General features: G+C 40.0%; 1 protein-coding gene and 1 pseudogene across 5 annotated transcripts; both read right to left on the bottom strand.

The window, feature by feature from the left end:
* Positions 1 to 10,950: 10,950 nt before the first annotated feature.
* On the bottom strand, positions 10,951 to 79,582 carry SLAIN2 (SLAIN motif family member 2). 5 transcript variants are annotated; one of them, XR_006739985.1, is made up of 10 exons: positions 78,773 to 79,522; positions 61,204 to 61,352; positions 54,675 to 54,839; positions 52,851 to 53,012; positions 46,945 to 47,304; positions 46,120 to 46,257; positions 36,400 to 36,477; positions 15,287 to 15,605; positions 13,683 to 13,945; positions 10,951 to 13,606 (listed from the first exon to the last, which is right to left on the bottom strand). XR_006739985.1 is itself a non-coding variant. In XM_036417000.2 (9 exons), the coding sequence occupies exons 1-9, from the start codon at positions 79,174 to 79,176 to the stop codon at positions 13,879 to 13,881; spliced, it is 1,842 nt and encodes a 613-aa protein (XP_036272893.1). In that variant the 5' UTR covers positions 79,177 to 79,522; the 3' UTR covers positions 10,951 to 13,878. The 5 variants fall into 5 exon arrangements, 4 of the variants coding, with proteins under 4 accessions (XP_036272893.1, XP_036272900.1, XP_036272930.1 ...); XM_036417000.2 differs by having other exon boundaries at positions 10,951 to 13,945; XM_036417007.1 differs by lacking the exon at positions 36,400 to 36,477 and having other exon boundaries at positions 10,951 to 13,945; positions 78,773 to 79,582.
* Positions 79,583 to 123,326: 43,744 nt separating this feature from the next.
* On the bottom strand, positions 123,327 to 124,180 carry LOC123651187 (annotated as a pseudogene).
* Between the last annotated feature and the right edge of the window lie 988 nt (positions 124,181 to 125,168).

A 125,168-nucleotide genomic window follows, 5' to 3' on the forward strand; every position in this document is an offset into this window, starting at 1 on the left:
CTGCCCTCCCCTGTTGGCCATCTTGTGGTGGCCATCTTGTGTCCACATGGGGGCAGCCATCTTTGACTACATGGGGGCAGCCATTTGGTGTGTTGGAGTGATGGTCAATTTGCCTATTACTTTTTTATTATGTAGGATGTCACCCTCATAAATTCAATAAAAATTTTTTAAATGTAGGAGAGAAACTAGCTGTCCCTCAGCAAAGACAAAGCACGGAAAGATGTAACTTGTTCATCTCAGCCTAGGTGCCAAAAAGGTAAGAAAAAAGTTTTAAAAAATAATAAAAAGGAAAGATGTTTCCTGAGAGAATTGGTTATAAGAGTAAGCCCTTCTCTCATCCCACTGGGCTTTGATTATACTACTGCCTCCATTTACATCACAGAGTGCCCCAAGGCTCAAGAATGGGTAGCACCACAATCTTCAGGAAGATAGCATGAATAGGCTAGAAGTAAAACAGTTTTAAAAGGCAGTCAAGTTAGGTCCATCCTGAAGATCTGTACATTTATCTGCATATAAATATCTCAATAAAATGTTTATTTTTTTGGCCTGGCCGGCATGGGTCAGTGGTTGAGCATCAACCTATGAAGCAGAGATCCCGGTTCAATTCCTGGTCAGGGGCACAGGCCCAGGTTGCAGGCTCAATCTCCAGTTGGGGGCGTGTGCAGGAGGCTGCCAGTCAATGGTTCTCTTTCACCATTGTGTTGTAGTGTGCCCTTCAAATCACACAATGATGCCTCAAAAAAAACATTTTATTTAGTAGACATACGTAAGATTATTTTCATGCTGTGAGGGGTAAATTGTCTACGTTAAATATGCATATGCTTGAAGAACCATTTATTTTCTTAGACTCTTCAAGAGTGTTTTCTTTTTCAGATTATTAATATTTGAAACTATCAAACAAAAGAATAGCATCAGCTTTGTTCCTGGGAATGTCCACCCTCCAAAACCCAGCTGCCTCCAGGCGGGAGAAGGGATGCTTCCTGAGAAAATCAGGATCTCTGTCCATGGTAGGAAAACGCAGGCTGAGAGGATGTGTTCCTCCCACGTGTCCCCGGGGTCAGTTGACATTTGATGGTTCAAGGAGTTCCAGGAAATAGGATTTATGACATCAGTCTGCTGCCATCCGTCTCAGCCACTGGGTGCCGTGTCACTGGCAGCGTCACCAAGGCAGGCATAAATTTCACTGCGTGCTTATTTTAGAGCCGCTGCCAAGAGAAGAGTTTCTGCCAGGAAATCTACCGCAGTCTTAAGTGGATTAGCATGGCTCGGACACAGAATTTGTTAACCGCTATTATACCTCCGGTTGCATCAGTTTATATCTATTGTATACTTTTAAGGGTCAGAGTAATAACACAACTGAATTGAATCACGATTTGCTAATTGATATCAAGCTATCAAGCTATTTAAAGAGCTGAAATAATTGGGTTATTTTTTTCATTTGAAGCTAAGCAAAATATCTCTTATTGGTGTTTTCCTTAAAGTCTTTTCATTAAACTTACGAAACATTTGCTCTGGCCGAATAGCTCAGTTGGTTAGAGTGGGTTCTATCCCCCATCAGGGCACATACAAGAGTCAACCAATGAATGTATAACAGGTGGAACAACAAATCGATGGTTTCCCCCCTCTCTCTCCCTTCCTCTTCCTCTTTTTCTAAAATCAATACATTTTTAAAAAATTATGAAACAGCTACTTTGCTATTTGATGATGATAATGGTTTATTTATTACTTAGGCCTGGGGAACAAATTCATGCTCAGGTGGGGTACCTTGAGCTGGCCTGTGATCGAGGCCGATGGGAGGGGTGGCGGCGGGGGGCTGGCTGGCTGGGGGAGGGGCCGTGGGAGGTTAGCTGTGAGAGTGCACTGAGCACCAGGGGACAGCTCCTGTGCTGAGCGTCTGCCCCTTGGAGGTCAGTGTGCATCATAGCAACTGGTCATCTGGGTCATTCTGGTCATTTGATTGTAACAGTTGCTTAGGCTTTTATTTATATATTGTAGATTATTATTATTATTATTATTATTATTATTTTGTTGTTGTTAATCCTCACCCAAGGATATTCTTTCCATTGATTTTTAGAGAGAGTGGGAGAGACGGGAAGAAATAGAGAGAGAGAAACATCGATGTGATTGGTTGCCTCCCACACATGCCCTGACGGGGGCCAGGGATGGAGCCTGCAACTGAGGTAGGTGTCCAAGATCGAACCTGAGACCCTTGGCCAAGATCGAACCTGAGACCCTTCAGTCTGAGGGCTGACACTCTTTCCACTGAGCCAAACCTGCTAGGACAATAATGATTTATTTTTAAATGAAAACTGATTTTTTTTAAAGAAAAAAATTCATCAGAAATTGTAAGGTAGTGATTCTGATCACCAATTCCAACAGGGGAGGGAGGTTCACACATCACCGAGCAATTATTTGACACCAGTTGTGGGTCCTACAATTCAACTCAATCCTGACACCATCCAGGACAGGCTAAGGGCTCCGTCCTAGGACAGCCCCAGCCCACTTCACACACCAGTTACCAACTGCAGGTCCAGGTTAGCATCTGTGCTTCTAACTTACCGGCTGTAGATCAGAGGTGCCAACACACACACACACACACACACACACACACACACCTCCCTTGGGTTGGATGAATTTGCTAGAGTGGCTCACAGAATTCAGAGAAACAATCTACTTACTAGTTCACTGGTTTACTACAAAAGGATGCAACTTGGGAACAGCCAGATGGAAGGATGCCCAGTGCAGGGCGCGGGAAACGGGCATGGAGGTGTCATGTCCTTTCCCAGGGTGACTCTCCCCAGATCTCCACGTGTTCACCAACCCGCCCCTTTTGGGGTTTACGAGCTTCTTTACCTGGCACGCCTGATTACATCACTGGCCTGGGTGACGGATTCCACTCCAGCCCCTCTGCCCTCCATGGGACTGACCCTCTGTTTCTGGTTGCTTCTTCTGACAAGCGCCCACCCTTAGGAGGGTCCAAAAGTCACCTCATTCACACAATGAAAGACGCAGACATTACTCTCCTGACTCAGCAGATGCCAGGGGTTTTAGGGGTTCTGTGCCCGAACTGAGGACAAAGACAAATGTATACTTCTCACTATAAATCACCACATCCCAGTCGCCTTTGGGGGCTCCATGATGTAGGGAATGTCACCCGCAGGTTTCCTCCCCATGGGTGGGAGTTGGCTGTTGACCGGCTCCTTTGTCACATGAGGCTGGAGAACTGAGGACCAGATGTTCAGCATCAGCAACACCCCAGGCACCATGTGGGTTTGGTGCTCAGATACTCGCCCTTGATTCTAGCTTCAGGCTACCCCCCTTACCCCCCGCCCCGGCTCTACTCTCCCAATTTGGTCTGGCAGGTGCCACTCCTTTCAATTTACTGTTTTTAAAAATATATATATTTTATTGATTTTTTACAGAGAGGAAAGGAGAAAGATAGAGAGCTAGAAACGTCGATGAGAGAGAAACATCGATCAGCTGCCTCTTGCACACCCCCTAAACTGGGTACATGCCCACAACCAATGTACGTGCCCTTGACCGGAATTGAACCTGGGACCTTTCAGTCCACAGACCGACGCTCTACCACTGAGCCAAACCAGCTTCGGCCAATTCTTTACTGTTTTTAATGTGACTTGAAATAATTTTTGTCTAACAATTTTCCTTTGAGAAAGAAGGTTGGTCCTTATTGCCCAGCCCGTCGCTAATGGGGACTGGGCTTGATGCTCAGCCAGCCCAGCGGACGAAGTCCAGCTCTCAGGACGGCAGGCGAGATCTGGACTTCATCATTTCACCCACCAGGCCATACGTTTTCTCAAGCTGGCTCCCAGGTGCCCACGCCCCAGCCATGAAAACAAACAAATCCAATTGTGAGCTCATCTGCCAGGATGCTTTGGCAGGAAGATGCCATGCAGAGCGGGGCTGAGAGGGCATGGAGCTCACAGAGAAATGTGAAGAGCGAGGGCGAGCAGGGAGAACCCACTGTCCATTCCAGCCGGTGATTTGCGGGAGGCAGAGGCCGTTCGAGGGAGCCCGAGAGAAGTCAGCTTAGTCCAGCTTGAACTGGGGGTACGGGTTTCCATTCCATTCCAGTAAACTTAGCAAGCAGGAGACTTGAGCCCTCTCTGAGAAGGAAAAAACTGGGGGGAGAGCAGGATGTGGGCGTGGTTAAAGAGCAGAAGCTGGGTCTTGCAAGAAATGTTTGCCAATCCAGGGGAGGGGTGTGGGCTTACTTTGAAGTGTCTAGCGGTAGTGTTTTCAGAAGCAGGGGGCATGGGAATGAGGGTCTGAGTGGCTCAGAGGAGATGGAGGGCTGGGTCAGTTAGAACTATTTCTCTTCTGGCAACTTTTCTCCTCTGTCAATGGCTTTTCCTCTCTGCTATTTTCATTTCCCACCCACGGATGTCTCCTTCTCTCTACTGATTCAAGCTGTGGCTACAGAGAGAGGTGAGCGTTGGTGGCAGACACTAATGATGAGTGTGCCCTAGTACCTTGCTTCCCAAAGAATTTGCACATTTCTGCTGGGAGCTCAAGAATGCCATAGACCAGTGGGCGGCAAACTGTGGCTCTTTGGCCCCTTGAGTGTGGCTCTTCAACAAAATACCACGGCCTGGGCGAGTCTATTTTGAAGAAGGGACGTTAGAAGAAGCTTAAGTTTAAAAAATTTGGCTCTCAAAAGAAATTTCAATCGTTGCACTGTGGATATTTGGCTCTGTTGACTAATGAGTTTAGTTGACTAACGGTATAGAGTCTATAGATTAAGGAAACATCCTCCTCAAGTTGTCCTTTTGTTTGGGAGAGTCGGGACACTAATGTTTTCTTTATTCAAAGGACTCATCTGCTTCGCAGACCTCTGCTGCCCACTTTCGTTTCTGACCTTTCTCTGGGAGGTCATGGTACAACCAGGACTTCAGTTACCAAGTAGATACGGCTACGTCTGGTCTACATTCACAGCCTGGAGATCTTTCCTGGGCTCCAGGCTCTTACATGTACCGTCCACCTCAAGCTTTAACTGTCTAAAACTCAGCTCAACATCTTCTTCCCAAAGCAGGCGTGTTCTTCTCCCACATTCATTCATTCACTAATTGGCTCACTCATTCATTCACCTATCCAAGTAGATAGTGGGCTCCACGTACTACTTTCCACGAGACACCACAAATGAATCATGACCAACATATACTAGTATATGGTCCCTGCCTTCCTGAAGCTTCTAGTTCAGTGAAATACAGTTATAAGTAAAGAAGAGCATCGGCCTGCGGACTGAAAGGTCCCAGGTTCGATCCCTGTCAAGGGCATGCACCTTGGTTGCGGGCACATTCCAGCGGGGGGTGTGCAGGAGGCAGCTGGTCGATGTTTCTCTCTCATCGATGTTTCTAACTCTCTACCCCTCTCCCTCTCCTCTCTGCAAAAAATCAATAAAACATATATATTTAAAAAAAGACAACTTCTTAAAAAAAAAATGTGGAGTGCAACCACCTGAAAGAGGGAACAAATGGGCCCTTGAGGAGGAAAGGAGAAGGAAGGGAGGGAGCCATGAGCCCAGAGACAGAGGAGAGAAATGAGAGAGTTCAGGGGGGAGTGGGAACCTGCAGTGCATGAGGTCTGAAGAGAACTTGCAGGAACTGCAATAACACATGTCAGAGAGGGACGCTAATGGCTCCTCAAGAATTAACAGGTTTTGCTAGGTTTCTCTGAGGAGGAAAATCAGGGTAAGTGGGCCCTCAGGGAGCCCACACGTGTGAATTAGAAGAGGCTGAGGGACTTCTCTGACGCGGGCCCTGGAAGCAGGCTCCCCCCGCTTGTGCTGGAACCTCTCCTCCCTCATCGCTCCTGCTGCTGGGAAGTTTAAGATGCTCAGGTGGGAGTTTAAGATGCTCAGATAACATTTTTTGGCTCAATGGATAGAGAGTCGGCTTGGGGACTGAAGGGTCCCGGGTTCGATTCCGGCCAAGGGCATGTACTCTGGTTGCAGGCATATCCCCAGTAGGGGGTGTGCAAGAGGCAGCTGATCGATGACTCTCTCTCATCGATGTTTCTAACTCTCTATCTCTCTCCCTTCCTCTCTGTACAAAATCAATAAAATATATTAAAAAAAAACAATTTTAAAAATAGCTAGGTGTTTTAAACGTATCTAATGCCATTTGAATATGTCTTCCTATACTTGTAGCTCACTTAGCAAAGCCCTTTCCAATATTCAATTTGTTCTGCAAATATAAGGTTTTTAAAGTGTTTTCCCTGGTTCCCCAAAAAACTCAAAAAAACAAACAAAAACAAAATGGAAATTAGGTTCTGGTCTTACTATTTTAAAATGCATTTTTAAAATAACTTTTTTATTTTGGGATAGTTTTGACTTACAGAAAAGTTGCAAAGATAGTAAGTTCAGAGTTCCCGCATACCTTGTGCCCAGTTTCCCTTGTTGTTAACATCATACATCGGTATATTTGCCAACATTAATGAACCAATACTGATATATCATTATTAACCGAAGTCCATACTTTATTCTGCCTTCCTTAGCTCTTGTCCAGGATCCCCAACATCATCATCACAGTATCCTCATCGTATTTTGGTAAATGTGAAGCTATCACAGTGATTCACTTGTACCGAAAAGAAAACAAATTGCATTCACAGCTCGCTGAGGGAGGGCTGGGATTGAAAACTCTCCCAGAGAAAACAAGATCTCCCCCTAGTGTTCAAAATAGAAAACAGCGTTTTGACTTTTCGCTAGTGCTCATGCGGAACAAGAAAGTGTCCTAACATTTAAAAATAATAATAATAATTTAGATTCAGAGCTTACATAAAATCAACAGAAAGAGAAGACACAGCCAATTACTAACAAGAATGACAAACAACCTCAATATCAGAGTGGTTTTGCAGAGAGAGGGAGGCGTGGCCCGGCAGGTGTCCTTTAAAAGCCTGAGGAGTGTCTCTCCTGCAGGGCCCGCTGTGCGCCTCCTACAGAATAGGCAATCCGGAGCCTGAGGGGGCCGTGTTCTGTGGGTTCACATTCTTCAAACCCACTAAGAGGATTAATGAACCTAACAGGCAAGGCATTCAGTCCCTTGCTTATGTATCATCCCAAATGGCCGTCTGCTTCGCTCTGTTGATGAGCACTGCAGGGAGGAGCCCTTTTCCCTCCCCCTCCTCCCTCGTCCCCAATCACTGAATGCCAGGTTTCTGGCTGTTCAAACATTTGAACATAATGAAAAATCAGGAAGGGTGCCAAAAGAGGCCTCTGAAAGAACAATCCTGGAGACAGGATTGCTCAATTCTCCTAAAAGCCATGGCATTTTTAAAAAATATATATTTTTACTGATTTTTTTCTTGAACCCTAAACTTTGTAATTTTTCTCTGCTTTTTTATTTTAAAATATATATATTTTATTGATTTTCTTACAGAGAGGGAGAGAGTTAGAAACATTGATGAGAGAGAAACATCGATCAGCTGCCTTCTGCACTATGCCCACATCCAAGATACATGCTTTTGACAGGAATTGACCTTTCAGTCCATAGTCTGACGCTCTATCCATTGAGCCAAACTAGTTTCGGCCATGGCATTCTTTTAAACGTTTCTCCTTTCAGAAGCAGCAGTTATGAAGGAAAAGAGAGAAAATAGAAACCCCCAATGTGTTCTAGCTTCCAGGAGCTTCTTTTTCCTGGTCTTTGGGGGTTTTCATTCATAGACTTCCCCTCAGCTTCCTCTGGTTTAACTGTCTGCAGCTCTCCTGGCTCGAGAGAGGAAGGGGAGATGGGAGGCACACCCTGGATGGTCTCTTCTGCAGGTTCAATTCTCCTCCCTGCCCCGGCTTCTTTGCTTGTTGTTCAGTGTCCTCAGGTAGCTGCCTTTTGCATTTTGTCCAGGCTTTTTAGTTGTACATGGGAGAGAAAGGCTTTTGAGGGCATACTCCATTGGACTATGCCCAAATCCAAAGCTGCATTATGTTTAAGAGACCCAAACTGGAAACAACCCAACTGTCTTTCCCCGGAAGCCTGGACAAGCTGTGAAATAGTTATACCAGGGCACACAGGAGGGCAATGAGCGCGAATCTCACAGTGTTTAGTGCCCGAGTTTACAAAAACCCCATGGTAAGCCTTCAATAAAAATAAAAGAGCAGAGAAAAATTACAAAGTGTAGGGTTCCACTTACACAAAGTTCAAGAATAGGCAAGACTAAATTATAATGTTAGGAGCCAGGCTAGCTGTCATTTTAACAGCCTGCCAGGTGATTCTAAAGTTTGAGAACTCCAGACTATCTTGATTATTTGGTTGTACTGTACCTATTATTTTGTTAAAGTATTTTGTTTTAAAACTGAAATTGTATTCAACCAATACTATCAATTCAGTTTGGTAGATTGTGTAGAGCAGTTCAATAAACATTATATGGAGAACTACGATCATATAGGTTTGGTAAAGTTTTACAATTAATATTTGTATACTTTGCCTGAAACTGATCATTTTCTTAGCAGAATCTATCTCTAAATGAAGTCATAAATGACATCAGAGTTAATAAAAAGTTATCCTTTTAACCATGACGATTCCAAATTTCATTAAAAAAAAACAAAACTCTTCAAATTTAAGTGGTTGATTACTCATGGAATTAAGTGCTTTTCCTTCATTATAATTTACTGTATTTCTCTAGTTTTCTGTAATAAACATAACTTTTAGGAGACACCAATTAATGTTATAAAGATACAAACAGTATGATTTTTTTTTAAATTGAGGAATATCTGTAATCAGGAATTGAGAAATGTGTAAAGCTTTCAGTACCAATCATTGCACACCTCTGTTCAGAAGTAAACTTATTTTTGTAAGTGAAAAGTACTTAAGTTACACAGAAAACTATTCACCCTTCCACTTATATGATCACTAGAGGCCCAGTGCAACAGGATTAATGCACAAAATTCGTGCACAAAATTCCCCTCAGCCCAGCCTGCACCCTCTCCAATCCAGGACCCCTCGGGGGATGTCTCAGGGATCAGGCCTAAACCAGCAGTCAGACATCCCTCTCACAATCTGGCATCGCTGGCTCCTAACTTCTCACTTGCATACCTGCCTGATCACCCCCAACTGCCCCCTCTGCCGGCCTGGTAGCCCCCAACTAGCACCCCTTGCTGGTCTAGTTGCCCCTAACTGGCCCCCTTGCTGGCCTGGTGCCCCCAACTGCCCCCCTGTCAGCCTAATCACCCCCAACTGGCTCCTCCCCCCCCTCGCATGCCTGGTTGTCCCACGCAGCCTGCTGTTTGGTTGTGCCTCACTAACCCCCCCTGCTGGCCAGTCACTCCACACAGCCTGCTAGGTGTTCCCCTGCTGGCCTTGTCACCCCATGCAGTCTGTCAGCCCGCTGTTTGGTTGTTACTGTTACTGTAATGGTGTTCTAGACAATTTGCATATTCCTCTATTATTAGTATAGATTTTAGGTCAGCACTTCAATATTTATTCCTAGATTGCAGGTTCCCCAGGTGACATGCAGGATCCCCAGGTGAAACACAGGATCATTTCCACCTTTTATGTATTACTATTTTCAGGTTTTTTGACACAATGCATCTCTATTAATTTATCATAAAGTTTTATTTTTTCTTCTTTATAAAAAGCAAACAATAAAGTTACCCAGTGCAGATAAGGAATTGGTTTGAAATTGGCATCACTCAGCAGTTTTAACCAGGTTGTATTAAGGTCCATGAGTGACATCTGTTTCATTCTTGGACTAGCAACCAGAGGGCCATTTCTTTCTTAAAAAAAAAAAATAAATTAAAAAAAATATATATATATATATATATATATATATATATATATAAATAATTTTAGGTTAACTCTTATTTTCTTATTCATTTTTATTTTTAAATATACATACTACACACACACACACACACACATATATATGTATGTGTGTGTGTGTATATATATGTATATGTATATATATTTGTTGATTTTAGAGAGGGAGAGGGATGGAAACATCAATGATGAGAATCATTGACTGGCTGTGTCGTGCACTCACCACCACAGGAGATTGAGCCTGCAACCCCATCATGTGCCCTTGACTGGAATCAAACCCAGGACCCTTCGGTCTACAGGCCAAGGCTCTATCTACTGAGCCAAACCGGCTAGGGCCGAGGGCCATTTCATAGAGTCTCCTCAGACATATATTCCGGATCATTTAAAATACAAAATACATTAGGGGATGCTAACTTTGGCTTCATGCTCATTGTGAACATCCTGTTTGCTATGTCCTTCCAAATCAGTTTCTCAAACATTTATTCTGCTTTTATAACTCAAGAGCTGAACTTTGATACAGCAAATACTCTGCAAAAAACCTCCAAGGAGGTTCTCCTGTTGTACTGGCATAGGCCTAGTTTAAGTCAACTTCTCATTCATTGGCTTACAAATATTTTGACACTTAATTTTAAATGGTTCTTAAAAGTTTTTTTAGCTTGACTTGGGAGAAAAATTCAAAAATGAAGAGTAGTTTCTCTAATATTTTTGTAACTTAAAGGCCAGTTAGAAACTTCCAAAAGGAATGTGGGGAACTAATGAAATAATGTACAATTCTCAATTTTTCCCATTCATCCATGAGAGAAAAGATTCACATGATCAACTAAATACCCATATTTGGTTTGAAAATATATTCATTTTCTCTGTTGGAAACTCTTTTAAAATTGACATTTTGCTTGTTTCATATATGCTAACTTTTTCTAATTAGATATTAATTTACAGGTGAAAAAGTTCCACGACCATATCAGTTTTGAGTAAATTATAAATTTACTCCAAGTAACCCACATATGAAATGACCAGGACAAAGAAAATATAACATGATATATTTCCAACCTCATAAAGATCAAATGTGATTTAGGTTTGCGTGTTTAAAAAAAAATCAACTGAGAAACTTATTAAAACCAATGGTAAGCAACTGGCAGCATGTGAAGTTGAATCTCATCATACTCAGAAATTAATAAAACACTTGAAAAACAAATATAAATTTAATAATAAACATTATGGTCAGGCTGTTTATTAAGGAGGCAACCATACATACAAGTTCGGCTATAGAAATGTTTGCAAATCAAAGTTCATGTGATCTCAAAGGACCATGCGTAATGTCAAAAATTGATACCTATACATTCAATAAAAACATACAGTCTAGATAATTCTAGAGTTATACAAACACCTGGGGACACATGTATCTAATTTCCTTCCAAAAAAACTTTTTTTTTTTTTGTATAAAAGTGATGTATTGAGATAACAATTTTAAAAAGTATCTGACAATTATGAATGGTCCCCAGTTTTACAAAATGTGATTTCCAGGTATGAAAACTGAAAAAAGTCAACTCTTCAGAGTGTTTCTTATTACAAACAAGTTTTGTAGAAAAATGATCCAGCAAATACTTGAGTTAAGAATATTTATATTTTTCCAATTCTTTACACTTTTATTAACACACAAAAAAATAACATTCAAACACTGAGAAAATTAAATAACTTCAGAAGCAGAGCTCATAGCTTTCTGCTTACATATAAGGACAAATCTGGGCTGTTGGCACAAAAAAATATTTAACATTCATAAACCCCTTACTACTATATATCAAACATAAGTTAAAATCATAGGCACTAGTTTATCAAATCCACATTTCTCCTGTAAGACTAACCACAGTAATTCTTGGATTTTCCCAAATAGAAAAATTGGCAATACACAAAAGCTTTGTAGTAAAAAGGCAATTTTTCTCTTCAGGAGACCAAAAGCCAATGGTCTGTGGCAGTACAACAGCAGGTAAAATTATACTTCACCCAACTCAGAACCAAATACATTTTTAACATGTGATGAAATATTTGAATTAAAAAAAATAGACATTTTTTTTCTGATGCAGCCTTTAAAAAACAAAGTTAAATAACCTGAATACTCCCTTTTTTGAAACCGATAATCTAACTTAAAAATGTCATGGTGTTTCATAATAGTTAAAAATCCCTCTTAATTATTGGATTGCAGCATATATATATATATATACTTTTTGCAATGTTGCACTGAAAACTGAGACCTATTTTGTTTTGCGTATATGTGATTTTGAAAAGAGACAGTGGCTAGTTCTTTCTTTCACTTAATAGATTTTTACGTGGGACACCCCACACACACTCAAAGCAGATGTTTTATCTTCTCTAAAAAGCAACATTTTTTAGTTCATCATCATGTGGAATTCTGGTACCATCTTTTCCTGATCCACCCCTATCACCCTCAAATTCAAGGATAAAATTCCTTGTGTTATACACCGAAATACATAGCACTGTCAGGTCAACTCTCCAGCTGCTTATACTAACGGGAATGACTCCCTATGGTCAAGCTAACATCACGGTCAAGCCGTGGTGTCACTCACGGCCCAACAGGGGTCTCTCAACATGTCAACCCCAGTGCTATTCTGAATATCAAGCTTCCCATTTCTCAAGTTCTTTTGCCAACTTACAGAATGTCTTTGACTAACAGGAAATAAACTTATATTCAAATCCCTAAAATCCTTTAGGTGACTCAAGTACCAATGTTTTAGAGCTGTTCAAACAAATATTTAAAAACAGACCTCTCACCATAAAAATGAGAAGCATGCTGTAGAAAAAAATTTTTTAGTAAAAGACTAAAAAAAACCCCCACACCTGAAATAAATGATTCCCAGGGTATACACATATGTGCCATTAGAAAGCAAGTATTTAAGGGCTAGAGTCACATGTTCGGATTTCATTTGTTTCCCAAAAAATGCAAAAATTGATGTAAGGCAGAATCAAAGTCAAAAGAGACAGTATTTTCGAAGAACGTTTTATACAGTTACTCAGTTTAAAGTGGATCCACTTAGGTAGGATTCAGCAGGCTAGTCTCCTACCACATAACAGACCGTTGTGTCATGAACAGCAACAATACACTGTCATTACCAGAGATTTTATAAGTTAAGTGCATAGATTTCCCCCCTCTCTCACTGTATGGTTTTGTTCCAGGTTGTAAGCACCGAGGTGGTGTTATGTAAAGAATAAAGACATACACTACTTGCTCTTTCCCATCATGGAAACCTGCTAATGAAAACAAGGTCTCTCAGTTCTGTAACAGAATAACAGCATGTGAAGAAGTTGGCTTCAATAGCAAAGGCTATCTTTCCTGAGCCAGGAGCTAGAAAGTGTAGAAAGATTGTACAACTGACATTAAGCCCTTTTGGCAATCAAAACAAACACAGAAGCCCGATGTGTCGATGCAACGTGATGGATGCACGCTGTAACACTACCTAATGGCGGTGACATGTGAGCTACATCCAAAACTTGACATTAAACAAATGACATTTTTATTTCTAACGAATCTGCAAAATTAATTTATAGAATTCTCCCAAATTTAGGTATCACGTTTTAAATCTCTAGCTGCCATCCTCCTCCATCTCAATCTAGTCTCTTGGAGTACCAGTGAAACATTTCAGGTAATTAGAATGTTAGTTCTCATTAATACAAATATTAATACCATTTATACAGTAAATTAGATTGAACGTGAAGTTTTGGATAGCTTGGATTCACCGTTTTCTTGTACGCAAAGGTACTCTCTCGTTTACAAAAGGGCATTTTCTCTTTGGCATCCATTAGTTTTTTTGCCCAGATATTGGCCTCTGTCAAATAGTAAAAAATCAACTTTCTGTTAAACAAAACTAAAAGTGATTCCATGGAGAGTGATTGTATGATTACCAAACACATCTGATGTTAAATGTCATTAAAGTGCTGCTTGGTCATCTCTGTCAGTTTGTGCTAATTAAGACAGAGAGGGCTGGGACTTTACAAATCCCAAGAGTCTCATATGAACAGTCTGCATATAAAAGTTGTCATTTAGCCTGGTGAAGGGTGTCTGTGAAGCTGTGGACTTCTGCATTCTTCTCTTTGCTGGTCAATAACAGCCATCTTTCCAACTGTCATCTTTCATGCTGCCATAGGTTTTAGGAGCTGGCAAGGATCTGAAATGAGCAATTTTGTAAAGTGACTTCAGGGCTTAAGTAAAACACTGCCATCCCATCTCCCACACAGGATAATGACTCTACAGGTGGCATCACACCCCAATGCAGGCTGCTTCAGGGGACTACTGAGATCAAAGCTCTGCACAGCCGTCCGCACAACTGTCCCACACTCAGTATTCCCACAACGTCCAAGTTTTATTGGGCATCAGGTGACTTCACCAACCTCCTTTTGTTAGCATAGCTAGTCGAGTAAAAGAAAGGAAAAGACTGTCTCATCTTTTCCAACCACATGGAATACCAACCTTATTTACCTCATTACAATTCAGTATTCTTCTCCGAAAATAGGAGTAACAACAGTACCTACATGTTGAGTCTATAATAATTTATGATAATAAAAGCGGAATATACTAATTAGATCGGATGCCCTTTTGCACGAAGCTGGGGCTGCAAGGGAAGCCTGGGTCCTGGGTGCCTGCTGGCAGCTGGGGGAAGGAAGGCCTACCCTTGCACTGACTTCATGCATTGGGCCTCTAGTGTTATTATAAAATGAGATATATGTAAGTTATTTAGCACAGCGCATAGAAAAAGCTGTTGTACTGTACTATTGGATTCAGAAATGTAATATGTTTATCTGAGAATAAAAAGTAAGGCAGTTTGAAAGCTTATGGGATGATTGCACTTTTTTACATGCAAATAAATATTTAGCATTTATTTTTGTTTGACACCTGAATTTACCGATGGTGGTAATCACATTCCTAAAAGATAAAGGTAACAGGTGCACAGTTCCCAACCTAGCTGAACTCGGAATCACCTGAAAATTAAACAACAAAAGCCAGCATACCCTTAGATTTTAGGCTCATCAGACCAGCTCTGTGGCAGTAAATTTTAGGCCTCTATACAAATTCCACAGAAGATTCTGAATTGCAGCGTTTGAAATCACCCTCCCAGATTACATTTAGACTTGGTGGCTAGAACTGTTATCTTAAATTTCATTTTAGGTTCTAATATGCCTTTACAATCTTTACTGAACATTATTATATTCAAAATGAACAAATACCATAACCAAATTGAGTGGTTTTAACAATTTTTCCTAGGAGGTCTCTGAGATGCTTACTCATGTTAGGTTTCTGGGCAAATTTAATCTGAACCAAAGTGATATAATACCCTAATGTCCCATGTAAGGTTTTCTTTTAAAACAATAAAAAAATGTTTTATTCAATTTGTACTAAGACTCTAGTGAGAACCCAATTAGGACTCTCTCTGTTCACTATCCAATGCAAAGGTGAATGCAAGTCCAGTCCTCCCACGTTCCCATGCTCAAGAATGCTAACCAGCACTTACCTGCGGACAGGCTGTGCAAGTTTGCTGCGAGGCACTGGGATGCCCCCAGCAGAAGGGGCACTGGGTCTGGGCAAGCCACTCCTCATCGTGGCTGTCCCTGTCGGTCTGGTTAGCGTAGTGCTGTTGATATTGCTGGGAGGGTTTGCTGGGACTGTGTTCTGAACCACGGGAGGCCCAGGCGAGGAGGTGGTTTGTGTGAGTTGTGTTGTTTCTTGGCTCCCAGGAGCACCAGAGCCATGGTTACTAAATGCTTTTACTGGTTGCCGAAGAGCCAAAGGAGATGGCGCTGCAGGGGAGCGGAATTTGCCTGGAGAAGGTACTGTAGAATGGCAAAGAAAAATCAATGTTTTCAGTGGAAACCAAGTGTAAGTGAAACCACTGCTTTAGCGAACACTTAATGACTGGGCACCAGTACACCTATATTCACGAAAACACTCTAAAGAAATACAAAGAATAAAGAATATTTCTGAGCAATTAAAAAAAGGATAACTGAGAAGCCCTAAAAAAACCAAGTCCTTACTCAAAAAGGCCGACTACCAGCATGTTGACTAGAATTTGAAATACACTTTCCCCTCAAAGAAACATTCATATAAACTTTTTAAATCATATGTTTTTATTGAGAGAGAGAGAGAGAGAGAGAGAGAGGAGGGAGGGAGGAAGGGAGAGGGGATCGAGCCTGCAACCTGGGCACGTGCCCTGCCTGGGAATCAAACTGTGACCTCTCAGTGCACAGGACACTGCAAAAACAACTGAACCACACAGGCCAGGGCCATTCCGGTAAACTTGTATCAAGCATCTGGTGGGTGTATCTCTAAGTACTATTGTATATCACCTACAATGTAACTTAAAACTCAGGAACTAAACACTCTTTTAAAAATGTTTAGTTGTAAAAAAAAAAAAAAAAAAGAAAAAAAAAAAAGTTTAGTTGTGATTCACCAAGTAGGGAAGTTACTAGTATAAACATACAGGCATATCAAGAGAGATATGAATCACAGGCTAAAGATGGTATATTTTTCTGGAATGTCAATTCCGTTAAGTGGTTAGGACACTTTTATATTAACACAAATAATAATACATAAAAGAAAAAAATGTATAATGTGCATTACTTAAAAAAAAATTTAATCTTCAGTTAGTTATCTTTTTTTTTATTTATTATTGAAACCCCCCTCCCCCAAGCCATTCCCACCACGAGTAAGTCCCCACCACCCCAGTGTCTGTGGTTACGCTAATATGCACGCATACGAGTCCTTTGGTTGCTCTCTAACTGCCACCCCACCCCTTACCATTTGTCTCTGGACCTCATGTTCATCAAATTATATTGATCATTATATCCCACATGAGTGAGATCATGTGATATTTATCTTTCTCTGACTGGCTTATTTTGCTTAGCATAATGCTCTCCAGTTCCATCCATGCATTACTTCTTAAGCCTAAATGAGTTCAAATAAATTTTATTATTGTGGTGGTCCCTGGGGGACACATTTATCCTTTCCTGCTTATTCTGTTTGGATAAATTACCTCTGAAAGGGCATCGGTTTTAGTTTCTTCAAATGCCCATGGATGGCTACACATAATGTAAATAAAAATATTACTTTAACATTCTTTACCTAACAAAAACTCTGACTTCAGAGAGAAAGGGAGGAAGGGAGAAATGAATCACAGGCAGAGAGAGATCACCCCATTTTTCTCTCAACTTCCATTAGTTTGGGGAGAACATGAATGAAGTGAAAGCTGGGGCCAGGGACTTGGTCCTAAAACTGTACAAATGGATAATCTACAGAATTCCATTCTTCTAACCTCTAATCTGTCTAAAGGATACAAATAACAGCAAGGTGTACCACAGTGTTAGTAGGAGAGAAAAGAATGAATGAGTCTGGTCACTATTTTCACCTGGTGACTGTGAAGAAGAGAGATAAAGCCTTAGTTTCAAAACTCCAAAATAGAGGAAAGCCATCTCTTACCATCCTCTCAGTAAGGGTTTTGGTACACAGCCTCCCTCCTTCTTAGCTGACTTTTCTGCCTCCTGTCTGATTAGAGTCTCAAATATCAACACCTCCACTTAAGATAAACGAGGCCCAGGACTTGGTGAGCTCAAATTACCTCTACTGAGCCCCCCAAAACTCAAGTCTGACTGGGAGTCAGAATCCTGGGGAACCTTTTTTCTTTTTAAGTATGGAAGCCCAGGCAGCATCCCCAGAGAATCTAGTCTGGAATGGAACTTAAGTGTTAGTTTTAAAATCATCAAAGAAGCTTTCTGCCAAGATGGCAGAACCTGGAAGGGGCTTAACCCCTAGCTATAACCACCTATAAAGTGGAACAAAATATATAAAACAATTTTCAAATATTGAACAACAGGCAGCACAGGCCTATAATCCCTGAGAGAAGGAAAAGAAATGTGGTGTGGTGAGTGTGAGTGCGTGCGTGCGTGTGTGTGGTATTTTTTGGGGGAGGGAGAAAGGTTTGGAGACACTTTTTGGGCTGCAGAGCAAGGAGGAGAATCCTGAGCAGATCAAAACTATCTGGTTAAGGAGACAAAAAATTGGAACTGGAGCGGCAGATGACTTCAGAGGGGGTTGCTCCAGGAGACCACCATAACTTGGTGCAGGGGTCTGCTGGAATCCGCGGCTGGATGGTGAGCTGTGCACGTACTGAGGGAAGCACCATTAGAGTGGGCAAAGCAGGACTGGAACACTGTAAACTGAACAGTTCCCAAAGCTCACAGAGGGCCACAGGCATGTGTTTCAACCAGTAGAGAATGCATGCTGAACATCCAGGGCAACAGGCGATGCTCGGAAAGAAATAAATTAGCCACAGAATAAAGCTACTCCAAGTCCACTCTAACAAAACTTAAAAAACAAGCCTCAAAACAAAGGTGAGCAAATTACCAGCCCTAGGAAAGCCAACTGTTTTTTGAAAATGAACTATTAGAACACGGTAACACCCATGTATTGTCTACGGTTGCTTTCCAGCTATAAGAGTTGAGTAGTTACAACAGAGATCAGATTACCCACAGTCCTAAAATATTTACTGTCTGGCCCTTAAAGAAAAAGTTTTCTGATCTCAGCAATAAATGATCAAACTGATCCATAAACAACTTCTGGTCAAAACAAAGCCCAACACTATTTGAAAAACGAAGAAACCCAGCACAGAACGTAAAACTTCATTATGTCCACTATCCAATAAAAAAAATTAGTAGACATAGAAAGAAATGGAATAGTGATAACCAAACCAAGATAAAAATTAGTCAAGAGCAACAGACCAAGAAGTTACAGGATGACTAAATTAGCAAGCAAGAACTTGAAGAGAACTAGTACATATGTGCTTAAGGATATAAGGAAAAATATAAACATAATGAGGTGAGAAATGAGTTTTTTGTTTTTTTTAAAATAGAACTTTTAAAGATGAAAAATTTACTATATATACAAAATACTAAGTTCACTGAATAGGAATTAATAATTTAGATGCTGCAGAAGAAGAGGTGCCTGAGACACAATAAGAATTACCCAAACTAAAACCTATAGAGAATAAAGAGAGTAAAAAATAAAATGATAAAGCTTCAGTGACCTATAGGTCAACATCATATGGTCTAACAGAGAGAGGAAGGGTATGAGTAGGACAGAAAATATTTGAAGAATTTTCTTCCAAATTTGGTGAAAACTATAAGCTCACATAATCTAAGTAGTTAAAAAAAAAATCAGGAAACACCATACCCAAGGAACATCACGACTGAGTTTCTAAAACTAAATAAATATAAAAAATGTTTAAGTGTGTACATTTTTATAACACACTAGCACGAAATGTGTGCAAGGGGCTGGGCCCTCGCAGCCGCGGCTTCGTCCAAAAAGACATCTGAAAGGTGGTTTGCCTGTCTAGTCTAATTAACACATTACCCTTTTATTATTATAGATCAGGGGTGTCGAACTCCATCAGAGAAGGGGCCAAAATCTAAAATCCAGCCTAAATCGCGGGCCGAATGGTTTACTGAACAGTCATAAACTGACAATGTTAACCAGAAATGTGAATTTAAAATGAGTGGAACAATCTTTTCCTTACCAGTGCTGTTAACCAACTCACATGCTATCAAGCAAAACAGTAATATTGGTATCAAGCAAAACAGTAATATTGGAATGTACCTAAAATGCTCATTGTTTTGTTTTCTGGCTAGATGTCTGACACCGTTTTCCCCGGATCAATGAGTCAATGTTCGGTTTTATTTCTTGGGCTGTAGCAACCCGCAAAACAGCATGGAGGTTGTCATCGGTAATGCGTGATCTGTGCTTGTTTTTGTTCAGATTCATTATTGAAAACATCTGTTCACAAAGATAGGTGCTCCCGAACATGGATAGAATACGGGCAGCATGAAGTCGGAGCTCTGGCATTGAGTCAGGGGGCAGTAGAGGGTAGAAGTCCTCAATTTCAACATCCTGAAACCTTGATTTCAGGCCACTGTCAGACTGAAGCTCGATTATCTCCATCTGAAGGTGCTGGGGCACATTGTTGACATCAACTGTAAAAGGATTGGCAAAGATGTCAAAGCCTGAGTGCTGTGTTCTAAAGTCAGAGAAACGCCGCTCAAATTCACTTAGTAAACGGCTAACTTTGGTAGCCAGCCGACTGCAAGGAAAAGTACCAGAAATAGTGGTTGGGATACTCAAACAAACGGGAAAGTGGGCAAGATTGTCCTGTTCCAGTTGGGACTTCCATAGTTGAAGTTTACGCTGGAATGCTGTGATCATGTCAGACATCTTCGTGATGACTTGTTTGCGTCCCTGCAGCTTCAGATTCAGTTGGGCGAGATGCTCGCATATGTCACACATCATAGCAAAATCACATAGCCAGGCGGGATCCGACAGTTCAGGCAAGGGCTTTCCTTTACTTTCCATGAAAAGAGCAATTTGTTCTCTGAGCTCAAAAAATCTTTTGAGGACTGCGCTCTTGCTCAGCCATCTTACTTCTGTGTGGTATGGCACATCTCCATGCTCTGCACCCACCTCCTGTAAAAACTGCTGGAACTGGCGATGATTCAGGCCACGTGCCCGTATAAAGTTAATAGTTTTAATGACTGTGGTCATTATGTCATTCATGTCCAGAACTTTTCCACACATAGCCTCTTGGTGGATAATGCAATGATAAGTAATCAAGGGTGTGTGGCAGTGACTTTTTTGCATTCTTTCCTTCATTAGTACAACCAAGCCTTTCTTTTCTCCCCACATTGAAGGTGCGCCATCGGTAGTTAGCCCCACCAACTTTTCCCAGGGTAATTTAAAATTATTTATAGATTTCTCCACAGCCTCAAATATATCTCTACCAGTCGTCGTCCCATGCATGGCAGCTACATCCAAAAATTCCTCAGTGACAGAGAGGTCGGTCTTCGTAGCACGTATAAAGATGGACAGCTGCGCTGTATCAGTGTTGTCTGTGCTTTCATCGATAGCAAGTGAAAAAGCGAGATAACTGCATGCCTGTTCGGCCAGCTGTGATGATAGATTTCCTGAGAGTTCTTGAACTCTATCTGCAATGGTGTTTCTTGACAAACTGACATTTTGAAAACTCTGTATCTGTCTGGGCATACTTGCTCACACACTTTTAGCATGCATTGCTTCAAAAAGGCACCCTCTGAAAAACACCTTGAAGTACGGGCAATTTCTTCAGCCACTATAAAGCTTGCTTTCACTGCAGCATCATTTTTCGCTGTAGCATTTGTAAACATTTGCTGCTGTGATTGTAGTTTGCCTTTTAGTTCTTTAACAATTTTATGCTTTTCTTCCAAAGTATATTTGCCATACTTAACATTATGTTTGGTGTCAAAATGACGACGTATATTGTACTCTTTCATCACCGACACTGTCTCATAACACAATATACACACTGGTTTGCCCTCTCTAAGCACAAACATGTATTCATTTTCCCATTTGTCATTAAATTGTCTGCCTTCACCGTCAACTTTTCTTTTCCTGGACATTTTGGGATCAATATTGGCAGTAAAAGATGTAGTTTATTGGAAATCTGCGTTAGAAGGAAAAAGTTGAAAACTGCACAGTTGGCAGATGGAGTGGAGAAAAAAAAAGTCAGTCAATAAATGCCTGGCTGGGTATAGATAGCAGATTCTGTTGCGATTTTTATGCCTGCACTTTATGCCAGGAACTGGCAGCTTCTGCTGTGTATTTTTTATGCCCGCACACTCACTCTCTCCTCTGCTCTGCCACCCGCACAACCACATCGGATGCCGGACTATAGGTCACGCCTCCTGAATCTCGCGTGACTTGTTATCTATGCGAGGCGGCCGGCGAGATCACAAGCCTCCTATGTCACCGCGCGTCATTGTGATGGAACGCAGCGGAGTGCAGTGATGACAGCGCGGTGCGGGCCACATTGCAAGGCCTGACGGGCCGGATTTGGCCCGCGGGCCTTGTGTTTGACATGTGTGTTATAGATCATCTGTATGTTGCAGTATTACCACTACCGAAAGTCAAATCATCTTTAAAAAATCTTAGAAGACCTTTTTCTTAATAAACAAAACAGAAAAACCCCACTGGAATGAAGAACCCACAGGAATGAAGACACAGCAGAGCCATAGTTGGGATGATGGCTCTGAAACAGTCATGCCCTGGTTCCCAACCGTTACAGTTTCCTCAGATAGAAAACTGAAGGTGTCCTCAGGGTCTCAGTACATCTGATTTGCAAATTTCATGATCTTCACAAAAATTTTTTTTTGTTTGTTTGTTTTTTTAAATAACCCACATTTTCTTTTCGATAGGGGCAAAAAAAAAAAATGTTTTCTCAATTCCATTCTCTGTAGTTCCACCTTTGTGTCCCTTACCAGATCAGTTTCTACCCAATTTATTTCACCATCTCTTGGAGGACTACTGGATAACTGAGGCTCCTAGTCTTCAGTTCCTCAAGCCAGCACCTAAGGGTGGAGCCAGGACCTGCTCCTTCCAGTACCAACTCCAGGAAAGCCATCTTCAGTCCCAGCTTTTACCATAACTCGGAGCCTTTCAACCAGGATTTTGTTTGGGTGGAGACATAGGTTTTAAAAAGTGCAGTTCAGAGGAGGATGTTGAGTTCTAAAGAGTAATTAGCAAAAGTCTGGGGAGTTGTAGATGGAAATGAGATCTGATGAAGAGATGCACTAAGACATTGTGAATGACAATCTGGTAGGTGAGGGATGACTGAGGAGTCCTAGGCTTCCTTCTCATGGAAAGTATTTGATGAAATTAGGCAGGTTATAGTGGTGAAGATGAGGGTGTTTCTACATGAGATTTCTACATGACAGCCTTATAAATACTGGAATATATCTATAACATTTTAAATATCTTACTCAAATCTTATCTTAAAAATAAGCTCTGTAAAAAGCATCTTTCCCTCTGGGAAAACTTCTGACCATCATTTTAATTATTAATAGTTTTGCCAGGGAAAGAGTTATCTCCTTAAATTTTTTAAAAGTATGAGTATCTGCCTGGCTGATGTGGCTCTGTGGGGGAGTGTTGGCCCATGCACCAAGAAGTCACTGGTTTGATCCCCAGTCACGACACATGCCTGAGTTGCGGGCTCGATCCCCAGTAGGTGATGTGCAGGAGGCAGCCAAAGGATGATGTGCTCTCTCCTTGATGTTTCTCTCTCTATCCTTCTCCCTTCTTCTCTCTCTAAAACATCAGTAAAAACATTTAAAAAAATGAAAAGAAAAATGTGAACCTCAGACTTGGGAAAATGGGAATAGATGTGTTTCCCTATTTCTCACACTAAATATAATTTAAAACCTTGGGCATTATGTATACAACAGACATAAGAAGGCTCTGAAAGGTAGAGAAGAGAAAGACCATCTAAGGACCTTGCAATCTGAGGGATGACATGATAATGAGTTCTCAAGGTTTTCTTTTTGCCTCCTATATCCCAGATTGGAGCTGAAGAAGCTGGCAACCCCAAAAAGCCATGGGGTATGACAGACCAAACAAGCCTGCTCTCTCTAAATAAAGGACTAGGAAAGAAAACTTTCAGATAATAATTGCTCTTACTCCAGCCAAACACCACAGAAAAAACTGTGGCCCCACTCCCGCACACACCAGCAAAGGCCAGTGGGAAGCCTAGACTTCTGTGTTTATAAGGCTTAACCAGGCCCCACAAAACTCTCTCAGAGAAGCAGTAATGAGGTGGTCTTCCCCCCCCTCAGGTTGGTGTTTAGTGGAAACAAAACCACCTTTACCACAAGGTGAGTGGAAACACGGTAGGGCGGCAGAACTCCGATCTTTGCCCAGCAGGTCCCTCCCTCTTGGGTGTCAACAGAGACTGAGTAGAGAACCTAGGCTTCTATTGCCACTCACCGTAATCCAATAAATTCCTGAGTTATAACAGAAAAATATATGTAAAAATAAAATCCAGAATAAGATCCATAATACAAAAAGAGTGTCTAGATTACAGTAACAAACAACTCATCATACTAAGAACCAGGAAGATCTGAAACAGAATAAAAAAAAGATAATCAATATATAGTAACACCATGATGACAGAGATATTAGAATTATCTGACAAAGATTTTAAAATAATCATCATAAAACTGCTTAAATGACTAATTCCGAACACTTGAAACAAAAATAGAAAGTCTAGGCAAAAAATAGATGTGAAAAAGAATGAAATGAAAAATTTAAAATGGAAAATATATTTTAAAAATAAATAAAAACTCAATGCATGGGCTCAACAGCAAAATGGAGAGAAAAAAGGAAAGAATCAGTGAACTGGAAGGTAGAACAAAAGAAATTACCCAATCTGAACACCACCAAGAAAATAAACTGTAAAACAACAACAATAACAGAGCTTCAGGGGCCCATGGGACTATAACAAAACACTAAACATTTGCATATCCTCAGAGGACTGGAAGGAAAAGAGAAAAAGAGGACAAAAAGTATGTTGAAAAATGACTAAAAATTTCCCACATGTGGCAAAGGACATAAACCCATATATGAAAGCAGCTTAGGAAACACCAAAAAGAAAAGTCCAAAGAAATCCACACCAAAGCACATCATAACCAAACTTCTGCAACTAAAGGTAAGAAGTCAGAGGGAGAAATAGTACCTAATTTATAGGGGAAAAGAATTCTAACCAGAGTGGATTTCTCATCCTACCACATAGAGGAGAGAAGAAATTAGAACAATATTTTTTAAGAGCTGAAATAAATGTCAACTTGGAATTGTAGATCCAGAGAAAACGTAAGAATTAAGGAAAAATCAAGTCATTCTCAGACAAAAGGGAATTTGTGGCCAGCAGATGTACCCCAAAATAATGGCTAAGGAAGTTCTCTAAACAGAAATGAAATTATTAAAAGGATCCCTGGAATATATGAAAAGGAGGAAAGAATGGGATAAACAAAAATAATGGCGAACACAACAGGCTTTTTTCTCTTCTTGAGTTTTCATATGTAAAGAGAAAACAAATAATGAATACCAGTAATGAAATAGAATATCACTATAGATGCTAAAGACACCAAAAGGATCAGATGGGAGTATTAAGAACATTCCTACAGACATTAATTTGACAACTTAGATGAAATGGACCAATTCATCAAAATGCACAACTACAACTCAATTGATATGTAATAGATAAGTTGAGTGGCCAAATAATTATTAAGGAAATTGATTTTGTAATTCAAAAACCTTCCAAAAAAGAATCTTCAGGCCTATGTGGTTTTACTGGAAAATTCTGTCAAATGTTCAAAGAAAAATTAACATAATTCTACACAGTCTCTTCAGGAAATAGGAGGAATCACATTTCAGTTCATTTTATAAAGACAGTATTACCCTGATATCAAACCCATAAAATCACAATATCAAAAGAGAAAACTACAGACCAATATCCCTCATGGATATAGACATAAAACCTAAACTATCAGCATATAGAACTAAATGACATATAAAAAATAATATATCATGACTGATTGAGGTTTATACAAGGATGCAAAGCTGATTCAATATTTGAAAATTCAATGTAATTTAACACAAAACAGGCTAAAGAAAAATCACATGATCAAATCTATTGATGTAAAAAAATGCATCTTACAATATTCAATAATTCATGATAAAAAATTCCAGAAAAATAAGAATGGGAAAACTATAATTTGATAGAGTATCTACAAAAAAATCTACAGGTAACATTATCCTTAATGATGAAAGACTGAATGATTACCCTCTAAGATTCAGAATAAGACAATGACATATATTACTGGAAGTTCTAAGAAAAGGAAATAAAAGGCATGTAGATTAGAAAGGAAGAAACTGTCTCCACTATTATTTACATAGAAAATCCCAAGGAATCTACAAAAACAACTTCTAGAAATATTCAGTTCAATAAAGTCACAGGATAGAAGATTAACATACAAAATTGACTGTATTTCTATATACCAGCAATAAATGTTCAGAAAAAAAAAAAAAATACGATTTGCATTGTTTCCCCAAAAGAGAAAAAAAATATTCAGATGTAAGTTTAATAAAAACGAATCTTGGCAAATAACATAGGTTAGGTACAAAGATCAAATGAGTAATATGTATGAAAATTGTGAGTAAATATAAAATGTTACACAAATTATAAGATATATCACATCCATGCTTTCTTTATCTAAGGAATATGGTGCCTTTCAGCCTGCTGCAGCTGAATTCTCTGGAAAGATATGCAACACGGTCACTCGGGCAGTCTCCTAAGCTTGAATTACACTTGATTCAAGGCATAAAATAAAGTGTTATCTGCTCTGGGCAAGAATTAGAACTCTATTTATAAAACTGACATGTGACTAAGAATGCTAACTTGATGCTCTTATAAATTAACTAAAATATAGGGGTTAATTAATAGGCTCTTTTGTCCAAATTAATTATGACAGTAGATTATAATTTCCACTATCAAAAACTACACTGGAGGCCATGTTTGGGTAGCTCAGTTGATTAGAGCATCATTCTGATATGCTAATAAGGTTATGGGTTTGAGCTCTGGTCGGGGTACTACAAGAACTAATAATGAATGCACAAATAAGATTTCTCTCTCTTTCAAATCCATAAAAAAAAGAATTACACTTCACTAAGGCATAAAATAAAGTGTTATCTGCTCTGGGCAAGAATTGGAACTCTATTTATAAAACTGACATGTGACTAAGAATGCTAACCTTGGTGTCTAAATTAAGTCAACTCTAAAATGCAAGAGTTGGTGAAATGAGGATTTATATTTTTAAAATATTCATTTTTGTCATTAAGAAGCATTTATAAAAATCATAATAGGTTTTCTTTCTAATCAAGTTTTAGATAATTCAGCAGGCACATAAAACAACTCTGAAAAGAGAAATTGAGTAAGTAATATACTATTTTTAACTTGATATTCACTAAATATAAAATGTTATATAAATATATCCTACATGTATCTAATAATATAAAAATTAGACATTCCAAGTGGTTGTCTTCACAATGTTTAACAAACTATAATTTATATTAAGTGTATAATTTTAAGAAATGTGTAAACATTTAATAAATATATATAGTTTGCAATAAAAATATACATGGGAAACACAGGCCACTATGACTAATGGGAGAATAACATTTATTAAAATTCATGTGCCTTTTACCCTGGCCGGGGTGGCTCAGTAGCTGGGAACTGCCCCATGCACTGAAGGCTGCTGGCGCAGCTCCCCGCCAGGGCACAGGCCTGAGCTGTGGGCTCGATTTGAGGTAGGGAGCATGTAGGAGGCAGCTGATCCTTCTCACGCCGATATTTCTCCCTCCCCCTTGCCTTCTATGAATCAATTAAAAATACATGTGCTTTTCAATTATATAAGAAATACATAATAAGGATAAAAATACTTCCTTGTAAACTATCCCTCACTATATTACATCATCCCCGTCACTCCATGGTCCATGCAGTATCAATGATATTAACAGGTTATTGCCATAATAACTTAAAATAAGTTCTGGTTGTGAAAGAGCGTAGCGATGAAGTAAAAATATGATTCTCTCATTTTACAAAGTTAAAAAAAAATCCCTTTTAAAAGAGTTACTAGTGACTATTCCAATCTTTTCTTATTCTAAATAATTATTTATTATTTTTTGTGGTTTTTGTTGTTGTTGTTGTTTGCTTTTTCAATCTCTTTTTCTGTACAGCGAAGAAAACTTGCCACAATCAGGGATCAATTGAGCAAATAACCAAGGAAGTCAGGACTTGCACCCAGGTCTCCCTATTCCCAGATTGGTATTCCTTAATGGAAACCAAAAGAGAAACACTTCTGGGAGTAGACAGAAATTTAAAAATAATTTTTTTTACCATTTTAATTTTCAACTAGACAGAAAGTTTATTTGTAAGGCTACTATCCTAGACAGGTTTCATAAGATATAACATGAAGGCATATTAAATTTGTAATGGCTGATAAGTAATCATAAAAAAACAAAAACAAGGCATAGAAGCCTTTGATTTCTTCTCTCATGGGTGTACATGACTCATCATTATGTGTATAAGCATAGTTATCAAGAGAAAATTCATTAAGCATAAGAGATAGAAGAAACCCCTGGAATGGACTTCACTAGCTTTTCTTCCATATATATATATATATATATATATATATATATATATACACACACACACACACAAAGACTGATAGATATAAATAAACTGGAGGCCCGCCTTTCAAGCACTGTTGGGGGTCCCTCAGCCTGGCCTGTGGGGATTGGACAAAACCAGCTCTCCAAACTCTCTCCCCACAGGGGTCCTGGATTGTGAGAGGGGGTTCTCTTTTGGGTGATGCACCCCAGAATCAGGCTCCCTCCTCTTTGGTCTGGGTGAGTCATCCAAGAACAGCAGCTGCCAAGCCACCACAGCTCAGTGGCTCCTGTGTTGAGCGTCTGCTCGCTGGTGGTCAGTGTGCATCATAGCTATTGATTGGCCAATCGAATGGCCAGCCAGTCGCTTAGGCTTTTATACAGTATATAGATAATCCACCAGACGCATTATTCACAATAGGCAAAAAGTGGAAACAACTCAAATGTCTATCAATTGATGAAAAGATAGACAAAATTTGATATATTGTACAATGGAATATTATTTAACAATAAAAAGGAACAAAGTGCTGAGACCGGTTTGGCTCAGTGGATAGAGCGTCGGCCTGTGGACTGTAAGGTCCCGGGTTCGATTCCAGTCAAGGGCATGTACCTTGGTTGTGGGCACATCCCTAGTAGGGGGTGTGCAAGAGGCAGCTGGTTGATGATTATCTCTCATCGATGTTTCTAACTCTCTATCCCTCTCTCTTCCTCTCTGTAAAAAAAAAAATAAATAAAATAAATAAATAAAATATACTAAAAAAAGAAAAAAAAGGAACAAAGTACAAATATATTTACAATATGATAAACTTTGGACACACTATGCTAAGGTAAAGAAGCCAATCACAGAGATCATATATTGCATGATTCCATTTATATGAAATGTCCAACATATGTAAATACATAGCAACTGAAAGATTGGTGGTTGCCAGGGGCCAGAACAAGTGGGGTTGGGGAGTAGCTGTGAATGGGCATGGTGAGGGTGATGGAAATCTCTAACATCAGGCAGTGGTAATAGTTGCTAAATTCTGTAAATATACTCAAACACTAACTTGTAGACTTTATTTATTTTTTATTTTATTTTTTTTAAATATATTTTATTGATTTTGTACAGAGAGGAAGGGAGAGAGATAGAGAGCTAGAAACATCGATGAGAGTGAGTCATCGATCAGCTGCCTCTTGCACACCCCCTACTGGGGATATGCCCGCAACCAAGGGACATGCCCTTGACCGGAATCGAACCCAGGACCTTTCAGTCCCCAAGCCGACGCTCTATCATTGAGCCAAACCGGTCTCGGCTAACTTGTATACTTTAAAAGTATGGAAGGGGATAAAAATATATTACCATTTGTAACAGCACGGATGGACCTGAAAGGTATTATATAAACTGAAATAAGTCAGTCAGAGAAAGACAAACACCATGATTTCATTATATATGGCACTTAACACAATAAACGAACAAACAAAACTGAAACAGACTCATAGATGCAGAGAACAGACTGATAAGCTGCCAGAGGGGAAGATTTGGAAGACTTCGTGAAAAAGGTGAAGGGACTGAGAAGTACAAATTGGTAGTTATGAAACAGTCATGGGGATGTGAAGAACAACATAGGGAATATATTCAATAATGCTATTATGAATATATTATGGTGCCAGGTGGGTACTGGAAATATTAGGGGAAACACTTTGTGAAGTATGATTGTCTAACCACTATGCTATATATCTGAAACTTGAATATAAAAGAATACTGAATGTTAGCTGTAATTGGGGAAAAAATAAAAAATAAAAGTAGGAGAGGGGTATAAATAAATCCCAAAATAAGCAGCCACATATATATGTATCCTATCTAATAAAGAGGAAATATGCTAATTGACCCTCATGCCATTGCAAAGATGGTAGCACCCACAGCCAATAAGGAGAGAATATGTAATTGACTGCCCCACCCTCAAAGATGGTGGCATCCCCAGCCACAAGATGGCAACGTCCAGTCCCTTCAGCCCCACTAGGGTGGCAGGCACCTGCCTCTGGAGTCCCCTAATCACCTTAGACCCCCAGCTGCCCAGGGCCACCCGAGGCTCAGGTAATCAGGGCCAAAGCTTCTGCTGCCAGCCGTGGCAGCAGCAGAGGTGTGATGGGGTGTCGCCTTCCCCTGATCGTCGGGTTGCTTCCCATCCCTGAGAGCTCCTGGACTGTGAGAGGGGGCAGGCCGGGCTGAGGAACACCCCCCGCCTTTCCCCCCCCCCCCCGTGCATGAATTTTGATGCACCAGGCCTCTAGTATGCATGTGTGTGTGTACTTTAATCCTCACCTGAGGATATTTTTCCATTGATTTTTAGAGAGAGTGAAACGGAGAGGGAAGGAGACAGAAATACTGATGTGAAAGAAACACATCAATTGGTTACGAGCACCGAACAGGGCCCAGGCCGGGGAGAAGCACGCAACTGAGGTACATGCTCTTGACGTAATCGAACCCAGGACCCTTCGGTTCACAGGCCAACACTCTATCCACTGAACCAAACCAGCTAGAGCAGCAGGCATATTTTTAAACAACTTCCTAGAATAGGGGTGTCGAACTCAATCAGAGAAGGGGCCAAAATCTAAAATCCAGCCTAAATCGCGGGCCGAATGGTTTACTGAACAGTCATAAACTGTCATTGTGATGGAAACGCAGCAGAGTGCAGTGATGACAGCGCGGTGCGGGCCACATTGCAAGGCCTGGCGGGACGGATTAGGCCCGCGGGCCTTGTGTTTGACACATGTGTCCTAGAATAACAGATGAGGGAGCTCTAGAGCTGTAAAGTTAGAAAATCTTAGATCTAGCTTTCTAAATGTTTAGAAAAATGAATTTCACAGAAAAACCATCAACAGAAATAGATGGAGAATAAATCTCACATCCTAAGTGGACAGTTGTCTGGTCGGCCATTCAACCAATCAAAGTGCAATATGCTAATGATATGTTAAGGCCACTCAACTGCCCGCTATGATGTGCACTGACCACCAGAGAGCAGATACTCCGACCCGTAGGTGAGTTTGCTGCTGGGGTCCGGCTGATTGGGACTGAGGGAGATGGGCCGGATATGCCATAGAGCCCTCTCACAGTCCCTCTCTGGCTGGCCAACCTCCCGCATCCCTCCCAAGCCCTGATCATGCACCAGTGGGGTCCCTTGGCCTGGCCTGCCGGAGGGCCAGTTTCATCCCGATTCAGGCCTTTAGTAATGTTATAAGAAAAAAGAGAAACAAAACAATGCTTTTAAGAAGTTGACCCATGAGCTGGATCTGGGCAACTGGAGGCTCCTCACTGCCTCCCTGTCCTTGGAATGTGCATTCCCTGCTGGTCTTCGCTCCTCCAAGAACCTGCTCCAAGGATACAGCCTTGAGACAGAAATGCAGGTCCATGAGTAAACCCAGTTAAGGCTTCCTGTGTAGTGACTCAGCCCAGGTGAGGACTTTCTATGTAAACTTCATGTTCTGCTGTGTGGGTGTGGATATCTGGAGACCAGCCTTGTAAGGAAGTTCCCTGCCACCTACCTAATCTGGAGTGGTCTGGCTCTTCAGTCTCTCCTTGCCCTCCACATAAGCGGTCTAATTTCAGATTACATCTGGAAAGTTCATGAGGAGGTTGCAAACCAAAACACTCCTATTAATGCTGGAAACCTTGCCAGAAATCATGTCATACACACACGCACATGCACACGCACACTGTTGGAAACCTTGCCAGAAATCATGTCACACATACACACGCACGCACGCACGCACACACACGCACACCAGTAAAAATTCAAATCTAATATTTCAAATTCTAAAAACATTTAAGAAAAGTATACAAAAGATAAAAGAACATCATATATCAAGATAGAAAACAAAAAAACGAGGTGAAGGAACACAAAAGAATTAGACATAAAATAAATCATTTCACAATAAAGGTTAAAGCAGAAGTAACACTAGTCAACATATATAACAGATTATACTTTACGAAAAACAAACAATAAAAAGAAATTTTAAGAAAGATGAAAAGAATTAAAGAAAAGGCAACAGATATGGAAGATAGGAAAAACAAAACAAACATCTAACCTGTGTCTAACAGGAGTCCTCACAAAAAAAACAAAAGCAAGAGACAACAAAAAAATAATTCAGAAGAACTTGTCTGAAATTTAAAAACTCCAAAATAAAAGAACACATCACATATGGGGAAATCAACTCAGACTGGCCAAAAATACTAAGAAATATTCTCTAAATTACTGAACGTTAAAGGAAAAAAAAATATCCTTTGGACATCCAGATAAAAAGACCAAATGACTCTAACAGAAATAATTCTTTATTTCTGATAAAAATGGGATAATATATTTAAGATACTCAAGAAAATATGAGCCAAAAATTTCATATCTAGATAATGATTTTCAAAACCCCCCCCCCAAAAAAACCCCAGACAAGCTGTAACCAAACATGCAAAAATTGATAAAATAGATACTGTTCTCCTAACTCCTTCTTGGGGAATCTACTACAGAGTAAGCTTTAAACACGGAAAATGACTGAGACAATAACATTCAGGTTGGTGGTAAGCATAAAATATATATTTAAACGTGGAGCTAAGGCTAAATGAGTCATAAAGAAAGTATGTAACAGTGTGGATACAGTATAACTGTAAAAAAGAAGAAGGAAGCGTTTGCAAAGTTTTATAAACTGCCTTTGGTAATCATATTGTCTGATTTTCAGGCTAATGTTATCCCTAAAAGATTAGGTATGTAATATGGAATAAAACAAACTATTAAATATTATTCTAATTATCTCTGTTGCTGAGAGACAGGATTCCCAGAACAGGATAAAGGAAAAAAAAAAGGTGAACCGAAACCGGTTTGGCTCAATGGATAATAGAGCGTCGGCTTGGGGACTGAAAGGTCCTGGGTTCGATTCCGGTCAAGGGCATGTCCCTTGGTTGCGGGCATATCCCCAGTAGGGGGTGTGCAAGAGGCAGCTGATCGATGACTCTCTCTCATCGATGTTTCTAACTCTCTATCTCTCTCCCTTCCTCTCTGTACAAAATCAATAAAATATATTTTAAAAAAAAAAGGTTGATTAATTACCCTTAAGTCCTTGAATCTGAACAGGAAGTACCAGCATGAACTTATTAAGACATTCATTCTTAAAAAATACACAAACACAAATCTACAAATATATTTACTAGCTCTAGAAACTGAAAAGACCAAGAAACAATGTCCAACCCAGTAACAATAAGCACAGCTAAAAACGTAAATTACAGTTTTTAAATACAATTTCCTACCAAAAAGCCAGGACTTTGAGAAATGACTAAATCTAGGTCTATGGTGGCAAAAAACATACAACATCTCAAACATATCTTATCATACCAGTTAGCAGAAGTTATCAAAAACTACTAGGGTGAGTCAAAAAGGTTGGAAAGTCAACTTGAAGAAGCTTTCACCAATGATGAAAAAATACTGAAAATGGACTGAAACATACAAAAAGTTTAAATCTATATGTTCATAATAATACATATTTTAAGAAAAATATTGGCCACCTTTGGAGAATGATAGTTTGCCAATGTTTTATTTTGCAAACTGGTAAATTAAGAGAAAGACTAGCATTTATTCTGAATTTCCTAATGAAACTATGCCATTTGATGACTAAAGAATAAGTATTGTATTTTGACAAATACTTATATAGTATTTTAACAAATAAAAAAAAAAACCCAAATGCTAGAATTGGAATGACCCAATTTTGTAATACACTAGCACCTGCCCTGTTTTTTGTTTTGTTTTGTTTTTTGAGGCTTTGGTTACCTACGGTCCTAAAATATTAAATAGCAAATTTCAGAAACAAACAATTCATAATTTTTTTTTTAATTTGGGAAAAAACTCTGTTTATTCATAATATAGTTATTTCTATTACGTATTTTTTATTCTTAACACTTCACAAAATTACTTCTTAGTATTTAAGTGAACTAAGTTTATAATGGCATATTTTAATTTTTTCAAAATTCCTATCAATAAATTAAATGATCTTCAAATACAGAAAAAATTGCAAAAGAAACTTTTCAGAAATTAAATTTATGATGCACTAACCACAATAATACATGAAGAAGGGATTGATTTTTTAGCATTTTCAGTGCACAATTCATAAATTTTAAGTTGCATGCCATTCTGTGTAGTATGATGAAATTTCATACTGTCCCCAGCTCTGTCCTGCTTAGGCCATGAATTATCCCTTTGTCCAGTGTATCCATGGTGCACCCACTTGTTAGTTACTTAATAGTTTCAGTTATAAGTTTGAGAGAGAGAGAGAGACAGAGACAGAGAGAGAGGAGAGAGAGAGAGAAAAGAGATAGATACTCTGTTTCCCCGAAAATAAGTGTCTTATATTAATTTTTTCTCCCAAAGTTGCGCTAGGTTTTATTTTCAGGGATGTCTTATCTTTCCATGCGCTAGGTCTTATTTTCGGAGGAAACATAATAGATATCTGGCCAGAGTATAAACAATCATTGGGTTTGGATCCAAGGAATACTCTAATTCAGCTTAAGCTAATTTAGTAATTAAGCTAACACTTTAAATCCTATCACATACCTATGTCTGTTTTTCAATTGGTTCATAACTTATAGTGTAAAATTGTCATCTCCAAGCCACAATACCAACCAGAAAATCAGAGATTAAACAAAATGAAATAAAACAGCAACAAAACCAAACACACACACACACACTTCTCTCCCTGTACTAAATCAACTAGATAGCTGGAGTGCCAGGAACCAGGAGACTAAGTCTTCCTGTCATCTTATAGAGTGGGGGGAAATTTGGTGGCTCTGAGTCACAAAAATAACATAACCTCTACAGGCAAATTAAAAAAAAACAAAACAAACAAACAAACAAAACCAGCTCGAAGTTAAGATACTCTTAATCTAATTCATAGTAACATAAAATCTTTAAGTAGCCGAAACCAGTTTGGCTCGGTGCTAGAGTGTCGGTCTGCGGACTGAAAGGTCCCAGGTTCGATTCCGGTCAACGGCATGTACACTGGTTGCGGGAACAACCCCGATAGGGGGTGTACAAGAGGCAGCTGGTTGATATTTCTCTCTCATCGATGTTTCTAGCTCGCTTTCTCCCTTCCTCTCTGTAAAAAATCAATAAAATATATATTTAAAAAAATCTTTAAGTAAAAATTTGTAATTATTTAAACCTATCCCAAAACACACTATGAAGCAGCTTACAGAGACATACAACAAAAATTTATATAAACTTATGTAAATCCTCTACACTTTTATTGTTAAATATGAATCTCTTGCTGTTCAGACGCCACAATCCTTTGATGCCTATCTACTTTTACCCACCTCCCACACCTAGAAATATTAAATACACACACACACACACACACACACACACTCTAAGATCCTCAAATAATTCCTATTCTCATTATAATTTCTATTATAATGATCCCTAATAATGGTATTCTTCTCCATCAAGACCATAATCTACCTAGACTAATTTCTAACAGTGATACTAAAAGATGATCAACTTCTGATATCCAAAACAAAAATATTCACACCTCCTAATTTTCTATATGAATATTCTTTCCTTCAAATTCTATTAAAAACTATTTCTGAAAATTATACTTAATACACCAAATTTCTGCTAAAACTTTTGCATCAGTGAACTTCTAAAACATCGATTTCAGTACTATTGTAACCATGTTAACAAGATCTTTTTTTCAACAAAGCAAATCTCAAACCTCCTCTTTAGTGCTTTTTATCCTCCTTATATAACTTTGTTCTTTATTGGGTTCTGAAGCAATCAGGAAATCTACATATCCTGGATAGAAGAAATATTTTTTTCTCACTTCTGATATTTTTTCTGTCCCATTTCCTCTGAGGTTTCTATTCATTCTTCTCATTGTTGGTATAGCTGACCCCATGCTTTCTTTCTCCTAACTCTACTTCTTTCTAGCTGCCCATACATCCAATCTCTTGGAACAAATATAGTTTGATGTCCAACCTTCATATATTTCTTCAACTCTCAGGTTTTAAGAATATGGAGCTATCATTCCATAAATATTCCAAACTTTATCAGTTAATCACAAAATGTCAATTTAGCTTATAATGTGAAAGCATTCCCATTTCATCCTACAGAAAGTCAGAAGAAAAAAATGAAAGTCAGAAGAAAAAACATTACAGTTAGCTAACTTTAAAGCATTTATTAGTTCATACAATATTAAGTTAAAACAATAACCTACAGTTTTAGGTTAGTAAGGAAAAGATCAGTTCTCTGATATTAAATGCTATGTATCACTTATTCCTTTCAGATGGCATCCCGCTCAGCCAGTGAAGCTTTGTGGTTGAGTATCGACCTGTAGCTATTCAGAATAGCATCCCAATATACACTTCTGTAGAAAATGAGTTTATCCAAGGAACAGAGAATGAATTAACATTTTATGATTATTATTAAAAAACTAAAATGTGGTCTACAGACATCAATGACTCAGTATGCCAAAAGGTATAAGATTTAACTAACCTGACCATTTTCTGAAACTTAAAACTTAGTAAGAGGCTGTAGTTACCTCTTTTTGTAGATGAAGTTTGAAGCAACTGTTTGGCTTTGAGGGAAGTACGAGGCAAATTTTTCAGCCTTTGCGAAGCTGTTGAAAAATAAGGAACTGTAATATTTGCCTGGAAGAACAAGATAAAGGCTATAGCTTCTGTAAACTTGAATATTTTAATACAAACTTGAAAATTTATCAAGTAACAGAAACCATAAGGTGAAAATATGTTAGAATCCTTGAAGCAAAGAAATTGTAAAGTGATGCTTGGTGAATTAAATTGGAAAGAGACGGGGATGAAAATCTTAGTACAAAGTACAGATTTTCAGAAATAGTTTCATATAGATGAGAAAAATTTATGATATGTAAACTGATCAAAATATCAAAGAGAAATCAAACCACCAGCAAACATGCTACAGATGCAAAGAATAGAAAGCTAATTAAGTAAAAGTGATGAACACAAGCACACAGTAGAGAATAAAATAAATGTAGTACTTGTTCAAGGCAAAAAAAGCATACTTTGGCGAAGCAGTTCTTGTTAGATAAATTGCCCTAACATGAAACGGTCATTCTCATACTCAAAAAGGAAAAGAAAACTCAGAACCAGGCAAGTCCTCGGGGAGTCACAATCCAATGCCTTTCGTATGTTCCACATCATCTTGTAGAATACAACTCATTTGTATTTTAGACTTTGTGTAGCAAAATATCTGGGTTGTGCACATATGCATATGGGGTGGGAAGAGTGTATATGTGTGTGTGACAACCGAGGGGTTTGGGGGAGAGTCGGAGCATCTGCTTTTTAAAGTGATCAATTAGGAGTTCTAAGCTTTCTTCAAAACTCCAAATCTATTAATTGCAATAACTCTCAAAATTGGCATGTAAGTAGCAGCCAGAGCCATCCATAGTTATGGTTCCAATGAGCTGTGAGTCCACACCTACCAGTGCAAGCTCCTATTTAAGTGGCTTTAAAATTTCACTCAAGTCATATTTGAGATCTCTCTAAGATATATATCTATTATCTATCTATCTATCTATCTTTCTATCTACCTACCTATCTATTTAAATATAGATATAGACAGATAGAAATCTGGCCAGAGTATAAAACAATCATTGGGTTGAGAAAGGGAAACTTGATATATTATCAAAGAGAATTAAGGATTTCTCTTTCCCTTTATTGTTTAACCCTATTAATGCTTTCTGATAGTAAACATTTTAAAAAAGTAACAAATGTATTTGATTTCGCATTTTATAGCACTCCACATTACTGTAGCTAAGTAGTTGTATATGCTAACTTAAATATTACCAGGCAGACTAGCAAAAAATTCTCCAGCCCTAGCCCTGGCTGGTGTGGCTCAGTTGGTTAGAGCATTGTCCCATGCACCAAACGGTTATGGGTTCGACTTCAGTAAGGGCACATACCCAGGCTGCAGTTTGATCCCTGGTCAGAGCATGTATCTGAGGCAACCAACGATGTTTCTCTCTTACATCAATGTTTTGTTTTTGTTTTTTTCTCTCTTTCCTCCTCTCCCTTCTTCTCTCTCTAGAAGTAATGAAAAACATATCCTTGGATAAGGATAAAAAAAAAAATTCTCCAACCTAAAACAATCCTATCTAATAAAAGAGGAATATGTAAATTAACCATCACTCCACTACATCCACAAGCCACACTCACAAAACCATGCCCACCAATCAGGAGCAAATATCAAATAAACCCAACCAAGATGGCTACAGCCACAGAGAGCAGGAAGAGGCTTGGGTTTCCCCAGCAATGGAGAAAACCAAGCTTTCTGCCTGCCCTTGCTGGCCTAGGCCTCCACTCAAGAATACAAAGTTTCAATTATAGAAGATACATAAATACAAACAGAAATGGTGGCAGCCACGGAGTTGGAAAGAGAAAGAGGCTAGAGTCGCTCCCAGCAATGGAGGAAGCCAAGCTTTCCGCACACACTAGCCAGCCCAGGCCTCCGCTTAAGGCTACAAAGTTTCAATTATAGAAGATAAGTACTTAAGTCCCAATAGAAATGGCTGCCACCACTGAGCAAGCAGAAGGCTTGGCTCAGCTCCAGGATACAAAGTTTCAATTGTAGAAAGTAAATATATCTCAGATACCAGGACCTCTGCTTGGTCGCTAGGGGGCATAGCCAGCCTGCAAACCACCACCGGCTTGTTGCCCAGGCTGCCCACACCCCAAGGGAACCCCAACCTGATCTGGGACACCCTTCAGGGAAAACCAGCTGGTCCCCATCCATGCACCAGGCCTCTACCCTATATAATAAAAGAGTAATAGGCAGATTGACCATCACTCCAACACACAAGATGGCTGCCCCCATGTGGACACAAGATGGCCAGCAGGGGAGGGCAGTTGTGGGTGATCAGGCCATCAGGGAAGAGCAGTTGGGAGGGACTAGGACTGCAAGGGAGGGCAGTTGGGGATGATCAAGCCTGCAGGGGAGGGAAATTGGGGGCGACCAGGTCTGTAGGGAAGAGCAGTTGGGAGGGACCCAGACCTTCAGGAGAGCAGTTGGGAGGACCAGGCCTGCAGGGGAGGGCAGGGGCAAACAGGCTGACAGGGGAGCAGTTAAGCATCAATCAGGCTGGCAGGGGAGTGATTAGGGAGTGATTAGGCTGGCAGGCAGAAGCAGTTAGGGGCAATCAGGAAGGCAGCCAGCAGTCCTGGATTGTGAGAGGGATGTCTGAGTGCCCGTTTAGGGACCCAACCTACTGGTCCCAGATTGGAGAGGGTGCAGGCTGGGCTGAGGGACAACCACCCCCCCGCCCCCGACTTTATAATATATTACCTCATATACATCCCACAGAAATACAGGATGCTGTATCATCACTGAATATTCTTCTTTTATATATGTATTCACACATGCTTCCAACCATTTATATTTTCATTTATTTACTCATTCGTTTGTTCTTTAAAATATATGCTTTATTCCAGATATTAGTTTAGGTACAATGGATTCAGTAGCTAACTAGAAATAAAATTCCTACTTTCATGGAACTGCTAATATTCTAGGAAAGGAGAAATAGATAATAAACAAAGAGTAAAATAGTTGCTTTGGAAAAAATTAAGTAGGAAAGGGAGGCAGAAAGTAGAAGACAGGTTGCAATTATAAATAGGGTGATCAGGAAAGACTTCCCTAAGATGAGATTTGTGCAAAGACCTGAAGGATGAGATGGCAATATATAGGTGTCCGGAGAAAGCATTCTAGACAAAAGGAACAGCAATGGTAAAGAACTTGAGAGGTAGGAGTGCTCCGAGTATACTGGAAGAATAGGAATTAGGCCACTGTCACTGCAGTGGAGTAAATGAGGACAAAAGGTAACCAACTAAATGTATGCTGGCAATCCACAATGTCTATTAACCATTACATTTTTATATGAGGGGATAATATAAAATATCATCTTTAATCAACTGTTCTTGAAAGGTTCTATTTAAATAACTATGATGACTCCAACAGATCTTATTTATCCCTCAAGTTTCTGGGGTGATGTCACAATGGCATCTATGTACAAGTGGAAACTGTCTGATGGTAATTTGAAGAATCAGGCAATATACTCTAAATTTGCCTAATAAAAACAGAATGAAATGAACAATTTTCATAGGATACCACACAGTCACATGTTATACAAATAAGAACAAAAATTAAATTTGAATTTGAATTATCAATCTGAAATTTGATCGATTTTACAAATACAAAATCATTTTTAAATGACAAAATGTAATAAACTGAGTCTCCCAATCTTCTGAATAAAATATGGTGTTAGTTGCTTTAAAATATTTATTGTTTCCCTGGTTCCTCTCTTAATCCTCCTATACAATAAAAGACTAATATGCTAAGTGTCTGATGATTCGACCAGTCGCTATGATGCACAGTGACCACCAGGGGGCACATGCTCCAACTGTTAGGTGAGCTTGTTATTGGGGTCTGGCAGATAGGGACTGGGCAAGGTGGGCCAGACACACCCTGGAGCCCTCCCTCAATCCCTCCCTGGCCCTGGTCATGATGGGGTCCTGTGGCCTGGCCTACGCCCTCGCAATCTGGGACCCCTCGGGGATGTTGGAGAGCCAGTTTTGCCTCGATCCCCGCAGGATTATTTATATAATTTAAAATTAGCAAAACCTGACTGTGAGAAGCAAAGATAGCACATTATTCTCTCATGCTACCATTATTTAGGCTAATGTTTTCCTCTTACAAACCAACTCCGAAAACCTCTGTATTTCAGTTAAAAATATAACACCATTTTTCAAGTCATTCTAGCTCACATTTTTCTTTAAATTCCATTATTCATCCCTATAATTCTATAGATCTGTCTCTTCCTTTACATTCCACTGTTTCTTAAATACCCAATTCAGACCATCGTCACCCTATTTTTAGACAACAGACTCTTTTGGTCTTCCTATAGCCAAACCTTTCACTTTTTCATGTACGTCAAAGGAAGGGTGGTAAAAACAGCACCCTCAACCACACTACCCCCAAGTGCAGGCAATAAGCAGTATGCTGTCTATAAGAAAATTCAGAAACAAAAGTAAAATTAGCTTGTTTTTGTTTTGTTTTGTTTTAATCATCATGTCCCAGCAATAATAATGTCAATGATAAAATGCTCCTCTCCAAAGAAAATAATTTGCTGGCGTTCGTTATAAACTATGGCTGCAGGTATGCTTGAGTTTTGTGTGTGCTTTTTTACTAATCCTCATCTAAGGATATTTTTTCCATTGATTTTTTTTTTTTTTTTTTAAGAGAGTTGAAGGGAAGGAAGAGAGAGAGAAACATCAATTTGAGAGACACATCAATTGGTTGCTTCCCACAGGCGCCCTATCTGGGACTTGGGCCAGGAATTGAACTTGGAACCAAGGTATATGCCCTTGACCGGAATTGAACCCAAGACTCTTCAGTCCAGAGGGCTGATACTCTAATCACTGAGAAAAACAGACTAGGGTGACACTTGAGTTTTAATAACATATCTAGAGCTTGAAATTCGCACATTTGAATAATTATCCTTTAATAAACAATATATTTCATATAAAAGGTACTTAGGAGAACTCCCAGTTATAAAGGCACAGGTGGGCTCAGCTACATTTCTTTCAACAATTTGAAATCATGCTCACTTCAGCAGAGTATGTGCCCAACACCTGTGGTACAATAATATATCCCTATATTTAAACAGATTGCTGTATAAATAATGGTACAGCAATTATAAAATCAATGAAACAGAGTGTTAGTCCAATTCTTATCATTATATGTGACTTATATGTGATTAATTTTTCAAACTGTGAAGACATTTAAAAATCATTGCACTTGATTTCCAAAGGAACAAAGACATAAACAATATGGCAATTTCTGAATTTAGTGTAAAATGGGATTTTTATGAATCTCTGTCAAACTTATCTTTACATTGAACATTTTCCCTATTTGTATAGCAGTTGCTTCATTAAGCAAACAAAAAAAAATCTCAAAACCCAAACCTTTCAGAATTAAAAATTGAAGACTGTTCTTCAATCAGTATGAGTGGAAATAATTAGATAAATCTGGGTTTTAGTGTGCATTGAGCCTAAATAAAGAAAAGATAAATTCTAAAGAAATTATTGACAAATTTTAGAAGTTAAGGTGTAATATTCATTACTGTGCTCAACCAATAGGTAAAAATATTTTTCCTAAAAAATGTATGTTGATTTTATTATTTTTATTGAGTTATAAAATACAAAGTTCAATAAAAGAATATTTTCATTGCATTTTTCCCTAGCCTTTATTATTATTTAAAATGTTTCTATTGATTTGAGAGTGAGAGAGAGTAAGAAAAAAGAGGGGGTGGGGGGGGAAGAGGGCAAAGAGAGAGTGAGAAACATCTATCAACTGCCTATCTCCTCTATATACCCTGACTGGGGACCAAACCTGAAACCTGGGCATGTGCCCTGATAGGAAATCAACCGGCGACCTTTAACTGTACTGGAGGATACTCCAACTGAGCCACACCATTTGAGCCCTAGCCTTTTTTATTACAACTCATCCCACTTAATTATTTAACATAATTTTTCCATATAGGGGGATAATTAAAATAATCTTCTCCAGATGCCAAATGCTAAGTAAGCATAAGCCACTACAAACGAATGCTAATTACTGCTAAGTAAAATGATCCTTGTCCCCAAAATCCCAAGTCATTTTGTTTGCTTACTCAGAGTCATCCTCAATCCTCTCTCCCTCTCCTCCTCAGTGTTACCAAGTCATATATCATTTATTTCATTTTTTAAAATTCATCCAGATCTTATCACTGCCGGTACCACTGCCTTTGTTCAGATCATTTTTTTGCCCAGATTATGCAATAGTTTTTTAAGGTCTCTTAACTTTAATCCATTCTCTACATTGCTACCAAACTGAATTTTCTGAAACTTAACCTTGATTAAAAGCTTATCATTGTTCCACACACTTATAAAATTAAACTTCTTAATATAAAATTTAAAAACTCCCCACAATCTGTTCCCTACCTACATCCCATCCTTAAGACTTCATTAATGATCTCTCTGTTGGGAAAACTGCTCCTCCTTTCTTAATGTGGTAACATATAAAATCCTCTTAAGCTGGATGAAATGATCTTTCAAAATCTTTCCTGTAAACGTCTTCACACTGCTGAGGTTAATGCCCTGTCCCCACAGAAGTTCCTGCCTATCACTCCTTACTACTGAAGGGCTCCGCTGTCTCATTCACACCTATATGCCAAGTGCTTGGAACATAATACACACCCAAAATAAATATCTATTGAATAATTAAGAAACACATAAGTGACTGACAGCTGTATAAACTAACCATTTAATATCCTCTACAACTGAGGTCTAATCCATTGGTTCTCAAACCTGAATATGCCCCAGAATCAGCTGTCAGATACTTCTAAAAAAAAAAAAGAGATTCTTGTCCCTATCCCAAATGTATTCAGTTTCCAAAAGCAAGGGCCAGAAAAACGACATTTATAAAATCGCTGCAAGATTAGATAATTGACCCAATATCACTGCACTACTTATGCTTAAATGTTCCACAAATATTTCATTCATTGTTTTAATAACCCATTCCAAAAATTATCATGGCATTTATTTCAATTTATGATTTATAATTACTTGAAATTCAAATGTAACTTTCTAGTGTTTTGGTTCCAAGTAAAATCTGGATGAAAATTCCTTCCCCATGGACCTCTGGCTATGGGTAAAGCTGCTTGACAATTGGTCCTATGTACTTTTTCTCTGGTAGTATACTCTGTACATTATACAAAAATATTCTTTAATTTGACTAAATGTAAGCCATGGATAAAATACTACACTGAATGATTTTCTGGCAATTTACAAAGAATCATGCTCTGATAAAGTCATCCAAGAGTATTTCCAAGATGCCTCCTCATTTGCAGTCAAGTCAGCATGATGTAATTCAAAAAATGATTGGGAGGAAATCAGGAGACTGAGAGAGGAGGGAGTAAATTGGCTTGGTTTTGACACTTTTCTAGTTATATGATGTTGTACATATAATTTATATGGATCTCTGCTCTCTTTCTATAAAAATAAAAAAACGTGGTGTTATTATGTTCAAATGAGATAATACATGTGAAAGTAAACATTTTAAAATACTAACCAAAGTTTCAAGTTTGAGAATTACTTTTTTAAAACCATCAGATTGTCTTGGATTTTTCTCCATTCTCTTCCCTTGTTTCTGAACAAATAATTCCTGTATTTTTCTGAAAACTAAACTTTCTACTAACTCATGCACTCGTAGTCTTCGAAAGCACTAGTCTTTTGAAAAACTCTGACACATTCCTTCCTTTAGCTGAAGAAACTGAGAAAATGACATGTAACCATGACTTCTGCAATGCTCTGGTTTTCTTAAACTTTTTAAGTTATTCACATTTTCCAAATATATAAGTAAAAATTAGTAATAGCCATAAAAATGAAAATATGTAAGAACTCTCATAATATTCATATTTGAATGCCAGCACCCACAATAATGCAGCCACAGCAAATAAGCATATAAAAATAGTGATTGGCAGAGTAACAAGGCAAAAGAAGTGGTCCCTTAGGTGGAAATAATAGCAACCTTGCAAAGTTAGGTTCATGCAAATCAGCAAGTCAGAACCAAAGCTTTATCACTTAAGAGCTGGAAAACAAATACTTAAAAGAAAACAAAATGCAACGTTCTTTATACTAACTATACAAAAAAAATACTAATTCATGAATAAAGTGTATAAAACTTGCTATTATATTTATAAATAATGATATACCAAAATAAAAAGACTATTAGGAAAACAGTATGTAACACACACACTAATAATAAATACTTAAAGTTTTATGCATCAAAGATATATGTAAAATTGTAAGAAATATAGATAACATATTTTGCTTAATATATTAATTTTAAATATGAAGCTTTAAATATTTTAATAAAATAAACTTTAATGTTTAAATATGCAAATATTCTGGATTTGCTACTTTGCAAATACATTTTTGTGAACAGTGCTATTCTACACTAAAATGTTTGTGACACTTCAATTACAAAGAAGCTTCACTACAGCTACAAATATAAAAATAAACAAGTATATGAATTTTTAAAAAAGAATGGTACCCTACTTTCTCTTCTGCCAGTAAATTATTCAAATATTAAGACACACCATTATGAAACTACATACATGTTTAAGCACTTTAAAATAAATTAGTGATTAGATTCTCTTTATGCATCCTTATATTTTTTCTTAATGATCAACTTTTGGGAAAGAAAATTTAAAACTAATTCATCTACAGAAAAAAATTCTAGGTAATCAGCAGGTGATTATCAGTGGTAATTCTATCACTAAAGATGGCGAGTAATTATCATAAAGTTTAAGATATGGTTAATATATTTTTCTATTATTAACATTTTTATCCTAGTTATCAACCATTCCTTTATTCTTCTATTTTTGTGAAGAACTATTTTTCATTTCCATATAGCTTTGACTGCTAAAGTAGTTCAAATAAGGAGCATGTATGAGGGCATAAGGGAACAACCCTGAGTAACGAGTTGGTACTGACAATGGAATAAGGTAAAGAGGATACAGATAGAGCTGGTTTTACCAGAGCTGAAAAGTTTTTGGAGATATGCTGCGTCAAGTTTTAAGAAACTAAAAACTTAACAATTCAAACATAAAAGTCAACTACACATATGTCTCCTTAATTCAACAGTCTCAGCCCTTCCAATCCATTAAGTCACCTTTAACTTTTTTATTCTATTATTTGTTTTATTTGTTCTAATCTATTTGTTCTATTATTTGTTGGAGTTCTTTATTTATTAAAAATTCAAATGGTTTTAATTGTGCTAGTATTTTTATAGGATCACTGTGTTTTATTAACGCTCCAGTAAGAAAGCTGGTTGGGCTGTAAGTGATCTGTCCCAGGACTAATGTCCCCCCAAATCCTGTCATTTTAATGTGTAGTATTGTAGAATGTGAGGTTTTAAGAAATATATATGTATATTAACATTAAATAGCTAGCCTTTGCTTATTTTAAAATCTGGAGAGACCAGTGTTTCAGATAGTATTGATATAATTGGGTATCTTACAGGTACAACTTTTACATTTTAATATAACTATAGTTATAACAAATAATAGTTTACTACATTTTACTAAATAGTTTAGTACAGCGACTCAGCACAAAATTAACAAAAATAATACACCATATATATATTTCAGAATACACAATCTAACATCTATAACATGAGAGGTACTTACTGGCTGAAGCCTGAGGTTGCATGCGAGGTATTCCTCCATTTGGCACTTGAAAATTTGAGTCACTTCTGCTGCTTTTCACTGAGTCAACTTGTGTATTAGACGTTCGGGATAGGTTTGGAAGACTGCGTCTTAGTTTTTCTATGACAACATAATTTAATTAAAAATAAAAACCAGTTTTTCAGATGGAAAAAATAAAATAATCAACATTTAAAAATCAAACTTAAGTATTTTATGTATTTTAGAAGAGCTAACAGGAAGTACATATCTTATAACAATACACAACTCATCCCAGATTATATAAATGGGTAAATTAAAGAACTTTAAAAAGAACTGTAGTTCTGGCCAGTCGCTCAGTAGAATGTTGGCCCAAGACCTAGGGGTTGGGGTTCAATTCCCGGTCAAGGGCATGTACCGTGGTTGCAGGTCCCCAGCCCTGATAGGGGCACAGGTAGGAGGCAACCAGTCGATGTGTCCCTCTCATATTAATGTTTTTTTCTCTCTCTCCCTTCTACTCTCTCTAGAAATCAATGAAAAAAAATCCTTGGATGAGGATTTAAAAAAATAATAAAGATAAAATAAAAACTATAAGCTATTCATTTAAATAAAAATCTATATACAGATCACTTCATGTGTAGAAGCAAAGCTAACATTATCAAATAAAATTAAACTCACTTTCTCCTTTACTTTTTTGTATTGATTCACTGTGAATAAAATGGTAAACTAACTAAATTCTCAACCTACTTATCTGAAATACAAAACCCTGGTAAAAATTGTCTTTCATACTGAAATATGAAGGAAAATTTTTTCCAGAAACATCTTGATTACCTTCATTTTTTACATTACTTGTCTGTAAATCTGTGGGATGGCCTTGAAGTGAAAGGCGAGGTTGCTGTAAGCGGCTAATCATAGGCTGTGGGGACACTCTACTATATTCTATTCCCCGCGCAGGAGATCGTGAACGAGGTGAATTTCTGGGTGACTGCTTAGGTGATGGTCGAGGTGAATTGCGTGGTGATGGTGAAAACCTGTTAACAGCAGGGTATACTGCATGATGCATACTGTCATCTTCATCATCTAAACTCTGTGCATCAAGTTCCTGATCACTAAAAGTACCCCGTCTTGTAGAATTGCAAGATGAACCAGAACTGCGCCGAGATGTGGTGGCTGCATATTCTTGCCGGAGACCTGACGACAATGAATGTGTAATTTTATTTCTTTAATTATATTTTTAAACATTCAAATATTTCTAAGGTTTAAAAGCAGAAGATTAAGAGACTCAAACAGGGTATACAGTGTAAAGGAAAACTCTCCACTTGAATCATCTTTGAAATCCTCCCATATAAGGATGCATAAACCACACCTCAAAGGTTATTATTAAATTGAATGAAGTTTTATAAACCTTTGCCCAATTTCAACATTTCTTCTTGAATCTGAAATCTATCAAGTAGAACCACAAATTTAAAAATATTTCTACTCCTAAAAACAGTAATCCAAATTCAAGATTAACATTATAGGAATAGTGAGGGAAAACAATTACTGTCCAGCCAGTAAAGAATGGACAGTGAGGCCCTGGCCGGTGTGGCTCAATTGTTTGGGCTTTGTCCAGTGCACTCAAAGGTTGCCAGTTCGATCTTTGGTGGCAGGGGGTGGGGATGGAGGGAACGTGTGAGAGGCAGACAGTGGATGTTCCTCTCTCTCTCTCTCTCTCTCTCCCCCCCCCCCCCGCCTCTCCCTTCCTTTCTCTCTAAATATGAATACAAAATCTTAAGAAAAAAAAAAATAATACACCATATATATATTTTAGAATACACAATATTTAAAATAAACTTTCTGAATACCAAATCATTGGACTGGTTACTCTTATTCAAGAAGATGTCGAAGGGCCCTAGTTAGTTTAGTTCAGTGAATAGAGCATCGGCCTGTGGACTGAAGAGTCCTGGATTTGATTCCAATCAAGGACACATGCTGGGGTTGTGGGCTCCAGCCCCAGTAGGGAGCGTGCAGGAGGCAGCAGATCAATGATTCTCTCTCATCATGGATTTTTCTATCTCTTTCTCCCTCTCCTTTCTTCTCTGAAATCAATAAAAATAAAAAATAAAGAAAAGGATGAAGGAAACGTCTATCCTACCCTGAGGAATCCAGTATTTGGGCATAAATGAAATTTCAACTGCTTCATAACCCAAGAGATGTAAGTAAAACAAACTTAAACTCTGACATTGAGTACAAATTTTTAAAGGAGTCCCCTATGATACCTCCAGAAACACCCAAACAAACTTAAAAGCCTTTCAAGTAGTATAAAAACTTTTAGGATAAAAACAATTGTTGCTACATATTAAATGAGAACAATTATTATTTTTTTAAAAATTTAGATATTTTGAGCAATTCCTGCTAACTATTAGCAATCTAGTCTAAAAGATGTTAGAGTAATATTCAAACTTTTAAGTTATATATTCATACAGTAGTCCCTCCTTATCAAGTTTCACTGTTTGAGTTTTTAGTTACTCACTGTCTGAAATATTAAATGGAAAATTTCACAAATAAACAATTCAAAAGTTTTAAATTGTATGCAGTTCGGAGTGACGTGATAAAATCTCATACTGTCCCACCTCAGTCCTGCCTGGGGTATGAATCATTATCCCTCTATCCAGTGTATATGCTATACATTCAGTGTAATAATACTTTGAGAGACCACATGCATATAATTTTTATTACAGTATACTGATATAATTGTTCTTTTTTATTAGTAGTTATTGTTGTAGAGTTTACTTCCTGTGCCTAATTTATAAATTAAACTTTATCATAAGTATGTACGCATAGGAAAAAAACAGCATATATACAGTATTAGGCATCCACTGGGGGGTCTTGGAAAGTATCCCCAACTAAAAGGGGGGTACGACTCTACAAAGAAAGTGCTATTAATATGGTCCTCTAAAATGGTGAGTGAGAAGCACACCAGGATATCTATAAACTACAGACTCCCAGAGCCCACCTATCACTTCAGTCAGGTTTGGGGACCATTACAGTAACAAGTTACTTAGTGTCTGATAATAGCACTCATCCCGCACTAAAGTTACCTCACATAAGACAACAGACCAGTGAAAAGAACTCTGTTTCAAAAAAGAAAAATCCAGATCTCACTGAAGGCTCTCCACTAACAAGAAAAACCTACCTAAGGAGGCCCAAATCACTATGGGATTGTGTCTCTCTCATACTAAAAAATGAGGGGGCTTAATTAGGCAACAGTCCAAATCTGTAATTCTACATTTCTACTGCCAAAAACCTGGAGAAACAATGTTGTAAAAAGGAAAATCATTCTCTTAAGAAAAAACACTGGTGTTTTCAAGGAAGAAGCAAACACATTTTTAATATATATATTTTTAATTCACCAGGAAAATAAATATTTGTGCATGTAGACAGCTTAGAAAGGATTATTAAAGTAAGGCTAGAATTTCTATTATTTGTTACCAGAGCACAATATGAAAACTACAGCAGCTGAAACCAGTTTGGCTCAGTGGATGGAGCATCAGCCTGCGGACTGAAGGGTCCCAGGTTCGATTCTGGTCAAGGGCATGTACCTTGGTTGCGGGCACATCCCCAGTAGGGGGTTTGCAAGAGGCAGCTGATCGATGATTCTCTCTCATCAATGTTTCTAACTCTCCATCCCTCTCTCTTTCTCTCTGTAAAAAATCAATAAAATATGTATTTTTAAAAATATAGCAAATAGTTGGCTGTTTCTAACAAAATACTGGGGTCAAAAAAGTCAGGGTTGAAAGAAGAATTGGTGAAAACTCTAAGTTACAGTTAGGCAGCATTCCTTATTCTCTTTTTCACATCCGTTATGATAGCTAGCCCCTCACCAGCTGATAATACTATAGTCTCAGTTGAGGTGCTATACAAAATTACCAAAGAGAGTACCATTCTATTCATTTCTAGGACTGAAATTAAAAAAGCATCAAGTCTTCCTATCTTTCTAAGGGAAGTTGTGTGAAAATGGAAAATAAATCAGCAGAATAAGAACATTTCTTAATAAATGTTTTAACTTGATAATACTACATATTTAGCTGAAACCGGTTTGGCTCAATGGATAGAGCGTCGGCTTGGGGACTGAAGGGTCCCGGGTTCGATTCCGGTCAAGGGCATGTACCTTGGTTGCGGGCATATCCCCAGTGGGGGGTGTGCAGGAGGCAGATGATTGATGACTCTCATCGATGTTTCTAACTATCTCTCTCCTTTCCTCTCTGTACAAAATCAATAAAATATATTTAAAAAATACTACATATTTATATAAAAGGAAGGAACTAAGGAATTATAGCAATGCTCCATTATCCTTAGCCCACTGTCACTGTGCAATTGTGTTTAAAGGATCTTTTTATTATAAAGGCTAAAGGGATCACTTTAGAGATTGCTTATTTCACAGTTAAGTCCATGGCATCTGTAATAAAATGTATAGGGAAGAATAATATTATAACCACCATCTTATATTCAGACTAGAGGCCTGGTGAACAAAATTCATGCAGGGGGATGGGGTGGGGTTGTCCCTCAGCCCAGCCTGCAACCTCTCCAATCTGGGACTCCTTGAGGCAGGGGTCCTCAAACTTTTTAAAGTGGGGGCCAGATCACGGTCCTTCAGAGAGCTGGAGGGTCGGACTATATGAACTACTAATTCCTACTGTAACACCTCGGCTGCGCTCACCGCCCAAAAAACCTGGCGGGCCGGATCAGACTCCTCTGCGGGCCGCATGTGGCCCGAGGGCCGTAGTTTGAAGACACCTGGCTTGAGGTATGTCTGACTGCCCATATAAACTGGCAGTCGGACATCCCTCTCACAATCCAGGACTGCTGGCTCCCAACTGCTCGCCTGCCTGCCTTCCTGATTGCCCCTAACCACTTCGGCCTGCCAGCCTGATCACCCCCTAACCACTCCCATGCCAGCCTGATTGATGTCTAACTGCTCCCCTGCCAGCCTGTTTGCCCCTAACTTTCCTCCTTTGCCAACCTGGCCACCCCCAACTGTCCTCCCTTGCAGAGTTGATCACCTTCAACTGTCCTCCCTTGCAGGCCTGGTCCCTCCCAACTGCCCTTCCCTGCTAGCCATCTTGTGGTAGCCATCTTGTGTCCACATAGGGGTAGCCATCTTTGACCACATGGGGGCAGCCATCTTGTGTGTTGGAGTGATGGCCAATCTGCATATTACTCTTTTATTAAATAGGATAGAGGCCTGGTGCATGGGTGGGAGCCAGCTGGTTTGCCCTAAAGGGTGTCCTGGATCAGGGTGGAGGTTCCCTTGGAATGTGGGTTGGCCTGAGGGGCCTGTGGTGGTTTGCAGGCTGGCCATGCTCCCCAGCAACCCAAGCAGAGGCCCTGGTATCTGGGATATATTTACTTTCTACAACTGGAACTTTGTAGCCTGGAGCAGAGCCAAGTCTCCTGCTCCTCCCTGGCTTCAGCTGTTTTTGTTTGGATTTGTTTACCTTCTATAATTGAAACTTTGTAGCCTGGAGTGGAGGCTTAGGCCTGCTAGGGCAGGTGGAAAGCTTGGCTTCTTCTGTTGCCAGAGAAATCCAAGCCTCTGTGGCCACAGTCATCATCTTGGTTGGGGTTAATTTGCATATGCACTCTGATTGGTTTGTGAGTGTGGCTTATGTATAATAGCAGAGTGATGGTTAATTTGCATATAACTCTTTTATTAGGTAGGATGAGAGCCAAGGCATAAATCCTTAAAATATTATGAAAAACTGTGTGCTTATATACATTTTTGGAATGACAGGGAACATAATTTTTATTGGATTTTCAAAGATGTCTGTGACCGCTGAAACCAGTTTGGCTCAGTGGATAGAGTGTCGGCCTGAAGACTGAAGGGTTCCGGGTTCGATTCCAGTTAAGGGCATGTACCTTGGTTGTGGGCACATCCCCGGTGGGGGCTGTGCAAGGGGCAGCTGATTGATGACTCTCTCTCATCGATATTTCTAATTCTCTATCCCTCTCTCTTCCTCTCTGTAAAAAATCAATTAAAATATATTTTAAAAAAAGAAAAAGAAAAGAAAACCAGCCCTGTTCTCCATCCAGAGAGGGCGGGTTCATTAAAAAAAAAAAAAAAAAAAAAAGATGCCTGTGACCTAAAAAGTTGAAGGACCATTTTGCAAAGCAATTATCATATGTTTCATTTAATTTAAAGTCACAATTCCAATGTTCTCATAAAGGTCTTTTTTATGTTCTATACCATACTTTCTAAGGGAGGTGATATTTATCACAAGGGAATAAAAACTGCTCCTTGGAATGTGAAAATAATCTTAGTTACCTTAATAGATTGTGTCCCCCGAAGTATATAGAGACATATAGCATGTCTGTGGTCTTAAAATTTCATGTGGGGCAGGGGAAATAAAATGTCTAAAAAGGCACCTTACTGCAGCAACAATGAAAAAAAGGCTGAGAAACACTGGTCTACATTAAGAAAACCCAGAGTAATAGTGTAATAACTATGCTAGTGATGCAAAGTAATATGCAAGATATGATTACCAGTCATGATATGATTGCCTTTGTCCTCACATAGGAAAGAAACTGCTTTACATAAAATGGACTCTGAAGACAAGTTAAGTCCATATGTTGAATAAGCCTCAAAAATTTCAATATCTCTACTCTAACTACACTACTATTTTACACTTTAAGACATATTTAATACAACAAAATTATGTCGTATGAAAGACCTCAACTTTAACAATTAAAATACTTACTTTCTTCCTGCATCCGAGCTAGAATCTGCACATCGGTTACATCATTTAGCTTATAATTAGATCCAATGGAATCTTCATCTAATTCTGAAGCACTTAACTCACTGTCTATAGAGGATTGAGGACTGAGTGGAGGATTTCTGTCTGATGAACTTTTCAAATTACCTTAAAAAAAAAAAATCAAACTTTGGTGAAACAAAAATTGAATAAATTTGATATTATCTTCTGATTCATTTTATTATTTTGCCTTTTGTTTATAAAATTTCCAAATATTGAAATAAAAAATTGACCTTATTAAGAATAAAGAGGGCCATAGAGATTCCTAATACATTATGGCATAACCATAAAACATATTTTCATTTAACTATAACTTATCTATTCCTCTTATAAAACAGATATGCTTTCAAAACAGTTCCTGACAAGTAGTTTTCAATAATGCATATTAGAGGATTTTTCTACAAGATAGCCAATGATATTGCTTGATAAGTAGATGTATTTATGATGTGGCGTTTTCTCCTCCCAAATTCATAGTCATTAGCAAACACTATCATCTTTTCCCTGAATAAAAGTATCTATTTTTCCTAAACCAGAATACTATAATTTGAGGAAAATCAAGATTCCTTAGAAAGTTAGCAACAAACCAAAAAAAGAACACTAGCTCATTTCTCCTATATTATGCCATGTTTACAAAATTATTTTGCCAAACTAGAAATGCTTATCCAAGGAATTATCTGAAATTTAGTAGTGAAGCACAAAAATGGGATGAAGAAAATGACTAGATGAAAAAAGTATTGTGTTGTTCTTAACCAAAAGAGGAAGACAGTGCAGAGGAATAAAAGACATACATATCCAAAAGAGTCTAACTTGTTGCTAAGGAAATGCTTTAATCAGATCACTTTCTAGTGGATAATAACAAAATGACAACAGTTATCACTACTATTTCTGATATGAATTTATTTAAAGAGCTTGTTTTCCAGAATCCTTCACTGTAAGTCAGCTCTAACACAAAGGCATATTAAAAAGAGCAAGAATATGAAATAATATTTATATTATCAAGAAAGGCATAATTAACAGGATATGGAAAGTCAGGCTGAAACAGTGCTGGAATAAAAATATTTTATATTAAACAAATATAGCAGATTAAACTCTTTAGTATGACAGTAATGGGTGAAATATGTAGCAAGTTAACAACCTATGTGCAAAGCAAACAGCAGGTCAATAAAGTCATCAAATTAAAAAGCACTCAGGTAAAAAATGTGAGATAGTTAATAATACTTTAACTTTTAAGGAAATTATAATAATTTTCCATAACAACAGCGGCAATAAGAGTAACTGAATTAGTGAATTCTAATGAACAGTAAGCTACAGAGTAACCTTGCAGTTTTAGAACCAAAGTGGAACATTCTTTCCCTCCAATGTCATTTAGGGTTCCAAATATTCTTTTAGCACATTCACATATAACCTTATACATTACTTAAGTGTAATATCAATATTAAAATCCTATAAAAATGTTTTTAATTCTGTAGCTTTTATAATCCAAGCAAGATATGAAATAAGCACCTACTGGTAAAATAATCAAGCTTGGGACCAACCTTATTTAATGAAGCCAGATTTAAAAACTTTTAAGTACATGCTAGAGAAAACTTCATGGATGTAAAACGGCTCATCTCTATCCCTCTGCGGTGCCAAGCAGACCTTCAATGATATATTCTCTGATCAGTTAAAAGTTTCATAAATAAAATAACTACTGAAGAATAAGGTATTTTCTCAGATAGGGCAGTAAGTTAAAACCCATTCTTTAAGCATTCCATTTCATTTTCTCCTTACCTGAATTTCCAGGAAGTATTAGCTGTTTGACTATAGGAGGTCGCACTGGGGTTGAGGATGGAGAATTGAAACCACTGCTGTATGGGCTACTTGCATTTGGACTATAAGGGCTTGTATAACTCACGGAGTTGAAAGGATTATTATATAAATTCTGCCTCTTGAGAGCTGTATTAATGAAAAGGGGGAAGTCAAATTTAATAACTGAGAAAAAGTTAACATTTTATTACAAAATTTTCCTAGTATAAAATAAGTCATTACCTATCTCAGTTTCAATACAGAAACATTCTTATAGTAGGAGAAAATATATCCTATTAATAATCTCAACAAAATATTTTCATTATCTTAAATTGTGTTATGTGAGGAAAAGAGTAGCCACAACAACAAAGTAATAGCATAGAAAAAATATCTCAACAAATTATTAGCCACTAAATGAATGTTCCGCTATTTAATTAGAAAGTTTATTCCACTGTATCAACCTCAAATGACCTTGAAAAATAAAATGAATGTAAAGGCAATTTATATTTTCTCATTTTTCAACAACAAACATTTTGTGTTAAAAAACAAAAACAAAACACAGTATGAAATAATGAGTTTTTTAAAAGCCTTTTCAAAGTTTGGATTTTTTTTGGGAAAAGAGCAATAATAAGTAGGTTAAGGTCAAACATGGGAAAATTCTCTTTTAAAAAAAAAGTCCTCCTCCCTCCCATTTTCTGGCTCAATAAGAATATTTCTGCCAAAAAGAAAAAAAAAAAAAATTGTGCCATGCATATAAAATAGAAACAATACTAAAAATAGGGCTAAGATATCAAATGCAATTATGTACAAGAAATATTAATACTTGAAATAGTACTTCTTTCTTCTACCTTATTCTAAAATCCACAGTTTATTCAACATTTCTAACTATCAGCAAATTACTGTGTAGAAATAGAGACACAGGTGACATGGTGCTTTTTCTCAAGAGGACAAGTAGTTTAGCCAGAAAAAAACACACACAATTATTTCAAGACAAAATGAAAGGAGTATTATCATAAAGATGCTAAGGTTTATGGAAATTATGAGATAAGAGTAAGGTATCACAATTGTGGGAAACTATGTAAGGCTTTTGGCAGGAGAGGCACTGCTAGAGTCTTGAGAGGATGAATAATATGCTTCTGAAAGTGAGGAAAGTATGTGCTTTGTCTGTTTTTATAACATGAACAGAAGCAGTGTCTTGAAAATGCACAGTATGTTCAGGGATTAAGAGCGAATAATCTAGAAAGGTAAAGCACGTGGTGAGGTACAATAGGGAAAACCAGCTGGGGCCAGGTCATGGGAGGCCTGGGACACTCTGCTCAGGAGTCTGAACCTCAATCAGCAGCAATGACAGTGCCATCAGTGATTTTGGAGCAAGAGATATATGATCCAATCAATTGGGGGGGAAAAACTGAGGGTGATTCTGAAGTTGAATAGATAAGCTTGAAATAGGCAATATAGGTGACCAAAAAAAAAAAAAAAGGAATAAACATTAATCACTGGGAAAAGGTAAAAAAAAAAAAAAAAAAAAAAATGACGACTCTGAAGTTACTGAATAGTGTAAAAGTCGAACAGATTAGTTTTATATACAATATAATTCACACTGGGACAACATACCTCATTTTATAATATTTAGTATGTAGTGTGTACTAGTAGCATGGTCTCCAAAATACTGACCTGAACAGATATGGGGCTGCTAATTTCTTCCTATCTCTTTATTCCTCCATCTCCTTTGAAACTCATTCTCTTTAATTAATTATTTATTTAATCACTAGTATTTCAAGTCCTCAGCCCTTTTATCTTCTCACTCTATACCATGTTCTCTTTCCTGGGAAATCTCATTCCCACCCATGACATTAGTTACTGTCTATATTCCTCAAACTCATTATTTTTATGCCCAGTCCTAAGCTTTTCTGAGCTCCAGTTCCATATACACTGCCCATTCACTCTCCCCTGTGGGTATGGAAAATCTGTCCCAGAGCCAACATCCAAACTCACAATTCTCCCACTAAAAACAGAATTCCCTTTCTGGGGTCCCTATGTAAAAATGCTAACATTTCTCCTATCACACAGCTGGAAACCCAGAAATCAATGCTGATACTTTCCCCTCCTTTCCTCATATTAGGTTCATTCCTTTTTACTTCCACTTTTGCATCACTGCCCTTTCACCTCCATCCCCCACATTACCCAGTTATCCTCATCAATCCTCCTCAAGAGCATCCTACACTCACTCCTGGCCTTCTCATCTAGTCTCCACACTATAGTAAGCAAGACTATCAAAATGTAAACCTTGTCTTCCCGCTCACACACACCCTCTTAAATAAAACCCTTTGATATCTTCCATTTTAGAATCAGATCCGAAATCTTTAATGTGGTCTATAAGGCCTTGCAGAGTCTGGCTCCTTCATGCATTCTGGCGTTATCATACATCGCTTCCTTCCTGCAGCCACCTAGTTCCTCATACATGCCACACTTCCTCCCACACACCCACATAGGCCCTTCTCTACCAGAAACACCCTACCTCCTTTTTCCCCTTAGCCCACTTAAATTTTTCTGAGTCTTTAGGATTCAGGTTACAAATCACTTCCTGAGGTAAAATTCCTGTTCCTTTATTACAGATCACCCTTTAAAATAATTATTTGTATTTATGTTTCCCCTACTAGATGATAAACTCCATGAATGCAGACACAATGTTAGTTTTTCCTCTGTCCTTTCCCCAAATCCTAATAACAGGCTCTCAATAATATTAATTGACTATAGTATATGCATGAATGAATAACGTTAATTTGAACACAGATGATACTGAATACCATATGAATGGATGAAATAATCAACAGAGAAGTGGGGCAAAAAGAGACCTGAGGTACCCTAAATTTAAAAGATGGCTTGATGGCCCTGGCAAGTGTTGCTCAGTGGTGAAAGTGTTCCTTGCATTGAAGGGTCACGGTTTTGATTCCCAGTAAAGACACACACTGTGGCTGTTGGTTCAATCCTGGTCAGGATGCATGGTGAGGCAACCAATCAATGTTTCTCTCTCAGATCAACATTTCTCTCTCTCCCTCTTCCTTTCTCTTTCTAAAATCAATGAAAAACATATCCTCAGGTGAGGTTAAAAAAGGGAAGAAACAGCCGAAACCGGTTTGGCTCAGTGGATAGAGCATCGGCTTGCGGACTGAAAGGTCCCAGGTTCGATTCTGGTCAAGGGCATGTACCTTGCATCCCCAGTAGGGGGTGTGCAAGAGGCAGCTGATTGATGTTTCTAACTCTCTTTCCCTCTTTCTTTCTCTGTTAAAAAAAAAAATCAATAATATATGTATATTTTTTTTAAAAAAGAAGAAGAAACAGATGGCCAGATAGGAGTAGGAGGAATGTAAAATTTTAATGGCATAGTATTTTAGCATGGGATGATGAAAAAGTTCAGAGATGGGTGTGGTGATGTTGCATACCACTATGAATGTACTTAATGCCACCTAACTGTATATTTAAAAATGGTTAAAATGGGAAATTTTATGTTATGTAAAATTTACCATACATACACAAAAGAGGGGCAAAGGAAGAACCTTCAAAGAAGATGGAAAAGAAAACAGCAGAGAGGGTTGGAGAAGGTAAAGAAGATAATGCACTACTATAAAAAACCAGAGAACATCATCTTAGGAACAGGTGGTAGTGCCCTGCAGAGAAGCCGAGTGTGATGGAGCAGACATTGTCTGCCAGGAAGTTCTTTGCCTTATCAAAAACACCTTTAAAAAAACAAGCTCTCTTCCAACTTGGAAAAGGGGGGTTTATGATTACAAGGTTCTGACTTGAAATAGCCAAGTCATTTTTCCTTTAAGTATTTATAGCTCTAGCTACTGCTCTGAGCATATATGGCTACAGAATATAGACACTGTTAAACAGATCCAGTCCATGATTACATCTAGTAAAGAGCAACAGCTTCTCTTACACTCTCCTACTATCTTTAATACCCTTTACAATAAAGCAAAAAGCCACTCATTCAAACTGTTATTTTTGAGGAGTAACAACTTTGGTTTTTCTCCTATAAGTCTAAATTGGTAATTATCAATTGCTAATAGTTCCCATTCCTTAGGATATTTTAAACCAGAGATTGATAAACTATAGCCTGTGAGTCAAATCCAGCCCACCACCTGTTTTTGTAAATAAAGTTTATTGGAACACTGCCATGCATGTTCATTTATGTACTAACTATGGCTACTTCTGCAATAGAGCAAAGCTGAGTAATTGCAACAGAGTCCTCATAGCCCACAAGCCTCAACTATTTATTATCTGGTTCTTAAAAAAAAAAAAAGTTTGCCAACTCCTGTTTTACATGTTTATTTATCTATTTATTGTATGCTTCCCCCCATTAGAATATAAGTTTCAGAAAGTAAGGGACTTTTTCTACTATTTTATTAATTGCTATATCCTCAGAGTTATCCTCAGAGTTAAAACAATACCTAGCACATGGTAGATTATGAACATATAACTTCTGAATGATGAAATTTAAAAATATATATATATTTTTATTGATCTTTATAAAGAGAGAAAGGGGGAGAGAGAGAAACATCAAACATTATATCGATAGGTTGCCTCCTGCATGCCCCCTACTGGGGAATCAAGCCTGCAACCAGGGCATGTGCCCTGACCCAGGATTGAACCTGTGATCTCTGAGGGCATGGGATGATGCTCAATCCACTGAGCCACACCAGCTGGGGTGGGTGCTGAAAATTTTTAATTAAGTTGTAAAATGTACTTACATTATTTATAAGGTAAAATAGAATACTAGAAAATTGCTCATAAAAACAGGTTAGTAGTAGACATATCTAAATAATAGCACCTAACTGAAATTAATTTAAAAATTTCCAATTTTTTAAAAAAAATATTTTTATTGATTTCAGAGAGGAAGGAAGTGGGGTAGAGAAATAGAAACATCAATGATGAAAGGGAATCACCGATTGGCTGCCTCATGGACACCCTGAGGGAATTGAGCCTACAACAAGGCATATGCCCTGACCAGGAATCAAACTGTGACCTCTTGGTTCATGGGTAGATGTTCAAACACTGAGCAACACCCGCCAGGCCAACTGTTTTTAAATTGTGAAATACTAGCTTGTTTACATATTTCTAAAAATATCTTATGAATCAAACTTAAATCAAGCTCCAGAATATAATTCTAGAGACACTTGATATCCAGACAAAAGCATTTAAAAAACTACATCAAGGCTGTTGCTTTTTACAAAGGGATTCTCCACCCAGAGGAAAAGTTAACCCTTTGCACTCCGCTGTCCCCTCTCAGGGGACATTGGAATTCTAGCATATCACTCGGATGTCCCCTCTCAGGGGACATTGCAGTTTATTAGTGATTACAGGGAATTGAGTTAATTCAACGCACGTTTCCGCCGTTAGCGTGGAGTAGCTGGTAGCCAATGTCCAGAATGGTTCGGAGTGCAAAGGGTTAAAACTTTAGTGTCAAGATAGGCTCAGAAGCTCTGTAATCATATCCAGATGTTATTTTCATATAATAACCAAACTCCTTATAACCAACTTACTGCATTTTTACTGTATGCCCATTTAACTGTTTAGTCTCCTCTTTGTCTCCCCTGACCATTTTCAGTTTACAGTCTAACCAGAGAACTCATTATTTCGATAATAAAGTCAAAACAAGCAAATTTAAATAAATCACTGCTAAGTAAATATAAACCAAAGAACTCAAAAACCTATTTTGAATTAGTACTCAAATCAATCCTTTCCTATGAGAATATTCCAGAGAAGAGTAACTTTCTTAAGAGACTGAAATTCTAAGAGTCAGTAATATTTTCCTATATTTCTACCCACACTGGCATACTACACTAAATGCCACAGTCACAGTTACATTTTGCCAGCTTTGTTAATGCCATAAACAAAAAAGCATAAAAGCAATTTAAACTTTAAATGACAAGTTAAAAGAAAAACATAACAAGGAAAGGAAATGAATACATTTACTAAGCACTCTGAATCAGAAAAACATGATAGGCTCTTTCATAAACATTACATTTAATCCTTAAAACAACTTTACAAGGTTCTCTGTTCTTATGAGAAAACTGATAAGTAATGCGCAGTCACACAGTAACTACTAGGAAGTGCTAGAGTGAGAACAAGGTCTTAAACTGTATCTTTCTACCCCAAAAGAATTTCCACAGTGGTGAGATAATTAGACAAACATTTTTAAAGTAGTTATTTGTTTCAATTTGTATTAGAAAAACAGAGATAACATATAAAATCCAATTATTTCTTGAATATTTTCTTTAGAACGAAACTAAATAAAAATAATATTGCAAAAAAAGAAAAATAAATAATAGAACTATATTATATGCATATAGCAAAAACTCATAATGACATGCACAATGAGATTTGAAAAACATTATCAGGCAAAGAACTGCCTTCCTAAAAACAAACTGCAACATATATTTGTTTTTTTCTTTGTTTGTTTGTTATTATAGGAAGCAAAGAGATGATTTTACAAGTGAAATTATAGGCATACCTGACATAGTTTGATCAAGTTTGTGGATAAGAGATTTTTTAGCACATTCAACATCAGGACTTGGGTAATCCAAAACTTGCCTGCACCAAACTAATGGGCTAACCGATTTCTGCATTGGTGTAAGTTTTTTCTTTGGTGATGAATACAGCCTAGAAGAAAAATAAAACAAAAACAAAAGGGTAACCTTCATTATTAAGCACAAGATTAAAAGAGGGATCCTTTTGGATAGGTTTAAATGGATGAGGGGAGTAAAAATTGGAGTATGTTTAAAATCACCCACATTTTACTTTGTGCACAGGAATAACACTATAACCATCAATATAAACCCAAATCTCAACTATTTTTAAAAAAAAATATTTAATTGATTTTTTACAGAGAGGGAGGGAGAGAAAAGAGAAACATCAATCAGCTGCCTCTTGCACACCCCGCACTGGGGATGTGCCTGCAACCAAGGCACATGCCCTTGACTGGAATGGAACCTGGGACCTTTGAGTCCACAGGCTGACGCTCTATCCACTGAGCCAAATCTCAACTATTCAATGAACCCAAAGGAGGCCAACTGTCTAATCCAAAAGTGTCTTTTACTCTCTTTATAAAAACTATGAGGAAACATCTATCTTTAAAATAGTTTATTCTGTTTTTATTAGTACACTAGAGGCCCGATGCCTTTCTACTTCCCAGTTCCCTTCCTACCACAAGCCACACAAAACCCACCATAAGTAATTCATTCCTTTTAGTTAAGCAGTACCCACTCTGTAGCCCTCTTTCTTTTCAAATAATAATGTGTCAGAGAAAAGCATCACTTAAGTCCTTAATAACTGAATATGAATTAATTTATAAAATTAGATCAACCTAAGGAAAGAAGGGATAATATTTTATAAGTTTCTGGGTAAGATACACACAAAAAGCAGAACCCAGGGGTGGGATACACTTAAATTTCTTATATTATTATTATTTTTTTTTTCAGATTAGTTCCTATTATGTCAATTGATGTTATTTCAAATATGAACCCGTACGAAAAACATGAAGTTACTTGAATTCTAACCAAAGTGGTTTTTAAACTGACACTTTAAATATACCCCTACAGTACCAGAATCGACAAAATATTTCCTAATGGTATTATGTGCTTTTTTCCATCCCTTCACTCTTCCCTATCTAAAACTTAGGTCTGTCATTCATATCTGATTTAGATCACCAAGACTAACAGGGAAAATTATTTCTCTAGTCTACAATTCATATTCATTTGGACAAAAATAATGAGATAGATTTGTGAAATAACTCAAAATTACATCAATGGGATTCATTCCATTTCCTACTTAAATACTGCAAATGTCTCATAACAAATATCTCCCTCAGCATCCCATAATTATCACATACTGATATTCTATGTTAGCAAGTATTTAGTAAGTAAAATCTATAGATGACACACATTCATAAACACCCTTTGTGATATTAACACACTCTTTCAATATATAACTTTCTCCTGTACTACTGGTTTCACACAATTTATCCTCATGACTCACGTGTACATAGTATATTCCTCTACTATCCTATATAATAAAAGCCCAATATGCTAAGTGTCCTGTCAACTATTCAACCAATCAAAGCATAATATGCTAATGACATGCTAAGGCTGCTCAACCACTCGCTATGATGTGTACTGACCACCAGGGGGCAGACACTCCAACTAGGTTAGCTTGCTGCTGGGGTCCAGCCAATCGGTACTAAGTGAGATGGGCTGGACATGCCCTGGAGCCCTCCCTTGGTCCCTCCCCAGCTGGCCAATCTCCCGTGTCTCTCCCTGGCCCCAATCTTGCACTGGTGGGGTCCATCGGCCTGGCTTGCACCCTCTTGCAATCCGGGACCCCTCAGGGGATGTCAGAGAACTGGTTTCATCCTAATCCCGCAGGCCAGGCCGAGGGACCCTACTGGTTCATGAATTTGTGCACTGGGCCTCTAACTAGCTATAAAAATAATTTTTAAAAGTGCAAACAATATGAGTGAGCCTCAGAAAACATGCTCAGTGAAAGAAGCCAGACACAAAAGAACATATACTGTATTATCCCATTTATAAGAAACTATAGGCCCAGTGCATGAAATTTGTGTGTGTGTGTGTGTGTAGGGGACGGGGGGTGGGGGGGGAGAGGGTCCCCTCAGCCCAGCCTGCACCCTCTCCAATCCAGGACCCTTTGGGGGATGTCCAACATCCCTCTCACAATCCTGGACCGTTGGCTCCTAATTGTTCACCTGCTTGCTCACTGCCTGCCTACCCCCACCCCCGCCCCGCTTGCCTGGTTGCCCTATGCAGCCTGCTGTTCAGTTGTCTGGTCGCCCCTCACTTAACCCCCTGCCGACCTAGTCATAAGCAGCCATCTTGTGAGGGTGTGAGAGTTAATTTGCATACTACCTCTTTATTATATAGGATGTCTAGAAAAGAACATGGAGCAGGAAGTAGATTAGTTGTTGCTGAGGGCTGGAGATAGGAATGGAGATGAGGTTTTTCTTAGGGTGATATAAATGTTCTAAAAATTATATGATAGTGATAATTGTGCTGTGCCATGACTGTAAATATACTACAACATTGAATTACAAAATGATTTTTATCGTACATAAATTACACGGGTACCAGTGAATCTTATAGTATATATTATGTCTTAATAAAGCTGTTTATAAAAAAGTTGTAAGGTGCTTGTAGCATATTTAAAAATACAAAAACTACGGTAAACTAAATAAACGAAACATTGATAATTTAAAATCAATTAAACTAAAACATCACCATCTATCTCCATATACCCATGAATTATAGTTTTCCTGTTTTTTTGTCAATGGCACTGTAATTCTTTCAGTTAGAAAAGCTAAAAACTTAAGAGTAAATTTGAATTTCTCCATCTTTTTTATTTCCTACACTCACCAAAAATCTGAAAATAATTTCTGCTGATTCTATATGTATAAATTACCCCCATTATTCTTACATGTATAATCCTGCTAATCCTACATATATAATTTCCTCCTACTATTCCTACATCTACTCCCCTAACTAGCAATAGAAAATGCTCCTTCCTTCCATTTATAGTGAAAAGTTAATGTGGCAATTGTGCCATTCCTAGAGTGATGAAAAGGGGGAGACTGACTCAATAATCCCTGGGACATGTCAACTATCTTCTACCACGCTAACCTCTGATTTCAGTGCCCGCCACTATCCTCAAGTAAAGTCAGAGGGTTTGGGCCTATATAGTATTGGCACAAAATTATTCTTCAGTCAGGGAACCTTTGGTTGTGGTTTTAAAGTTCTTTTAAACCTGCCAGAGGACACATGAGCTGGGTTGTAGCATGCAACAGGATCTTCCTTTAGCAAGCCAAGTTGTTTTAGTCCCTGAGTTTTAAAGAGAAAATCCTAAGTCTTACTTCAATCTTTTTCAAAAGGCTTTCCAAATGCTACAGTTCTGACTACTTATCATGTCAACATAGTGCTCTACTCATAGATATTCAGTGTTTGAATATTCCTAGCATGACCATTCACCCCAGCTTGCCCAGAAAGTCCTAATTTAAGCCTGTTGCTTTGACACCCCAACACTTTGATTCTTAAATAGTGTCCAGGTTACTATAATAAATTACATAATCACTTTAGTTTTTCCTAATTTTCAGAAGCTTACTATTTTATGACTTATAACTGTATATAAAGCAAAATTACTAGAATACAATACTTACTCCTGCAACAGAGCACTAATTATTTCTGGTTACGTTTGACACCATACTGTATTCTTTAAAGACATACTTGAGTGATTTTGTCCCAGGGAGCCTCTAGCAATGTGTGGAGATATTTTTGTTTGGCTAGGAATGCTGCTAGACATCCAACCATGGATAGAACAGCTCCCACAACAAAGAATTATCTGGTCCTAAATATCTATATACTCATATAAGAAAGTTAGTAAGATCAAAATAATATCTTATTAATATGTTTTTAGTTACTTCAGAGAGAGGAAGGGAGAGGGAGAGACAGGAACATCCCTGATGAGGGAGAATCATTAATCGGCTGCCTCCTGCATGCCCCCTTCTAGGGATGGAGCCTGCCACCGGGGCATGGGTCCCTGACCGGAATCAAACCCGGGACCCTTCAGTCTGCAGGCCGACGTCCTATCCACTGAGCCAAACCTGCTACAGCCAAAATACTGTTTTTTAAATGTAAATGTTTTATAAGAGGAACTAGACAAATCTGATCTTAATCACTTATCTTGATTTTCATGCAGTCAATTATAAGATAATGGGATGAAAAGTAAAGAGTACCACTATGGACTCAATACTTGAGTTTGGATTCGTTATGCCACATGCTTTAGGGCACAAGAGGTTGGTAAAGCTCAGGAGGTCAGTTTCCTAGCCCATAAAAGTAACTGTGCCTTGGTTCCCACCTATATATTGTATTATTGCCACACTAATCTTTCCAAAACAGTATTTTGTGAAGATATTGAATATTCATCCTTGTCATGTGGCTAAGTTAGGCTGAAGCATCGTCCTATACATTTAAAGGCTGTACATGGGAAGCAACCTATCGATGTTTCTCACATCCATGTTTCTGTTTCTCTCTCTCTCTCAAAATTAAAAAAAGAATATTGAAACACTCAAGAATATTGAACACTCAAAAAATCTTCTCCTAGCCCTAGCCCCATGGTAGGCAAACTGAGGCACTCTAGCTATATGCAGCTCTTTGTTCTCTTGAGTGTGCTCTTCCACAAAATACCACGGCCTGGGTGAGTCTATTTTAAAGAAGTGGTGTTAGAAGAAGTTTAAGTTCAAAAAATTTAGCTCTCAAAAGGAATTTCAATTTTAAAAAGCAGCTTCAAAAAACCAAGATGACAACCTAGGTAAGCACCTAAACTACTGCCTCGCATAACAATTTCAAAACAACAACTAAAAGACAGAACGGACATCATCCAAAACCACAGGAAAGCTGGCGGAGTGGAAAATCTACAACCAGAAAGGAGAGGGGCTCATGGATCAGGGAGGCCGCAAAGCAGTGAAGTAGGGAGACGTGCGCGCAGAGAGGAGGGGCGGACGAGTGTCTGGCTGGTGGGAGGGGAAAGGAAGCCCCCGACTGCACTGAACCCCAACCCCGCCCAAAACCCTTGGACTCAGGCTCATACAGTGGAGTCTGGACTGTAGAGAAAGGCACCTGGAGACTCAGAGACTGGGAAACTCGAAGGAGCTGGGAGCTGCAGCAGGCAGGGTCTAGGGTTGTGCATGCAAGTGAGCGCTCAGAGAGGTCTGACCGTGGATTGCCACAGCCACTCCATAGTGGAAGGAGTCCGAAGCTCCTGACCACTGAATCCCAGTTCCGACTGCACTGAGCACTGAAACCCAGTTCCGGGCAAGCCCCTAGAGCCCCCACGCTCTTACAAGGGGAATCTGGACTGTCAGGCAGAAACTTAAGGGATCCATGGAAGGCAGAGGTCTGAGGCGCGCGCACAGGGGTAGGGCTGACGGGAAGCCAAGGCTGTCGGCTCAGCCCTGAGACTGCCCCATCCAAGCAGAGCGCAGAGGCTTTTGAAATTTTGCAAGTCTGATCCTATAAAATTGTCTCCACTACACATACAGCTGATACTCATATCCAATTAGCCTGCAGGACAATTCCTCCCAGTGATACCAACAGCAATCAAGACTTAACTACAACAAGGCTGTACACACAGTACACAAAGGGGAGCACCAAGAGTGTCTACCTCAGGTAACTGGGGGGGCTGCCCCACAGGCCCATATAAGACACCAAACACACAAAGCTACCCTACCAATTCAGGGAAGCAGCGAAAATGGGGAGACAAGGAAACAGATCTCAAATGAAAGAAATGGAGAACAAAAGACTGGATATAGAGTTCAAAACCACGTTTTTTCAAGAATTTCCTAAAAAAGGCCAATAAATTTAACAAGACCCTCAAGGATATGAAAAAGGACCAACTAAAAATTAAACATACACTGACTGAAATAAAAAATATTATACAGAGACCCAACAGCAGACTAGAGGAACACAAGAATCAAGTCAAAAATTTGAAATACAAAGAACCAAAGGACACTCCTCCGGAGAAGCAAGAAGAGAAGAGAATCCAGAAAATTAAAGATAGTGTAAGGAGCCTCTGGGACAACTACAAATGTACCAACATCAGAATTATGGGAGTGCCAGAAGAGAGAGAGCAAGATACTGAAAACCTATTTGAAGAAATAATGACAGAAAACTTCCCCCACCTGATTAAAGAAATAGACTTACAAGCTCAGGAAACACACAGAACCCCAAACAAGAGGAATCCAAAGAGGACCACACCAAGACACATCATAATTAAAATGCCAAGAGCAAAAGACAAAGAGAGAATCTTATAAGCAGCAAGAGAAAAACAGTTGGTTACCTATAAGGGAGCACTCATTTGATTATCAGCTGATTTCTCAACAGAAACTATGCAGGCAAGAAGGGAGTGGCAAGAAATATTCAAAGTGATGAATATTGAGAACCTACAACCAAGATTACTCTACCCAGCAAAGTTATCATTCAGAATTAAAGGGCAGATAAAGAGCTTCACAGATAAGAAAAAGCTAAATGAGTTCATCACCACCAAACCAGTATTATATGAAATTCTGAAAGGTATTCTTTAAGAAGAGAAAGAAAAAGAAAAAGGTAAAGATAAAAATTATGATCAACAAATTCAAACATATCAACAAGTGAATCTAAAAATTAAGTGAATTAAAAATCTGAGGAACAGAATAAACTGGTGAATATAATAGAATCAGGGGCAAAGAAAGGGAGTGGATTGATAATTATCAGGGGAAAAGAGGTGTGGGGGTGCAGAAAGAGACTGAACTAAAATCGAACACCTATGGATGAAGACAATGAAGGGCAGAGGGTGGGGTGGGAAACAGGTGGAAGGGAGCTATGGGGTGGGGGAGAAGGGGAAACAATTGTAATAATCTGAGCAATAAAGATTAAATTAAAATTAAAAAAAAAAGAAAGAAATCTCAATCTTGTACTGTTGATATTTGGCTCTGTTGACTAATGAGTTTGCCGACCACTGCCCTAGCTGGTTTGGCTCAGTGGATAAAGTGTCGGCCAGGGGACCAAAGGGTCCCAGGGTTCAATTCCGGTCAAGGGCATGTACTTTGGCTGCAGGATCCTCGCCGAGCTGGGCCCTGGTCAGGGCTTGTGCAGGAGACAACCAATCAATGTGTTTCTTTCAGGCGGCTGAGGTTAGAATGGAACAGATGAAACAAGAATGGCATGAGTAGAAAGTTAAATGGAGGTTCATTTTACTGTCACTCTACTTTTGTTTTTTTGAAATTTTCCAAAATAAAATGTTTTAAGTTCAATGGAAAGATAGGGGAGACTGGAAATAAAATAATAAATACAGTGAATATGATGATGACAATGATGAAAGCTAATACTTATACTATATATATATTACACACACACACATATATATATATTACACTAAATTCTCTAATCTCTATCGGGGTATGGCCTACAATAATCTAAAATAATAAAAGTGTAATATGGTAATTAGACCAGCCGTCCTTCCGGATGACCTTCCGGACAAAAGCTGGGTCTGCAAGCGAAGCCCGGGTTCTGGGTGCCAGAGGGAGGCCCGTGCTGGCAGCTGGGGGAAGGAAGGCCTACTCTTGCACAAATTTTGTGCACCAGGCCTCTTGTGATCTCTATAGTCTTGTGCTACATGACAAGACAATGAGGATTACATATAGGATGGTCCCACATGGGGCTGAAAAATTCCTATGGCCTAGTGATGCTGTTGACATTGCTATGTCTTAGGGCAGTGGTTGGCAAACTCATTAGTCAACAGAGTCAAATATCCACAGTATAACGATTGAAATTTCTTTTGAGAGTCGAAAACCTACTTCTGCGCATGGGCCACCAAGTTTCAATTGCACTGTACGTGTGCACCCACCTGTGGTATATTGTGGAACAGCCACACTCAAGGGGCCAAAGAGCTGCATGTGGTTCGAGAGCCACAGTTTGCCGACCACTGTCTTAGAGCAAGACACTGCACAAATTGTGTTACAATTACCTAGTATTCTGTAAAAGTAGCAAGCTGCAATGTAGGAGCTGTAGATGAATAGAATTTGTCATTCAAAATATGTCTCTGACATAAGAATTATTTCAAGTTGTTTAATTTTAAGAAACAGCAGAAATGAAAGAAGCTCTGAAAAAGTAGAAGTTACCCTTTGTAAAAGACATTTATGTCTGTACAGTAAATATTCATTTGTTAAGGTTTCTCCCCCAGTGTACTAGGAAGGCTTTATCTCTATAAATTCTTATCAATGCAGATGGCAATGACTTAATTGTGCTTAACTACCTTACTCTGGTTTACAGTGTTTTTCCTGATAACCTCCAATAACTGACCCCCAACTTCTTTTATTTTGAGCTCAAGATGGTACTCAAAGGTGGTGGCTTAAGTTATTTGGTTTTCATAGGTCACTTCGATGTATACAAGAGGTCTACATGTTATTTAACTTTTGTTTGCTTTTCTGCTGTTTATCTGTTTTATACAGGGATGTGTTAGCCAAGAACCCAGAAAGGTAGAGGAAAAATTATTACATACCCACAGGCTATATACTATTTAGCATAGGCACATAGTAGGCTATACCATCTGGTTTTGTGTAAGAACACAAGGAAATCTGAAAATATCCCATTTCAGTATTTCAGAGATAACAGAGGTTCAAGTACAGAGATTAAGAGGTTTACCCAAGGTCTTAGACCTAACAAGGGTGGAAGCAGGAATTCCAGCTTAGGCTACCTAGTTCCAGGAGCTCTTAGCTACTATTTTATTGGACTCCCAGGAGCTCCAAAAGCCAGGTTAGAACAAGAATGATAAGTATAATAATGTACAATTATAAACTGATGAGCAAAACAGATCCAGAGACATAGAAGCATTGAAAAGACCGTCAAGCCTCAGAGGGAAGGCAGGGGAGGATGGATAAGGTAAGAGGTCAACCAAAGGACTTGTATGCATACATATAAACATAATTAATGGACATAGACAGTAGCGGGGTGAGGGCATGTGCTGGGGAGCAGGAGCAGGTGGGGAGATATCAGTGGGGGGAAAAGGAAACGTATGTAATACTTTCAATAATAAAGAATTTAAAAAAAAAGAATGATGAATACTTAAAGGGATCATTAGGTAAAGAAATTAATAAAAATGTTCATAGGCCTCAGGTTGTTAAAGACAAACGACCAAAAGACAGAATTGATGGTGGTGTTGGGGGAGGGTATATAATAGCCAAAGGTGAATGAGTATAAATCTATTAAGATTAACATAAAAAAATAACACAATGAAAATTAGGTAAAGATTGAAAATTTTTCATTATAAATCCTAGCTCAGCCATGTACTTGAGTGACTAGAGCAAATTATTTAATATAAGCTTTAATTTCCTTATCTTTAAAATGGGGGGTTAAAGGGAGTAACGGGGAGCAGCAGCTCAGTCCCAGGATACTCTCCCTCCCGGGAGTATACATGTGCCACCCCCTGAGCCCCTATTGCATGTATCCCCTAATCTCTTGGAGAGCCCATGAGACTTGCAACCAGAGTAACAATGGGCAGCGGCAGTTCACCCTGGGCTAATCTCCTGAATCTGTCTCCCCCTCTTCTCTGACTTCCCAGTGAGCTAGGGCATCAGTGTATTTTTGCTGCCATCAATACATTCTTGCTTTTCTAAAATTAAAAAAAAAAGGGGGGGGGGTAATAATAGTTTGACCATACTGGGTTACTAGAAAAGTGCTATATATAAAAGATACTTAGCATAGTATCTGTCATATGTTAATGCAGTAAACAATTATTAGTTATTGTTAAAAATAAAAGAGCAATAAAAATCACACTGAAGGATTCCACCCTTACCAACATTATATTGGATATTCTAGCTAGGGCAATTCAGCAAGTAGATAAAATAAGATGCATCCAGATTGGAAAAGAAGTAACGTTATCTCTATTAGCAGAAGACTTGTTCTTTTATATAAAAAATCCTTGGCCAGAATCAAAGCCGGGACCCTTCAGTCTGCAGGCCAACACTCTACCCATTTAGCCAAACTGGCTAGAGCTGTTGGGAGGTTTTTTCTGTTTTCGTGTTTTTTAAATACTACTTTAATTTCACTAGTTGTGATCTGTCTATCCAGAGTCTCTGATTCTTCCTGACTTAGTTTTGGAAGACTGCACGTTTTTAGGATCCTGCTCTGTTGTCTGGATTTGGCTACTGGGTGTATTGGTTCTGGGAGGGACTCGGGTGCAGGCCAATGTCAAACACTGTCTGTGACTGGCTCTGGGCAACCTGTTTAGAGCTATCAACGATCCAGTTTGTGGCTGGGCCTGGGTGTGTGTGGAAAAGACCAAGCTGTGCACCAAGGTCTAACTTTACTAGCACCAGGTCCAGGCGCAGATCAGCAAAAGTCACAAAGTATCCAGCGATCTTCCTCTGCTTGCAGGCTGTCTGTTAGGCTCAGTTTCTTGAAGAGCCTCAAGCTGTACTCCTTAGCTGGGCTTAAGCTCCTCAGGATGGGGCAAGAGGGATTCCAATGGGTGGGGCTACTGCTTCACCCCAGGCTGATGCTACACGATGGGGAATGCTCTTCCTCTGAGAAAGATGGCTTTTGGACATGGGGCATGACTCAGCACTGGGATCCTGGTGGCTGATGTCTCAGCTCTCTCTCCAGAGCCACCAATCCCAGGTTCTCTTCACATAGCTCTCATCTGCTCCGCCTGCCCTAAGCCAGAGATGAAGTTGAGTGGCTGAGAACAAATTTTTGCGTATTGGCCCTTTAAGATGGTGACTGTGTTTCTAGCTCTCTCCCTCTGGCAGACAGAAACCTCACTGATTTTCACAACTAGATGTTATAAGGGCACCTTTCGAGGTCATGGTACTCTCAGCTGGAGAATTTGGCTTGGGGTTTAGACCCCAGACTTCTCATGGGAATCCCCCCTTCTCCTCTCCCCAGCTGAGATATCCCTCCAGAACTTCATCTGCTGCCAATGGGAGCCAGGCCAGCCCTCACGCTCCTCCACGCTGTCTACCAGTCTCGATGTGGCCTCCTCTGTAAGTACTTGGTTATAAGGCTTTTCTCCAGCTACTCTTCAGATGGTTATTCAGGATGATTTTTCACTTTACAACTACACTTTAGTTGTAACTCCAGTTAGATCCTAAGATGAGTAAGTATAACTTCCACCTAATCTGCTGCCCTCTTGAATCCTCCCTGGGCAACTGATTTTTGAAAGAATTCTGAAACAATTTAATGGGGATAGAAAAGTCTTTTCAACATATGGTACAAGATATCTATCTACATGCAAAAAAAAAAAAATGAATTCGAACCCTACCTCACCGTATATTACAAAATCAAAATGAATTAAAGTAAATGTCAGCAAGGATCTAGAAAAATTGGAACCTTTGTATTAATGGTGGTGAAAATGTAAAATCGTCTAGTTGCTACATAAAACAATATAATGTTTCCTCAAAAAATTAAATAGCATTACCATTTTATCCAGCAATCTCACTTCTGGGTATATATCCAAAGGTGAAAGCAAGGACTTGTACAGGTATATTTGTATGTTCATGTTCACAGTGGCATTATTCACGAGAAGCAGAAGCAATCCAAGTGTCCATCAATGAAGGAATGGACAAAGAAAATGTGATAGATGCAGGTACAGACACACATACATTGGAGTATTATTCATCTTAACAAAGGAAACCATGTCATATGCTAGAACATGGATGAAACAGGACATTATGCTAAGTGAGTTCCAGAAATACTATGTGATTCCACTTATGAGATACCTAGAACATTCAAACTCAGAAACAAAGTAGAATAGTGGTCGCCAGGAGCTGGGGAGGAGTAGGGTATGGGAGGTAAGGAGTTGGTGTTCTGTGAGTATAAGGTTTCAGTCATGCAGGATGGGAGGGTTCTGGGGATCTGTTTACAACAGGGTGCATATGATTGACAAACTATACAGTTGGGAAGTTGAATTTTATGGTTTTTACTGCTGAAAAAAAAAACATAAATTCCATATTTTAATATAAACATCATATATATCATATAAGCTTAGGTTTGGGAACAGAAAGATTTTACTGCTGTTTTCTCTTGCCTGTTGAGGATTATGAAACACAGACACACACACCACACACTAAAACAGAAGAAATGGAATTCTGAGACATGCTACAACATAATGAATCTTGAAGACACTGTGATATGTTAAAAAGACAGTCATGAAAACACAAACATGGTATTTTTGAATAATATTACCCCATTTTGTTTTATTCATTCATCAGTTGATGGGCATTTGGGTTGTTTCCATTTGGATTGTTGACTATTATGAAAAAATGCTGTGATGAGTATTTATTTATATGGATGTTTTCATTTTCTTGGCTATATACCTAGAAGTGGAATTATTAGGTAAAATTGTAATTCCATGTTTAATTTTTTGAGAAAGTGCCAAACTATTTTTCACAGTGGCTAGACCATTTATATTCCTACCAGCAACATATAAGGGTTCCAATTTCTGCACATCCTTGCCAACACTTATCTGTCTTTTTGTTATACAGCCATGTGGTAATATCTCAGTGTGGTTCTAATTTGCATTTATCTAATGACTAATAATGACCATCATCTTTTCATGTATTTATTAGCCATTTGTATGTCTTCTTTGGAGAAATGTTTGTTCAAACTATCAGTCCATTTCCTAACTGAGTTACCTATTTTTACTTTGTTAAGATGAAAGAGTTCTTGATATATTCTAGATACTAATCCCTTGTGAGAGAGATGATTTACAAATATTTTCTCCTACTATGTGTTCTCTTGTTTCAATTTCTTGATGAAGCCTTTTTAATATTAAAAACATCAAATTTTTAATATTAAGTCCAATTTATCTATTCTTTCTTTTTGCTGCTTGTGTTTTTAGTATCATATCTGACAAACCTCTGCTAATACAAAATCATAAGATTTACTCCAGTGTTTTCTTCTAAAAGGTTTATATTTGACCTTACATTTAGGTCTTTAATCCGTATTATCGTGACAAAATATACACACTACAAAATATACACACTAATATACATGTTAACCATTTTTAAATGTATAGTTCAGTGGCATTAAGTACATTCACATTGTTGTGCAGCCATCCTTTTTGAGAACTTTGTTTTGTGGGAATGATGAAATGTTCTGAATCACAGTGGAAACAGTGCACAACTTTGCAAATATATTAAAAATCAGTGAATTACACTTGAAATATGTAAATTTTATTGTGTGTGAATTTTATCTCAACAAATAAAAACTTAAAGAGAAAAAAATTAATTGAGCCCTGATTGGTATAGTTCAGTTGGTTTGGTGTCGTCCCATACAACGAAAGGAAGCCAATGGATGCCTGGTCAGGGCACATGCCTGGGGTTCAGCTCAATCCCTGACAGGGTATGCAGGAGGCAGCCGATGAATGTGTCTCTCTCTCTTCCTCTTCTCCTCTCTTCTAAAAATCAATAAAAATATATTTAAAAATTTTGTATTTTTAAAAAAATTACATTGAGAGGGTTAACACAAGAAGATTGTAGTGAAATATGCATTGATACGATGCCAAAAAATAGGCAGAAATATTGTTCTTTAGCTTCTGTTTTTCTGCCAATAACTTGTTCAAATGGACAGGCCCAATAAACATTATTCAAAGGAAATTGATCAACTGAGGCAAGATCATGAGAATAAGCCTGAAAAGAGTTTGCATACCCCTCCAAATAATGGAAAAGAAATGAAATACTGTCAATCTGGAATATCATGACAAAACATAGAGTGTATCTGACCTGACAGGCTCATATTAAACATAAGAAACAGAGTGTAAAACTGTTAATTAAATATTTGGTTTCAAAATAATACCATTTAGCTCAAGCAATTATATCTAACACACTGTATGGTCAAGTGTCATTTAAAATGCTGAGTACCATTCTAGGGAGAAGGTGTTAGAGGATCATGATGGTAGTCTTCAAATATTTTAAGGAATCATTCATGTGGAAAAGATATATCTAAAAAAGCAAACAGTAGTGGAAACAGCACAGGATTTGATGTCATAAAGACCTGGTTTCAAATCCTGATTCCATCATTTACTGTGTGTCATTTGATGCTTAAGAGAAAGATTACATTTCCTTACCTAGATCTTGATACCTACCTAATAAACAGATAAACATTAGTGTAAAAATGTTTATAAGCTGCCTGCTATAGACTGACACACTGATATAAAATGATGTTAGTACCTTTCTCCCCATTTTTCCTACTTGTTCTAGAATAGTGTTTTTCAAGTTTGAGAATTACAATCCATTAATGGGTCATAAAACCAGCGTTGCTGGTTGTAACAAGCTTTTTTCTACAGAAAAAGAACAGAAAATATTAGAGAGTACCATATGTACTAAAAATAACTGTAGTTGTATGAAAATTTTGCTTCAATTATTCATATACATGTGTGTACTATGATGTAAAATGTGTTTATCCTGAAGCTGAACCAAAAAAAAAAAAAAGTTGTAAAAGCCAATGCTCTAGACCACTTGTGTCAAACACAAGGCCCGCGGGCCAAATCCGTCCTGCCAGGCCTTGCAATGTGGCCCGCACCGCGCTGTCATCACTGCACTCCGCTGCGTTTCCATCACAATGACAGTTTATGACTGTTCAGTAAACCATTCAGCCCTCGATTTAGGCTGGATTTTAGATTTTGGCCCCTTCTCTGATTGAGTTCGACACCCCTACTCTAGACTCTAGATTCCTGAATCCCAACTAAGAAGTGCTGAACTAGAATTTTTGGGAACATATAGGTAAAATTGTATACTTAACTACTTCCTGAATCCCAACTAAAAAGTGCTAAACTAGAATTTTTAGGAACATATAGGTAAAATTGTATACTTAACTACTTCCTGAATCCCAACTAAGAAATGCTAAACTAGAATTTTTGGGAACATATGGGTAAAATTGTATACTTAACCAGTTATTTAAGCTTAGAGCACGAGTTAAGGAATCTGTAGTTTAACAACTCCACCAGGTGATTCTCATCATGAGAGTAGTTTAGGAAACACTGCTCTAGAGCAGTGTTTTCTAAATATGATCTATAAATACAGTTACTAATTCCTTAGGAGCTCAAGTAAGTTTAGGGAACCATAGCACTTAGAAATTTACTATATTCAAAATATATTCACATATCAAAAAGCTTAGAATTTTAAAAAACCTGTTCCTTTTTGATGAACCTACATTTTCCCATATATATTTAACCTCAGATCATCACTATTTATTCACACAATATCTACTGACACATTCAGGATTGGCATTATGTGGTATACACTGGAGGGTAAAACATTTCTCTAAATAAAAAAGGTACAATGGGTAAAAGTTACAGAAAGTAGATTTTTAGCTTACTAAGAAAGAAAAAAACTCTTGACTCTGAATCTTCCTCCCCTTGCCACTAACACCTACCCTTTCCAACTTGTATTCCCAAACACACATCCCAAAGTGCTTTAGACATATTTATGAAACTTTCAATTCACACAATTTTTTTTCAGAAAAAGTATAAGACATATACTTTTTTCAGAAAAAGTATAAGACATACATAGCAGCTACAATATAAAAAAAACAATGTAGCCAGGACTCAAAGCAATAAGCAGGAACCACTCTGTCAAAAGAAACTTCTGGCACAGTATTTAAAAAGACTTGCTTTGCCTCAACAAACCCATACTCAGAAACCAAAGCTGCACAACTTAATCAGCTTCTCAAGGTGGAGCCATGTGTTCTAATAATACATAATCTAAAATGGGCTGATGAGTGCATCTAGTCCTCATTATTATCATCACTTGGAAGAGGCATGTGATGATATTTAGATGATTCCGGGTTCTTTTAAAGTGTATACATACCCAAGATTCCTTTGGGAGGACGTGATTTCACACTAATATGAAAAACTGTCAATACCACAGTCAGTTCTGATAACATTTGTTATCACTTAACAATAAAATAAAGGCTTGACATCATATATTCAAGAGTACCTCTGTAATTCTAACCTTCCTAATCGGGAGTTACAAATACTAGTATCTCTGACTCTGCTCTAGCAGCTGTCAGAGCAGAGTTTCCTTCCCACTCTCCCTCCCTCCCAAGCCACCTCTCGTCCTTCAGGTTTGCCTCAACTACTTTGGACTACTATTTCTTCCCCAATTTCTGAACACTCTCAGTACTTTATGTTCCTATCACTCTTTTTGGCAATTCTCTGTATACGCCCAGGTTATTTAACTGCATAAAACTTGGGTCCCAACAAGCCTGGAACTGCCTTCATGAACAGGGATCAACTTTTAAGAAACTTTAGAATCTCCCGCAAGATCTTGTAAACATTTCTTGATTTAAATAACGAAGCTTAAGAGTATAAGAGCAGCTAGACTTGGAAGAGTTTACCATATGTCAGACCCAGTGCTAAAAGCATACACGGATTATTTTAATCTTCACAACTGTGCCTAGCGTTCAGATCTATGATTTCTTCCATCAAATTGAGAAAGAAAATAAGTGTCGGAGTAACTTGCCCAAGGTCACACAAGCAGTAAGTGGCAGAGCCAGGGCCTGAATCCAGACAAAGCTCTGACCACCTCCGCGCGCTGCAAAGTTGTGGCCCTGCAATGCCCGAGTCCACGGAGGACTTCACTCACTTAGAAGTTTCAATTCCAACCAAGAGTAGAAACATTTCGGGTAAAAGTGAAAACCCTGTGAAAGGGTGCATTCGGAGAAAGGATTTCCCTTGGACATCTTTATGCGGTTGCGATAAAACAGGAGGGAAACCGCCTCCTAAGTCCTTTCTATTTATGGAAGTGATCTGACAGCGTGGGCCTCACAATTTTATCAAGAAGTTGGCTTATGAAAACACAGCTCTGGCTTTCCAAGAACCCTATTCAAAAATGGAAAGAACAGATAGATGTGATCACTGTCCAGCTCCAATATAAATGCCAAACCCCATTCTTGTTTAAAAAAACAAACCAAGAGCCAGGGCTCTAAGAGTCCCACCCTGGACTCGCCACACAAAGCAGCACGGTCCTCGGCTCCCTCCACACAAAGCAAAGCTTCACCCCACCACCCAAAGGGTGCTCCCCTCCATCCAAGGCGCTGGCCGCTGCACCCAGGGGGACCGCTACGTCCAGCCCAGCCCAGCCCCCTGCTCCCGGTGACACCTCCGCGAGCAGACCCCTCCCTCCCCGACAACACAAGATGCCCAGACCACCACCATCCCGAAGCCGGCGTTTCATGTCACACAAAGCGGGGTTCCTCCCTGCCAAGCAGGTTCCCACCTCCGACTCCTCCCACCGGCCGTGCCAACCCACGGACCCCAACGGGGACCCGCCACCCCGGAGGGGTCCATCACCTAGAGGAGAACTTAGCTCCTCGAACCCCCAACTCCAGCTGACCTTTCTTCCCAGGCAGAGCAAGAAAAACCGCGAGTGCCCGCCCGGAGCGGGTCCGGCGACCCCAAAGCGAGGTGTCCCCCCCGAGGGGGGACGCACCTCGGGGCCCCGGCCCGCCCCCGCCCAGCGGCCCCGGCCGGCGCCCCGCGCTCACCAGCTCTCCTCCTCCTCCTCCCAGCCGGACAGGCGCTCCAGCTCGTCGGGCCGCAGCGGCTCCACCTCGTCCAGCAAGCCGCCCTCGCCCGCCGCCAGCAGGCAGGCGGCGTCCCGCAGGTCCTCGCCGCTCGTCCGCCGCGGGCCCGGCCCGGCCCCGCCGCCTCCGCCGCCCGGCTTGCCGCCGAGGCCCAGGGGGAAGCCCCGCGGGGACGCCGCGCCGCCGGAGGAGGAGGGAGTAGACGCGCCGCCCCGGACCGGGCTCCCGGGCCCGAGGGAGCCGGCGCCCTGCACGGCCCCCGAGCGGCTCCGGAGCTGCTCGTTCTGCTTCTCCAGCTTCTTCACCAGCTCCTGCAGCTTCCGCACCTCCTGGTCCGCGTTCACGTTGGAGTTCACGTCCTCCATCCCGGCCCCGCCGCCCCGGCCGCCCGCCGCCCGCCCGGGCGCTCGCCAGCCACCGGGAAAGAGCCGGCGCCCAGAGGGGTCGCCGCCGCCGCCGCCGCCGCCGCGCCGCTCACTCTCGCCGAGGCGCCGGCATCGAGCAGGGCCGGGCCCCGCCGCCTGCGTCCCCCCACAGCTCGGGTTCCGAAGCGCCGCTCGCCCCAGCCGACCCGCCTCATCTGCGCCGGCTCCGGGATTGGGGGAGGCGGCGCCAATATCCGGCCGCGGCCGCCATCTTCCCTCCGTCCCTCCGCCCCCTGCAGCCCGGCCCCGTCGGTGACCTCAGAGCGTCGAGGGTGGACTCGGCCGGGGCGGGCGCAGAGGGGACCCGTAGCCGAGCTCGCGGCGGGGCGGGGCGGGGGCGGGGCATGCGCAGGAAGGGGCGTGTCCGTGTCGCCGGCGGGGGCGGGGCTCGGTGGGTTGGGTTGGGAGAGGTGTTCCCTGTGCAGGGGGCGGGCCCTGCGCCGGAAGGGGAGTGTCTGCGTCTCCGGCGGGGGCGGGGGCGGGGCTCGGTGGGTTGGGCTGGGAAAGGCATTCCTGGCGCAGGCGGGGCGGGAGCTGTGGGTTTGGCGAGGGAGGCGAGTGGACTTGGCCCCGTGGGGCCGAGATCGCGAACCTCCACTCGATCTCTTCCTTGGCCTGAGGGTCCCGGATGAGGAGCGCGGAATGTTTTCTACCTCCACACCCCGGCGTGTGGGACCCCGGGCCGATCCTGCCTTCCCTCCCTCTGTGCTGGCTCTCGGTGGGCGCTCACCGGGGGAGAGACCGTTTACTTTGTTCCATGCCGGCTTCAAACAGGAGGGTGGCAGGGCTGGCAGGAGCTGCAGGGGCCACCTGTGACCCATCGCTGCAAATGAGAGAGCAGGAGCCGCGTGATTTGAGAGAGATCGAAGGTCAAGACAATAACCGTAAATTGTTGACAGCTTACTAAAGCACTCTAAAAGGCATGATCTCATCCATTTAAACATTGTCTTCCCGATTTAAAAAAAGGGAGGGGTATGGAAAACCGCTCATCTCTCCTTTGCTTTTGTCTGTGAACTGATGCATAATCTGCGGTTTGGATCAGTTTTCTTTGGGGGGAAAAACTTAAAAAAAAAAAAAAATCCTTGCCCGAGGATGTGCTTAGTGATTTGAGAAAAAGGAGAGAGAGAGAGAGAGAGAGAGAGAGAGAGAGAGAGAGAGAGAGAGAGAGAGATTGTTTTATCAATTGCCGGATCTGTAATCCTCAGTGTTTTTGGTTTATGAGAGGACTCCAAACACCTGAACCACCTGGCCGGGGCAGGAAAGCTTTTACTTAGCATATCTTGACTTTTTAAAAAGTTGTATATTAAAAGTACTTGATACACATGTTGACATATACGGATGAATGTTGAGAGATGTATGAATGTGAAAGCCTGTCTTCATTGGCACCCATTTATAATAGGCAGCAAAACAACAAAAAACATTTAAACGTTTTGTTTTTATCACTTTTATTCTTCTCATATATCAATTGGCCTGTGTTGCAGATCTCTTCTAATTGCCTCCTCCACCCTTAGCTAATAATAATCCGGACCTGTTACACCTGGGTGTGGACTCAGTCTGTGGCTCACTTGCTTCTACTCTTTAGCTGTATTTTCCTTGCCCGGAATATTCTACCTGCCAAATCTGATTCATTAAAACCCATGCTCTCCCACCCAGGAAACCTTGCCCTGACAATTCCAGATCTGGTTGTTCTGTTTAGCATTACCTGATCAGGAGTTTTGACAGGTACCTAGTTTTTAAAATTTTGCTTCTTTTTTTAAAGAAATGTTTTTCATTTGTTTTTGTTGTATACTTGATGAAAAGAGATCATTTTTGTTTTCCATGTCTAGTGTATTGTCTGAAACATTGGATTTTTAATTCCTAGTTTGGTGAAAGTTAGGTAGAATGTAAATTCTGACAGATCAAAGACCAGAATGATGTTTATTCATAGCAAAGTTTCCTGACTAGCTACAAATAAGTTGAGTATTTTACCCAGCTATGCACACCCAAAGGATTTCTTTGTCTGCTAACACCCAATAATTGTGAATGAATATGTATTATCTGTATAATGCCCATCCCGATATCATTGCTGTTTCTGGCACTTCTGAACTAGTTGCCAGAGTGTAAACGTCATGACTACTTCACATACAGCACTTTTTGCTTGTATTTCATGGTTTATGAAATAGATTCTGAGAGGGCTGTTTCTATATTGAGAACACTTCAAACATATTCGTTGGAAGGAATAGTTCACAGGATGTTAAGTTAAACACTGATATTCCGTGGGGTAAGGAGAGTTTGGTGTGATGTGTCGCGGTAGGTTGAGAACCAGAAGGCCTTGTGGAAGATTCTGGCTGAACCACAAATATGGTGGGTAACGTTCTCTCTGGTCCTTAAGCAGGTCATGCGGCTCTATATTAAAAACTATGCCTGGATATTTTCTAGCACCCCCACCTGTACAACTCGGGTTCAGTTTGCTTTTTCTTGCCTGGATTCCTGCGGTACTCTTGGTGAATGGGCCTTCCCAACTTGCTGCTTATAATCTGTGATGCACACCGCCACCAGATGATCCTTTGGGTGAGTCAGATCAGGCCACTTTCTTGCCAGGAATCTTCCACTTGCTTCCCAACAAGCTTAAACTCCAGAGTTTTTTCCTGACCTTTACGACTGGACTCTTCCTCATTCTGCTGCAGCCACGCTGGCCTTCTGGTTGATCTTCAAAAAAACACTTAGCATACCAAGCAAGTTTCTACAATACTTGGGGAACTTTGCATTTGCTGTTCCCTCCATCTGGGATCTTCCTCCATATTATCCCATTACAGACTCTCTTCCTTCTGGTCTCAGCTCAAATATCACCCAAATTCATTACCCTTATTATTATTATCCTCATAAAATAGCAGCCTGTCATTTTCCCTCCTCTGAGCCCGTTTCATTTTCCCTCAGACACATTACATATATATTTCTTCCTTGGTTTCCTATCTCTCCCCAGTAAAATGTTAACTGTGTGAGACCAGAGCTCACGGCTGCATTCCTGGTGCCTAGAACGGTGCCTGCTATGCGGTAGGTGCTTGGTGTTGAGAGAATGGATGGATTTAAGTGATGTGAAGCCTCCTAAAAGAGAACTTCAGATGAATGTGTTTGTTGTATCTCAAATCATTACACTGGGAATTCCCAATAATGTTGAGTGATTGTGGGTTTTTTTTTTTTTTTTTTTTAAGTATACTTTCCTCTTGCAGAAGAGCAGCATGCCACACTACATACGTCATCCTCAAAACTAGGTCCTTCTCCACTTCCGAATGCCAACCGCCCTTATGAATTGCTGGGAAGAGAAAACCTCAGGTTCTCACTAACGTATGAGAACAAGAATATTTCTATTCTATCCTAAACTGTGTGAGAATCTTTCTCTTTCAGGTTAACTACAATACTGTCTTCTCTAGTGACTCAAATGTTAGAGCATGTGTTTTGAAATCGGTCTAAAAGTGACTCTCTAAGTAGGGGTGTCGAACTCAATCAGAGAAGGGGCCAAAATCTAAAATCCAGCCTAAATCGCGGGCCGAATGGTTTACTGAACAGTCATAAACTGTCATTGTGATGGAAACGCAGCCGAGTGCAGTGATGACAGCGCGGTGCGGGCCACATTGTAAGGCCTGGCGGGACGGATTTGGCCCGCGGGCCTTGTGTTTGACACATGTGCTCTAACGTAAGGTGACCAGACATCCCGCTTTTGGTGTGGCAGTCCCGATTTTTAACAATTTGTTCCGTGTCCCGCAGCATTTTAAAACAGTTTCCAAAAATTGGGACTTTTTAAAAATGCTGCGGGACACAGGACAAATTGTTAAAAATCGGGACATCTGGGCACCTTACTCTAATGTAGATATTAGGAGTAAAGCCGGTAGATGAGGTGTCTGCATTATGCACACAGCCCAGCGCTCTGTTCAGGTGTTGTCTTGTATGTAAGCTTGCCTTGTTGCTGCAAGAAGGAGTTGCTGCTTTTCCAGGTAGGCAGGTGTGGCTCTTTCCATAACTTGCTCCTACTTGCATGATGAAACTCCTGAGCAAGTGAAAAATATTACAAACCACTAAAAGTATTTAGAGTGGAAGACTATTATTCAGTGGCTTAAAGGTATTTAGTAATTCTAAAAAGTTAAATCAAGATGAACATGTGTGTGTGTGTGCATGGGCACAAAGTACAATAGTTTAGAAATTGTGAGGCACTTACAGAAATATTTGCATGTATTTAAAAAAAATTATCCATGCTCGAACTGGTTTGACTCAGTGAATAGAGTGTCAGCCTGTGGACTGAAGGGCCCCAGGTTCGATTCCAGTCAGGGGCATGTACCTTGGTTGCGGGCACTTCCCCAGTTGGAGGTGTGCAAGAGGTGGCTGATCGATGTTTCTCTCTCCTCGATGTTTCTAACTCTCTTTCGCTCTCCCTTCCTCTCTGTAAAAAAAAAAAAAAAAAAAATCAATAAAATATATTAAAAAGAAAAAAAAGTTGGCGTTCATTTTAAAAATAAAAGAATAAAAAAATAAAAAATTGTCCAATTCTTTGAAGTAAACTTTGTTATCCATCACATCCCTTTTATCCTCACAGGCACACACACCTGGCTAGTTGTTTCCTCTGTCTTCTCCCACCTGCTCTTCACCAGCGTCCGTCCCCCAGATGTACTTCCTTCTGGTCTATCAAGGTTCTCTTCTTCACTGCCATGGCACATGCAATTTTTAAAAGGTACCCTAGGAACTTTAAAGGCGAGGCATACAAGATGGGGTAAAGCAGGCTTACAGTTGTTGTCATGGAAAATAATATAAGTATGTGGACGAAAAGGGGGCCACATACTAAACCTGACAAGCTCAGGGGAGGCCTGCAAGGCAAGACTTACAAACTCAGAGACCTAAAGTAGCCACATAGGACAATCTGAAATGAAAGCTTTCTAACTCAAAGCAGGTCTTGGCAGGTAGTCATGTCCTAGCCTGCTATCTTCCTTGACAAAGGTCAATTTTTTCCTTAACTGAGCCTTTCTGTAGTCTTTTTGCATCTATGATATCATGCCTTTGGAAAGTCAGGGTAATTTCCTTTTTTTTTCCCCAGAACCCTCGGGGCACAGCCTCTTGGTGAAACCAGAACACTAGAGGACACAACCCCTCATTGTTATCTTGTTCTCCCACATACCATCTCTATGTTAACTGTTCATTATCCTGTACCCACCCATCAAAGAAGTATGTGTCTGCTTTACTTTTAATCCAATCTCAGAGGTTTCCCCGCTTGGCTTTCTCCCGCCTCCCCAATCTACCACCAACGGAGTTCCTGTAAACCCCCTTAGGACTCCTCCTTTGGTTGTAATGCATAAAATAAGGTGCAAAACTGCCATTTTCTGGAGCATTTTCTCAATCCGCTGAGATTTTGCTTTCCAGCAATCATTGTCAGGTTTGGCTCAAATAAACTCATAAAAATTCTTACAGGTTTAGATATTTCTTAAGTCTACATTTCATAAATAATAATACAAGAATAAACTGTGTTTTGGGTACTCACCACTGTAAACCTACTTTTAGAGATTCTGAACTGAAATCTTGGGGGCAAAAGGAAAAAGCCAAGGATTTGAACTTAGAATTTTTCCAGTCAGCATTGGTCAGATCTACAGTATGGTATGCCTCAAAAAGTGCCCATAATGGCAGGCATCACTTTCTTAGGCCAGAGAGGGATCTAGGGGGGCCCCCTATTACATGGTTGGGGGCATGTATTATATTGAAGCAGGGTTGGGGTGGCCCATGGTTAGGGCAGAGGTGAACAGTTTCTTGAACTCTTACAAGACTCTTATAAAACAATACCTTATTTCTCTTCTGTTGTAGCAAGTGGGAAGATAAGATTATTAAATAACGTGTTATTTCCTCATTTTTTTTAATATTGGCAACACAGGGAAATTGAAAAAATCGAATATGAACCACTTACAAATATTCATGGTTTTCTAGAGAAACTACCATTCAGCAATGGGAGAAACTTATTAAGAATCATCCAAATCTCCACGTTGCTAAGACAAGTCCTGCTGAAACTGGTTTGGCTCAGTGGATAGAGCATCAGCCTGCGGACTGAAGGGTCCTGGGTTTGATTCCGGTCAAGGGCATGTACCTTGGTTGCGGGCACACCCCCAGTGGGGGGTGTGCAAGAGGCAGCAGATCGATGTTTCTAACTTTCTGTTCCTCTCCCTTCCTCTCTGTAAAAAAACAATAAAATATATTTAAAAAAAAAAAAGACAAGTCTGATAATTTGATTTAGGATTTAAAATATATTAGCTGAGTATTGGCTTAGAGATGCTAGAGATAGTAGACTATAAATACAGGTTTGTATTAGGCAGAAGTAAATTAAGCTGTCATTGAGATATTTGTATAATCATTCTTCTACTAAGGAAGTTGTAGAGGATTTAATCCCCAGTCCTTGGTATACTCTTAGAATATTACACAAACTAAAAGGCATCATCAGGTATTCATTTGCCCATGCATGTCTAGAAAGTTACTTTCTTATTCATCATCTATATATATAAGCATAGTTACATGTAGTCTGGAACTTTAACTCTGTAAATATCCAGGTCTCTCTGAATTAGCCCGATACTAATCGTAGATAACAATTAGTGACCACTTTAATGATATGCAATACTTCATTTTAAATTCAAAATGGTCATTTGAGGTAGCTTCTATTGGTATCATCAACTCCATTCTATGAATGAGGATACTGAGACAGAGATTTCCAAGATCCCAGCGCAAGGAGCTGGATTTGAATCCAGGTGGTCTGACTTCAGAATATGCACTCACAATCCCAATAGTGAATGACCAAGAGGAGTTCTCCTTTTTTTTTCTTTTTTTTCCTTAAAAGACTATGGATACTGTCAGCTACCGTCTGGGATGAGGGTTGTGGGACAAGGGTTATTGCTTTGATGATACCCAATGACACAATCCTCTTGCTCTAAGAGCAAGTTTTCCAGTTTTGAAGTTTCAGGACATCTGGGTCCCAGCATATTGAAACAATATGATCCTTAGAGAGGGAGGCAATTTCTCTCTCTCCTTCTTCATCGGCTTCCTAGTATCCATTTACAAATCAGTGTTTCCCAAACTTCTCTCATGTTGAGAATCACCTGGTGGAGTTGTTACACTACAGATTCCTGAGTCCCAACTAAGAAGTGCTAAACTAGAATTTTTGGGAACATATAGGTAAAATTGTATACTTAACTAGTGCTCTCAGACAGAGCACTAGTCCTCTAAGACAGAGCACTAGTCCTCTAAGACAGAGCACTAAGTTAAGTATACAATTTTACCTATATGTTCCCAAAAATTCTAGTTTAGCACTTCTTAGTTGGGATTCAGGAATCTGTAGTGTAACAACTCCACCAGGTGATTCTCCAACATGAGAGAAGTTTGGGAAACTGATTTGCATGATGGAACTTGAGAGGTAGAAGGGTGAGGCCTAAACCCCCCACCTCTCCCCCCACCCCCACATCAGCAGTTTGCTAAAAGGAACTTCAGGGTCTGAGCTTCTCATTGGAAGGGCTGGTGGACTAGCTCAGCCTGTAGGGGTTTTATGGACAAGGTGACTTTTCCCCTAGGATGACTTTTCCTCCTCTAGCATATGGCTGGTCATGCGGGTTGGACCCTCTGAGCTTCCCTCCCTAGAGATAACATCTAGGCCTCAGTTGTATTTCAGCCCCAGATAAGTAACAAAACCAGCCACTGCTGATGTCAGGACCAGGTGCCTTGAATAATGACCCTGCCCTGGCAGAGGCCAATCAATGAGTGGAAACCACACCCTAAAAGGACACACCTGGAAAGCTACTGAATAGTCTATTGAGAACTTCCCCTGGGAGCGCTCCTAAAATCTCCGTCCTTAAAACCCTTAGGACCGACCTGGAGCTCTCCCTCTGGGGAGCACTGCTGCTGCCTTTTCCTCTCCTTTCCTCCTCCCTCTCCCTGTCCTAGGCACATTGCCATCAGCTTCCTCACTCCCAAGCTCCAGGGGCCCTTCCTTTACCTCTAAACTTGTTTTCTTAGCCCATTTCTTCTAGGAATTACTTCTACTTCTGTGATTTTATAAATAAACTAGTGGCCCAGTGTGCAAAATTTGTGCACATTAAGAGGGAATTAATTAGAGGACATATTTTAATATTGCTTTTTGTCCTTTCTCTATAATAAAAGTGTCAAAGATGAAAGAAAATTAGTAAAATGTATATAAAAACCTTCCTCCTGTCAGAGTCTGGGGTGCATTGTGGGACCCAGAGTCAAGTCTCCACCCACCCACGTGAGCCTCGAAATTGCACGAGACCCAGATTCGGGTAGCCCCCACCCCATTGGTTGAGATCCAGACCCAGCCAGCCCACCCTTGCCAAGCCCCACTGGGCTGGGGGCACAGCCTCAGATCCCCTAGACCAGCACTGGGGTCAGGAGTACCTTGAAGGCCCCTGTCAAGCCCCACCAGGTGGGGTGTGTGGCCTGAGGTCCCCCAGCCTAGCACCAGGGAGGAGGGTGCCCCTTGAGGTCCCCCAGAAGGCCCAGACCAGGGTCACACAGTCTCAGGTGCCTGCTGATTGCTCGTTAAGGTTCGTTACAGGAACTTGGCCTCCACTGTGGGAGCTGCCACCTTTGTGATGGTGCAATGGTCAACTTGCATATTCCCTTTAATTAGATAGGATGTTCTCTTACAGTTTGAGTCTTGGCTCTGAATTCTTTCCCAACAAGAACCCAAGATCCGAGGTTGCTGAACACAGGTTTGGTCTGACCTGGTGCCAGTCCACCATCTACAACAGAGTGAGTCCCTTAGGCAGGACAGTATTATCACCAAGATAACAAAGCATGAAGATTTAAAAATAAAAGTCAGAATATAGTGGCAAGAGTCCTAAACCTCTACATAATAGAAAAGAAAACTAATGAAGCATTCCTCAACTAAAGAAGACTAGAACCATAGATCCAGAGGAACAGATGAGAGCAAGGAGCAGTGGGTTCAGTAACGAGAGAATGGTTTTTGGCAAATAACTAAAGCTAAGTGGTTGCAGGCAGTTGCCTTTCTGTGCCCTTTGTGGCAGGTTGTGTAGGAGACACAGTCGCATTTAAAGGGCCAGTGATGCTATTGCCTGGCGGGCTGGTGAGTTTCTAGCCTCGGGATAAGCTGGTAACCAGATATGCTGGACAGGGCCCAATCTGCCAAGATCCCTGATGCACAGGAGTTCACCATTGTGTCGATCTGTAAGCAGATTCCCTCTCCCCAAAGTTCCTCGAAACCAGATAGCTCCCGTCTCACATCTGCACTCCGGGCTAGAGAAACGAGGGCAGGGAGCTGGGCGGCACAGGGAGAGATGAATCGCGGGGCATGGCACAGGTGTTCTCCTGTTATCGGTGAGGATGGTTTACTTCAGATTGGGCGCCCGCACACGAAGGGGTGGCTCACAGTTCAAACAGAGCTGCTCTGTCTGTTGGCACGCTTGCTTCCCAGCGCTATTGGAGAACTTGTTTCCTCTTTTAGCCCAAATGATTTTGATCTTTCACTATTTTTTTTTTCTGACCCAGGTCAGTGGATCAGGTGTTGTGACCGTGTATTTAGGCAACCTTTAATCATAAACAGCCATCAGCAGCAGTTCTATTTTAAGCATTGTCTGGATCCAAATTATGGTGAAATATTATTTGTAAACAGCTTTTTAAAAATATATAAATATATATTTTATTGATTTTTTTTTTTTTTTGAGAGGAAGGGAAAGGGATAGAGAGTTAAAAACATCCATCAGCTGCCTCCTGTACACCCCCTACTGGGGATGTGCCCACAACCAAAGTACATGCCCTTGACCGGAATTGAACCTGGGACCCCCAAGTCCACAGGCCAATGCTCTGTCCACTGAGCCAAACCGGTTAGGGCTGTAAACAGCTTTTGAGAAAACCACCACCATTTGCTGTGCATTAGCAGCAGGTCAGACCAGGGGGTTGACGGTGATCCTCCATGGCAGGGAGAAGGCCTGCATACGATGGGATAGCGGGGGGAATGTGTTTTGCTTTCAAAGATAGAACTGCAGTCTGTGTGGAAGGCAATGAATTTCTCCAGCCTCTCCCATAGGCAGGATAAAAGAGAAGCTTTGCTATTTCGCCACCTCACATGCATTAGGAGCTACATCATAGTGTCACACAAGGTCCCCTCCAAGAGTGGGCAAAGCCTATTAAAGTCCAAGCACACAGAGCTCCTCCCGTACTGAGTCACAAGGCCGCCACCTCCACACAGAAGCTGAAGTGCTCTCTGAGCACAAACAATAACACAGCTGCCAGGCCTTCCGCACGGGTGTGGCCAGGGGCTTGACTTTGGAGCCTTAGATTTGGGCAAGAGCAGTCTATCATCTCTTAAAGGGCCAGCCCAGGAGTGGCACCAGCCGGGATTAGTACCACGAACAGAAAATAGAAGCAGGAGCTATGAGAGGGGAGCAGAAAATGATGTGCTGGAGGGCTCCAGGCTCATTTTTATTGGCTCAGTCTTGTATAAAGGCACAAAGTGCAGATAGTCTTTTCAATGACCTTAAAAAAAATAATAATGATCACTTCTTTCTTTTTAAATATTTTCTTATAATTTTTTTTTTACATTCAACCCTTTAGTTCACCTGGGATTTATTATATTTTGGTATGCTGGCTGAGGCATAACTCTAAATGAATACTTTTATGTGAGGCACCATCACCTGCTGGGTTGACATACCTTATTTATTCATTTATTTGGTCATTGTTACTAGCTCAAGGCATACTGCTAGGAGCCAGAGGCAATAAAGGTCATAGTAATGCGCTCCTTGTTCCTCAGTAGCTTGTTGACCATTTGAGGAGATGAGGTGTACACAGAGGAGGTATATACAGGGGAACCTCGTTTCTCAACCTGAATTCATCCCAGAAGGTTGTTCGAAAACCAAATCATTTTTTTTCTCATTAGAAATAATGTAATTTGAATTATTCCATTCCAGACCCCCAAATGATTCCGTTTTAACCTTTCTTATAAACAATATATGTCTATTGTACTGTTTAATCTATAAATATACACTTTAAAACAAAAAGGACATGAAATGTAAATGAAAATTTAATAAAAAGTATACAGTAAACACACACACACAAACACAAAAATAATAATCACAGCACAATATCCTGAGATTTTAACATTGGTAAACTGACTTACATTCGAGAATTCTCTCCTTTGTTTGTCACCTGAGAGATGCATGACTGGTCATAAAGGTATCAGCATGAAAGGGTTGTCAGGTTGAGAAGCAAATTGTTTGAGATGGAAGACGTTCAAGAAACAAGGTTCCACTGTATGTGCAAAGCAGCATGTGAAGAGTGCCATGTGAGTGATATGGACATGAGAGAGTGCAAGATCTGTGTGTTTTCCCTCTCTGTTTGTGTGGGTTATTTTTGAGAGAGAGTATTGATAGAATAGAAAGAGATTTCTTCCATGGATGCTTTTCTCTCGCATTGATGTTTCTCTTGCTGCCCCCGTGCCCTTCTGCTCTCTCTCTCTCTCAAATTATCCTATAGAATAAAGAGGTAAGATGCAAATTGACCTTTATGCCTTCACATCACAAAATGGCTGTCCCCATGTTGTCACAAGATGGTTGGCAGGGGAAAGCAGTTGGGGGCAACCAGGCCTGAAGGGGAGGGCAGTTGAGGGGGGACCAGACCAACAGGGGAGGATAGTTGGGGGCTATTGGGCCAGCAGGGGAGTGGTTAGGTGTCAATCAGGCTGGCAGGGAAGGGGTTAGGAAGCGATTAGGCTGGCAGGCAGAAGCAGTTAGGGGCAATCAGGCAGGCAGGTGAGTGGTTAGGAGCCAGCAGCCCCAGATTGTAAGAGAGTTGCATTGCCCCACAGTCGGACATCCCCCTAGGGGTCTCAGATTGGAGAGGGTGCAGGCTGGGCTGAGGGACCCTCCTCCCCCAGTGCACGAATTTTGTGCACAGGCATCTATCTATCTATCTATCTATCTAAATCATTTTTTAAAAAAAGATTCCTACTGCCTGGGATAATAAGATTTTCCCAGAAAAAGTGTGATTTAAGATGGGCCTTCTTAATCTTGATTTGTTGGTTCTGATGAACAGAACATATCCAAATCATCTCAATTAAAAAAGAGGGTTATCCACTCATCTCACTTCTAAGAATGTATTCCAAAAGTAAAATGGCAAAAATATAAACACACCTATGCACAAGGCTATTTATTATTCACTTTGCCATTATTTTTAATAGCAAAAAACTGAGAGCAACCAGAATGTTATCAATATGGGACTAGCTGAGAAAACTATGATATGTCTACATAGTGGAGGACTATGCTTCCATACAAAGGAAGGAGGAATATCTCCACGTGTCCACAGGATAGCTGGTTCAGAATGATACGCAGTGTAAATTATACAAGTTGCTTATATATGCAAAAAGAAACAATGGAAGAATAAACCAAAGATCAATAAAAATGTTAGACAAATGGGGAAGGAAAAAACAGAGTGAAGGGCATAGTCATAGAATTTATCTTGTGACACGGCTCTGACTTTGAAATCCTGTAAATATTTACATGATTAAGAAACAAAAATGAGAAAGAAAAGTGGGAAAGTATTAAAAGGTAGTATTTATTATAACATCTGATGATGAGTAATAGAGTGTGCCCAGACCATTTGAGGACTAGAATCCTATATAATAAAAGCCTAATATGCTAAGTGTCCGGTAGTATTGTCGTCAGTTCAACCAATCAAAGCATAGTATGCTAAGGCCGCTCAACCAATTGCTATGATGTGCACTGACCACCAGGGAACAGAAGTCAACCATAAAGTTAGCTTGCTGCTGGGGTCCAGCCCATTAGGACTGAGTGAGACAGGCCAGACACACCCTGGAGCCCTCCCGCAGTCCCTCCCCGGCTGTCTAACCTTCTGCATTCCTCCCCAGCTCCGATTGTGCACCAGAGGGGTCCCTTGGCCTGTCCTGTATCCTCTCACAATCCAGGACCCTTTAAGGGATGTCAGAGAGCTGGTTTTGGCCTAATCCCACAGGCCAGGCCGAGGGACCCCACTAGTGCACAAATTTGTGCACCGGGCCTCTAGTTACAAAATAAGAATCCAAAGCAATGCCCTCCATTTCCTTCAGTGAATAATTCCTGTGTGTGTTTTTTTGTTGTTGTTTGTTTGTTTCAACATATTTATGGAGCACTTACTATGTCCTAGTAGAGGAACCATTCTAGGCATTGGGCATATAGCAAAACAACAAACAGGAAAAAAAAAAAAAAAGACCTCATCTCACAGAGCTCACATTTTAGTGATGGCTAAAAGACAAGATAGACACATAAGTAAAATGTATAGTATGCCATATGATGACAGTGCTGTGGAGGAAAATGAATAAGGAGTGGTTGTGTGGGCGGGAATGCAATTTTACATAAATGATCGAGGAAAGCTTTGTAGAGAAGATGCCATTTGAACAAAGGTCTGAAGGAGGTGAGAGAGCAAGACATACAGGGAAGAGCATGCCAAACAGAATAGCAAGTGTAAAGTCCTGCGGCCATAATGTGCCTGGTTTCAAGAAAGAACAAGGTCTGTGTGGCTAAACTGGAGTGAGTGAAGGGGAGAGTGAGGGAAGTGACGTGAAAGAGAAGGAGGAAAGATTCTAAAGGGATTAGTAGGCACTTACAAAGACTTTGACTTTGACTGAGAAGAAAACGGAGGGTTTTGAGCCAAAGAGTAACATGTCCTGATTTACATTTTAACAAGATTCTTCTCTTCTCTACTTGCATGCTTGCCAGTTGCTCCATTCCGATTAGTTCCTCTCAAAACTTCTGCTTACTCGTGTCTTCTGTGCTCCCTTCATCACATCAGCTTACATGTGGCTTTGGTTTGGTGTTGTAACAACTGTTGACATTTCAGTTTATATGCCCACTGTGACCTAAGCACTGAGTCACTCAGTGTCCCAATCCAGATTCTTGGGTGACATAATATTAGACTCCCATATTATTAGGTGAACTAATATTAGTCCATTATGGTAGATCATGCTGAGGTGGGGGAGGGGGCAGAGGTAAACAGGATCCCATAATATTTCCAAGAAGGGATTATGGGCAGAGGGGCAATGGTTAGCACATTTTACTTCCTCAGGCACCTCAAATATTTGGGCTCTCAATATACACATGACAGTCAGTAAATCTAGCATATTTAATAAACAACCTATAACCCTCCCAAACTGCTATAGCACTCAGTAGCCATTTAAGAGTAATAGTAATAATGGATGACTTTATATTAAAATGAAGCTCTAAAACTATCTCTGGTGAGGACAAGTTTTCTTCTTTTTTTAAAAAATATATTTTTACATGACCCCTACTGAGGATCGAGCCTGCAACACAGCCATGTGTCCTTGACAAGAATCAAACCTGGGACCCTTTAGTCTGCAGGCCGACACTCTATCTACTCAGCCAAACCAGCTAAGGCAGGACGAGTTTTCATATTTCCAATCTGTAGGAAAATTATACTTTTGTAAAGTACAATAAAAATGAATTTCTGGAAAAATTAAATTTAAACATATATAAAATTGAAGCCTAAATTTTTTTTAATATGTTTTATTGATTTTTTACAGAGAGGAAGAGAGAGGGGATACAGAGTTAGAAACATCGATGAGAGAGAATCATCGATCAGCTGCCTCCTGCACATCCCCTACCGGGGATGTGCCCGCAACCCATGTACATGCCCTTGACAGGAATCGAACCCGGGACCTTTCAGTCCCAAAGCCGACGCTCTATCCATTGAGCCAAACCGGTCTCGGCTTGAAGCCTAAAATTTTAATTATTAGATTCAACAGAGAGGAAAGTGCTCTAAAATTGCTACAAAAGTGTATTTAAAAATATATTTTTATTAATTTTAGAGAGGAAGGGAAAGGGAGAGGGAGATAGAAGCATAAATGATGAGAGAGAATCATTGATAGGCTGCCTCCTGTATGCTCCCCACTGGGGATTGAGCCTGTAACAACCCGGGCATGTGCCCTGATCAGGAATCAAACCATGACCTCTTGGTTCATAGATTGAAGCTCAACTGCTGAGCCATGCCAGCTGGGCTAAAAGTTTATTTATTTATTTTTTTAATGTTTATTGATTGATTGGGGGGGGGGGGAGATATCAACTTGTTATTCCACTTATTTATGCATTAATTGGTTGCTTCTAGAATGTGCCTTGACAACCGTGGTGTATCAGGATAATGCTCAAACCAACTGAGCTGCCTGGCCAGGGCACTATCAAAGTTTCTAAATGCTTAGTCTGAACTCCCGTTCATGTCATGCACCAGAAACAAACTGTTCTATGCTTAAGTCAGCCCCGTATGAAAACTCACTAAAATAGTAGCTAAAGAGTATGATAATGATGGCAGTTTAATGGTATTTCGTCTTTTGAGTGAGTATTATGAAGTTATATTATTGTTTTGTTTTTATTGGCTTTTTTTTTCTTTCTTTTTTTAAAAAATATATTTTATTGATTTTTTACAGAGAGGAAGGGAGAGAGATAGAAGAGCCAGAAACGTCGATGAGAGAGAAACATTGACCAGCTGCCTCCTGCACACCCCCTACCGGGAATGTGCCTGCAACCAATGTACATGCCCCTGACCGGAATCGAACCTGGGACCTTTCAGTCCACAGACCGACGCTCTACCGCTGAGCCAAACCGGTTTCGGCTCTTTCTCATCTTTTTAATAAATAAGTATAGTGTATTGCATGTAGTTTCTAATAAGTCTTTGTTGATTGAAATATTTGTCTAGCTTAAGAACTATTTAAAATATATATTTTTTTAATTGATTTTTTTTACAGAGAGGAAGGGAGAGGGATAGAGAGTTAGAAACATCGATGAGAGAGAAACATCGATCAGCTGCCAGCAGTCCCAGATTGTGAAAGGGATGTCCCTCAGGGATGGGGCCTACACCGGCAGTCAGACATCCTCCCTGGGATGCCAGATTGGAGAGGGTGCAGGCTGGGCTGAGCTACATCCCTCCCCCGCTGTGCCATGCATGAATTTCATGCACTGGGCCTCTAGTAAGCAAATAAATAATTGGTTTGTTTACAAACTGCCCAAGCTGCCCCACAGCGGTGCTGCCCTGCCCTGGCCTCTGATATACTTGCTCCAGGACCTCTGCTCTGTGGGCACATCTCTCCTAGGAAAATGCCTTCTCCTTCTAGTCTGATCTGTCTGTCTAGAATCAGGCGTCCTCAAACTTTTTAAAGTGGGGGCCAGATCACGGTCCCTCAGAGAGCTGGAGGGCCGGACTATATGAACTACTAATTCCTACTGTAACACCTCGGCTGCGCTCACTGCCCAAAAAACCTGGCGGGCCGGATCAGACTCCTCTGCGGGCCGCATGTGGCCCTCGGGCCGTAGTTTGAAGACGCCTGACGGTGATTTAACCCTACCTGACCTGAACCAAACTGTCCCCTATACCTGGGCTCCTGAGCATTAAAGAGAAAAAAATCAACATGATATAGAAAAATCTTAGTTACATGCAAACACGTGGTTAGAATAAGATGGAACTTGGAGACATTGTAGAAAATAGGTTTAGGTAAAGTACCAAAAATTAGATACAGTGGTATAGAGGCAGATTCGGAAATTACCAAATAATCGGTACAGCGGTCTGGTATAATTAAGGAGGGAAATCATAGGATATGGTCATAATAATCAGAGGGAAATCATAGAATATGGTCACTGGTTTATCTCCTAATACTGCATGGCATCGTTCATCCACAGGATTCTGGGTAACCAGAATTTCAAATTTATGTAGAAATATAATAAAAGTATTTGAAATGGTTATGGAGAATTAAATGGGGTCATTTAATTCCCTTAGTACACCCCCGGGATTTCTTTGAAAGACAGCCATGAATGTTCCAAGCTTTGTTTTTATTCCTACAGAATCAGAATAGTTTAGATTCCCTTAAGCAGGAAAAGCATAAAACAATACCCCACTTGACCTTTTGCCACAATCGACTCTTTAAAAAAACAACAACAACAGAAAACTTAAAAAGAGAATCTATTTTTAAAGAATTGTTCCAAATGCATCCTTGCCAGAAATTTAAACTGCTCTCCTCCATACTGATTGCTGTGAAAATATATTACTATTGTTTTCAAAATCTTCTATACCTTTCAGAAAGAGGTATCGATGTTTCTCTGAGGGAAACAGCTCTAACGGTAAAGGTTTTATAAGACACGAATTAGTGAATATTCTCTGAATTCATTTGTAGAAAGTGCTAAACCTATTGCCTGCGCCACTCTAAAAGATACTACACTCCGGAGATGTACGTATGGTAGATGTCTATTTTCTTCCGCTCTCTCTCTCTAATACTGCCCCTCCCCACACACACACACCCCCCCCCACACACACACCCTGGCTTATTGGGAGACTTTTCTCTTTGGATTTCTTGCATTTCTGCATATCTTAAGTGAGGCACTGTCTGCCTTGATGTGGATTATCTTTTCAGTAATGTTTATATAGCAAGCAGCCTTAGAATATAGCTGTAATGTCTCTTTGAAGCAAAGAACAGGTTTGTTTACTATCCACTATGACAAAGATAGTGTCTTCCTCTCAGAGCCAAGGTCAGGCATGCATATGGCCCATTATAAAAGATTTGGGTTCCCTGAGCTTGGGGTTTCTCACCTGTAACACAGCCTGGCTCTCTTCCCATGATCCTGTGGGAACTGGAGCTTGGAACCAATGTAAATGCTGATACACCGTGGGTGTGAGTGACATGCTGTTCTTTTTCTCTAACACAGAAATATTGTTCCTTCTGCCAGAACCCACGAAACCGTGGCAGGCTAACTTGTTAGCTTGCAAATAGGTAAAACATATTTATGCTACCCTAATTTCTGCTTTGAGTTCTTTCCCAAGACACAGCTGAATCTTTGCCCTTCGGTTTCCTGAGAGAACCGGTGTCTACATAATAAATCTCCCTTTTATTTAGGCTTAAATGGGCTTCTGTTATTGTAATCAAAATAGTTCTGATAAGCCAAGAAAGTCTGTTTCTTTCTGAAAATTGAACAATAGGGGGAAATAGTCAAGTGCTTTCATTCAACAAATCTTTGTTGAGCCGCTGAAGGCATTCCAATACGTATTATGCTGAATGCTGGGGCTGCAATAATAAACAGCATATGGTTCATAGAATTTCAATTCTCTTAAGAGAAGCAGCCTACAATATCAGTAAACCAGCACATAATAGTTCAAAATTGTGGGAATGCTGTGAAGAAGAAACAGAAGAGGGACAAAGGCAGACAGTAAAAAGAGAGGCAGCCATACAAAAAGTGGATGGAGAAGGTGACTTTGAGAGAGGCAGAGTTAAGCTGGATGAGAAAGCAGAAGGCTGGAACAAACTGAAGGGTAGTAAGCGCCAAAGCCTTGAGATGGGAAGGGCTTCGGAAATGTAAACGTTTGTAGGGGTGTCGAACTCAATCAGAGAAGGGGCCAAAATCTAAAATCCAGCCTAAATCGCGGGCCGAATGGTTTACTGAACAGTCATAAACTGTCATTGTGATGGAAACGCAGCGGAGTGCAGTGATGACAATGTGCGGGCCACATTGCAAGGCCTGGCGGGACGGATTTGGCCCGTGGGCCTTGTGTTTGACACATGTGGTTTAGAGAAAAACAACTGCAAAAAAAAAAAAAAAAAAAAAATGTAGTGAGTAAGGGGAGGATTGCCAGGTGGTGCAGTGGAGAATTAGGCAGAAGCCAGATTACTCAGGGCCTGGCAGGCCAAAGTGAAGGAACTAGGGTTATTCAATGTGCAACTAGAGGCCCGGTGCATGAAATTCATACAGCGCGAGGGGTCCCCCTCAGCCCAGCCCACACCCTCTCCAATCCAGGACCCCTTGGGGGATGTCTGACTGCTGGGCATCAGGCCTAAACCAGCAGTTGGGCATCCCTCTCACAATCCAGGGCCACTGGCTCCTAACTACTCACCTGCTTGCCTGTCTGATTGCCCCTAACTGCCCCCCTCCCCCGCTGGCCTGGTCACCCCCAACTGCCCTCCCCCCACCAGCCTAGTTGCCCCCAACTGCTCCCCCCACTGGCCTGGTCACCCCTAACTGCCCCCTCCCCACTGGCCTGGTTGCCCCCAACTGCCCCCCCCCCCCGCCTGGTCACCCCTAACTGCCCCCTGCTGGCCTGGTCGCCCCTTACTATTCCCCATAGCCCCTCACTAAGGCCCCTGCCGGCCTGGTCGCCCCACACAGCCTGCTGCTCAGTCATTTGGTCATCCCTCACTAACCCCCCTGCTGGCCTAGTCGCCCCACACAGCCCTTTTAATCATTTGTTTGGTTGTGATGGTCACTTAAGCTTTTATATATAGAGAGATGGGAAGCTCTTGAAGATTCTAAGCACTTGAGTGACAGGACACAATTTACATTTAAGACAATGAGTTTTTAATTTCCCTATAAGCGTTTGTTTCTGTTTTGTTTCAAAGATACTTAAACTCCTACACTAAAATTTTAAATTGCTTTTCTCTAATTACCATTACTCTTTTCTTATAAGTCAAGGTAATATTGACAGTAATTGAAGATGTTTCTTTACCTAAATATAATTGTATCTATTTTTATGAACTATTAAAGGAAACTTAGTTGTTAGAATTAGCTAATTATAAAATGATAGAAAACAGATAGTGCACAATTATTTTGAATGCATTTCAGGAAACTCAACTAACATCTTTAATTATATTAAGATATAATGATCCTTATACTGCTTCTGTTCAGGGGAAATAAAAATTCATGTTGGATATTAAAAAAAGAGGAAAGAAAATGAGTTTTGCTGCTGCGTGGAGGAAAGCAAAGGTGGAAGCAAAGAGGTCAGTGAGGAGGTTGTGGCTTTGTCCAGGAGAGAAGGGATGGTGGCCGAGAACAGTGGTGACAGAGAAGACAGTGGTGAGGAGATGGGACAGTGGATGTGGGTGAGGGCAGCAACCTGGGAGAGTGGTGGGGCAGGGACTCTGGGGGTAGAAATCAAGATGGCCTTTGGGGCTATGTTTACCATGGTATTTCTATGTCATATCCAATGTTGGTCGTTGGAGACGGGAGCCTACAGTCAGATGCAAGATCTAAGCTAGAGACATAAATTTGAGGGTAATCAACACATCATGGTGTTTGCTCTGGGAGCCTAATCTCTAGGCTTCTTTCAGTTAACTCTCTTTCTCCAGCCTTGGTGCACCCTCCCCGAATCAGAACACACAGGAACTTCTGAATCTCCTGCAAACCACTCAGGACATGATGAACCCGGAACGCCCTCCCCAGAGTTCTCTCCACCTAAGAGTGCTGCCATTTCTGTTTTTTCTACTATGGCTGCTCCATGTTGGCAAGGCTCTTCCTCCAAGGTGTCCTCCTCCCAGAGACCCTAGCAGACAGGAGTCTTTGCTTTCAGCCCCCACCTCCACCTTCCTGGAGGTTTTCTGCTTGACATAGGTTCATGTGTTAAGATTCTGGGTCCTTTTCCAGATTTATATCTTTCCATGTTCATGTCCGTAAACTGCAATAACATTCCTTCCCCCCTCCTCTTTCTTGGATAAAGACTTTTTTTTTTTTTAACCATGCCATTCACCCATTTTAGTTGTATGATTCAATGAGGTTTAGTCAGTGTACAAAGTTGTGCAATCATCTCCACCATCTAATTTTAGACTGTTTTCATCACCCCCTAAAAATCTCTCGTGCTTCGATGCAGCCACTCCTGTTCCCTTCCCTGCAGGTCCCAGCACACACTGATCTATTTTTGGCCCCTTTTTTTGGCCTTTTCTGACATTTCATATAAATGGAATCATACAATATGTGGTCTTTGTGTCTGACTTTTTACTGAGCATAATGTTTTTGAACTTCATCCAAATTGTAGCATATATTATTAGCATTTCAATCTTTTTTAATTACTGAATTTCTTTCCCTGTATGGATAAACCACATTTTATTGTACCCCTTCATTTTTTATTGTCTGTTTGGGTTGATTTTGGCTGTTATGAATAATCTCTCTATATAAAACCCTAATTTGCAAACAGACTGAATGGCAGAACAACTGAACAACTGGTCACTATGACATGTGCTGATCACCAGGGGGAGCCCGTGAAACATGGTGGGCGTCGACAGCAGGCGGCAGAGCGTGGGACATGGAATATTCTTTTATGAACCCTTTGAAAGGCCTTCTCCCTCATGCATTCAATGTGGAGTCAAAGGCAGTTTGCTTCTAAATTATGCAGCTCAGAGGAACATCAAGGATGATGCTCTTAGGTCTGGAGAAGGGGTGAGGTTGGCAGAGGCAGAGGGTGGGAGGAGAAAGAGATACTTCAAAATACAAGCTCATGAAATGTTGTAAATATTGTACTTTTATTTTTCCTGGTGCCTTAATTCATTTGTCCTGGTACCCCTACCCCACCCTATCCTATTCCCCTGCTGTCTAAAGCTGCCTTACTTTCTCCTACAGATTTTTGCTTTCATCAGTCTCTCCTCCTTTTGTCCTTCGGTAGTAGGACAGGATTTACAATGTGAATGTTCCCTTCTTATAGCCCCCATCCTTGAAGGAAATATGCTCTTTCATCTCACAGATGCTTCCTGTCCTTCCTGGTGTACCTTATAGAGCAGGCATTGCAACTTCAAATCTTCATGGGAACCAGAAAAATAATTTGAATGAGGAAGACAGGGCAAGGATCCTAGAACACTAGAGTGATGCCCCATAAAAGGAGCAGCTGCTACCAAGCTTCAGTTGATTCTTACCATGGATCTCCATGTTGTCAGGTCTTTTGATTTTTCACAAGACCTGGAAATCCAGGTGTTTTGGTGAAAATTTTTCCACTAATGTTGGCAACTAACACAATAAAGACAACAGCAACGTTCTGCAACTTAAGCAAAACTAAGTTGGAGGGTTAGATGTGACTTGTGGGAGACCATTTTAGCTCCTCGACTTTATGGAGAGTTTTGTTTAGACCAGTTTGATTCCCAGACTTTTTGCAGAATTGATGCTGTAGAATTGAAAAAAAAAAAGAAAGAGAAAGAGAGAAGAGAAAAGAAAAAGAAAAAGAAAATGAAAAAAGAGTAGAAAGAAACCACACCTGAAATGTGAACTAAAATACATGAGGACCTAAGCAGAGAAGGTAAGATGATCTAGCTCAGAAAGAGCTGGGAGAGAGAGTAGGCAAGAGGAAGAGAGGTCCTAGAGCTGGGCCGTCCAGGTGTGGACAGCTGGCAGGTTGTGGCTGTGAGGCTCTAGAGAAGTCGTAAGAGTGAGAAACCATGTCAAGATGGAGGAGAAAAGAGCATGAATGAATGTGAGTGAACACAGATCATAAATGAGATCCCTTTTATTTATTTATTTATTTATTCTATTTATTTTATTTTTTATTTTTTACAGAGAGGAAGAGAGAGGGATAGAGAGTTAGAAACATCGATGAGAGAGAATAATCGATCAGCTGCCTCCTGCACACTCCCCACTGGGGATGTGCCCACAACCAAAGTACATGCCCTTGCCCGGAATCGAACCCGGGACCTTTCAGTCCCCAGGCCGACGCTCTATCCACTGAGCCAATGGGATCCCTTTTAATATTGTTTAGAGAAATTGAAGATTGGAACTTTTTTTTTTTTTTTTTTTTTTGGATGCAGAATTGGGCTTTTAAAACGTGACGTCTGGAGACAGGGAATAAGATTTTTGGTTGTAGACAACCGCATTGGTAATTTATCGTTGTTAACAACTCTGGGTAATATAAGAAGAAAAGCAATTGATGGGAAGGATATTGGGTACATCAAAGAATTGTTAGGAAAACCTGAGAAGCAGGCTCAGAAAGTGAGCAGGAATGGAGGGAACTCACATGCTGGCACATAGCCAGATCATAGCACCGGAACAGTCTGCTTATCTCGTCCTGCCGGACACTCACTCATATCCCTTGACTCTGCCGTCACTGCTGTCACTCTGCTGGACACTGGATGCTGCCACCAGCAATAGGACTGATGCTATAATGTACTGTTCTTGCTTCTTTATATCAAGACTCAGAATTCCAAATGGCTGACCTTAGGTCACATGCCTGTTCTGTAGCTGTGAGGAATCTGGGAGAACAAGTACCAGTTCTTTTCAGCTTCCTTAGTGGGAAGCAGAAACTTCCTCCTGCCAACACTCAGGCAAGGATGACTTCCCAGTCAGGAAGTTTATTTGTATCATCAAATCTTGGACAGCTACACATCTACTACAGAACATCACTAGATGTAGTATATTGTATGAAAGGATGATTCAGGGAGGGCCAGTATATTAGTCAGAATAGGATTTATTAGGGGACAGTAACAAATGACTACAAAATCTCAGTGGCTTACAGCAACAGAGGTTTATTTCTCATTCATGCCCATTACAGATGGTCTACCTAAGGACCCAGTCTGATGAAGCAGCCTCTCACCTGGGACATTATGGGTCTCATAGTGGGAGTGGGGGAAGAGCATAGCAGAATACACTTTGAATATTAAAGTTTATGTTTGAAAGTGACAAACATAACTTCTGCTCATATATCGCTGGCCAAAACAAATCATGTGGCCAAACTGGTATCTATGGGGCAGGGAAAAATGATATTACCCCCAAGGAGGGGCAATTAATATTCATATATATTTTATTGATTTCAGAGAGGAAGGGAGAGGGAGAGAGAGAGAAGCATCAATGATGAGAGAGAATCATTGATCGACTGCCTCCTGCGCTTCCCACACTAAGGATTGAGCCTGGAACCAGGGCACGTTCCCTGACTGGGAATCAAACTGTGACCTCCTGGTTCATAGATCAACACTCAACCACTGAGCTATGCCAGCTGGGCAAATAATGTTTTTGAAAAAGAATAAAGTATATCCAGTCATTATTAGGGAAGGGGGGAAGGTAGATAGTGGAAATGAGCAAATTAGAGGCGAGAAATAAATTGGTGTTTGGGCAGTAACCATAAATAGTTTGCTATTAATGAAGTATTAGGGTCTCACACATGGCAGATGAGAGTGTAAATTAGAGCAAGCTTTTTGGAAAATAATTTGGCAATATGCTCCAAGAGCTTAACTGTGTTCACAGACATTGGCCAGATATTCTTCATCTGGTAATCCAACATAAGAAAATAATTATCAATGAGAACAAAGATCTGTATACACAAATGCTTATCCCAGCAATATTTATAATTGCAAAAGAACAGGAAAAAAACTCCTTGTAAAAATTAGACATTGTTAGGAGACATAAATATTTTTACTAATGATATTTATTTATTTGTTTGTTTGTTTGTTTGTTTGGTTTTGGTTGAAAATTTTCAGTGCTTCCTATAATGGGACTCTTTTATTAACATAAAGAATATAGATTCCCTCCCTCTAAATTTTTCATAAGAATGGAAATGATGGTAAATGATCATTATCATTCCATTCATAATACATCCCTATTATGCTCAAGATAATATTCATCCTTTATGATCAAAGAATGACTCAAGAGAGAAATTGTATTCATGTTTAGTTGTTTGATACAGGGTCACCAATTTTCCAACACACATATTTGTGTTCTTCCCACCTCTCCTGGTTATTAATGATGTTTTTAAAGAATTTATGTGAAGTAGAAGAATGATATGACTATGGTAAGAAAAAAACAGGATATAAAAGCAAATGCAGCTTTTGCGACAGTGGGAGGATCCAAGATGGCTGCACAGGTAAACACCTAACCACAGCCACACACAACAATTTCAATAAAATACAACTAAAATATAAAATGGACATTGCCTAGAGCTACAGGAAGTTGACTGACTGAAAATTCTACAACAGGAAGGAAAGAGAAAACCAGAAGGAAAATCAGAGGAGCTGAAAAGCCTAAAGTACGGAGACATGCTGCGCATGAGCGCGGAGAGGACGGAGCCGGAGAGGAGGGGGAGGCTGAGTACCTGGCTGGCATTCCCTAGTGGGAAGAAAATAAAAGCTCTGGACTGGGCTGGACTCCAGTCCGACAGCGCTGAACCCCAGTTTTAGACCAGACCCTGGGGACCCAGGCTCAAACAGAGGGAGACAGGGCTGTGAGGCGGAATCCCAGGGGAGCAGCGAAAAGCAGAGCCCCCGGAGTCGCGCACATTGAGCGCAGAGGACAGATTGTTGACTCTAATGCTAGACTGCCCTGCAGGAAAGGAGACAAAGGCTCCAGGTTGGGAGGAGCGTGATGAGGAGCGGGAGCTGCCACCTGGCGCCGGCAAGCCGGGCGTTGGCAAGGAGCCAGGCGACAGGGCCCCCCGGGGCGGGAGGTGCCGCTGGGCCCTCGACTGCTGATCGCTGGCCACGGAGCCGAGGCCAGGGGCTGCTTCCTGGGTGGTGCTGATGCCGGCAACAGGCTGAAGCAGCGCAGGAGGCCCCGGAGAACAAAGGGGCGCTGCAGGCCAGCCTGCTGAGCTTCCAGGACGAGGAGGAAGAAACCGAAGAAGTTTTCAATGTGAAGAAATCAAGTTATAGCAAAAGATAGTAAAATTACTTAAGAAAGAATACAAAGAAGATCTTGAAAAATCGAAGACTAAGACAGAACTCAACTCAGCAGCCAACATTGCAACATAAATGCGTTTAAAAAAAAAGGACAGAATGTTGGAGCGGCGGCGGCCAGGCCCAGAGTGGGCAGGCCCAGGGCAATGGCAGCCAGGCCCGGAGCAGCAGCAGCCAGGCCCTGGAGCAGCAGCAGCTAGACCCGGAGCAGCAGCAGCCAGGCCTGGGCGGAGGTGGCCAAGCCCAGGGCGGCCAGGCCCGAAACAGCCAGATCCAGAGCAGCCAGGCCCGGAGCAGCCAGGCTGGGAGCGGCCAGGCCCAGAGCAGCCAGGCAGGGAGCAGCCAGGCCCGGAGCAGCAGCAGACAGGCCCGGAGTGGCAGCAACCGGGCCCCAAGCAGCAGAGGCCAGGCCCGGAGCAGCTGGGCCCAGAACAGCTCGCTCTTCGCCTGCCCATGCCCCAGGGCTGCTTCTCAGACATGGCTGGAAACTTTTGGGGGAACTTGAGGGTCTGCTGAATCAAGTGATGAAGGCTTAGATCTGGATGTGTTGAGATATTATAGCGCTGGGGTATTGATCTGTGAGTGCCTTGTGTGGGGTCTGGATGGGGTTGGTTGATCTATTTGGAAGTGTCTTTTGTGTGAAGTGTATCCTTGGTATTATTGATTTGAGAAAATGCTAAGTAATTGATTTACTACCTGAAAAATTTAAAGTTCTGTAAGTTTAAGGTGTCTTGCCAAAAAGAGGTTTGAAAGCTAACACCTTAATTTTACTGGAGAAAGGGGAGGACAAGCCCTTCCCACCCAGAACAGGTAATCCAATTCCAGCCAGCTGCTTTCTTTAAACAATGTGTTCATTTACATTTGAATGGCTATGCCTTTGGATAGCCTAAGAGCAAGTTTACATGTAAACAAGTTTGCTTCTCAGTTCCCAGGGCAGAAAAAACAAGGTTTAAAATTATTAGATTTTAAAATTTATTCTTAAAAATATAAAAGTTTATTAATTAAAAAAAAAACACCAAGGAAATTAAAAAACCTGATGAACAATATTAACTGTTGATTATAATAGAATCAGAGATATGGGAGGGGAGTGGACTGACAATTCTTGGGGAAAAGGGGCGTGGTGGATGCGGGAAGAGGCTGAACATAAACTGTGCACCTATGGATGAGGACAATGGGGGTGAAGAAAGGGCAGAGGGTGGGGTGGGAACCTGGTGGAGAGGGGAAGAAATGAGGAACCTTTGTAATAATATGAACAATAAAGATTGATTTTAAAAAAAAATCACCAGAAGCTCATCAATAATGATGACCAATGTTAACATTTTGGTTGTGCACATGGTGTGTGTACATATACCTATATGTATGTATGTATGTGTATGTAACAAAAATTGGATCATACTATATATTTTTAATAAAGGGTCAATAAAAAAAAAGGAAATGCATATCATACCCAATAATAGACAAACATGTAAACTGACCATACCTCCCCTACGCCCACAGCCAATCAGAGTGACTATGCAAATTAACCCAACAAAGATGGTGGTTAATTTGCATACATTGCAGCCTGAGTCCTGGGAACTTTCTGGGTACCCAGGTCACTCAGAGGTAGGCCCTGCATGAGTCCTGAGCAACCTGGGAAGGGCCTGAGCCAGGGGGCTCCTGGGCAGGGACAGAGCTGGCAATCAGAGGGAGCTGGGGGGCCCCTGCCCAGGCCCAAGGCTTTAGGCCTGGGCAGGGGCGGAGCCAGTGATCAGAGGTCATGGTGATTGGTGTGAACTACAGAGGAAACACCTTTTCTGACCGCTCATTGGCTAAGCTCCCTGTATGCCACTGGTAATATTCTTAGTAACTTGGGTATAAGAATCCAAAAAGGTGATGTAGGGCTTTTCTACCACACTCCTGGAGAAAAAAACCAAGGTCCACCACTGTAGGGGCTAAGAAATGTCATATCTTGCCCTAGGCGGTTTGGCTCAGCCTGATGACCGCAGGGTTTGGGTTCGATTCTGATCAAGGGCATGTACCTGGGTTACAGGCTCCTCCCTGGCTGGGCCCCAGGTCAGGGCTCATGCAGGAGGCAACCAATCAAAGTGTTCCTCTCACTTTGATGTTTCTCTCTGTCTTTCCCTTTCTCTTCCACATTCTCTAAAATCAATGGAAACATATCCTCAGGTGAGGATTAAAAAAGAAAGAAAGAAAGAAAGAAAGAAAGAAAGAAAGAAAGAAAGAAAGAAAGAAAGAAAGAAAGAAAGAAAGAAATGCATATCCCATGAAAGACATCTTGAAAATGCCTAAAGAAAGTTGTCATTTTTTCACGGTGAAGTGACCTGAGTCTGTGTTGATGAAAACACCTTGGTGGCTGTGGTGACTGGCAGTGGCTGCAGCAGCAGGTTGATGGGGCTGGTGCTTCCCCTGATCAGCCCAGTCGCCTCCCACAAAGGGGAGCGGGCCTAAGCCGTCAGTAGGACATCACCTGAGGGCAATGGTGGTTTTAATATCTTGATGTTGGAATAGATACATGAATAGATGTAGACATATTTCCTGGCTCTTTTTGGCAAGAAGCCTGCAGGCAATGAAACCCTGTATAGCAAAGAGCAAACTTAGTGCCCAGATCTTGGTTTCTTCTAGTAAGGTATTGCCAAGGAAAGTACTAGATGAGTCTAAAACATCTTCTTGCTCCAGAAAAAAACAAGTTCTTAAAGAATACTAATAACCTGTTAAAGTGTACAGGATTCAACCTGGCCAAATAGGGGACAATTTGAGCATCAAAATGAATATTAATGATGTATTATAAACCATTGAAAAAATAGGAATTCATGAGTCTATCCTGAGATACAGAACTCAATAAATAAATGGAAATCTGCACTTTATGGTAGAATGCCAGCTAGTCAACGAAGAGGGAATGATGGAATTTGAAGACTGTCATTTTGTAACAACCATAATAATAATTGATTCAGGCAAAATAGTGGGTGAAAGTTTGATGTGAGAAAGGGTATTACAGAGTTTCAAAGTATCTCCCCACAAAACACTTATAAGTTATGTTAATTAATAATGACAAAGTACTTATTAATTAGTTCTGCAGTAGAGAAATAAGATGAGGATTAATTTTACAATAAGAAGACACATGGACATTGTGTGCCTCCTGAAATGTCACAAGGCGGATGCAGCGTCACATTGGGGCTGCCCCCAGGTTGTAACTTGAATCTAATCATGAGGCAACACCGAGCAAATGCAAAGTACCTGGCATTCAAAAATCCCAAGTTTATAAAAGACAAGGAATGTCTGAGAAAATGTCCTGATTTTGATAAGTATACTGGTGGTTTATAGAATAGTACACTCCTTTATAAGGCCAATGGGCATCATGTTTGTAACTTACTCTTAAATGAGTTAGGAATTATGCATAATTTATATCTCCTATATTCATATTTCATTCAGGTTTCCTAGTTACTGTGTCCTGGTAAAGGGTATATGAAATTTCTTTGCATAATTTCCTATAATTTTGATCTAAAAAAAATAGAGAATGCAGGTACTGAACATTGAAAAACATTCTAATACACGGCATAGTATTAGAGATGGATATAACTAAAGAATTGAATAAAACAAGGGACTTGGGCAGACAGCAAGCTTCAGAGATACGTTCCCATTGCCAACCTGGAGTAACAGCCAGAGAGCAGATATGACTGCTTGGATCAGGGTTACAACTTCTTGGTGAACTGCTTCTAAAGCTAGTATCTAGCTCCTTTCTCTAGTGATGCAGGAGTAACAAGAGAAATGTGGCAACGTAATAGAAGACTCAAAAGCCAAAAAGCACCATCTAGTGGCAAGAAGGTGATTTTCCCCATTGTATAAGGATTGTCAAATTCAAAGGGCTTGGGCCACTGTGCACACCTACCCAGCAGGTGTGGGAGTTTCCAAAGTTTCACATCTTCTCCATGTTTACCTAGCTTGCTAAGGGCAGACTTAGTAAGTTTTACCATTCCAATAAGTATGGAATGGTATTTTCTATAAATGTAGAAAATAGGTCAGATTTAGAAACTTGGTTAAAAAATAGGTTAGTTATTTAGGCAAAGATACTTCACACACAATGCTGTATAGTATACCCATTGTTTCACATCATGAAGGACACAATGCTGGTTGTCAATCAATAGGTTCAAAGTGGTTGACATGAGCCATCAAAACATAAAATAATAAGGTCTCCCATCAACCATTCATTTAGTGGTTTTAGTAGCTATGGATCATATGGCCCTAAAAACCCCCATGCTCCACTTATTCACCCCGCCCCATCTTCTCCCCCATTGTACATCTATAACACTGTTGACAGTGTTATATGTGTCCCCTATTTCACCACCTCCCATTTATACCCCTTCACCCAGCCCCTAACCCACCCCAAGCCTTCACCACACTATTGTCTGGGTCCAGGGGCTATGCATATAAGTTCTTTGGTTAATCTCTTACTGTACCCCCTTGCCTGGGTTCTTGTCCCAGCCTTACAAAGGGTTCAGCATTCTGGAGAAAGGGGCTGATGCGTAGATGATTAAAGAGTCGGGAGAGGAAAGATAATTTTGAAAGGCATTGGGGTCAGAGGATCTTCAGCTAAAGGAACTGAAGACTCCTCCCTTGACTCTGGACCCTGCTTTTATAAACACAATTTGCCCTAAGGCAAGGTGGAGATGATACACTTCGAAGGGTAAGGTTTCAAAGGATACAGAAGCCTTATCAGTTTTGGGAAAAGCCTACAGCTGTTCAGGTGTTTGGCCAACAGGAGGCAATAAAATGCCCTGAACTGTCTGGCAGCAGACAATCCTATTCAGGTTTGGGGGAAGTGCCATTTAGCCATTCCAACAGATAAACTACGCTTGTGGCTCACTCTTGTTGAGCCGCCCAAGCTTCACCAACCTTTTGGTGAAACTCTTGTAATTATTATATGCTGGAATTGGTTTCTGGCACCCCCTCTGCCCCCATAACCCCTTTTGAGATATGTCAGTCTGTTGCATGTTTCCATGCGTCTGGATTTATTTTGTTGGTCAATTAATTTTGTTCAGCAGATTCTACAAATAAGATCATGTGATATTTATCTTTCTCTGATTAGCTTTTACCACTTAGCATAATACTCTCTAAGTTCCTCCACGCTTTCTCAAAGGGTAAGAGATCCTTTTTTATAGCTGTATAATATTCCATTGTGCAAATGTAAACTACTGATCTTTTCACTGCCTCCATAGTTTTTCCTTTTCCATAATGTCATATAGCATATATTTGGAATACAGTAGGTAGCCTTTTCATATTTGCTTCTTTCACTCAGCAATATGCATTTAAGTTTCTGCCACATGTTTTTGTGGCTTGATAGCTCATTTCTTAAAAAAAAAATATGTTTTTACTGATTTCAGGAAGAAGGGAGAGGGAGAGAGAGAAACAACAATGATGAGAGAGAATCATTGATCTGCTGCCTCCTGCATGCTCCCTATTGTGGATCGAACCTGCAACCTGGGCAGATATCCTGACCTGGAATCAAACTGTGACCTCCTGGTTCATAGATCAACAACCACTGAGCCACACCATCCAGGTGCTCATTTATTTTTCTTGCTATCTCCAGATGTACTATAGCTTATTTATGCATTCTCCCACTGAAGGACATCTTGTTTGCTTCTGAGTTTTGGAAATTATGAATAAAGCTGTTGTAAACTTAAGTGTGTGCAGTTTTGTGTGGACCTAAGTTGTCAACTCATTTGGGCAAATACCAAGGGGTTTAATTGCTGTGCCATTTGGTAAGAGTAGGCGCAGTTTTGTAAGAAATTGCTAAAGTGTCTTCCAATGTGCCTGTGCCATATTCTATTGTATTCTCACCAGAAATGAATGAGGTCTTGTTGCTCCACATCCTCCCAGCATTTGGTGTTGTCAGTGTTTCAGATTTTAGCCATTCTAATATGTGGTGTGTATTGACATGCCATTGTTGTTTTAGTTTATAATTTTCTTCTTTTAAAATATATTTTATTGATTTTTTACAGAGAGGAAGGGAGAGAAATAGAGAGCCAGAAACGTCGATGAGAGAGAGACATCGACCAGCTGCCTCCTGCACACCCCCCACCGGGGATGTGCCTGCAACCAACGTACATGCCCTTGACCGGAATCAAACCCGGAACCTTTCAGTCCGCAGACCGACACTCTACCACTGAGCCAAACCGGTTTCGGCTTAGTTTACAATTTTCTAATGACATAATACTGAGCATCTTTTCATATGCTTATTTGCTATCCCCTATTCCCATTTGCTTTTTTCCCAAAATAGGTAACCACTTTTTATTGTCTTTGGATTATCCTTCTATTGTTACTAAATACATCCACTTAAATTTATAGTCCCCCTTTTTTGCAAAGAAAGCAGCATAGCATTTTACAGAGCATTTTCTCCAGCAGTATAGGACTTCATCATATGAATGACCATTGTTTCTCTAATATATATATATATATATTCTTATTCACTTCAGAGAGGAAGGGAGATGGAGAGAGAGGTAGAAACATCAATGGTGAGAGAGAGTCACTGGGGATCAAACTCACAACCCAGGCATGTGGTCTGACCAGGAATCAAACCATGACCTCCTGGTTCATATATCGATGCTCAACCACTGAGCCATGCCAGCCAGTCTGGACCATTTTTTCTTAAACCAATCCCTTATTGATGGAAATTTGGATGGTTTCCAACTTTTTTGCAAAATTATACTATAATGAATTATCTTGTGCACATGTCATTTCATATTTATGCCTGTATATATTTGAAATACATTTATAGAAAGTGATCATGATGTCCAAAATTAAATGCACGTGTAATTTTTCTAGATATTGTCAAATCCCCTTATTCTATTTCTGCCATTCCCAGCAGCAATGTATGAAAATGCCTGTTTTTCTGTAGATTTGCCAATAAGATGTTTTGTCAAACTTAAAAAATGTTTGCTAACATGATAGATGAAAAACTGTAATGTTCTATATTTTAGCTGAATGGTAGGTACTTGGAAGTTTGTTCTATTCTTAATTATACATTTTTATGCATCTAAAATGTTACGTAAAACAAGCTAACCTAAAGATTACTTTTAAAGAAAATAGGTTTTCTATTTTGGTCTTTGAAGAAATATATCACTTTTTATTGGTAATCTGTTGATTAATGAACTAGAATGATCCACAAATAGAATGGAAAAGAATCTCAAAGATAAGAGATTCTGATTCTATCATTTAACAAATTAAACTCTTGGGCTCAAAGAAGACAGGGAATTAACTTCAAGTTACATGGTAATGAAAAACAAGCTCATTTTTAATTAAAACTAAAAACATTGCATTCATTATGTAAAAGTTATGGAGAATGTTATTAAAAAAAAAACAACAACAACACCTGAGAGGCACAACATTCATCCACTTTGTTTAAATGATACAGAAGTAGAACGTATTGCATCAAAGTCAAAACGCTGGGATGACTGATGCTGTGTTTCTAAGCAATTCTGGAAGCTGATGTAAGCTGAGAAATTCAGTGTCATCTGGTCCTGACAGCCTTATTAGTTATCTTTATCCGTTTTCAACTGTACAGTAGAATAGATCAGTTAATGGGCTTCCAGCAATAGATCCCAAATTTATGATATGGAATCTGTAAATATACATATTAGAAATTCTCTGCCAATCTTATTATGACAGAGTTGTTTGCAATTTTTGAGAGTAGAGCATGAAGAACTATGTTTTTGAATTGGGCAGTAGCAAGATGATCCTGCAATGTTTTAACAATCTCATTCTCATCATGTGGGGTGCAGATACTTAAAGTATTTTCTATTAAATTCTCATGCTGAGGCTTCTTAACAAAAGTAATAAATTGAAAAAAAATTCAAAATCACCCATTTTCCAGTGATGTCATTCATAGCAAAAGAAGAATAATTTTTGGGTCTAGGATCCAGTTTAATCCAGTATCACAAATTGCATTTAGTTGCCATGTTGTTTTAGTCTTCTTTCATCTGGGATAGTTCCTCACATTTTGTCTTTTATGACTTTGATGTTTATGAAGTATCAGGCTAGTTACTTTGTAGAACATCCCTTAGTATGGGTTTGTCTGATGTCCCTCTCATGCATTCGGAGCAGGACTGACACAGAAGTGAGGCTGTGTATGCGTGGGGTCATGCATACAGCCATTCACAGGAGGTTGATGTGTCCCAGTAGTCACAATGTACACTCTGGTCACTTGTGTTATGGTTTTTCCACTGTGAAATGACTGTATTTCCCTTTGTAATTAAAAAGAAATGTGTGGGAACATACTCTGAGATTATATCCTGTTTCTCATCACACACCAATTTTAGCACCCATGATGATTTTTGACTGAAGCAATAATTATTGTGGTGATTACCAAATGGTAGCATAAAAAGATCTTTTAGTTTAGAATTCATTAAACTATATTTGCATTTCTTAATTAGTAGTGGGCAGAGCTCCTTTTCGTATATTTTGTTATTGGGTGTGTTTCTCCCCCCCTCCCCCCATTATATCTGTTTTCTCTTTTGCCCATTTTAATTTGATTGTTTGTTATTTTTCTTGTTCATTTGAAATAGTTCTTTATTTAGTATGGATTTTAATCCTTTGTTCTGTGCCTTGTACTTTGTCCCATCTGTAACTTGGTTCACTTTTTTTTTTTTCTTTTGGTAGTGTTTGGATAAACATTTTAAATTTTATGTATTAAAAATTGGTGACCATACATTTTCATTTGTTTTGTGTCTGGAAGACCAGATAATCTGCATTACCTAGCCTTAATGTGCATTAGCATAGCATAAATACTAGTATAACCAGATGAGACCTAGTTGTTGGTGAACATTTCCTGGTTCCATATCCCTACCAATGCCTATGGGAGCAGAACTTGAGACAAATTCTTAGTCTGAACATAGTTGGGAACCCCAAGACCGGCCATAAGGAGCTGCACGGAAGGCAAATGTTTCCCGTTGGCCAAATGGAGGGACTCACCAACACATAGTTTCTTTTTTTGTTTTGTTTTGTTTGCTTTTTAAATATATTTTTAGTGATTTTTTTTTTTTTTTTAATAGAGAGGAAGAGAGAGGGATAGAGAGTTAGAAAATAGAAACATCGGTGAGAGAGAATCATTGATCAGTTACCTCTTGCACACCCCCTACTGGGGATGTGCCCGCAACCAAGGTACTTGCCCTTGCCCAGAATCGAACCAGGGACCTTTCAGTCTGCAGGCTGACACTCTATCCACTGAGCCAAATCGGTTTCGGCAATAGTTTTAATATTAGTGTTTTATTTGTGTTAGGGAGGGCAGGGGTTAAACCAGGTAGATGGGCTTTTGTTTCTAAACAATTATTATCATGCACATTAGTCCTAAAAAAGTTTTTGATGCAAATGGAAAGGATTAATTGGGATTATGCTATTCTTTAAAAAACAACTTGGAAAAGAAATATTACATCTGAACCACATTACTGGATAGGAGTTGCCAGGATATTTATCATAACATCCTGCCAGTTCCGTGGCTGACAGCTGGAGTTTCATAATACCTGAGGTCTAACACTGTCATTTGTTAAAAAATTTATTTCCCGAAAGGATTAGATGGGTGGCTACTTTTCATATCCACATGGAACAGCTCAAACCCATTCAAGTTTGGATAGCAGAATATAATCAAACTTGATATAATACCTATCTTGCTTCCCCCAGGAGTAATGACTGTGAGAACTGGAAAAGTTACTTTCTCCCTGAGACTAGCTAGTCAAATCAATCCAAATTGATTTTTGAAAAATATCTGGACTAAAAATCCAGATCAAGATTTTAGATTTTTTAAAAATTGGCCTCATCTACAACATGAGAGGTTTTGCCTGGAGGGTCTCTAACCCTTTCACCCTCTAAAAAGGTATGTAATTCTATGACTTTATGACTCATGATCCACAATTGCTAAAATGTTCAAAATTAATTATTTTTTTATATTGTTTCCTTTATTTTAAGAAAAACGAAAAAAGAAAACAAAAATAGAACTGGTATATTTAGGAGAGACTGTCAATGGAAAGAGCGTTGAGTAAGTTATCCAGTCCAGTACATTCAGGCAGCACAGTTGTGTGACTAGTCTAAATAACCCTTGCTCATGATGATAGAACGCAGGCTATTGTTACATGTAGTGAGGATAACTTGTTTTAAACAGCTCTGTGCTTTAAAGTCTTTTCCACACTCCATGTTGACTATCGCACGGCCTGGAATAAAATAGAATTACCCCAGAGGCAGCTCCCTGACAATCAATTTCTTTGAAGCTTGGCTTGTAAAATCACAGAAACTGCTTAGAGAAAGGTAAAAATAAAACCCATTTGCTAACAAAGTGCTCCTCAGCCTCTAGTCCAGATGTGTGTCTAGTTTCAGAAGTGGCCCAAAGGAGCAGCAATTCAGACTAAAGTGACCTGCCATGGGTCCGTTCCAATTTGAAGAACGTGTTGTAAGACAGGAGAATCAATCCCTTGTCTGGAAGTTCCTGATGTATTTCTGATAAGATTGTGGGCAGTTTTATGTTCAAATAAGGAATCTTCTAGGGACCCTTTAATGTTATGAACTTGAGCTGTGGAAACACCAATGGTAGTGATGGCTGGGTGTTTAATGCAATGCCATTTTCCCTGCTTGCCCATCTATGAATGTACTACCATAGTAGGCTCTGGACCCAGGCTGTCCAATATGGGGGCACTAGGCACATACAGCGGGCTATTGAATACATGAAAGTGGCTAATCCAAATTGAGATATGTTGTAAGTATAAACTATACACTTGATTTTGAAATCTTAGTACAGCAAAAAGAATGTAAATGTCTCACTAATGATTTTTTTTTTTTGTATTGGTCACATGTTGGAAAGATCTTATTTTGGATAAATTGGTTTAAATCAGACATTAACATTAAATTTGCCTGTTACTTTTTCATTGTGGCTATTAGAACATTCTGATTACACATGTTGTCTGCATTTGTGGCACATGTATAGGTATTTCTCCTGGACAGACGGACTCCACTTGCAAGAGCTCTTGTTCACCCCAATACTCCAGTCCCACAATATGCTGGACGTTGTTCTGGGACTCTAGAGAAGGCTCTAGCTCAGAGGAGTGAAGAGAATGTATCTAATGGCCAACAGCAGGGGGCAGTGTTTGGAGCTTGGTGCTGGGTGCTGGGGCTGACTGTGGCTGTAAGTGGATGAGGTGAAAATAACAGATCTTTGCACTTTCAGTTTCCTGAAGTTTCCTTATTAAGTAGATTTCCTTAAGTAAAAAAAAGTGAGTGATGAAAAGATATATTCGAACAGGTAGATCTATGGACATGTAAATATAGCAATTGAAGTTTGTTTTACATAGCAAAAGTGACTGTGTGCTTAAGATTCTTTGGATAAAACAATCAATATATATTTGCCGATTTTTATTGTAAATCCTTGACATTTCTACTTCATACTACAGCACGGGGTACATCAGTAGGTAGCTGGCTTTGGGCTATTGAAGAAAGGAGAGAGGCTAACTTCTCTGCCCACACCCTTTCTTCTCTAGGTTTACCTACGCCAGCAGCCGTCAGGCTGCACACTGAATTGCTACTAACACACTCAATCAAGGTGCCTACACTTAGGGCCTGTGAGAGGAGTTGGTAATATGCTAAGCTGTTCTTTTAAATGTTTCAATCAGCCCCTGTGGACTCAAGTTGTGTTCTATTGTGGAAGGACGTTCCAGAACTTTCCGTTTAAATACAAGAGTTCTACTGAAGACAATTTTTTTTCCTGTTAAAATCAACAATGCTGGATATTATAAAGAGCAGAAAACCAGCTTTAGAATGAAAGCAATTTGGAAAATAGAATTGAGTTCATTAACTATTAAAGAGAAATTTATATATTTATTTACTTATTCATTCATTCATTCACTCACTCACTTAGCCACTTGATGAGTCTCCCAGCTAGGTGCAAGGTGCAAGTATACAGTAGGTGCCAATTTCATGAACTCTTGTAGGCAATGAAGAAGAAATCTTACAGAGGACAATGTTTAGTACATACCTGGAAACTTCAAAACCGAGGAACTCAAAATTGGCAAAGGGGGCAGAAATTCCTTTTAAAAAAGAGAAAGATGTTAATTTTCATTTCCTGCAAAAACATCACAGGGCTGCCATCAATTCTGGACTCTCTAACAATCATGTGTCTGGCAGGCCAAGTTTTCTCTTGGGCTTTGTTCCCGCTATTGTGTAGAAGCCAAGAATTGAGTTGAACTAAAGAAGCCTCGCTGTTTTTTTGTCATCAGATTGTGCTTTTAATGTAATGAAATTACATGCAGAGTTAGAAAAACAAGCACAGGAAAAGAGAGTTCTTTCATAACTTCTTTATTTCTTCTGTATTTAAATTATTCCGGGGCGGGGAGTGAGGGGAGGAGGAGGAGGGGATAAAGAGGAAAAGTGTTTCTTCCATTTTATAAATACATGTAATATAAAATCACCTTAATTTGGAATTAATTTGGCTGAACGTCTCTGGGTGGGACCCTGGGAGATGGCGTGGAACATACTTCATCTCAGTTTATTATACAACCACTTGCAGCTGTTAATGCGTCCATAACACCAGGACGTAAACATATCACAGTCCTTTTTCTCCACCCAATGTCATCAGCTCTGAGTTCTCATCTGTTTATTTAGCAGAAAGTCAAATCTCCTTTATTTTTCAAGCCTCTCTTCTTCCATAGAATCATACAAGAATCAAAGGCTTACCTTGTCCCAAGAACTTTGGGAAAGGGGGTCCATATTTAGTCCTTGGATGGACGTTGACTTCATTCCCTTTGATATGTCTCCCTAACATGGCTACTGACTGTGGCTACTCTGGTGGACAAGATGGTGGTGAATGAAGTACACCTGAACTTGAGTGTACCTCTTGAGGTCACTTGGAGGTGTTATCAATACCTATGTTGGGTGCTGTACATGAATGGGGCTCAAATAGTTGCCATTCCTACAACCAGACCCTACTTCTAGTCTGGAGGCAGGTCCTGTTTTAGCTTGGGTTCCTTCCAAAGAGTCGTAAGGACTTTGCTGCAGGCAGTATACTTAGTGATCCTCAGACACAGGAGTGAGATTGTAGGGAGAGTGAGACAAGGAAGGAGGAAAAGCCAATAGGAGAGTATGTTCTAAAGGTCAATGCTTCGGAAAACAGGACCTTGATTTGGTGGAAGCCTTCTGAGTATCATACTAAGTAAATTGCATATATACATCAGATATTGCCTCCCATTTGTCAGGTATTGCTGGACTGCCATAAAAAAATACCACAGGCTGAGTGGCTTAAACAACAGAAATATATTTTCTCACAGTTCTGTAGGCTGGGAGTCTAAAATAAAGGCATGGTCTTTCCTGAGGCCTCTCTCCTTGGTTTGGATATGGCCACTTTATTTATTTTTATTTTTTTAAAAATACTTTTTTAAAAAAATATATTTTATTGATTTTGTACAGAGAGGAAGGGAGAGAGATAGAGAGTTAGAAACATCGATGAGAGAGAGTCATCGATCAGCTGCCTCTTGCACACCCCCTGCTGGGGATGTGCCCTCAACCAAGGTACATGCCCTTGACCAGAATTGAACCCGGAACCTTTCAGTCCGAAGGCCGATGCTCTATCCACTGAGCCAAACCAGTTTCAGCTGGCCACTTTCTTTATGTGTCCTCACTGGCTTTTCTCTCTGCCCATGTACTCCTGTGTTTCTTCCCTTCTTATAAAGACACTACTCCTATTGGATTAGGGTCCCACCCTTATGACTTCATTGACACTTAATTACCCCCCTAAAAACCCTATCTCCAAGTATGGTCCTGTTGGAGGTTAGGGCTTCAACCTATGATTTTTATTTTATTTTATTTTATTTTTTTTTTGGTTCTAATCAAAGGCAATGATATTTATCTTCTAATCCTCATCCATCTTGGCTGGTGGCAGCTTCCCGGGGAGGTTAGCTCTTCTGACATTTCTGGCTTGCTCCCCACAGGAGAGCCAAGAGAAAACTCTCCAGCAGAAGTTGTCCAAAAATGACCTTGTGCATGTAAGGGAAAAGCGAACGCTGATACTGTAGCTACTACAGTGGGTGAGGCAGGAAAAGGAGAAATAGCAGTTAGTTTGGAAAAGGGATGAACTAAGTAATGAAGAGCATGAGCAGTACTGGTCCATAGGAAGATTTTATTTTAAAAATTTAGTTATTTATTTTAATAAAAATCAATAAACATGCTGCAATATTAGCAGTACCTATTTGCATTTGCTTTATTATAGTTACTTTAAAATTATTTTACAATTCAGACTTTATACTAATTCTAATAGTTGTTGTTCTTTGTTAGGTTTAAATTAATGTCATTTTAATCTTTTCTCCATGGCTTTTTTATTTTTAGGCACAGGGTAATGTTAGGCTCAAAAAACTTAAATGTCTACTGGACCTGGTGGGTAGCATCAGTGGATAAGAATGCAACTAATGACTGTACTTATATCATAAGGCTGTTGGGAGGATTAAATGGATCAAGTGCTCAGAACCATATTTAGTGTTAAGTACTCAATAATTGTTGGCTATTGTCATTATCAGCTGTTAATTAAAATTTTAATTAAGTTTTTAATTTTGACATAATTGTAGATTCACATATAGTTGTAATTTAAAAAGTACAGGGAGATCTCATATTCCCTAGTTTCCCTCTGTAGTAACATGTTGCAAAACTATAGTACAATATCATAGCCAGGATATTGATATTGATACAGTCAAGACAAGGAATATTTCTGTCTCTTCCTGCATGATGTCTGATGAGAAATTTACCATCACTGGAATTGTTTACCCTTTATAGGCAAGGAGTCATGGCTCTCTTCTTATTTTTTTTTAAATTTTATTTATTTATTTATTTATTTATTTATTTTATATTTGCATTGATTTCAGAGAGGAAGGCAGAGGGAAAGATAGAAACATCAATGATGAGAGAAAAATCACTGATTGGCTGCCTCCTGCATGCCTCTCACTGGGGATCGAGCCCATAATCCAGGCATGTGCCTAGACCTGGACTCGAAGCGTGACCTCCTGGTTCATAACTTGATGCTCAACCACTGAGCCATGTCAGTTGAGCTCTCTTCTTGTTTTAAATATTATTTTCCTTTGTTTTAGTTTTAAGAAGTTTGACTATGATGTCTTAGTATGGATTTCTTTGCCTTTTTCGGGAATGAAGTTTGCTTACCTTCTTGATCTTACAGATTTTGACAGATATGGACAGTATTTTGCTCTGATTTCCTTGAGTACCATTTTAGTCCTCTTTCTCCTCTTCTGGTGATCTGGTGACAAAATGGTAGATCTTTTATTATAGTCTCACAGAACTGTTCATAGTTTCATTGTTTTGGTTTGGTTTTGTGTCTGCTATTTGGATTGAATAACTTCTATTGCTATGTAGAGTTCACTGATACTTTCTCAGTTCTATCCATTCTGCTGGAGTTTTTAAAATGTAGGTATTATATTTTCAGTTCTAGAACTTCTATCTGATTCATTTTATATCTTCTTTCTTTACTGAGGCTTTCTGTTTCTTTGCTGAAACTTTCTGTTTTTAAAAACATCTGTTTCAAGCATGTTCATAATTGTTCATTGAATCAGCTTTATGAACGCTGCTTTCAAAGTATTCTCATATAATTCTAACATCCCTGACGTCTTGGTATTGGTGTCTGTTGATTATCTTTTTTCCCCCCATTTAGTTTGAGATCTGTTTCTTGGTAAAGAGTTATTTTCAATTGAAACCAAGATATTTGGTTCGTTATGTTATGAAATTCTGGATTTTATTTTAGCCTTCTGTTTTAACTGGCTTCTCTGGCACTGCTTTGGCAGAGGAAGGGGGCACTGTCTCCACCATTTACTACTAGTAGGGGTTAGAAATTCAGGACTCCCATTGCCTGCATTGACAATCAGGGGGGCGTGCTCCTCATTACTGCTGGGTGGGTTTGGGAGTTCCAGTCCAGCTCCTGACTAGGCCTCCAAAGATATCTTCCCAGCTGGGAGGGATAGAAATGTCTTGTTATTGCTTCCCATGTGGCCACCAGTGACTCATGGGGTGGGGATATGTGTGTGGTCTCAATAGTTGGTTTTGGCCCTAACTGGTTTGGCTCAGTGGATGGAGCACTGGCCTGTGGACTGAAGGGTCCCAGGTTCGATTCCATTCAAGGGCATGTACCTTGGTTGCGGGCACATCACCAGTAGGAGGTGTGCAAGAGGCAGCTGATTGATGTTTCTCTCTCATCGATGTTTCTAACTCTCTATCTTCCTTCCTCTCTGTAAAATATCAATAAAATATATTTTAAAAAAGACAAAGATTTTTAAAAAAAATAATTGGTTTTGTAGTCTTGATAGAATCTATTTAGCAAATTTATTTTGCCTTTACATATGAAATGCTATAAATATAAACAACGCATACTAGTTTTACATATATATATAAAATTTATATATATATATATGAATATATATATAAAATAATATGCAAATCGACAAAATGGCTATCTGTCAGTGCTCTAGTATATATATATTAGGGGTCCAGTGCACAAAATTTGGGCACTGGGGGAGGGAGTTGCCTCAGCCCAGCCTGCCCCCTCTCACTTATTGGGAGTCCTCAGAGGATGTCCTACTGATGGCTTTGGCCTGCTCCTATTAGGGAGACAACCAGGCTGATCTGGAGAAGGCACCAGCCCCATCACCCTGCTGCTGCAACCACTGCCAGACACTGCAGCCATCAACACGGACTTCAGTCTCTTCACCAAGAAAAAATGACAACTTTCTTTAGGCATTTTCAAGATGTGTCTTTCATAGGATATGACATTTCTTTCTTTCTTTTTTTTTATCCTCATCTGAGGATATGTTTCCATTGATTTTTAGAGAATGTGGAAGAGAAAGGGAAAGATAGAGAGAAACATCAAAGTGAGAGGAACACTTTAATTGCCTCTTGCATGAGCCCTGATCTGGGCCCTAGCCAGGCAGGAGCCTGCAACTTAGGTACATGCCCTTGACCAGAATTAAACCTAGACCCTGTGGTTGGAAGACCTAGACATTATCCACTGAGCCAAACCGCCTAGGGCAGGATATGACATTTCTTAGCCATCAGCAGTAGACCTTCATTTTTTTCTCCAGGAGTGTGGTGGAAAAAGCCCTAGATCACCTTTTGGATTCTTATACACAAGTTACTAAGAATACTACCAGTAGCATACAGGGAGCTTAGCCAATGAGTGGTCAGAGAAGGTGTTTCCTCTGTAGTTCACACCTATCTTCTCGGATCTCTGGCTCCACCCCTGCCAAGGCCTAAAGCCTCTGGCTCTAGGCAGGAAAACCCCAGCTGGCTCTGATAGCTCGGCTCCACCCCCTGGCCAAGTCCAGCAAGGGCAGATGGAAAACTTGGCTTCCTCCATTGCTGGGGAAACCCAAGTCTCCCTCCTGCTCTCTGTGGCTGCAGGCATCTTGGTTGGGTTTATTTGCATACTCGCTCCTGATTGGCTGGCAGGTGTGGTTGGCAAGCATAGCTTGTGGGTGTATGGAGGTATGGTCGATTTGCATATTACTCTTTTATTTGATAGGATATATATATATATATATATATATATATATATATATATGATTTAAGTGAATTATGGTGATGTTTTGTTTCAAAGGGCTTCATACTTTATTCAAGTTTAAGAAACACCAATATGGGTGACTATGTGACCTGTATACCCAAACCAGGAGTCCTGGAGATATTTATGTTTCCTTCTAGGTTCTCTCACCTCTGTGAAAAGATGGAAGGACCTGGGGCCTTGACACTATAGAATAGGGGTGTCGAACTCAATCAGAGAAGGGGCCAAAATCTAAAATCCAGCCTAAATCGAGGGCCGAATGGTTTACTGAACAGTCATAAATTGTCATTGTGATGGAAACGCAGCGGAGTGCAGTGATGACAGCGCGGTGCGGGCCACATTGCAAGGCCTGGCGGGACGGATTTGGCCCGCGGGCCTTGTGTTTGACACATGTGCTATAGAACATCATGCCAAATCTGACTCTGACTTCTCATACACAGGCAACAATAATTAGTCAGGACTCTATTGGTTGCCCATTGCTGTTGTAACACGTGGCCACAAACTTATTGGCTTAAAATACAAATGCCTTCTTACAATTCTGGGGTCAGGAACCCAAAATCAGTTCACTGAGCTGACGTCCAGAAATCAGCAGGGCTGGTTCCTTCTGGAGACTCTAGGGGAGAACCTGTTTCCTTACCTTTGCCAACTTCTAGAAGCCGCCTGCACACCTCAGCGTGTGGTCTCTCTCTTCATCTTCAAAGCCAGCACTGTGGCATCTTCAAGTCTCTCTCTTGCCCTCCACATGTCCTCTGAGTCTATCATCACGTCTCCTTTTCTGACTCTGACCCTGCTGCTGCCTTATAAAAAACCCTCATGATCACATTGGGCTCACCTGGATAGTCCAGGATACTCTATCTCAAGATCCTTCATTTAATCACATATGCAAAGTCCCTTTTGCCAAGTAAGTTAATAAATTCATGAGTGCCAGGGATTTAAATTAAGGTGACCAGAGGTCCTGCCAAAATCGGGACGTCTAGTCTCCTTTTAAAGGCATCTTTGAGAGGCCTTTATTCAGTCTACCACAAGAGGAGGCAGATAAATCCTATTTTATTTTATTCCTCTCCCCCCACCCCCAACCAATACGAGGCTTTTATCGCCTCTTTAAAAAATTGCAACGTGTGACAAATCATTCCGCATCTTGGTGTTTCTATAGCTGGATGACTTAAGAGCATAGTCATCAGCTTGCTGACCTGTTCCTTTTTCAGAAACGTAGATACCATCCAAGATTGTTCTGATATCCTTGTTTTCAACTGCCGTGGCTCGCTGAATCAAAGCAGCTGAATTCGATACAAGTTCAATGTCATTTCCTCCAAGCATCAACTCATCTTTCTGGAGATACTGAACAGGCAATGCCTGACTTCATTGCAATTCTACAGATGTATTTTTTTGCCCAAGAAATTTCTTAATTTCAACAAGAGAACCATTCTCCTGAAGATTGATCGATGTTGATGGGTAAGTGAGCATACCCAGCTTCATCTTATAACACAAGCCCTCATGTTCTGTGCGTGACTGTGGATAGTGTGAACCAGGGCCAGTTGCTTTCTATTTCTCCACCATTTGTCAACCAGGAGCCTCTTCTTTTTCTTTCCAAGGAGACTGAGTTCCACATGGATGTGGTTGAAGTCCCTCCCCAGGGTACCTCCAGGGACCCTCACAATAACTGTGCGTCCTTCAGAGTGATGTTCTCATTTTCTGGGATGTTGAGTAGTCTGATTGTTGAGAATGGTCTTCATTCTCCCAGTAGATGCAGCAATGGGTAATAAATGGTGTTGTAAATGACTGTTCTTTTCACCAGAGGTTTGTTCCACTATGACAGGGAATTTTGTTGCAATTGTTCACCAATGTTTTCTCAGCTTCCTGCTCATGCAGCGATGGTCAACCTGATACTGCTCATCTAAACATACACATTTTAGAGAAGCTATGGGGGATATCATGTAAGAAGGAAGCCTCTGTCTCTAAGACACATGTGTCAAACACAAGGCCCGTGGGCCAAATCCGTCCCGCCAGGCCTTGCAATGTGGCCCGCAAGGTGCTGTCATCACTGCACTCCGCTGCGTTTCCATCACAATGACAGTTTATGACTGTTCAGTAAACCATTCGGCCCGCGATTTAGGCTGGATTTTAGATTTTGGCCCCTTCTCTGATTGAGTTTGACACCCCTACTCTAAGAAGTCACAAATGTCCCATTTCCCCCTCTGGATCTCAATTTTATTCAAATAAAGAAGGCAGTAATCACATTGTTTGAATCTCCTCCTTGGAGGAAGAGGGAGAAGAAGTCTTTAAAATTCCACCACCAGATTCCTTCTTTTGACAGATGCTCAACGTAAAAGTTTGAGTTATACAGGCCCAAACGTTGTGCTCTGTTTTCTGTTAAAGTATTGAACTTTTTCACATAAGAAGTAATAAAGATTGAGCCTTTTTTTTTTTTTAACCTACCACATCCTGAGTTCAGTTTTATACCTTTTCACTGATGTAGTTGAAATTCTCTAAGTCTCTCTCTTTCTGTCTCTGTCTCTCTTTTCAACAATTCCCTGCTGAGAACAACTGCCAGTACTCTTCCAGACATGCCCTGGGGGTGACATACTGTGGCAACTGCCTACTTAAACTGTTTGATTGATAATGTCATGAATGCTTTCTTTAGGAGACAGCGTATGGTTATGGAAACTACCCCAATTATCACCGATAAGTAATTATGTTGATCTAGATGATTTGTTTGTGGATCCGTCCTCGCTGGTTTTCTTGAGAACTAAGAGAGACAATATCAACATTCTCCTCTCTTTCAATTTTAAACTTTAAGGATTTGCTTCCCTTTCAATCAAACTTCATAAACTTTGAGAGCCTCATTTCCATTAAGTCAGAAATGTGAGCCACCAGAATCACCTAACCAGCATAGGTAAAGTGAATTAGAAATCAGTTTTTCTAGTTATTGCAATATCAGTGAGC

The sequence above is a fragment of the Pipistrellus kuhlii genome, unplaced genomic scaffold (genome assembly GCF_014108245.1).
Source record: "Pipistrellus kuhlii isolate mPipKuh1 unplaced genomic scaffold, mPipKuh1.p scaffold_m20_p_1, whole genome shotgun sequence".
NCBI lineage: Eukaryota > Metazoa > Chordata > Mammalia > Chiroptera > Vespertilionidae > Pipistrellus > Pipistrellus kuhlii.

Bases quoted from the DNA above. Each gene is read 5' to 3' on its own strand.
- SLAIN2 (XM_036417000.2), bottom strand. From the start codon at position 79,176: ATGGAGGACGTGAACTCCAACGTGAACGCGGACCAGGAGGTGCGGAAG. The intron at 54,840-61,203 runs GTATGCCTATAA...TCATTAATACAG, and splicing joins ACTTGATCAAACTATGTCAG to CTCTCAAGAGGCAGAATTTA. The intron at 47,305-52,850 runs GTAAGTATTTTA...CATTGTCGTCAG, and splicing joins AGCTCGGATGCAGGAAGAAA to GTCTCCGGCAAGAATATGCA.